Source organism: Atractosteus spatula, chromosome 27 (assembly GCF_055471065.1).
Source record: "Atractosteus spatula isolate fAtrSpa1 chromosome 27, fAtrSpa1.hap1, whole genome shotgun sequence".
NCBI classification, from domain to species: Eukaryota; Metazoa; Chordata; class Actinopteri; order Semionotiformes; family Lepisosteidae; genus Atractosteus; species Atractosteus spatula.
Genome location: NC_142732.1, coordinates 1757931 through 1902109, shown reverse-complemented (window position 1 = coordinate 1902109; position 144179 = coordinate 1757931). Strand labels below are relative to the sequence as shown.

At 39.8% G+C, this 144179-nt stretch overlaps 1 protein-coding gene across 1 annotated transcript; it reads left to right on the top strand.

Annotated features, from left to right (window-relative positions):
* The first annotated feature begins 73306 nt into the window (after positions 1–73306).
* tmem132e (transmembrane protein 132E) lies at positions 73307–143937 on the top strand. Its single transcript, XM_088907214.1, has 9 exons — positions 73307–73393; positions 76399–77372; positions 108713–108853; positions 117325–117517; positions 122395–122538; positions 128085–128290; positions 132600–132876; positions 137062–137256; positions 139682–143937. The coding sequence occupies exons 1-9, from the start codon at positions 73307–73309 to the stop codon at positions 140780–140782; spliced, it is 3318 nt and encodes a 1105-aa protein (XP_088763340.1). The 3' UTR covers positions 140783–143937.
* The last annotated feature ends 242 nt before the right edge of the window (positions 143938–144179 follow it).

Sequence of the window (144179 nt, the reverse complement as noted above, 5' to 3'; positions counted from 1 at the left end):
CCTGTATCAGCAGATGTGTCTTGGTAAATGCTGCATTCTTTTATTGTGCTGTGAAGCATAGCAATGGGATTTGTGTAACTTACAGTTTTCACAATATATATTGAATATATCATTAGTTGTAAACTTTGGAAGTTGCCTGGTTATAGACGTCAGCCAAGTGACACAAATAACAGGCCTGGTATAGTAGTAATAATATAGTTATAATCTGAGATGGTAGAGTAGGTTTCTGACTCATCATGTGGTAAAACTGCTACTGTATGGTACATGAAAAGCTATAGTGAAACACTTCAGTTTTAATGCAGATGGATTGTTACTTTGAAGCATTATGACATTCTTGGTTAGAGTGACAAAGTGCTTCATGAATGTAAGATGTTATTGTTGCAGGACTATGGAACAAATTAGTATTGTTCTGTGTCAGGGTGAATTAACTTGTCCTGTTTTTTGCAATTGTGCATTGGGAAAGCTGTTCTGGGGGATGACTGAAGAAGCTCTGTCACTGTGCTCTGTTCAAGCTGTTTTGGCAATTAAATAAAAATAAGGAAAAACAAATACAAACTATAGAAATGTTCCACAAAATAATGCTCTTTGAGAGGTTTCTTTAATGACCAGGAGTTACACTTTAGGACATACAATATACAGTATATGCAGTAGTACAGGTTAAGGGCACCACAGTGAAGTAATTTGGGAATCCGGTTAGTCTTTTTGCATCAAACAAAGAAGATGTGCATTTGGCATGTTGTGATAGAGATGGCTTCTGGTTACAGATCACTCATTGTGAGGTAAATAATGGGCTGTGTTAAACGGGCTGGAGCGAAGATTTTTTTTCTTTTTTTAAAGGAAAGAAAAATCAATTAGCAAGACATGAGAGCTGTTAAACATGGCTTAGTTAGCACAAATGGGGCAAAGATCATGAAGAAGTGTTTGCTTTTTTTTTTTTACTTTTTAGTTATACTGCGGTGGAACTGCAGCAAAACTGTCGTGACACCAGTGCTGGGAAAATGCATTCCAACTGTCCTCATTAACAAGCACCTTTCCCTGCCTCTGTTCTCAAATCCCCAGAGAAGCCAATTAGTTGCAGATCTTGCTCATTTGCTTGCCAGGGTTCTTTGTGTCACAGTAGTGCAATGCTAATTGCCAAGGCAAAGGAGGGCATCACATGTGCCCTGGAGCACCGCGCCAGGATGGCCATGGCTCGGCTCAACTGGGATCACCTCTATCCTCGGCTTCCCCCGTTGCTTCTCCGAAAGATAAAGCCAGAGCCAAGTCTTGCCGCATTAAACTGAGCTCAGCATGTTTTTTACAGTTCGTGTTGAGAGCAACAGAATGGTCGCTATCTCTCCACCTAGTGCTACAAGGCTTACTGCCTAAAAGCTTACTGCCTAAACCCAAAGCTTCTTAAGTTGGTCTGGGCTATGCAAAAGAACATCCAGCACATATTTAAGGCCAAAGGAGTAAAAGATCTGGTTTCAGTGTATCATAGGAAAGAAGTGGAGTGTGGTTCTTATGCATGTTGTACCTTTATTTACTCGACTGAATACAGTGGTTGGATGTTCCTCAGAGTGTTTGCACAGTTAAGAGGTGATGGGTAAGGAGATGCGCAATTCCACATTGTTTGGAAATCTACACTGTTCTGTACAGCATTTGCTGGCTGTGCAGTGTTGGGTTCCTCAGGTGAAAGCCAGGAATCATTATTAGTTTGCATGTTTAACACTGGTTTCCTGAAAGAAGAGATGACTGCTGGGGGAAAATGCCTCCGGTGGTCTTCACTGGTTGTCTTCAAACCAAATGCAAACCAGTCTGCTTGTCTCCATTCTGTAGAGCTCTCTTCCACAGTGCTTCATGTGGTTTGTGCATAATGGCAATAGGAATCCACCACCATCCAAAATAGTGGAGTTGTGCAATTCTTATGAAGTGTACCTCTGTGCTCATAGTATAAAATACAACCTCTGTGTACAGATACAAAAGGGTCAGCCATAGGGACAGGGATATGTTTGTGTTCTCCCTGTTTTAAGCTTTGCCCCTGATGTATCATTTTCATACATACTGTATGGACTCATGAATGTGATTTAACCACTGTTCGGCATATATTGTACACAAACCATTAAGTAATGTATCTCTGACAAAGCTGGATAGCAGTACTACAGTTATGATCCATAATAACATTAGGTTATGGGCTTTGTTATGGATTAGATACAGATTTCTGTGTGTTTTGCTGCACAGATGCTGAATGAAAAGATTAGATAGGATCCAAATCACAGGACACGTGTTGATGCTATTACTGTACTCTTTTTACTATTTGTACTCTTATTACTTTCCTATTGTTCATTGATGTGATTTTTGAGACTTCATGGAACAAAGCACTGGGAAATGAAAATAAGGGTCCTTAACTTACGAGTACACTGCAAGGAAATGGAGGGCCTCAAAAACCTTTCTGATATCGTAATTCATGTCCCTCCTTTCCTCACCCAGTGTAAACTTTGTAGGACTCTTCAGTTCTTACATGCAAACAGAAATCTATATCCTTAGTGTTGAGCAGGCCTGTTGTAGCTGCTGGGAGCCAGGGTAGCTCCTTCTACACAAGCAGATGTGGCTGCAAGGAACTGCACTCTTCCCCCACAGAATCCTTGATAATCTTTTGGCTCACTGTAGTAGAGTGAAGCAAGGCTGCAGGCCTGAAAAGTCTTGACCTGAAGTGACCTTTTCTTGGGTAATACATGCTTTGGGCTCTCGAAGACTAGAGAGCTGAGGGCTTTGTAGGAGCTGCTTTTTATATCAGGAAGAAACAGACAAAAGTGCATTTTCATTTTCAAATCCCAGGTGGAGCACTGAGGTTGCAGTGTGGAGCGAGTAATTTCTCATGGGGTGCTTCAGTAAAACACCCTGCTGCATACAGTAAATGTCAGTCTCGTTGGCTAAAATTGTGGGGCCAAGTGAAAAATAAATACGAAGTCTCAACATATGTAAGAGAACTGTGTGTGAATGTCAGTTCTCCCTTACAGTCTGTCTGCAGCCTGTAATGTGGAGGCTGTTTTGCCCTTGTGAAACGAGAGTACACCAATACCACAGTATCATTATTGCATCTTCCTCCTTTTTTCAGTTTTCTATTTTCAATTCTCTAGAACCAGCCCCCCACGGTACATCAGCTCTTTCTCATTTTTTTGCTCTTCCTCCTCTCCCGACTTTTGAATTTAAATTTTCAGCTGTGTAGCCAGTAACACTATCTCCCTCTTCACTCCTCGTTTCACCTCTTCCCTCCCACTTCATGCTCTCTCTCCCATCACCTCTCCCAGCTGTTTGCCCTGTATGCTTTCTCATACATTCTTCTTCTAATCTTCTTTCCTGCTTTCCTTCTCTCTCTCTCTCTCTCTCCCTCTCTTGGCTCCTCCTCCTCTGAAATTTCAAAAACCCGCCTGCACAACCACTCAGATCTATACCTTACTTCCATTAACACATTCAACCTGATTTTTGTTGGGTTGACAAGTGCTGAATGCTGTCTTTCAAAATGGATGCCTGAACAGAATGAGTGAAGCTGTTCCTCACTCCCAACCCCCCCACTACCACCACCACCCTGGACCCTGCTTTCTTCTCTATCTCTTTCATTCCGAGCAGGTTCTGATCTGCCGTCTGTGTCAGCTGTCAAACCAGAACTCAATAACAGTCCTCCCTGTCTCCCTGAGCATATCCTTCTGACAGGCAGCAGAGACAGAGTGCGGCATTTTAATGTATGGAAAAGACTGCAGCTTCACCAGTCCACCAGGGGCTCTGAGACACATTCCCTGAAGGAAATAAGGAGAGACGACTGGAAAAAAAATATTGTCCATTTTTGGGGTCTGTTTTGCTATCTGCACCAAAACAAAAGTAATTTTAAAATGGAAAAACACATGCTCATTTCAAGCACTTGAGAAATGCGTGAAGAATGTCATTTAAAAACTTCTTTCTCTGGGTGCATTTTCAGTACAGTCACAATGTCTTTATTTTTGATGACCAAAGTATGTGTAGTGTTTTATGTATAATTCTTTCTGATCCTACAATACATTCTTCATTCCTTCACAATTGGCTTCTGCAACACAGCCTGGCTCCAGATTGAGATTATGGAAGCAGGCCCCTGTTAGAAACAAACATGCTTGATTTATCCTTACCTGCTTTCCATTAAAGAGAAGCTTTAAGCCAGGATGGACACAGTGTGAGTCTAAAGGGATTATTCAAAGATTATTCCAAGCCCTGTTGAGACGTTACCTCAAACGCCAAGTTCATGTTTGGCCTCGTGCTGAAAAAGAACATTGAGGTTTCACAAAGAGAGTTGAGACAAGCGTCCAGACTAATCCTGGAACAATATGATATTGAATAACATCTTTCTTTACACAGATGCAACAATGTAGCAGAAGAGACTGATAGAGAAGGGAGAAGGTGACGCTCTTGTCTGCAAGCCCTTCTTCCCATTGTCCTTGAAAAGCATGAAATTGCTTCCTTTCTGCATATTAAAATATTTATATTTGTCTAAAGGTTTTTTTAGCACTGTCTGAACTAATTTTGCATAAAACAGTGTAAGTATTTGATGCAGCTTTTTCTTTTTTTAGCAAAGGGGTTGATAGTGTTTACCCGTAACTGATGTTTTTTTTCTGTATACCAAAACATTTATGTGATTTATTTTTTCCCTCTGACCCCTAATGTGCTGCGATTTGTGGTGGTGGCTGAAGTACACCTCTGGGACCTGGGTTCGGTTCCAGATTGGTGTGCCTTCCGTGTTTGTTCTATATTTCTGTGTTGGCATGATCTTCCCAATTTTTGCATACATGTTAGGTTAACCTCTGTCCCTGAGTTGTTTCTGTGTGCCTGCGTGTGTGATGGACTGGCACCTCATCAAGCAGTTAAGTCCCACTTTGTGCCTTGTGCTCCCAGAATAGTCTCTGCGCTGCTATGCACTGCAATAGGAATAAGCTGGTTTCTGATAATGTATGGAAGGATGCTTTAATCCTATAAACTCTGAGCTCATGGAAGCTTACAGAAAGAGCCATGCTCATTGTTGAGCTAATGTCTTTCAATGCATCATGCAAGCAGTATATACTACTTGCCAAAGCTGAAATTACCACAGCACTGTAGCTCAGGATCATTGAAGGCATAATCTCATGAGGGCAAGTTTATTTAATAAAAGAGCATGATGATGTGATATAAAAAAAACATTTGTAAACATTAAAACATTTTTTCAAAACGTAAAAGTTATTTATGGTAATCTGTTGGATGAAGTGTGTTAATACAATTGCCAATATTGACAGTGTACCTTATCTGAAAGATAATACACATAGAAGAAGTGAAGAACTGTATTCCACTGCAGGACCACAGCATTCTTATTTCATCCTCTTTCATTGTTGCCAATGAGTTGGTTGGAAAACATTCATACTATATGTGGAAGAATGCTTAGAACAGTAGACTGTTTGTGTAGAACTGGTTATTCTCTGGTTCTGTGGAAGAATTGTGAGTGTAGGTGCTTTAAATGTCATTTTACATTTTTTTTAAACTCTTAAATAGAGCTTCTAATCCTAAAGGTGTCCAGAGAGCTTTACATATGGGAGACACACAGTGGGCATTACGTGCCAGCAGCCTCGCTACACAGTCCAGTTGAGAAGTGAGAGATTACATCACTGTTTGGAGTGATGAACTTTAGGAAGTCCAGACTGTGCAAGCCCAGGGTATAATATAGCCAGGAAACCATGGTTTTAACACTCCTTCCTTTTCCAGAAAGTGACAATTGAACAATCAAATAATAGTACCTATTATAAAGTGCTCGAAGTTGGGTCCAGATGATAGAGGAAAACCTACTAAGACTTCTTGTAGCAGAAACTTCATTTTCCTTAGAGGTTTCCTGCCCCATTAATGACCAGGCCCAGCGTTGCTTGGGTCCTGAGATCTGAAAAGATCAGAATACAAGGTGATAACATCCATCCAAAAGCAAAGAAGATCCTGACAAAATAATCCCAAGCCACACAGCATTCAACCAGTTACGCATCACCTTTTTGGGAGTCCTGGTTATAGTGATAGAATTTCTATCCATCCATTGCCTAACTGCTTGGTCCAATTCAGGGGAAGCTGGAGCCTGTTCTGCCAAGCAGCGGGCACAAGGCAGGATACACCCTGGATGGGAGGCCAGTCCATCACAGGGCACACACAGACATAAGAGGCACACAATCACACCAGGGCTAATTTCCCTAATTTGGTGTGGGAGACTCTTTGTTTGGACTGTGTGAAACTTGTGCAGAAGGAACATACAGTATAAATTCCAGGTCCGGAATTGAACCCAGGGCCCAAGCACAGCGAGGCAGTAATGCAAACCAGTGTGACAGTGGTAACAATGCTGCCAAGTTATTATTTCTAATACAAGTAGCTCTTAGATTACACTTAGACTATAAAATGTAGTCAAATTAATGTAATATTCTCAGTTTAGATTTACCATTATATCTTATACAGTATGAGTTTTACTAAAGTCTAGCCATTTAGATTTTGAGTTACTACTCAATACTTCACTTAGCATGTGATGTTAAACATTGAAATGAAATTGTATTCTTCCCTTATAATCTTTTTTATTACATCAGTTCAGTAGTTCAGGCCTGATGTAAGTAATGTATTTTACATGTCTAACGTTGCATCGGGTAATGTAAGTGCAATGATTTGACTGTGCATCATAGAAAGCTGATAACGTTAAAAAGAAAAATTAAATTGAAAGCTGCTCTAGTTTGACTGTAAATTTGGAAGCTGTCGGAAATGTCATGTCTGCGTGAGTCAGTGAGTCAGAAGAAAAGGGCAGGGCAGCACTTGGTTTCTGAATAGAAGATGAATAGATGAATGCACCTCATATGCTTTGACTTAGATTGGGGGAAAAAATATGAGGTATATTGCATATTCCCAATGGAAACACTGACGTCCCCTGAAATCAAAGGTTACTCTTTTTTTTTCTCCATACCTATAGTATGTCTGTTGGGGTTTAGACTCTGTAAATTCTTAAACTGGACATCAGTTGCAATTTCAAAGCTATAATTGTATTCCTGTTCAAAGTGTTTTGACTAGATAGGAAGATAAGGAAAATAGATAGGAAGATAAGCATTGTTTTAATGTTGATAGCTCCAGACAGTCCTAGTAATGCAGAAAATCTAAAATCTCCCTTTTATGCTTCATATTGGTATGGTCTCCCCTTGCTGAATTCATAAACTGTTTGAAGGAAACTGGAAGTGCTTCTACTGAACATCTCAAGTGCTTTTGACCTCCAAATGTCCCAGAACACCTCACACTGAAGCGCAGCTCCTTCTGGGGTGTCAAAGGAACAGGTATCAGCATATTAAAAAGAAAAGATTATTAGTTAGAGAGGTGGGGAAATATAGAGCCTAATAAACTAGGGGGAGAGGGACATAGTATTCTGTACTGGAATTAGAAAGGCTAATATTCCTTGTTTTCGCATTTAAACATAGCAGTGTAAAAGAATGTGAAATATAATCCTAAATCTCTTCAATTGACATTACTGGACCTGTTTTTTTCCATCACAAATTACCACATTCAGAAAAATTCGACCCTTGTATAATGTTTTCAGTATTTATGTACCTTTTTTAACAACGCTATCCCCCTTCCATACACACAAACCCTTAATAAAAGGTGTAGTCTGTCGTTGCTTTATATCAGTCTATGCCAAGTGAGCTAAAAACAGGATATGCCAGATCTGTAATTGGTAGTGTCTTGGATTCCTTTTGAAATGAACCTATCATTTTCTCTTTTGGCAAGTAACACTACTCCCATTTTCCAAACCCTTTGGAAGGACTAATAACTGATGAAGCATTTGATCTGGTATATTATGAATTTCAACAACTGCCCATCACGTCACAGAAAAGCTGTGCACACAATCTGTGCCCATTTTTAGACATGGGAAAGGCAATTTCTATTTACTGTATTTTCAATAATTACTATATACAGTATATATTACTTTTGTTACAGTACTGACTATTCAATCAAGCATATCCAAATAACATGAACTGATTTATTTTCTACAACTTTGTTATATATATTTCACACTAGTGTCAGGGCCATGGCTACAATGAGACATCAGTGTAGCTGTTTACCAAACCCATCCTCATCCTTACCCCTTGAATGTGTTTCTCCAGAGAAGTCAGCTTCATTTAAAGCTGAGGAAGAATCGCTACTAGGCCCATACTCAATGCCCTGAAATGTTGATTAACAGTCAGCTCAGAAAATGCCAGTCAAGATTAATAAAGTGAAGAATGAAAGCTTCAAACCCTGCACAGTCCAAATCCACTTACATTACATGTGTGTGCATGTGTTTTGAAAGGTGTAATCTTGTTTCGCGGTCAGTAGCAATTTTCATGCCTTGCTGAAGTCTTTGAGATCATGTGTTTGAATGAGGAGTCAAATGTTGAGTAAAGAGCCTTTTATCTTTGATTTACAGTGAGAGCAGGGAATATTCTGGTGAATTTAACTCATGTGGCAGGATGTTTGTGAAAACTCAGAATCACAACCATGGATCTAAACATAAAAAAACCCCTATAGTCTCCTTTTTATGAATCATCCCCCCCACACCCTCCTATGATCTCCCCTGTGTGGCTCTGTGTTTGGAAGTTTTCTCCTGTTTATCTGATTTTTGTCTGTGGCATGGGCATAGAGGAGAAAGCAGCTGCTTGTTCTGCCCTGAGGTGACAAATGTAAAACACACAGCTCAAGGGAATCTGCAGGAACAATGTGACACTGGAATGGTTTTATACTGTAGCCGGGTGCAACTATACAAAAGCTTCCCTGTGGCATCATCTTCTACCTATGACAACATCTCTGCTATTGATCACCTGTCACTGGAGATAGAGGAACAGTGATGAAAGCCTTTAGTAGTTCAGATGTTAGCAGTTGTAAATGGCCACTTAACAAGTGGTTCGAAACCTCTCATCTCATTTTAATGAAGCATTAACAACTGCCACAGGTGTGATCAGCCTTCAGTGTGTTTAACTTTACTTCAGCTGATCATACCCTGTCTGTGTCTTTGCACATCATTAATAAACCCAGCTACTGTATGTTGAAAGGCATCCTCTAACGGAAAAGCCAACTTAGGAGTTTGGTGATTTGAGATGTTTAAAAACATGGGACGTCTCAATGAGTACCATGACATTTTCAATTAAGTTCACCTTAGCTAAATAAGTCACCCTTTCCATTTAGAACATGTACAGTACAAAAAGGCAGCTAACAGTAAATGAGTTTGAGGAGGAGTGATATGAAGAAATGCCTGCCGACTTTCAGCTTATAAATGTGTGCTATATCTTATGTCCCCTCCCTTTACCCTAAGAATGGTCAATTGAGCTACTGTATAAGCGAAGAGGTAAGACCTTTCCTGAAGAGAAGAGGTATGCTGTGTTCAGTTAGGCCTAGAAACAAATCATTCACAAGGTAAGGGAACCTGCACCTAAAATATCCTTTCTTTTTCAGTCAGAAAAATAGAGCCTTTCAGATTGCAGCTGAAAAATTAAATATTTTTCAGTTCTGTTCAAAGGATAAATACAATAACAAGCATAGATTTGCTGGTACAAATGAAGCCTTTTCTGAGTGTTGTCTTTTAAAAGAGTCTCAGGCAAGTTAAAAAATATTTTGTGATGCAATATTTTGAATGACAATAGGCTATCTTTGTTATGTGGAAAAGCTGTTGTACCTTTATCTAGTGAACAAATAAACAGGCTTGAGGTACAGTATATGACAGCATCCAGCTTGTATAAACCCGACAATATAAAACTAAATGAAGCAGACCCAGCATAGAAATCAGTGAGAGAGAAAGAACAAACAGTGGCAGCCAGCACAATACAGTATTGATTCTTATTTTTGTGCTGGAAGATAATGAAAGCAAAATGAACACTTTGACCCATGAAGTACTGTCATCTTTTGTTATGCCATTAAACCTGAATGAATGTTTCCCCCCATTGTTTGATGATGTTTTTTTTTACATTGAGCAATAAAGCCAAAGATGTAACATGTACTTTTATATTTCCAGAGCAGCACCTTCTATCTGACAGTCTATCTGGCTCATCACTTTGAAAGTTACTTGTTACATTTACAAGTGTGTAATTGATCTAAGAAAACTTCCGGAGCTTCTTTATTGAAAGTTACCTATAAATCAGGTTACAAGAGATGGATAAAAACATCGTTCCACGTATTGAAAAGGTACCTCCTGTAATTTACGTTCAGTTATCTTGAACCTACGTACTAACTTAGTACCTTGTTTTTACCTTTGAGTCCTTAATTGTTGTTTCCCCCTTGAATGTGATGTATCTGCTCAGGGTCAAAATGTTAGATATTTTTTCCAGTTATTAAAAACAAATTTTGATTCTGCTCTTTTTAGAGTCTGTCTAATAAAGTATTATTCCCAAACCAAGATTATCAGAAGTAGGCTTGAGGTCTCCTGTAGAGAGGCCTTTAATAAAGTTTCTAGAAGAAGTGCGTGAATTTAACCCCATAATCAGTTGTGCTTCAATCACTGACAGTTCATTCACTAGTTGTATTGTAGATCTGCAGTACAGTGTGATCCTCTGATAGTTTTACTCTATAGCCTGGCAAGTCTTCAGATATGTTGGCCAATCACATCATCGTCTACTTCTGAAAGTACAGTCTCTTTACTATCGATTACCCGCCACCAGTGACAGGGAGACAGTGTTGTAAATCTGTAGCAGTTCCTACTGTACATCAGCAGTTACATGTTGCCACTTAGATTATGCTTCAAAACATACCATCTGATTTAATGAAGGATTAACTTTTGCCTTTACTTGAACCTACTACTGCTGCTTTTGAAGTCAGTTTAGCACTGTGGCACAGTAGTTTGGACACGTCTCGTCTCTTGACTGTAAGCTTGTGGGTTTAAAATCCCAGGTTGGTGGTATTGCCTCTGTGCCCTTGTGCAAGGTACTGCACCCAAACTACCCAAACAGAAACCCAGCTGTGCAAGTGGGTCCTAAAATATGGATATACGTGGGGAAAAAAGTACACCCTGCAATCTTTAGGAAGCAGCGCAGAGAACAGTCAGCTTTGGGACTTGCAGCCCCTCAATTATGGTAACAAAATGACTGAATGTCCTACCAGCCACAGTCCAAATCGCAGACTCTTCGGCCATTTTCCAAAAGAAACTGAGAACGTTTCAGAATATACTGTACATGTCTGCAGAGACCTGTAACTATAGAAACTATCACTTACTGTTCATTTCTACTGTATGTTCTTGTTGTCAATCAGCACCGAAACTCCTTGACACTGTGCAAGTCCTAGTATTTAGTTAACACAGTTTACTGTTTTTTTGTGGTTTTATTGTTATATGCAATCTCAGCGTCTTGACTGGATGCAAGGTAACTTGCTGTGGATGATGTAATGAATGTAAATTAAAGGTCTCAGCTAAATAAAAGAACAATATTTCTTTAATTAAAACTGGATTCTGCTTTAAAATTTACTTTGGGTAGTGGGGCATTAGTATGAAGTGAAATTATGATGAAATGAAGTGCAAAAGCATGACTTTTTTTTTTAAAGTGTGTGAGAGATGAATTGCGGTTGGTGGTGGTTGGGGAAAAAGTACAGAACACCCCTGATCAAGCAAATAAACTCCTTAAGTGCAGGGTGTCACTGCGCAGTAACCATATCCTCTATAAACAAGTACACTGGTTTTGTGTAGACTTCCCGTCTAAGAAGGATCTGTAGCAGGCGGATTGTGATAATGACAGGGCTGCTGTTTGTTAGAAAGCCCCCTCAGGCTGCCTGCGGTGAAGCAGCAGGATACAGATCCAGAGCAATGCACACATCGACAAGTCTGACTGAGAAAACCGGAGCTCTCACTTCCTGGCACTCACGTTATTATTTTTATTCTTTAATTTCTAGTTCAAAATTCCTTTATGCCCCCCCCCCCCCCCCATTCTCTTTTACCTCTACTGTATTTAGAATTTCCTGTGGCTCTTTAACCTACAGTATGGGATGTTGTGCCAGTAATAATTACTCACCTCACCATATCTAAGCTGCTGAGTGTGCTATGTACTGTCAGGCAAACCCTCCACAGTTAAAACTTCCTTTGCTCAAAACATAGACTGCAGTTTGATGAAAATAAGTTCTGTCTGTTTAAGCAGTAATGCCCTCTTTTCATCTTCTCATCTTTCACCATCATCTTTTTTTAAGAGTTTACCTCTTTTACTGGCTTTTGCACTGGCACATTAAAGATCTCATAGCCTGACAACTGACTAGACACCTCAGATCAGGCCAGCATAATAGCCTGCAGTCTCCTAGCTTCCAGGTCTGAGGTTTTAAAGGGTTTTAGTCGGTGAACCATTGGGACATCTTTTCCTATTGTTTCATTTAAAATACTTTAAATACTTTTTTCTTTTACTCTTTTTAAATCATTTTAACAGTAAAAGACATAAAAAAGCAGCACACTGATCAAACACAGCGTCTTAAAACGTAATGCAGAAAAGTCTGATTCTCCTTCGGTGATGGTAAAAATGACATGATCACTTTGATACATGATATGATATATGATGATGATAAGCTTTTAAAATTAACCTTTTTAAAAGTAGCTTCTCAAAAGTGCTTTACAGTAAGAACAAAGTTAACAGGGAGATGAAGTAACAATTAGCACAATTACAGAAAGGGTGAAGACGCAGGGAGCAGACAGAACTGATAAAAATCTTTCTGAAGAAATAATTAATAAATGGTTGTTCAGATCACAGTAAATGAAGATGTATGACATGGGACAGTTTATAACAATGCTTCGAATAAATGTTTGAATATAAATGTAGAATATCCGGGACGTGCGAGGAAGAAGGGATCAGGAGGTTAGCATTACCATATGAAGGTTTTAGTCCTTCCCATTGAGCACTTTTTTCATTCAACCCTGGACTCTTCACCGATGTCAACTGACAGGGTGCCTCTGGGAGTTACATATCCTGTGCAAGCTCTCTATTCTTGTTAATTTGACATGAGACTGCAATATGTTGATTTCTGTTTACCTACAATAACATAAAGAATGCTGTAATCCAATGTTATTGAAAAGTAGCATTCACAACATTTAATGATCATTAATACATAAAATAGTCAAATGCAAATAGATATAAAATGGTACATGTGATGGGTACAAAATATTGAAACAAATTAAGAAAGCCTTAACAATTCCATGTTAATCGTGGACGTTTTGAAATTGTCTAGTGTATTATTTTTCTTCCTGGATTTTCCAGCACTGCCCTCTGTAAAGTGGGACTACAGTCAAACATGAAAACATATTTGTGAGGTTTGTTGATCCTTGTTTGTTTACTGCTGTAGTTCTTGCAGTAGGTCTTTAGCGTCAGTGCTGGAATCTGTTTTCTAAATTGCCCCCATTGTCATTGTGGGTTATTGTACTGCAGTGAAACGATCTTTTGAGCAAAAATATCATTCTGTCAATAGAGCTGAAGCTTGGGATTAGAGAGGATCTTCTTTGCATAAAAATAATGTCACATTTTTGCTGGGGTTGGATAGTCTAACTTCATTCAGTACTTAAAGCTTTCTGTGTGTTTCATTCGTTTATAGCATTATTATTCTCTTATATGGCTTTGAAAAGGCCTAATCTCTAGCTGGAGAAAGAATAAATTCTGTGGCTTCATGTTAACCCTGCTTTAAGGTTTGATAGTCTGGAGACACAGTATCTCTATAGATTTTTCTGTAGTACTGACAAAAGCCTCTTTAAAAACAGTTAATGAAAAAAATGCCTTTTGATCATTTTTAGAAAATAAGTAAAGAGTATTTTATAGGCTACAAGGACATACAGTATAGGTATACACCAGTGAATTTTTTCACTTGTATACAGGCTTAATAAAGTCTTCCCTGGAATATTGTCATACTTCAGTTTAGAAGATGCAAAATTTCACTTTATAAATACAGTAGATACTGTAATACACCAGCTGTTATAAAGTAATAGAAGTAGAACAAGCTATTTCCTACAGATAGCCTCGGTGTTAAGGAAATACTGTAGTTCAGACCATGGTTTTATTAGTAACATAATTAATGTACAGGAGAAGAGTTACAATATCATCACATTTTTTCAACCACTAATATTTTATTCTTGCATTCCCTTTACAAAATAATTCTAAATGACATTTGCAACTCCCTGATTTAAAGGACTAGTGATCATAGTACACAAGGATTCTCTTATTAGAGTTTCATCATAAATATGTTTTAGCAGCCAAATAAAAAAAGGAAGAGTGTGCCGTTAATTCCTGTGCAAACTTGCCAGATTTCTCTTGTAATAATAAAAATGGCCAAACAATAAGATATCATCAACAGCATAATATCATTCTTTATCGTGGAGTGTCTTGGTGAAAGCATGTACAGTAGGTTAAAGCCAGCCATCTTGCCAAACAATTTCAATGATGCTAAAAAAATATTTGTAGCTTTTTATTTTTAGTTAAATTTATTTAATTAAAAAATCAAAATTGCAGTCTTAATGTATGTGAGCAGTGGAGGAGCTAAATAATGACTCAGAGCTCTGCTGTGCTGTGTATGGTTGATTTTTAACTGTCAGACTGACATTGGCAGTTGTGGGAGTATAAACTACTCCATGTCTCTCTGCACTGAGGAGGGTAGAAGCTGAGTCTGTAATGTCACTGCTCAGTGAGCAACAGCACTGAGCTGCGAGCTGGTGGCTTGTGGGGCTTGTTTTGAGGGATGAGTTTCAGGCAAGTGAAAACCGCGAAACCGGAGCTCTTCTAATGTAGCAGTCTTGGGCGAGACTGTTGGGGCTACCTTCAGGATGGGTTACTCAGCTGGGCAAGTCCTGTCCAGTACTCAACTCTTACCTTCCTCTGTCAACTCCCAAGAGTAGTGTAGCATTAACAATAGTCAAGGCTTGGGATACCAGCTCGGCCTGTTGTTCTTAGTACCTTAGCCAACACTGCAGTGCAGCACTGACACTGTGTACAGAAGGCTGCATCTCTACAGTTTACTCATTGTCGGATTCTCATGTGGTTTTCATCTTTCAGGGTTAAAAGTGCTTTATGGATGTGAACAATTCCTCCTAGAATAAAATGGGTGTTATATTTTCCTTTTACTTAGCTATTATTAAGCTATTATTGAAACTCTGCTGCTCCTTCCACTCAGATGTATTTAGTTTTTTAGTAAACCCTGATAAAGCTTGTCAATGGTCTTGCACTCCTCTTCAGAAAAGTAGTCCCCATGTTCGTTTGCATATCCCAGATTTCATTTCTAGATTCTAAAGAACAGGTAGGAATGGGTTAATTGATCTTTGGACTGTTGATTTTGAAGAAAAACAATTTTGAGTTATTCTGAATCCCAAAGCCACAGACATACAGTAGGATGGATGCACAGATCATTATGAGGCAAGTCAATGACATGTGTGATGATGAGGTGTATTTATGTTTAGATGCATTGAAAAGAATATTCTGTTTCAACATTTCTGCTGAAGACTTCACAGAATGAGTCAAGGCCACCTGTGAAATCTATTCTTTGACAGGCCCATCCTTTCAAGCCTGGATTAATTTGCATTTTTTTACCAATTAAGAGAAATAAAGTATGTAGAGTAAAGAATTGCAAGCCCCTAGATACATCTAATGAATGCGGCATGAATGTTTAGCTTTTCTGGGAAAGAGAAAAATACAGTTCCATTATTCCAAGTTTCTTTATTAACAGCCTGCTTCATCAGTCACACATAAAGTCTATCAAGAAACCTGCTACTTGCATCTTACTTATCAAACATGCAGCAAAACATGCAGTAGCTTTCAAGCTGTTGTTTTTGCCGTGATCTTGGTACAGTATATCGAACTGTTGTGGCAATGTCTTCTGGTTTGGGTGAAGTATATACAACTCTAATTACAGCCCTTCTCAAGGGTAACATGCCTTAAAATGTTTCTTCAAAACCATTTCTCCAATTACAAGTTAGAATTGAAGAATAAAGAACACACTCGGGTCATTTCTAAAACAAATAAAACTTGGAGAAGTTGAATGTAAGAGTCGAATGATGAGAAGACAAAATTACCTCCCTCTTGAGTTCATGACGGACTCAGTGTGTCCAGTCCAGTCTGTGTTGATTAGTAAAGCTGTCATCAGAAAAGTCAAGCAAAAGAGAATTGCAAGGCAACAATGAATTGAGAGTCAATATTATGATCACTGTGCCCCATTAGACAATCTACAGATTTTAACATGAAGAACATAGCCATGCATTAATCCGCATTATGCGATCTAATCCACTGAACTCTGATTGTTTATGGTATTTACAGATTTAGTCACCTGCAATCGGCCTGCCTTTGCTCTAATAACCAAATGGTTAAGTGCTGTGCACATTCACTGTGTGAATCCTGTTACCTTGTGTTACCTCTAGTGTTTATACCCATTGATTTCGACAGCATATAGATTCTATTCTGTAGTCAACAAAATTGGATCACGCCATGCTGTTTCTTTACCTGCATGTAGAAAATATTCACAGGCAACGAAATCGAATTTTTAGAAAAGTCTTTGAGTTCAGAGCAGATATTAAATATGATCAAAATGTGTAGAAGGATTTTTTTATTCATATCATGGGAATTATCCAACCAAATTGTAGTTTAGACCAGAGTATAACCTGAATACTGTACTTTTATTAACTAAAGAATGATACATGTTAAATGTTGCATAACAAGCAATCCTTAGAACATAAAATAAAACAATCTAGATTAGATACAGTACTTGTTTTATAAGTTTTATTTTATTCTTCTACATTCTGTTCATAAGAAATATTTTTTTAATGAAAATCTGGTGTATATTACCCCTTTTTATCTCTAATGTAATGCGAGATTTTAAGAGCCAAGGAAATAAAATGAGATTCATCTAAGCATCATTAAAGAGGCTTAATCTGATGCTTGAAATAAAAAAATAGTGAAATTGGTATGTTTGTTAAAAAATACTATTGATTTTTCCAAGTGATAACATTCTTTAAAATGTAGTTTCTTAGACATTTTCCTAATAAAATGTGCCTGTATGTCTGAGTTGGAATTTTGGACTATGAGAACTGAATGCTTTCTGTGTCAGCAAATTAAAAGAACCTTTATTTCATAACAGTGCCTTTTATAGTGCATCATCTTTAGGCACTATACAATAAAACAAACAAAAAATGTGCATTCATGGGGCAGCGTAAACCAGATTAAAAGGTGGAGTACTGAAAAAGACTGGATTTGAAATTGCTGACTTACATGCAAGATCTGATATGGTCATGGTGATCATTCTACAATCTCACAACAACAGAGCATCAACAAGAAAAATCTCTCAGTGCTTGAAAATCTGTGGCACTCAGCCCCTCACACTAAGCGAGGACATGTTTGTGCTTCAGATCTCATTATAGGCTCTGTTAGTGTGACAGGTATGCAGTGTTGTCTTTGAGTGCTTCTGTGCTTAATTGGGACCATTGTGTCTGGGTGGCCTTGCTCTCTCAGCTTCTGCTGTTCTCCATAATTCAGTAATTCATCTTTCGACAACATGGTTTAATTACGTACTTTATTTTGACTATGCATTTGTTCATTTGTTTCTTTAAGGCAGCTGCACAAAACTCCAGCTCTCAGCCACATTACTGATATACAAGAGAAATTACATTAAAATTAGGGGTGTGGCTTGAGGAGTGGATGGCTTGATTGAGACTTATGGCTTCAAAACCACACTGTGTTGAAATTGAACATTCCAAAAGAGGTACCTGAGTTTAGCAATCACACTTTTGTTTGCTGGCCACTGTAGTCACAAAATGCCTTTGACCAAAAAGATGTTTGTTTAAAAAAAGGAATACATTAACCTTCCGAGGTTATTCATGTTCACAAACAACAAGCTATCCTGGTTTCCCTTGCATTAAAAAAACAATTTATGCAGCCAGCAGCTGTATCACCCTGCGGCTCTCAACTGGCAGCCCACTGAAGCTCAGCAGGTGTGAGCCTGGCCAGTAGCTGGATTGGAGACCTCCTGGAGAAAAACAAGGTTGCTGCTGGAAGAGGTATTAGTTGGACCATTAGGGAGCGCCCACCCTGTAGTCTGTGTGGGTCCTACTGCCTCAGTATAGTGATGGGGACACACCTGAAGAAGGCTCCACGGCCGAAACGTTGTGATCTCTTTCTTCTTTTTTTCAGCATGGAATAAACCTATTACTTGTTCCTTTGCAATACTGTATATGGTCCTCTTCAGTTGAGGTCTCAGGTCCTCTTCACTGCAGGTGATTGACACTGCTGGGCAGAGGCTTGCAATGAGACTTCCACACCCCCAACCTGTAGCTCAAGACAGTGGGTTGCAAGTGTGCCTTCTCTCCGCTGGTGTGCAGGGGAGAGTGGTTTGACACAAAACAATGTCTGGAAGCATCTGTGGCTTTGCTATTAGAGATGTCACCCCTTTTTCCCCTACCTTCCTTATCAAAAGACTAGCTATAAAACTGGTCATAGGCTGTTAAAAAGTCACTTAGGTGGTTCCCTAATGCACATCTCCCATCTGCCTACAATTAAAATTTTAAAGCTAATTCACCCCCTCCTGAATTATTCACGCCAGTCAAAACCACTAATGGAGTGGAACAGGTTGAGGGAGCAAGCACAGTTTTTTTTGGTCATCTCTTACTGTCTCAAAGCACTAAAGCTTGACTAAAATGGCAGTGCCTTGTTGTGTATCAATTTACTATTCAGCTTGTACTGAAGTTTTTTGTTCATTTTTTGGAGCAATCTTGTTGACTAGAGTTGACTATCCTAACGTCATTTAGGAATAAATAAGATGTCACTTATTTATGGCCAAGGAATTTGTAATGGTGTGTATATATATTATAAATGCTGGATATAATGTGTTTAGCAGAATCCCCCCTATTATTTTGGCATTAGGCTTAAAACAAGCTTTGATTCTCTATCAGTTCTTTATCATAATTCCTGTAGCTTCAGAACTTTAATGTGATGCACTGGTGCTAATATTCACGGCACTAGTGCAGCATATGTTTGACGTAACAGTCAGGAAGCACAGACACTGCTTTCAGCTTCTTCTGCCTGATGTGCAAGAATGGATCAAGTGAAAATAACAGCTGCTAGTAAGTTGCAAAAGGTACAACCTCTACATGTGTCATATTGTTCTTTTAAGTGGACCCAAGGCATTGGGAGATTTGGCCCACTGCAGTAGATTATATTTAAACCAGTCAGACTCATTGTAGATGCAGTGCGTCTTCTGTCTGGCACAACTGCACGGTTTGAAGAAGCACAAGGATGCACTTGCCTCCAGCACTTCTTCAAAAGACACTGACATGTCTGAGGCAGGAGCTGCAGCTCATTTTGCGCTACTGTTCCATGGGGAGCAGTAGTCTCTCTGAGTTTCAGGAAAGACTTTTTTAGCACTCCCACGGCAGGATTGATTTTTTTTTTACCCTAATGCTTTTATCCAAAGCAGCTCACTTTTGTACCCATTTATATAGCTGTGCAGTTTATCAAAGTACCTTGCTGAAGAGTGCAGCACCAGTGTCCTGTCTGGGGTTATGAACCAACAAACCTTTACAGCCCTAAACACTAACTCCACACTGCTCTTTGTTAGTATGACCATCAGCTCTTGTACAGCATCTGTTATTGGCTGGCTAATTCTGCTTTTCCACACAGTCAAACCAGATTTGTGTGCTCTGTGCTCGGGAGTTGCCTTGATGGACTGTTGGCTCTGATGTGTTGAGACAGCAGTGTAGCTTGTAGTGTGTACTGTGGGGTTAGTTAGTAAAACTGCCTGACGTCAAATGACCCAACACTTTTTGTTCACTGTTTTAGATTTGGCTAGTTCAAGCAGTTTCTTATTGGGAGCTTGAAACCATGCAGAAGAGGAAAAGGAGCCATAATTATTTCTCACAGGATCTCCATTAAGATCCTCAATTAGGCCTAAAATAGTTATGCTTTCTAGTGCACTTCCATAATCCACTCTGTATCAGGTGCACCATTTACCATCTATGTTGTTAAAATGTACAGTGTGGATGGTGTCTTAAGGATACAGGCTACAAAAAGGAAGGATAGTAATGTGGAACTAATGAATCTCTTGTATTCTGTTAAAGTTTTCATTTTATTGTTGCCTAGCATATGACAATAGCATCCTGTATTTTTCCATATGTGAAGTGGACTAAAAGCATGTAGAGTCCTTGTAAAGGCAGATACTTAAGCTTTAGATACTTCATTTTAATTGCTGCTGCTTTGACTACGCTCGTGATAGGAATGGACTTGGTGTGTCATACTTGATAAGACACACCGTGTTGTGCTTTTGGGAAAAAAAGTAGCTGCGTGTTTTCCTTGATTGTTTTTGGATCAAAGGTAGGTGTCAATCACTTTCTTTCTGCACATGAGCAATACAATTTATCTTTCCTAGTCCTTGCCAGATCTGCAGAACTGTAGAAAGTGATATGAAATGGCTAATCTCCATAAGTACGTGTTAGGTCTGTGACTGAGAATTCACATTGAGCAGGTTTGACAAGGGCACTGATGTTAGCAATCTGCTCCAGGATAGTGGTGTCAACAAAGGTCAAATCAAGTTCAAGATCTCTGCAATAAACATGGAGACATTTATTACCATTGACTGACTACCTTCTCACGTTTAGGGGCTTGTGTTCAGTTTGATGGTTGTCACTTTTTCACAGTATTTAGCTGTGCAATCCGATATGGATAAAAGATGTATACTATATGTGTGTGTGTTATTCAAAGTTGTAGTGTATCTTTAAAAGTAAGAACTGCATGACATTTCTCTCCTCAACTGTTAAATCGCTCACAGGTTGATGATTTATTCCTTGCAAATCAGAAATACATACAATGACATGGTTCAAATGGGGGAGAAGAAAAGGAAAAACTACTGTATTAAAAAAAAAACTTCCACTCTAGTTACAGCATGAATCATAAAACGTAAGTTTCAGAATGCAAAATTGCCCCCAAGGACTTGCAGTGACCCTCTGCCCTCCCCTCCCTCCCCCGTGCCACCCCTGAAGGTTACACATCCAAGGGTGAATCATTCATCCGTGAACATCTGTGTGTGCATCGCTGCTTGAAGTTCTCCTCCAACCTACATTCCAGGCCTGCCTCAGTGAATGGCGTGCACAGCGCAGGTTGGTTTCGCTCATCTGGCAGACTGGGCTCTTTTGCTTGAGTGATGATCTCTTAATGCAGTGGTGTCTGTCTCTTTCCACGAATTTGTTTTGCCACTTCTCTAATGATGAGAAAAAATGGGAATAGCCAAGAGCCCAACACAAGGCTGACATCACCTGATTCTCACAGATGGACTCCTGTCCAGGTACTCAGTAATCAGGCCCAGGTTGTGAGTTCAGATGAGACAGGGGAAGTTCAGAATGGTATAGCTGAATTTATTATTAGTTGTCTGGTTGATGCTTACATTTGTAGACATTTATACAGCTGTACATCATTTTACTGCAGCAAAATGAGTGGCGTACCTTGTTTAAGAGTACTTGACCATAGTCCAGCCAGGGATGTGACAGTGTTCCAGTTACTGTACATGCCCAGAGCCCTGACCACTACAACTCGTATGCTTTGTACATTCAGGGAATTACAGGCCGCATTCAGCTGGGTTTTTTTCTTTTTAATTAAATTATCTGGAGGCTAAAAGAATGAGTGGGGTAGGAAAACTACAGTATATGCTGTCTTTCGCTTGGGATCTAAGGACCTAAATATCATCACAGGGAGGTGTTTTCGACTGTTAAAACCTGTTCCACTGCATTGTTTTATATGCTAGTTAAATCCTTTCTTGTCTTGTTGTAATTTTACATTACTGTATAACTTAGCATTACATGGTGCAAAGATATTCCTGTATTACTAGAACATCAGGTCCTTCAGTCCATCCATCCTGTATGGGGTCATGGTCGATATTGGCTTCAACAACATGACTGTGAATTTACATCCATAGTCCCACTTGTTTCAACACTTTGCATAAAGAAGTACCACCTTTTTTTGGTTTTAAACGCAGTGCCATGTGGTTTTCCTCTTTATACATGTAGTTTCTCTCAACTAGGTTGACTTTTTCTGTCTTCGACGCTTTAGTCTTCTATTAACACTTGTTTTTCAAATTTAAAAGGTTGTGTGGGACATTCCTTTACGCCCTAGAATGTATGTGATTGCTCTTCTCTGGAGTAATTCAAGGGCAGCAAAATCGTTTTTGTAACATGGTGACCAAAATTGCACACAGTATAATAGAACTTTCTTTCTGCTGCATGAGGCATGTTGTTGACTTCTTCCTTAGTGAACGCCTGAGTGAAATACTCATTTAGCACATCAGGTATTTCTTTCATTTTCTAGAACTTTCCCCATTATTGTACTGGATATACAGTATTTTACTTCAACCTTGAAAGAACCTTTGTGAATTTATTTAATTCACAATATTCTCTTGGTTTTTCTAACATCATTTTCATCTTTTTCTCTAACTGGTTCCTGGTGTTTTATTAATTATTTTATAATGTGTATACCTTTTGCATTGTCCGCTGAGTCTGTAACTGTCTTTTCCCAGTTTACTTCTCTTATGGTTTGTCTTATTCCTTCAAGTCCGCTTTCCTCTAATTGTAAACGTTTGATTTTATATTCATATTCAAAGCATTAAATATTACAACCACATTTTCCAAATGGTCTGTTTGCCTCTCTCTGGCTTGATTAATTGGAAAAATAAGATCAATACAAGCATTGCCTCTTGCAGGGACTTGGACAAATTGAATAAGAAAGCCTTCATTAACCATGTCATAAATTCTTAATTTCATTATGCAGTGTTGAATTAACTACAAATAATATCTGCATTTGATAGTTTATTGCATATTCCTAACCCTATACCTCTAGAATGTTTAATAATAAGTCTATATGTTCTTTGACCCTTGATTCCTCTCGTCTATGTTCCTGAGCATGAATACTCTTTTTGATAAATTGTATCGTGCTAAATAGTCTCCCCTGTTTTTCTGGATCACTGTGTATCCTATAATGTTGCATTCATCTCTATAGCTTTTTGTCAGCCATGTTTCTGTGATTCCAGTAACAGCATAATTGCCTGTGTAAGTGGTTCCCACCCTCCTAATTTATTAGAAGCACCCATATTTAGGTATCAGCACTTAATTATTTGGCTCTTTTTCCCTCTGAGCATCTTTTTGACCTTACTCTCCGTGTATATTTGTTTTGGATTTGACTATTTCCTGCTATGTAATGGCAGGGAAGTTAAAAAATAGCTTTGTATGCAAGTTTAATGCACATATCTCCAATATGTGAATGTATATAGGCACAGAATTATTTTTTCATCAGCTAGTGGACATCGCTCAGAGGTCTTTAGAGTTAAATTCAGTAATGATTTCTCTTTAAGAATATGAAGAAGGTCATATTGGCAGCTGAAGTCCAAGGTCATCATTCTGACATCATTTGCACCGTTTAACAATGCCGTCTCTAAATTAAGATGTTAATAAATGGGACTCTATTAACCTGGGATAAAACACAGGAGAAAGGGGTCAATTAAACTGGGTACTGCTCTCGCAGTGGGAACCTATTGGACCTCTCTGTCAAGACCTCATCAGCCAACTGTCAAGTGCAATAAGGACAAGTTGATCTATGTCAAATAAATTAGGCGATTCTTAAAGCTTTTGACAGGGCACTGATGAGAAAAAAGTCAGAAACCCCTGTACCTATAAAATATAGCAAGGTCTGACTTGCAACCCTCTGCTCGCAAGACAACCCGACTAGAGTGCCTAGTGATATATTTGCTCTTTAATATGCCTTCACTGGGAAGGGTGGATATGCTTGTCCCATGCACTGTAATGTTGGAAGGTGGTGTATTACCTTGGAGAAATAAAGGACTGTGAAATGTAAAGAATTTGTTTTGAGGTTTGAGGAGTCTGCTCTGTTAATTGCACTGTTCTAAACAGGTGTACTTGCTACGCACATCTTCTCTTTTTGTGAAAGCTAGGATGACAGCTGGCTGTACAGCAGAGCTACAGTATACAGCATGGTTCCCCAGTGGAGGGTTGAGGTCCCCTTGGTGTCCTTAGGGTTTGTCCTTGGAAGTGCCTGTCTGAGTTTCAGAAGTAAACTTACGGTACGCAGAAATGCAACTGTGGTGTTCGCCAAAGTCAAGGTAATATGGTATTTCTAACCCTAACCAGGGAATCATTCTCTCTCTTGACTTTAAGATGACTCAAAACAAACTTTACAGTGATACAAGATTTCTGCAGAAATGTTTGAAATGTGTTCTAAAAGATGTCAACATGTGCAAGTATTAACTTTTCTTTATGCATCTTCCTTCTCTTTGTCACACATTCATATATTTTAAGTCCACATTTAATACTAGTATTGTTTGAGCACTTTCTAGCAAGCCACATGCTTTAAGAAAAACGTTTAGTTTTTTGTGAGGTGTAAAACACACTATTTCAGTATCAGCCAGAACAACAAATTGATGCAAAGAAATGGGAGCCATGGCTGTGTGTGTAACATTGTGCTGACTCCATGCTTGTACTGTTTTCCTTGAAGGTCCATTCAAAGGGCTGTCAGTTCCAGCCATGCTTTGCCTCTGAGATCTGACGAACAGGAAGTGAGGAAGTGACCTAGTTGTCCAGGGCTGGTTACTTTTAAAATGAGCCAATTGGGTGTGTGGATGACAGTGACTATGGCTGTGCATGGTCTTGAGCTTTTAGGCCAACATGAGTTGGAGAACATTTGCTAAGAGTTGTAAAACAAGCACAGAAAGCAGCTTTACAGCAAACATGAATTGTGTTGAGCTGCTGTAAAGCTTCATTTCTCAGATTTCATACTAGGTGCAGTCGACCATGAAGAACGTACAATTGAATTTCCCAACAATGTGCGCTCTGCCTCCCTCTAGTATTTGCTACAACAGAGCCAGATGTAATTATTTAAGTTACAAGTACCCCAATGTGTCTAATAAATCCCTGAATAACATTAGAAAATATCTTTATTAATCGCTTGTGAAATGCGGCTTGGGACAAATTTGCTATCAGATAAAGCAGAGCAATGGGAGAATAATGAAATGAATGGTTCAGCAACACTTCTTTTTTGTATTATGCAAACTACCATTTTCTTTTTGCTGTTACTACTTCCCTTCCCAATTTGTAGGAGAATTGCTCCACTCAACATTCAATTCAGAAAATGGTGTTCAGAGGAGAGCTAGGGGTTTTTGGAACAAGTTACTGATGAAGAAGAATATTCATAGCAGTCTTTCTTGCTATATTGATTAGATCTACAATATTAAAGTAGCCAGATTAACATACTGTAGGCATAGGCTGAATACCATTCTCTTAGCTCACCCCCTTTCCTCTGGTGACTGCTACCTTTGTCTGTGTAAATGCAAGCTATTTATTATTTAAAATGTATTATTAAAAAACCCACACAAATTTAGATTTATTTCAATCTCTCCTTGTAGACGTCTCCTGCACCCTTTACAAAAGATTAAGTATGAACATGTTCCTTCAGCACATAGCATCATTTGAGTTGCTCATTCAGCAGTGCTGGAGAGAAGATTTTGTGCCAATTGGATGAGCAGTGTATCCTTCACTAACATTGGTGCAAGCTTGCAGGCACTTGAAATGTTACAGGAGTCACGGTTTTGCCAGAAACAGAAGAGAAAGACCTGGTTTACTAATGACAGTCCTACCCCATGTATGGACATTTTCATATCCATCCATACATTTTCTAACCACGTCTTCAAATTCAGGGTTGTGAGGGAGTCATAGCCTATCCTGGCAAACAGTGGGTGCAAGGCAGGGTAAAATCTGGATGGGGATGCAAATCCATCACAGGGCAGACAGACACTCACACAATCATACCAGGGCCAATTTTCCCAGATGCCAGATGCCAGTTAACCTTCAGCATGTCTTTGGACTGTAGGAGGAAACCAGAGCACCTGGAGGAAACCTACACAGGTTGAACATACAAACTCCACTCAGATACTATAGATCATCCCCGTCCGGAACTGAGCCCAGGGCCCCAGTGCTGCGAGGCAGCAATGCTAACCAATGCACCACTGTGCTGTCTTATTTCCGAATCTTTTAAATGAAAAATGTATGGGGAAGATTTTGCTGTGTGGTTTACAGTCATCTTTTTTCATCTATGTAGCAATAATTTGTACCAGCATTTAAATGTGAAGTTAAACATGTTGCCTGAAGCCACACTTAATAAAGGTCCAGCTGTAGTTGTGAGAAATCATTGTGGAGTATGTAGCAGCTGTAAAGTTGTTAAAGAGGGCTTGTTTGTCTAATTTAAAAAAAACAATTACATGTGTTGTACATTTGGGCTATGAACCTTTAACCTTTAGCTTGTTCTGTAAACACAACGTTTGTGAGGGAAACGTATCTTCAGTTGGTGAGTAGCATAAAGGAAACTTAGCATTTAGTGTGTGTGTAAAAATAAATCAAAAAGCCATTTGAAAGGTTTGTCAAGGCTGCCACGGATGTCTTTTCAAATACTGGGAACAATTCAGATTAGTGGGGCTCTAATAACTCCCCTCACATGGAACTCGTTTTGCTAGGCCCGAGGGCATGTCGCCCTTTGTTAGGACCCCACTACCACAATACAAAATATTGCATGCTCCATTTATGATCATGGAGTGAGTGGGCATTCTTCTCAATGTACTCCAGGATTGTGTTTTATCCTTTTTTTATTTCCTTGCTACTTTAATAAGGCCTCCAGTCTCTGCCTTTATATTAACAGCTAAGGCTAAGTATCTGCACACACGCATGCTTGTGCACGCTTGTTGAGGATTGATGGCCAGTAGCTGTGCAGTAATGTTTGAAATTGACAGCATTGTGAGAAGGAATGATGTATTACCTTTCACAACTCCTGGCCTGCTTGCTGCTGCTTGCAAACCTTCACACTTGCCTTCTCAGGCTCGTTAAAATAATGATTAAAGAAGAGAGGGGAAACTCCAGACTTTTATTTGAATTCTCTTATTGTGACTTTGGCTCGACCTCTCTTTTTTTTTTTCTAAAAAAAGATAAATGAGATTCCAGCAAAGCCTATCTTTTGGCCTTTATCCTTAGGGAATAAGCCAGAGGTACGATAGCCCTCAGATCACACCTCCTTTGTGTTTCAGCAATAAGCGGGTTTGCTGGTGTCAGTGTTCCATAAAAACCTTTGCTGTCGTGCCTTGCTCATGTACAGTCAATACTGTCAACCATTGCTCCACACCTGAGAGATCACCAGATCAATCTGTGATCATGACGTTCTGTGTGTTTTCACGTCTTTGCAAACTTCATGTACTTGAACATTAGCTTTGTAAAATGAAGAAAACACACAATAAAAAAAAATCCAAAAACTTTTTTTATGAGTATGAGCAGTTGATCGGACTGGGAGGTCTATACGTTTATACAGTATAAGGACTCCCACTGGATTAATTTTTATATCAGTGTTAATTGGTTAATGTGATCTAGATCTGAGATGACTCGTAATCTAATTGTATTGTTCTCTTTCTTTTTTTTTATTTGCCATTCTTTGTTGTGCCTGGGCTGGAAATATCTCAAAATCTCTGCAGTCGCTGTCACAGGTAAGTCATTTTCACATCCTGTTAGTTTCTTGTGAAGTAATTTTTTTGCAGCAGTCTATCAGGTGAAGTATGAATTGGAAATCCTGTTTAATTTTTCAAGCTTCACACTTTTGCATTCTTCTAAAAAATAATGCCAGGACTGGAAGAAAGAATGCTATTGTTCATATAGAATCTCACATCACAGCTCTGTAGCACAAAGCATTTCATCACACTATCCATGTCAAACCAGCAAACCTAGTTTGCTATATAATAAAAACCTGGACTGCTGTATGTACATTATTTTCTACCTGGATACCTGTATCTCAGTATACTCTATGTGCATAGCCCTATAGGGGAGTTTAGTGGGAATCTTAGCTTACCTTTAATTGATAGGGAAGAACAGCAGACTCCTAGAGGCCAGATTTTATTACAGCAATTGGATTTGGCCATGACACCTTGATTAACACCCTGCATCAGAGGAATGTGTGCTGGGGATTTTTTTCTTTTTGTCCATGGTTCATGCAGACAGAATCTCAGTCTATTAAATGTGTCTTCCGGAAGACCAAGCTTACTTGCAATTAAGTAGTTTAGGACCAGTTTGAATGAATACTGTTTGCAGGGCATTCAAATGCTTCCTATAGCAGGTCATTACATTTCAAGCAGTTTTCATTATATTAGAAGACTCTCTTATGGCTAAGTACTATCATAGTATCCCCTGTTGAGTGTAGCACCTACTTCTGGGCTAGAACAAGATTGCTGTAACCAAATGTGGCTGTTGTGGTTATCATCAGCTGTAAAATTGCAAGCTCCTCTTATGCTACATTTTTATAAAGCAATGTACTGTATGTCACCCAGTCCTTTGTCTTCCTTCAAGTATAGTTTTTGTCCTGATGTTCAAAAGATAGGAGGTAAAGATGGATCAGTGGAAGATAGACCTTGTAATTACAATGATAGAACATCTACTGTACCAGGACTATAGGGAAAAGGACAGTAAGAATTCAGACACAAAATTGGAAGACTGGGGGACTTCCAATTTTGTGCAACCCTAACATATGCCCCCCAAATAATTTATCTTAATCTAATATCCTAAGATGAATCAACACAAAACACTAAAAAGACATCATGAGCAGCTGCTAACATAATTTACCACCTGAATTGCAGTACTTTAGGAGTTTCTAATAACCTCTAATCAGTTTTATACTGGTATTGCTTTTTAAGAATGGCAGTAGCCAGATGGGTTTTTTTTCTGTTTGAGGTTGAAAGGCTGAAAGATCTCATCATTTTTGCTTGGTTCACTGAAATGACTGTTATATTTCATTCAGCTAATGAGTTCTTTTAAAAAATGCGGTCAGTGCGTAAGAGCCAACAAAACATGATCTTGAGTTCTAAACCAAAGCACACTTGTTTTTTTTTTTTGTTCACGGTGAGATAGAGCAATCATAACAGGGTGGATGGTATGGAAGAGATAATGCGCTAAGAGACAACATGGGACTTAAGTGTTTGTCAGACAAGCTTACTGAGGCAGATGTGCTATGTTTCCTTATACAATGTTTCCCAACTTCAGTCCTGTGGGGCTGGTGTCAAGTAGATTTTCCGTCTCTCTTTAAATTGGTAGCAGCTGAAGGTTATGCAGAAGGTTGAATTGGACCAGTTAAATCTTAATTGGATCAATCTGACACTCCATCCAAAAGGACCAGCAGATTAGAATTTAGGAAGATAGAAAACCTATTGGATTCTGGAGTTTGGGAGGCAGTCTCTGGGTACTTGTGGCACAGCTTTGTTGTCATTTCTTTCATATAGCTGTTTATTTATACTGCACTTAGATTTTATTCTTCATCTTGTGGATGCTGCCATTTGCCATCAGGGGCAGCTTTGCAGTCTTCCTGCTCCTTTTCATTTCTAAAGCAAAACCCACCTGGGTCAAGGCTGCAGTGGCTGAGAGCAGAGCAATCATGTGCTAGTTGTCCTACTCTTGTTTTCTCCTCACTTATTATCTTCCCCCCCCAAAAAAAAAACTGTGAGGCTCATTAGGAACTCGGACTTGTGGCCTCAATTAACGGTTGTACCATATGCACAGTAATTACCAGCTGTTTGCAGCCTCCCTCCCTGCAGGTACCCAGGAAAAATGCACTGTTCATCTCTGTAGAATGTCTGTGAAATTCTAAACGCTGTATCAGCACTGAATGTGCATCGTGCGTGTGGTTTATTTTTGTCACATTGTTGACAACTAATGTAGGAGGAAGTGGGTAGGTAATTACCAGGTAAGCTGTTCTACCTTTCTTACTCTCCTTATTCATTTTTTTTCAAAAGGAAATATCACTCTTAAGAACAGACAACGGGCATATCCTGAACTCTCTGTAATTTAGCTTTGTTAGAACCTGAGGAAGTGCCCAGGGGGATGGACACTCAGCATTCTTAACATCTCATCAAAGACGGCAAATGGGATTCAAATTAGGAGCATGAGATTCCAAGATGAAGGTGCTGTGTTTATGGATTAAACCACGGGGCCTCCATTTTCCCAGATCATGAAGCATCTTTGGAATAGTCAGCAGTCTATTCTGTAGTTTCTTCAGTACTAAGGACTACTTTAAGTCCATAGGATTTTTTTTTTAAATGTGAAACAGTAATGTTGTACTGCCGGAGAAAGTGTTAATTTTCTGTTTATGTTGTGCGGATCCCCAATTGCAATACCTGAGAAGAAAAATATTTCATTCTCCACATCAGTCCTTTTAGAGCCAATCACTAACAAATCGTAAGGGAAATGTCAGACCTAGGGGAGCTGTGAAGACTTTCCTTAAAGGCCTTGTCTTTTCTTTCTGAAAGATCAGGATGAAGAAATGAAAGACGTGAGTTTGGCTAATTTGAACATCCCCATCGGTGTGTCTTGTTAGCCTTCGCTTTGCTGAAAGAATAATTGATAGGCCATGCATGGGAAAGTCCTTGCAGTGAAATATTGATAGGGTCGCCTGGCAGAGCGGAAAATGAGCCCTGCAAGGTAAATATTGGGCATATTAATGGGTCTAAATATACATTCCCTGTGCATTATGTAGAATTGATTCGGGTTATCTCTTCTTCGGTAGGCAGGCACCACGAATGTGACCGTGTTTGCACTCAAACAAGAACGAAGAATAAAAGGGTATTAAGGGTTTTTTTGGTTTTTGTGAACTATAAAGTGTTCAAGGACAGAAGAGTCATAGACAGACTTAAATTATTCATCTCAAATTATCTGTGCAAAGTTAAATGACCCCTTTTTTAAGACTTTCATGTTCTTGTGGTATGTACAGTATAGATCTTAAATTGACTTAACTGAACTCATGTGATGAATTTGACATGCTGAGGATTTATGAGAATGAGATTTTTAACGTTTTTGGTTCAGTGTCCAGTGAGATTTGTCCCATTTTTCCTCTGGAAAGTCCAAGTCGCTCAAGTGTCCCTTAATGTGTAAACCCTTGCCCAACCCTTGGCAGCATTTACAATGGCATGTCTTTTTACATTATATTCCATTATGCTGTTAACATTTATTCATTCTTTTGCTGCTTTGTCTTCTGATCCATAGTGCTGCAAACCTCTAGGCCAGGTTGTAATTATGTGAATGTTTTACATAGGCTGAGAGAGGGTAAATAATTAGTACTGCATATTGTACCTTTAATTATAACACTAAATATTAAATATAACACTGAATTTCTGTGAGTGACTGAAATCTCTTTATATCTATGTCTTGTATGTTGACAATGTTGATTTTTATCATTGTTAATATTGTTTTTAATCAATTCTGATTTACATAATGGGCAGTACAGTGGTACAGCGTGCCACCTCACAGCTCTGGGGCACGTGGTTGAATTCCGAACCTGGGGTGCCATCTGCATGAAGTTTGTATGCAACCCCTATTTGCATGGGTGCTTTGGTTTCCTCCCACACTCCAAAGACATGCTGGTGGGTTAATTGGCTTCTGGGAAAGCTGGCCCTGGTGTGGTGGTGCGTCTCTGTGAGTGTTCTTTGATTGACTGGTGTCTCGTCCAAGGCTCCAACTCCCCTGCAACCTTGAATTGGAAAAGGCGGTTGAAAAATGAATGAATGGATGGATAATTTAATTAATATTGTATGTATAATTACCATCAATCTCAGTTGCTTTCCTTTTATAGTGTAATGGTGTGTTGACCCCAGTAAATATGCTCTCAAAGAATAATCAGATCGAGAAATGGCCAGACTCATTTAGGCCAGTCTGCACAAAAAAAATTCTCTTTGTAGTTTTTCTTTGATATTTACATCACCATACTCTAATATCATTAGGCAATTATATATCCCTTGGTGCATGCACCATGTTACAAAATCTCATGGGAAAGAACATTAAAAATGTACTGTATGTGATCTTTAAAAAATTGAATTAACTTCATTACAGGGTCAAATATCCAAGCCTCACTATCCAAGACAGATTTTTGTCCAGGTTTGGAAGAAATCAGCCTGAACTTGGTGTCTCTAAGAATCTGCCATTTCAGCTAAACTTTCATAATACAGGCTGCATGGTGACAAGACTGTGTTTACTGCTGCCTCTTGTCCTATAGGCATTTGACAAATTTACAGTTTCACTTAAGAGTAAATTATCCTAAACATTTTTTTAAAGGCTGGCAAAGTGCCTTGTTTTTTTGTCAAGAGTTAAGTTTCTGTATGTAACTAGGCCCACAAGAAAGGGAGGCTGTTTCTCTGATGCTCTCACCCCCTTTTAACATAAGAAAAGCCTTCAAGCATACAGGCAGGAATATGTGCTTGTGAACTTGTAATTTTATTTACAAAGTGCAAGAAAAAAACTGAACTGTCACAGTAAATGCATCTGACTGCTGCTCAGCTGCTGCCCTACAAAATGTGACATCTTCACAGTGCATGGAACTACCCAGCTGACGTTCGGAACATAAATACAGTCTGTGCAAGCGAAGGGGAGGGAGCAGGTTGAAAAAGTGTTTACAAGAACATTGGGCTGGCAGAAAAATGTCAGCGCTCTCTGCTTTTCATTGTACTGTACTCTTTTTTTCCCCAAGAGATGGGCATTGAAATGGGAGGGGGGCTTGAGGAAACGAGAAGAGACAGGCAGAAATCACTGAAAAGAACAACATCGGAACACATCTGAAGCCTGCTCTTTCAAAGAAACAAGCTAGGAATTATTACCTGCATGATTTAAAGGATATCTGGAGTTATCTTTATTGGTTTTATTATTTTTTCATTAGTTATTTCATTGCTGTGCAAATCAGCGTGATTATCTCTCAAGGCAATATCATACATAATATTGTGAAGATCATTTGACTGCCTGGGAAAAGGTTGGTGATGTGTGATGTTTCAGCAATATGCAGTGGCTAGACTCCTGTTTTGAAGCAAGATCAATTCCTCTTGCCTATACTCCAGACCTCCTGTTTTCAAAAAGTATGCTCAATGACTCAGAGCTCTTAACTTTAGAGACATACCAAATAAATCCATGCTTTTGGGTCCCTTTACAGTCCTAGTGGTTCCAAATCTTTTCTGTGCTATTACTGTCAGCTCTTCAGGGAGCAGATAGATACCGATGTCTGTGAAGTTAATACCGCATCTACTGTTTAATTCAAAGACAAAATCTGGAACAAACAATACACAAAACTGATGAAGATTTCAGTCAATATTTTATTGCTTCAGTTCGAATCTCTGAATACTATGGATTGCCTTACCATTGTCTGTATTGCTACCTTCTTGAACACTCCTGTAAATTACTACATGATACTGTTATATTAGCTTTCTACTTCAGTGTCTACACTTCTGCATTCAAGAACCACCAGGTTCTTCTGTGCTTATATTCTTTAACATTTGCACTTTCAAGATAAGGCATCTCTGTTTCATAGGGTGGGTCTGATATGGGCTGATGTGATCGAAACAGTCATAGATTCAAGGTCAGGACACACGGTGTGGACCATGGTCAAAGCCAAGGCCAGAAACCTATTGTTTTGAGTTTTCGGAGACTGAATCAAGACTGTATTCTCTAAGCTGAAGGCAGGCAAACCTAGTCCTGAAGGACCTTAGCCCTTAATATCATAATTGAAACAATTGTTTTCTAAATGGAATAAACAGCATTATTCCCAGGTTTTTAACTGGTTGTAATTTAAAGAGACATACAGAGCCAGCAGGACAGAGTTGAGTCAAAGGAAAATGAAATGCACAACACTATTTTTAACACACAGTCAAACAAGCCATCTTAATAATTTCTTGTATGTTTTATAATATGTATAGGAACCATTTTCCGAAAATGTATAGTTTATTTTTATCAAAACAGATGCGGGTATGCATCTTGTGCGTTATATATTGAATTAGAATATACTGATGTACTGTAAGGTTAAGAAAGTTTGTATTATTGGAAACATTTTACAAAACAGTTTGAGTAAACCTCACAACTGTTTTGCAGATAACCAGGAAAGTACAGCAAAAAATATAAACACTTCAGTCCATCATAGTGGGAAAAAAAAATCACTTGTTTCAATTCAGTTGCATGAAGTTGTTTAGCGTTGCATTGTAGCTACCATTTGCAAAGAAGCAAATAAATATGAGCATGTCAATATTTAATGGCAGAATGAAACATAAGGGTTTTTATCTGTTATCTTTCATGTTGTTGTTCTTATCCTGAAGGTGAAAGTAATGATTTTTTTGTCAAAACTCATGAAGTTTGTTATTGTGATTTGTTTTCCTTTCAAGTCACACGGCATTTCATGCAACAGATTCATAAAAAGACAACATGTTTTCAATCCCTGCTGTTAGGGGAAGGAGGAGCTGTAGTTGTTGTAGTAGGTTGGTCATGAGTTTATTTAATGTGGTCCTAAAGCTTCTGTGTAAATTACTTTGAAATGCCAGACCTCAGAACAAGGTCTCCTGAGGCCACCTCTTCTGCACCAAGCCTAAGAGCAGACTGCAGATGTGTCCTTGATCCAGCTGTGAGGCCAAGGACTGATCTTTGAGACCTAAAGATCATCATCACCATGATGTGGTGTGTATATATAGAGACAGAATTATGGTTTGGTGATTAGCACTGCTGCCTCACCGTTCTTGGGTCCTGGGCTCAGTTCTGAACTACAGCACCTTATGTGTGGAGCTAGTTTGTCCTCACTTTTGCATGCTTTTTTGCAATTCAGCTCAGGTAAATGTATATGTTTGTAAAATTAAGACCTTGCTAAAACTGAAATAATTGCAATAAAATACCATGTGATGATTACTTTTCCCCATGGAAATGTTTAGTTTCAAGCTGTTTGAAATTCTGGTGTTTCTTTTTTTTAATTTTTGAAGCAGGTTGCACAGATAAATTTGATCTTTGAAAGGAGTGTATAGTTCTTCTGTTTCTTTCGGTTGGCAGCTAGGAAATCGATTACTACTCCTCCAACTCACTGGGTCCTAATAGTTTTTATTTTCTTTTGCAAAGACGGCTTATTTTTCGGTAATGTGCCTCTCCTAATTTAAAACAAGGGATAAGGGCTTGCTTTGTTTTCAGGGATCATTCCCTCTGTTCTCGTGCTCCAGCAAGCTGTAAGAGAAGGCCTTGCTCACTGCCGCTACTTAATGCTGTGCATTTATCATTCTCTGACACTGAAACTGATAGGAAACTGTAATAAAGCTCACAGCCCATTATGGTATAGCTCTGGAGCTCAGACAACTAAGACTGTGTGTGAATCAATCTGTTCTCTTTATATATAATATTTATTCCAGCCAACATTTCCTCCTTGAAAGCCACAACCTGCATGACAAAAGTTTTTTTTAATAGTATAAGCATGAGGCATGTCCGTAAATGCAAAGCACTAAAGCCTGCATACATATGAATGTGGAACACATGCTACCACCCTCAGGCCCTCTTTTAAATCAAATAATATTCGTAATATATAGTAAATTGATTTTACTTTATAAAGTTGATGTTGTATTTGTGTAAGAGTCATTCATTTTTTTCTTTCAATACTGCTTGAATGAAAAACTCTGCTGCACTGATTTGTAAAATATAAAATATGTATTACAGTATAGATAGCATCCATTACATGCCAGGGGATCACAATAGTTTGTATATAAACTTATATAGGACAGCATGGTGATGCGGTGATTAGCATTGCTGCCTTGCAGTGCTGGGGCCCTGGGTTCAGTTCTGGACCTGGGGTGTTATCTGCGTGGAGTTTGTAGTTTGTACTGTATCCCACAGTCCAAAGACTGTATGTGTTTCTCTGTCTTCCCTGCAATTGACTGGCTTTCCATCCGGGGTGTATCCTGCCTTGCGCCTCTTGCTTGCCAGGTTAAGCTCCAGCTTCCCTGGCAAGCAAGAGGGAAGCTGGAGGAAGCTGAAACAATTCAAGAAGACCCTGAATTGGATGAAGTGGTTAAAAACTGAATGGATGGTTACACAGTATGTACAGCCTAATCATGTCAAGTTCCATAGCTGCACTGAACTACATTGTATCTGTGTACCATCTGAATATTGGTTACAACAACTCCTCATATTTTGGGTTGAAAACTTTCTCATAGGACAGGATCCTATGAAACTTTGAATCTTCTTGATCCGTTATATTGTTGGCATGGTCAGGCAAACAGATTTTTTAAAGCTCTATGAACTGGACTTTTGAAGAGTCCCTCACTAATTCCAGGTGTTCTTGCTGTTTGTGTCAAGTGTCTGTCTTGCTCAAGTCATGGGTTCCACACCCGCTCCTGAACTTGTCAGATCGAGAGAGTGGAGAGCTGGGTGCATGCCAGGGAGGTGCAAGGTGTTAGTCCCCAAAACAAAAGAAAGCTTTTTCGAAGCATGAAAAATCTAAACCATCAACAGTCAAGTTTTTGACTTTGAAAACTAAATCCTGCAGAGTACTGCTGTATGACTGTTCCACTTCCTGCTAATGAAAGCACTGTAGGATCTGCTGAATAGTGTATCTTCTGAGACTGCGTTTGTTCACGAACAACTTTCATGTATTAGTAGAAGGTTTTGCTAGACATTTAACCACTGTTTATATAAAATTAACAGTGAATTGCATACTATGTTGACTTCTGCAGGCAAAAAAAAAGCTTAATTTAAAAGTGATCTGCTTCTTGTGATGATTGGGATGTAATCTACAAGGCTTGCTGCCTTCTAAAAATGCCAGCAACTCCCAACTAAGTTGTGCTATTATTATCTTATTATCATCATCATCATCAAGAATGGCTGTGGGGTAGCCACAGGTACAGTAGCATGAAACACTGTATGTTTCTACAGTTTCCATTTTGGGATTATATTTATCTCCCCACATTATAGAATCCCCACTTGTTTTAACTCTACTCTCTGTCTGCAACTGCTGTCCCTGTTCAGGACAGAAATACAGATGTGCTGCTCTCACATACCCACTTGCATGGCCTTGATCCATTTGACATGCCACAAACTAGCACTGATTGAGGAGCGGTACAGTTCTTAGTGATGCCACTGCAATCTTGCAGGTACCTGACAATTTGCAGAGGTCACATTTGAGCCAAGAGGATCCTGGCCAAATCATCCTAATATTAATGTGTTTAATATTTATGTATTTTTATAGCAGTAATAAAGTGAATATCTGCACCCTCACCTGGGCAACCTTTGGAGACAAAGAAACTTGTATGTTCTTGTATCTGGCTATACTAATATTGGTCTAGCTGCTGTTGTGGGGTCAACACTTTAAAGTCTAGAGGACTGGGCCAAATTCTTTCTGCTAAGAAAGACAGTTTCATTCTGTCTGTGCCTGTTCTGTTCAATTTACCAGAGCTCTCTGAGTACACGATTTCTAATTCTGAAGCAGACAACGAGTTATTTTTAATTTTCTAGGTTCTTCAAGGTACTCCTGGTGCCAAGTGGTTTCATCCCATTTTGTTGCTCCTACAGATGGCAGTTTATTTTTCAAGGCACGATGATTCTGATTTTCAAAATTAAAAAGAAAAACACCTGATAGAGATAATCTGTAGATGGTGCATTCTTGGAGTTTAGTTTTCAGAAGCATGATGCTTTTTACCACTGTTATGTGCTGTCTTTCCTGAAGACTAAAAAGCTAAGAAAACGTAATCGTGTTCCTTATTACTTTCATAGAAACACAAATTTAGTTTTAATAAACTTGGATAAAGTAGCAAGCTGTGTGGCATTTTGAGGATCATGATATTTTTCTTTGCTGTACCTAGTCTTGGTCCAGCCTTTCAGGGGTTAGAGTGACTGTAACAAGCTTTGTTTAACACCTCTGGCTGTGCACAGCAAAAAACGCCTTGAATCACCCCTCTTTGAAGTCTCCTAGACTTTCTAGGACGAGAAGTTCCCCATGTAAATACAGGCTCTTGGAATGGAATAATACATCTTCATGAGAGCTCTGCCCTTTCTTTTTGGTCCTGTGTGTAATCACTTTCCTCCAGGTAGTTGTGGTTTTATTATTAACATGACAGGTTTATTATGATTATTTGTCGTTTTCACATTCTGGTGTTACTCCCTGTGCGTCTGCAGAAGCCAAATGATGATGTTGGGCTTTGCAGTAAGAAGATGCCATTACCAGCAAAGTGTGTATAGGAAATTGCTTTTCTTTCATTTTTTTGTATGATCACAATGAAAGAGGGAAAGCTCTTTTGCATTGAAAGGAGGTTTGCGGTTGCAAAGCACGTGCAATTTCACACGCTGTGAAAGAACAGGCTGCAATGAGCGATTACATTATCGTTAAATGTCATGGAGTTTCTTCATGCTGCATTTTCAACTTACTGTTGATTAGCACTCCAATCAAGATGCAAAGTTCATAATGCTCAGCTTCTGAAATGCAGCCTGTAAGCAAGGCAGGTAAAAAATGCTCAGTTTAGGTTACAGCACTATTAGAAATGCACTTTGTCTCACATTGTAAGTAATGCCAGGCAGTGGGCTGTTTGCATGCTGCCCATATAGAAACCTCTTTGCATGTGAACCATATTATCCTTAGTTTTGGGAGAGACGGCTTACCCATGTGAGTTAGTGACCCAAAATGTCTATATGAACTCTAGACTGAGGAAATTCAGTCAAGTAGAACCACAGGGAGAGGGCTTCTTAATCCAGTTAATAATGTGGACTGAAACCAGGCAGTTCCTCTCCTACATCAATCAAACAAAGTGATAGAATTGATTGCCACCACAGCCATCGCATGTGGAAACACAATCCAGTCAGCACAGTCAATAGGCCTCTCTATTTGTGTCTGTTGCTATGTTTTTGCATAGGGAAAAGGTGTAGCAAAATTCATTGTGATATTGAACCAACGGTTTGCAGTGCTGCTCAGTGCAGGTCTGTTGTGGCATGTGTTTTCCATGCGTTTTCTCATTTTTTTGTGTGTGTTTAAACTGGTCCCCTTGTTGGCGATGTGCTAGGTTTGAAATGTTTTGTCTGCTGAAATTGGCGTCATTATCCCCCCTGGCCACAGTCTTGCCAGCCTAGAAGGTGGTGCGATTGTGAATATTTCCACATGGACGCTGTTGATGTGCCAGCTATTTGTGATGGGGATGTGTGGCGCGCTGCAAAAATAATCTTGCTTTCACCATGTATCTCTTTTCAAAAGACCACTTCAAAATGGGAGGGATGTGTGATGGCCCAGTGGGGAGAATTTGGTAAAACTGAGGAAGTGCTTTTTATCATTTAAAAAAAATGGAACATCGCTGAATTCCCCTTTAATATTTTAGCTTACAGAAGAGGGAAAACATGAAAACTGTGGGACCTGCATCAGTCACATACGGTTGTGTGGTAAGGTAGCTCAGGGGTATAATTATTTTATACATGCTTTAAGATATTAGTACAGTATATACTGTATGAATGTGCAGCAAAATTAAGTTGAAAGAAAGTAAGAAAAGCCTTGGCATTGCGTTTATGAAAAGAACATGAAGAGTCTGCATTTTGTGCCCTGTAGTTTACAGAGAAGCCTGTCCTCTTTGTCACCATCCAGGCTGGTGATGCCAGCTGAAGCAGCAATTTCTGGGAGGATGAGAAATGACTTCCTTGCAGGGCAGTGCGTCGAGAGCCTCTGTAGGGCGAAGCAGCTGCTGGCTCTGGGTTGTTAACATCAAGATCTCGTTCTCAATTTACCAAGCAGATGACATTTATATTGCGTTTCACACTGGCTCTGGCAGCATCCTGTGCAGTGCTGTTCCTGACCAAAGAAGTGGACTCTCTATCTCTCTCTCCGACCGCCTGCTGTGAGGCACGGCTGCAAGTGTTCCTCATAAATCTGCTTATCCTGTCAGAAACGCAAAATGAAATGGAAGGAAAAATCACACAAACCAGGGGAGGATTTGGGGCCATTCAATTTTGTTTCTTCCACCTAATTGACTCTGTAGCTTCGTTTCGCCACAGCTCCAAGGGTATGTTTCAGGGGGGTGTGTAGTGGGATGTGCTGATGTTGAAGCAAATGTTTTCAAAAGCTTTGTAACGTGTAGTAGATAGAGTGTCATATGATAATGTCCACTTGGTTTGGTTTGTAAACTTTGAGCGTAATAATAATTCCTTACACTTACATAGTGCTTTCATGGATACTCCACCCAAAAGCTTTTTACAGGTAATGGGGACTCCCCTCCACCACCACCAATGTGCAGCCCCACCTGGATGATGTGACGGCAGCCAGAGTGCGCCAGAACACTCACCGCACACCAGCTATCAGTGGGGAGGAGAGCAGAGTGATGAAGCCAGTTCATCCATGGGAATTATTAGGAGATATCAATTGGTAAAATTTGGCTGGGAGATTGGGTTTAAGACCTGTACTCTTTTCGAGAAATGCCCTGGGATTTTTAATGACCACTGGAGAGTCAGAACTTCTCTTTTAAAGTCATAACATCAATTCTGCCTTTTTTACAGGATAATGTCCCTATCACTATACTGGGCAATTAGGACCCACACAGACTACGGGGTGAGCGCCCCCTACTGGTTCCACTAACAGCTCTTCTAGCAGCAACTTTAGCTTTCGCAAGAGGTTTCCCATCCAGGTACTGACCAGGCTCACACCTGCTGAGCTCCAGTGGGTTTGCAGTTGTGAGTTGCAGGGTGATAGAGCAGAGGCTCCTCTGTGCTTTTATACTGATACTGTCCATAATGCAGCTCTTGGTATTTTTTTAACTTGGTGAAATATAGGCTAGAATACTGATTTAATTACTTTTATGTATGCACATTGGACCTAAGGTTGAAAGGAGGTCATAAGGTCAGCTTCTTATTATAAAATTGGAATTGCCAATTACTTTCCATATTGTTTCCTCAGTATACTATGGCACCCATGTGTACCCAGTCTGTAGCTGCACTGATAGTTTCAAAAGCCAGTTCATAGGTAGGGCTCCTGTACCCGCATGGGGAGAAAGGAGGGATGGGCCTTTCATCTGTTTTCTCTCCTACCGACCGGTAAACGGTATCGAAGCATTCAGTCAAACTCCAACAGATTATGGAACAGCTTCTACAACACCTCCAGGCAATAAGACTGCTAAATACCCAAGCTGCAGTTCCTTCAGCAAATCACCATAATGGCTACATAGACATACAGTTTTCATTGTATTCGGCATACTGCACTACTTGGACATAATGTATTGCATACACCCTGGACACATAGCAGCTATATTTATATTGAGTTTTGTCTGAGTTTATCTTATTCAATTTCTATTGCACTATTATTATGTAACCTTATTTTGTAAATTTAATTTTGTGATTTCTACCCCCCGGTGAGCTCATAGAAAAGACATTCTATTGCCAGCAATTACTGCTGCACGCTGTATTGTTGTGCATTTGATAAATAGACTTTGATTGATTGATTGATTGTCATGCCCTGAACCAACATATCGAACAAGAGAACTGGCACTGACTCGAGGACCAGTGCTCTCTCGGTGATGATACTGCATTGTTTCATCAAGGGCACAAAGAAATGTGATTGATTAACCCCGATGTTACCCATGCAAGACTTCTGTGTGCTGCCTCCCAACTGCCATACCATGCACAACATCCTTTATGATCTCATTAGACAGTGAGTGGGTATTGCGCAGACACATGAGCCTCAAGGTACACATTATACAAAACAGGGTGTTTCAAGATGTTTCAGAAATTGTTGTACTGTAGCAAGCTGAAATGACCTGTTGATTTATGGCTTGATTTACAGCGAAGATCCTTTGGTCTGTGAGCCTCATAGCAATAGGACATTACCCATGTACCCCAATACTCTAGCAGTATTACCCAGTGGTCCCCACGCCACTCATAATGCCCCCATCACAGTCACAGCCCAGTTTTCTTCTGTGATAAGTTTCCTTTTATCCTGAAAGGTTATGCTTAGCCTTTGACCTACATTATAGTTTTTACAATACAGGAAGGAAAAAAATACCTCAGTGAAACTGGTGAGTCCATTTGTACAAGAGGTGTGAGGGCAGATCATACTGTATATAATTCACATAGGAATGACAAATGAACCTTGAGTTGTTGAAGACAACGTCATCTTCATCCATTGCACTGTTCACATCAGGCACAGTATTCAAGATACCTTGGTGTATAAATTGATATTTAGCTTTTGAATATAGTACTCATCTCTGGTCATCTTGGTTTTGATGCATCTTTGTCAACATTGTGTGAAAGAAAATATACAGTATAGTGTGGATCATATATAATAAGCTGACCAGATACTGTATGTTGAATAGCAGACATACAGTAGACACTATGACTTTTTCTGCTAGTGCACCTTTTGTAGCTCTTGTTGTTTTCAGCTTATAAGTTACATTTGACTGCTCTGTTACACTGTCTTTCTCTAGCAGTATGGACTTAGGAAGATCTAATGGAAAATGGAAGACAAGTTAAAGCTTATGTATTTAAAGAAGAAACATGCTTTAAACTGGTCTCTCACTTCACACTGTCAGTAAATATTTAATGTCAGATCATGCTCATTACTGCTGAAAGTCAGTCAACAATCTCAGAAGCTGTAATTATCTCTGTTGCTGGTAAACACAATTTACAAAAAGCCCTGTTCTCAATGAACTGGAATGTTTTTAGTCTGAAATCGCAGTAACAAAATAGTGCTTCAGTTCGTGTCTAATTAAGAAAACATTACCTTTTGACTTTCTAAAAGTCTACAACAGTTTTACCATGAAAGAATTGGAGATTAATTCTGCCGAAAGCATGCTTAAACTTATACATACACACCAAAGTAGTTATAGAAGGAGAAGATGGCTGTAATTGGGAGAATGGCCAATCTTTGTTGAGGGAACTTTTTTTTCATGTGCGCCCAAGAGATTTTCAACTTTTGTGGAGTTCAAACAGATCCTAATTAGAGAAGCACAGGCAAGTCCCATGGGTGTAAGTCACTGCCTTCTGGAATTAATTCATTTTTACCAATCAGCATTTTTTAGAGACTGTCATTAGTTTATTACCCCAGTCCTGCTGTGCTCTAATAACTTCTCGTTGTATCTTGTGTCAAAATGGGAAAATGCAATTGTGAGATAGTGTACACACTTACTATGAGACTATATGAAACCTTCTAAATCAATGCCTTTTCACTTCCTAACATGGGCTGAGTCTAATTCTTCATCACAAAGACACAAAGATGTGCACAAAGACTTTCCCCTGTTTCATCAGATAGTAGAGCTTTATTCTTGTCACAGTGTGAGCTCGTGGTGGATTAAAACTCCAAACTCCTTAATTTAGGAATAAACACGTTGGAGGTGCACAACCAGCAGAAGTAGGCAAATCTGCAGTTAGTGTTTCTCGAGAGCTGCAGATCATTTTCTCTAGTTCTGTGCTTGCCCTTATGAAACAAAGAAAAACAACTAAATCCCAGATGTGACGTTTTCAAGGTCATAGTAACCTGAGCAATTAACATCAGTGCTATCTTCTCCAGGAATGATCCAGTTTCCTGCAACCCTGTATTAGAAATTCTCTTGGATTTTATTTCCATGCCCCTGAGCTTACAGTATTTCCTGATGTTTTGGCCAAATGTTTTTCCAGGTCTGCAGTTACTTGAGTCAGCTAATCTGAAATTGGACTCGCTTGAGGGACCAAGCAACGGAGCCTACCAAAGCTTTAGCCAGGGTTGTTGAATTAAACATAAAAACAAATCAGCACAAAAGGACTTCATGGTTAAAACTACAGAATGGTGTTTGTCACAGAAGCAGCACCCTGTATTTGTATCCTTTCACCATATTAATATAATCTTAAATCCGTTCATCTAATATTGCTGCAATAAGGGGAAGGACAAGTGAAGGTGTTTTATACGGACAAGTTGGAAAGTTTTCCCTTTGGTTTTACTGAGGTCTGTATCATCTCTATTATTCTGTGTACAGAACAAAGTGATGATGGAAAAGGATTTAGATTTACAGTGAAGATTGTTTTGCAGATATCAGAATTCTTTTAAGCCCAGAGTTCTGAAGACATCATACTATAAAATAAATACTGCATATGCTACAAAGGAACAAGCAAAGGTGTGTCACACAAAGAAGGCTCCACAGCTGAAATGTGTGTCTTTTCAGCATGGAATAAACATTTACTTGTTCCTTTGCAGCCTACACATGCTGACGCAGTTACCTACTTGAACTAAAAAATGTGTATAGCTCTCAATCACTTTTTAAGCTGTATAAGGAAAGACCTGAAGGGGCATTTTTGGATGTGTGCTCTTCATTTTATCTTAATACTGTCAAGGTTTTAAACAGTCAAACAAAGAGGTTGTTTCTTGGAATGAAGCTTTAAGAAGTTCTCTTCACCACACACTACATAAGTGGATTGTCAAGATAGTTAAGTTGTTTCAAATTAGACTGGAAATTTAAGGAGTATAAATAGTTCAAAACTAAAGTGGAATTTAGCTAGGACTTAGATATTATTGCCAAGATTCTTTAATGAGCAGATATTCAAGACCACAGTTTAATGTCTGTTCCAAATGACAGTATCCCCTGAAGCATAGTGCCCATGGCCACCATACTACGTGATCCAGGTGGAAGACCACCACCTACTGGTCCACCTACACAGACTGGCTGTCCAATGAAGAAGAACGATGCTGCTGTAGGTGGGGATATTTAATACTGATGAAATTCAAGTGCAAATGACAGCGCTAGCAATGTTTGGGGAGCTTGAAAGGTTTAGAGGTTGTCAGCTATTGTGCATCGTTGCTCAATCTGTGCATTTATGCTGAAACCAAGCCTCAGCTTTGCATAATAACACCTGGAAGGGCTTAGAATTAATAAGCTGTGATATGGGCTTGCTGATTTTGCAATTTTTCCATTATCCAGCCACTAGCGTAGCTTCATTACAGAAATAAAAATCAGAAGTACTAATAGGGATACCGGACGTCTTAAGAAAACCAGCAAAAAGTTATTTCCATAGCTTCATTTGTGGGTCTTTAAGCAGGCGTGTTTGCAGTCTCTGCATTTTGTCAAGCCAGGCTTTGACAAGATTGTGTAAGACAGAAGAAGGTGAAGTACAGTGCACTGCAGTCAGTCTGAAAATGGGCTCCCACCTGCCCAAAAAAAAAACAGGAAATAAGGCACAATGTATAAACAAAGTGTTGACCTTGGGAGCCTGTGTCACTCTGCAAGCTACAAGCCCTGACCTTGAATTTAACAGGAACAGGGTTTTGGCCCTGTGGAGCCAGCTGTCATGCCTTAGGGAGTCCATTTTCTTGCTGTTACATCCTTTTCACCCTTCTACTCCTTTTCCTCTTTCAAGAAAGTAGGTCAAATCAGCCTTCTTCCTCAAGCACAACCAAACCTCAGCCACACAACTCCTTCCAACCCTCTGGCTTAGCCTTAGAGAATACGTTTGCTGCTTTTTGTAAGAATATTCCAAACACCGCATAAGATCTTGAAAATGGTTCTACCTCTTTATTTATACGAATTGTTACATATTCAGTGCTCAGTGGAAGCAGCAATTGGGGATGATTTTTAAAAAGTCTAGACATCTTTTCATGAAAACATATAATTTTACCCGGCATTCCATCAGGTCTCTTAAATGTCCTAAAAGAGTTAAGCTTTAATATTGAGTCAACAGTAGAGTAAATTTCTGTGCTAGGATATGTATTCCCAGTGAAACGGTCTGAGTATGTGGCTCAGAATGCAACAGCCCGAGGTAGCCAGTGTTTGAGAGAATGACTGATATGTGTACCACAAAGCATCCTCTAAATTTTCTTTTTATTCAGGCCAAATTCACAGTCACGACTATGTAAAAACAGAGTGAGAATTGAGCTTTAATTTTTCTACTCGTATAAATGCTAATGCTATGATTTCAATGTTGTTTTTTATTATAAATTTGAGATATAGTATATGCTTTGTCTGTCACTGATTATTCTTATTTTAAAAAATATTTTTACTACATTTTTCAAGGGTGTGATACATTTCTCCACATGTACATCTTTAAGACTCAACTCGCATGTAGCTCTAGATGATGCGTAAGAGCACATTTGAAAGGTATCAAGAAGTGGTACTGCTTTTGAGACTGCAAGGGATGCAGCCTTGAAAGGAACAGGCATGTTTGAAACAATAGAAAGTTGGGTCTGAGCTGTAGAACTGCCTGTAAGGTAGTATAGTGTAAAGAGTTTAGCAAGCAAGGCTGATACCAAGATAGGACTGTTTGAAACATCATGTACTCATAGGGTTATGTTTTTCCTGTTTATGTAGCCTGTGCTTTCTCTACAGCAGTAAGAGAACTGGAGAGTGACATCGACTACACACTTAACAGATTGTGGTCCATAGTTCTTCTGGACACTTGTGTGTGTAGGCGTGTATTGCCATCAGAAGTGGGAATACGATTTGTTAAAATGTCTCCACAACGTTAGTTATTCCTGACAAACAGGTGGGGATGTTCCCACATTGTAAATGTAATTTTGTTTAGGGGAAAAAAAACATTTGAAGTGTAAAAGTGCAGGGGTGTGGAATCATTATTAAAAATAGAATGAGAATCAATGTAAAGACCCCTAGAATTAAGAAGATAAATGTGTGGGAAGGGGTGGGGAGAGGGCATGCATTATTATAGACATAAGGACAATTTTTAGAAAATGTTCCCACAAAGATAGTATCTGCTGACAAGCGAAACTACACATGCTGATGCAGCTACCCACCTGAACCACTTTGAAAGCAAATGGCATCTTCCTTGAAATTTGTTTTCACCCAATGTGGGGTTTCGTTTCAGTAGAATTTGGAATAGTAAATTAAATTAAATCAATAGTTAATAGGAAGACCCACAAAAGATAAGAACACAAACAAATGAATATTTGTGACAAGGAATTTATTTAGCTGTAGTCTTTGTTGAAGTCAGGCATATGGTCCTAAATTAGTTTATATTTCTGGGGCCCTTTGAAGGACATCTGTTGAATTTTCTTCATGTTTCCATCTTCCTTCAGGACTGCTTTCATTCATGTGTCCTTACGTATTGTTAAAGGTCCTGAGATTTTTAGTAGGAGCCTTTAAGGTTTAAAAGAATGAAGAAAAACAGGCTGTAACACATTGTTGAACAAGTCTGATAGCACGCATTGAGCTTCGGAGCATCTGTCAGTGTTGTTTACAGGAGTATACCTAATGCGGTGTAACCAGGAAGTTCTCATGAACAGCAGATACAGTTTTCTTTTTTAAATAAAGACAATAAAATTGAAAGACAGAAAGTGAAAAGGGGTGTGGAGCTGCCTGCTTTTCTCTGTATGGCCCACCAGCTACACATGGACTTATTATTTGAACTGATCCATCAGATAATCAGTGTGCAAGGCAGGTGCTGTATGGACCTCCACCATTTGGCGACTTGTCCTCTCTGCTAATCCATCTTTTGTGTGTGATTAGCATCATTCTGATAACATGGCTCAGGGGACATCAGGAGTTGAGGCACAGACAGGACAATGCTGGGGTGCTAACCAGGCTGTCTAATTCCATTAGCGTCACAAGCAAAACCCCAATGGGACAGAAACAGAGGGCTGACATCTGTGGTTTGGATGTTAATGTGAAATGTTTAAAAAGGGTGATAAAAGGAAGAGAGTTTTTGTGCAACGTAAGATAACATGATTAGCTGTCTAATCTGATTTAGAAGTATCATGGTGTAATCATATTACTCTACACTTTCCGAGGTGATATTTACATCAGCCCTTGCATGTTCCCCTCTCACACCCCAAAATAGGGCTGAGCTAGTTTTTTACATCGGCCTCCATTATTAATCTTTAAAAGAAAGCTTACTGAAACCTAATGCATCCTGGAGTGTTTGTGGTCATATAATTTGTAATTTAATGCACCTGAATGTAGAAAATTAAACAACATCTACAGATGTGGGAGAAAGAAGAAAAAGAATATTAAAGATGACAATTTGAGTTTTCAATTTGACGTTCTTTTAGTTAATGTTTTAAAGTTTTTTTTCAGAGCTTTTTTTCCTTTTGTTTTTTTTTGTTTTTATTCCAACAGTAGCTTGCAGTGCTATGAATTTATACTGACCTTTAAATTTAGATTACATTGAGATCAGTTAGTTTTCAGTCAATATATTCACATGGTATAGACTGAGACAACAAAGATGATTTCTACATGTATTTGTTAAGAGTGAGAATGCCGGAGATGAATAGGGGCTGGAAGAGCACAGGGACTAAAACAGAAATTAATAGTGCCTAATAACTCTCTTATGATCTGCTTTTTAACATGAACGTTAACAACAACATTTCTTGTTTTTTTAAGTTTCTAATTTTTCATCTCAATGTAACATAAGGAATAAGGGAAATTATATTATGAAACACCTGTCAAATGCCTGTTTTGAGGCAAGTTTGTATAACCCTCTGCACAAATTGTCTAATTTGCTAAGCTGCTAAAGATCAAAATTCATTTCACAGAAAGTTTATCAGATTTAGAAAAGAGGGAGGCATTGCACATATACAGAATAATTTAGCCTAGAAGGGAATTTATAGGCAGAAAATATTTAATTTTTAAATTTGTCTGGCTTTAAAGTAATTGAAAGTTACCCGTATATAGTGCCCTCTATGTATCCATATCCCTGATGAAATAAGAAGCAAACATCTTTGAAAGATTTACCAGTTGGATGATGTCAAACTGAAAAAAAACTGCCATACTGTAATCTTAATAGCATTGCACGGTGCAAAGTCAAATTTCCCATAAACAAAGTCCAGAAAATACAAGTGTCACGTTTATCCACGCCCTTATTGGTGTTTTGTATTTTGTACTGTATTTTAGAGGGGGATTTGTGAGCATTCCTCCATGCAGAATTGCTCTAGGTCCTCCTGTTTTGATTGAATGCCTTCTTGAGTTGTAACCCCAAATGTTCAGTGGGGCTTAGGCTTGAAGACTGAGGTGGTCAATTTAGAACATTTGCTTTTTGTGCAGTTAACCATTTCTTTGTCAATTCAGATGTGAATCTTGGTTCTGTTTGATAATAGGATGTAATCTGGCAAATTCAAGTAACCTCTTTTTATGGTTCCCTTTCAGAGCAGGTTTGTATCCTTGCACCGTGAGCACCACTTTGATGCAGATAACTTCAGGGGGTTGATTTCAACATTTGATGCTTGTGTCCTAAAAATGGTAATTTGTGTTGGAGATCTCCAGCTGTTCCCTTTGGATTTATAGTTGCCTCTTGAATTACTTATCTCAGAGACCGTGGTAGCAAGATACACAAGCATCCACTTCCTGGCATTACGTCATTAATCTTGTATTTTTTTATAATGGACACAACTGTGAAAAATGGTAGTCTTAGATGTTTTGTGGATTCTTCTATAGCTGTCTCCCAACATGCACAGATCAAGGACTATAGGCCTTCAGTCTTCATGAAGCTCTCTGATTTATCCCACATTATGCTGCTACTAAATTTCTTGAAGAAATGTTCAGAGGCCTGGATGCAGTTCTATTCCTAATAACACGTACAGTATTCATTGCAGATTTGTTTTTGTTATATTTTAGAAGTATATATACTTATACCTAGCTTATATACTTAGAAGTGTGAATGAATGCAACAAGTCTCTTTTTCTGCAATTCTGTTAGCTGTGACAAATGTGACTTTGCTCTGTACAGCAAAACTATTTAGTATTACCATATAACAATTTTAGAGTTGTCTTTAATTCTAAAAAACATAATTATAATAATGCATTCTGTTTTTTTTGTTGTTGTTGTTGCCTTTACGTGAAAGTCTTTTCTGTATTTCACTGGAGTCTGGAGGGTCATGTAATTTTCAAAATCTTGAGAATTTTAAGACAGATCCCCCAATTTTAAATGTAATTTGTTTGATAATCCTTGTTTAATTGTACAGTGTTTCATATGAAGGGCAGGTTTGAAGGTCCCTTAGGAAATTGTTGGGAACCTATGGGCAATTATCCATGTCTTTCACCTTCCAACAGCACATCCCCTTCCTTGTTCAGATGTACCAGTTTTTCATTGCACAATTTGTATAGAATACTTCATACAGTGAAGGGAATGACAGTTAAAGGGTTGCATTTTTCTTCTTTATCATATTCATTTTTGAGAGTGACAGGCTAACCTGCGAACACTTGCACCCAGTGTGTATCATTTTGTGTCTCTCCATCCATCCCACTATCACTGCCCCTGCATAAAGAGGAATGTTACTCATTTCTCTTACTGAGGGGAGTTGGAAGATTTAAATTGTCCTATTGGGTAGGCTATTGTTTTCTCGGCAAAACATGCACAAGCCAAATTTACTGTACATTTCAGATGGCTCACAAATGTAGCAGTAAGGAGATTGACTTCTGTTCCTTACTACTGATGCTTTTCTGCCGTTTAAACATGCCCAGCCACTGCTAAATCTTTCCAAAAGCTGCCTTAAAACTTAAAAGTAATATTTCTTTATAGTAGACAGCACAAAGTTTGCGATAGTTTTAGTGCACACCCACGTTCCTGTGGTGGTCCTTGAGGTTTCTCTTAGAAAAACAGTGTAGACAGATGGCTAAAATGCCCTCAGAGTCTCACTAACTATCTTCATGTTGCCATATCGCTTATCTTCAGCAACGGACAGATTAGCACACCAAGTAAATGGCAGGCCACTAAGTAAAAAGTCAGACATATCTCCTGTTTTTTTGTTCTTATTGTTTTAACAACCAACACCACAATTTTCTCCGTGTTTCAAGATCAAACCAATGTGTTGGCAGGAGAACATGAAGTGTTTCCTAAAAGCATCCCTCATGCCTGTTAGATTTCAGGGCCAATTTGAGCATGTGCATTTCTCATCCCTGAATATCCCATAAGCCTAAAATTGCTTTCAAAAGAATGCAACTGCACATCCCAAGAATCCTTCAGTGGAGTAACAGCTGACACCCTTTCAGCTTATGGCGTGAGTGTGTGTTGGATACAGTATAAAGCTCATGCTTTCTGATAAAGAAGGCTTCAGGCTTTTCCAAATAACCTGGACCAGTCATAGAGAAAGGAAAGGAAGGACAGATGCCTCTTCATTGGAGATTAAAGTACCCCCACCCCATTGACAGATTCCTTTTATGTCATTGTAATGCACAGTAGTTGTAATTTCTAGTGCTGTCTGTCCAGTGCCTTTTACACCTTCTCTAAGAGACTGGAATGTGAGCAGAAAAGATCAAAGGCTGTCAGAATTTTTAGGTTTTTCAGAACTATTCCCTCAAAACAGTAATATGTCCAACACATCACTCTCCTGTCATTTACGAACCCTCTACATACAAGATGCGAGGAACATTTTAGAAGCACAACAGCCTCTTGGAACTTTCTCCCCATCTTTCTCCCTATTTTTCTCATTAAAGGACTGTCCTTGGAAGTTTTGGTTATATTAGCCATGTATCAGTGAAGCACTCCAGTTTTATTACTGTATTGACAGTGAGGACCAAACTGCCGAGGCAGTGAACATGCCCTGCACTTGAATGAGCATCTTTTGTCCTTGGTAGTTCAGATATTTTGTTCAGTAGCTGAGTTCAAGGGAGAGAAAAGAAAATTACAATGGCAAGTACAGTAGATCAAGTCTGTATTCTCTCTCCCATGATACATGATAGCTGCCTGTCAGTAGCCAGGATTTCCTCTTCTGTATTATTCAGTGTTTCATCTATTGACCATACTTGTTGCCCACAACAATCATGTTTTAGTGCTAAGAGAAGCAAAACTTTAAATATTTTGTCATTATGTTATTTGTTTTGATTTTCTCTCCTTAGCCATATGGATACAGATAATGTACACGGAACTCAAAACAAAATACAATATAGAGCTGACACAAACACAGAATCTGATAGCATGGGTTAGCACATCGTGCAAGACCTGATGCAGACCAGCAGAAAGGTGATATTGTATTGTTTTTTCTAGAAGCCTTGGAATGCATTAAATCTTAGAGATGTGATGCACTCATTTTGTTTTCTAAAGATGCAAATAGCAGTGATCGCTTAGATTGCAATAGATATCAAATTCACATTTTTCTGGCATTTGTGTACAGTTCCCTTCTTGAAGGCTCCCAAATATGTTTTACATGTATGAGTGTACCCACTCCTACTGAATACCCACCTACAAAGACTTTAAAGTGTCCTAGATTCCACCTTTTCAGATACTTTATACCCAGATGGCATGAAGAGATGTAGAAAATCTCCTCCTGAGGTAGTACTGAACTTCAAGGATGCAAAAGGGATTTTAAATTAAACTTCTGTACGTCCAATAGAACATTAGGCCCACAAAGCTTCTAGATGATAACCAATTGGTCCCTGTTACATTCTGTTCTCATCAGAGGTCTGAAGTTAAGCCTGATTCAGGCCATATAGTCAGATGGTCAGTATTGATATAGAGCATTGAAGTTTCAAACGGTTGCATCACTACAGTGTCAGGACACACTATGTAGTAGGCGGTCATTTATCTTTATACAGTACCCCTTAAACTGAGATCCTGACTACTTCTCAATATCAAAGCTCCCCTGATGCTGTTCATAAGAGTAGGAGTGGGAACCCCATTGTTCTGTCCTTTGGACAGATGAATATCTCAGAAACTGGTGCCAAGGAGAGGGAACAGACCAAACAGAGATTCTGTTTAAGCCACAGCATGTAATTTGTTCTTAACCTTAAAATAACGTTCTTCAAGGTTTTTCCACTAAAATTTATGGTAAGTTCATGACCCTTAGAACCGATGGAAGATAATGCTACTTGTAGATAAATGCTACTGCTACGCTGTATTCTTGGCTGTATTTGTGTGCAGTTTGCAGAAACCATCGTACAGTAGCTTAAGTCGTGAAAGTCAGCGAGGTGCACTGACTGCTTCTCCTCCCTGGTGGAGCTGCGGCAGTGTGTCAGCCCACCTGACCTGACACGCAGACACATCGACAGGCTTGGGAAGAGGCCGTCAGAGCGAGTGACTGATGACAGGCTGGAAGGCTGTCAGCTGCCATCCATGGCTAATACAGACAGAAAGCCAGTGAGATGTAGCATAAGGGGTAACAATGAGGAGATGTGTGTCAGTGCTTCTAGGCCCCGAAGAAACTTGGAAAAATGCAATCCCAATCCAAGTGTCAATGGACAATTTACAGGTTTTGAGTCTGTCTCCCCTCCTGCGTCTAAGAAAGTAAGAGTTTGCATATTACGGTTCAGTTCTCTTTGATTTTTCCATTGTTTCTGCATGTATTGAAGTAGGGGCACCTCCTACAGAGTCGTGTTGACCCACGCTGCTGGTTGGATCGTTGTATAAATGTAAACTTTTGTGCTATTACAGCGATTTAGAAAAAGAACATTAAAGGTAGAAAATAGAGTACAAAGCCTGCTAGAAGTGTTTCTTACCAGAAGCACCTGTTTCTTTTGTTTATTTGATTGTGTATTTGAAATGAACCTTTTTGAGCATTACTGGCCTACAGTCAGTAAGGAAATGACTGACTGCAGTCCAAGTGCAGGACACTCTGTGCTGACATGTTGGCTGAATCAGTCTGATGACAAACATTTCGTTGTCTGCTTTCACCAGAGACCTTTGCAACTTTTCAACCTGTTAGAAAATAACAGCTGTTTAATCCCTCTCCTTCTTCTTGGTGCTTTTCATTTTTGGCTTGCCCGTTAAATTCCTGGCACAGTTCTTTTTGTGCTCCGAGTGCAGCTGGATTTCAGACTTGGTTCAGGTCACAAGTCAAATTGAGAGAGTGTGCACTAACAGTACTCTAGAATAAATATGAATCCGTACAGTGCATGTGGCTGCTTTCGTTTAGCAGAAGTGAATCACAGAATGAATCATATTTTGGGTCACTATTAAGGTGAGCGTGAAGTGCTAGAGGCATTTCCTAGACTTGCAGCTCGCTCTATCTCAAACAGTTTTTCTTTATCTATTGCAATAGTTAAACCGCATCTCAAAGTGGATCCTGAATTTGGCTTCCATATGGCAGGTTTATTAACTGTAGTTACCTTCTTTTTATAGTCTCAATTACAGTTTTTGTAATTACAGCCTATTGCAACAAATTTCTCAAAACCTTTTTTAATAAACAGCCCTTGCAAGTCATTTCATTAATCTGAAACACAGCTCTTTTGCGCCACATCTTAAAACAACATAATGTTTGTGCAACATGCTCTATGTAGATTTTTTCTTCTGAAACAAATGACTTTGGTGTATACAGTGGTCCCAGAGGCAAACTCTGCTTAATAGAGGCTGTGAGAAGAATTAAGGGCAAAGCAATCTAAGGGAAAAAGCTAAAGGACATAATTTTACAATTGGATTTTTTTCTATCCCATACCTGCAATTTATCCTTAAATTTATCCATGAGCAGAAACAATAGGGGACTTGGGACAGACAAGTCATACCCACCTAATGCTGTGGTATTGCTAGAAGCTGCTCTGTCATGTTATATTGACTTTGAAGTGGTTAGGATGCATGTTTTCCATACCTTGAGTAATTGCTGTGCCACCTGTATAGTGTACAGTAAGAGCAACAGTTTTGAATTTGGATGGACCATCCAGTTCAACATGTATAACTTTTATTTTGCTAGGAAGGCTGAGAACAAATTTAGTGTTAACTGTATGGGTTTGAACTAGTTTCCCCTTTAAATGGCGGCTACAACATCACAGATATCCAGTCTGTTTCAGCTGTTTGAAAAGAAAGTTTGAAAAAAGTGAGTCAGGGGCAGAGAGATTATGTAACAGATGTTTCTATAAAGGATCAATATCACACCCAGATGACTTTTTTAGAATCTGATTTTAAACATTCATCTTGCTCTTCTGCCTTTGTCACCTCCCTCAAAATAAAATTACATTCCCATTAATGTGATCATCTTTTATGACACCTTGGTAAAATAGATTTGACTGCGTAAGTTGTTAAAACACCTTCAGACGTGTGGCCTATATTGGTAAAGCGATTATTAAATACACTTAGTAGTTTATCAACTGTTGTTTTGGAACAACTCCATTTTCAAAAGTACAGAAGTAGGTGGATGAGAAGAAACAGGTTTGCATTCCATATGTTTTACTTTTTGCCAAAAATGTATTTGGATTGTCGAAAGTTGGAATAAATTGATTTGGAAACGGACGTCGGATTGCCTAACAGCCTACTTCAACTTATTCCTTATTCACCTAAAACAAAATCTTATTGAACAATTTAATGCATTTTTTTTCTTGAGATTCTGTGATAGCTGGTACTTAAGCTGTCATAAGTACTGTAATGCACAGAAAGAAAACTCCTCCAGACTATCCACTACCCCTTTAGGCCTTTGATCTTTTGACAGCTGTGAGCTCCACAGCAACTTACAGGAGACTTAGCACTGATTGGAGGAGCAGTGCCTTCCTTACTGATGTCACTACAGGTCAGCATGCTCTTCAGGAACCTGCAGGAGTTGCCAAGAGAACCCCAACCCACAAATCCCAGCTCTGCCTGCTGCCTGGGGAATCACAATAGGCTGTTATGTGACCTGGGCTTTGATTTACTAAATCTGTGCCACTCTTAGAGCCCAACCTGCATCAAAAGTGAGCAAACCTGGTTGAGCCACTGTGGAAACCCCACTGTGATCATTTGTGAAGCAGTTAGCAGCAGGTGGTAGGACAAAATAATCCTGACACATGCATTGCTCTGTTCACCAGGACATCCTCTGATCTGTTGTTGTGTAAGTCCTCAGCTCAGAGGGCAAGGAGTTTATACCTTGCCTATCTCCATTCAATCATTTCCTATGCATTCAAAGATAAATATGTGAAATGAATGTTAACTAATCATACCTACGTAGCTGGCTGTGTTTCCTAATGGATGGAGAACGTGAGAGGAGAATGATAGGGGCATATTCAATTCAGTGGTATGGACTTTGTAATCTGTATAACTCCTGCGCCTACTGTAGATCGCAGAGCATAAGCTTTTGAGAAAAGGTAAAAAAAAAATAAAAGGAGAGGGTGAAAAAGATGTAGATTGGCAGGAAAAGCCTTTTTTTCCTCGGCGGGCGCAGCAGCTTAATTAACCTAGATCTTTTATGCTGGAGCGTGATTGCAGAAAAAGCATAGAGGGGGATTTGGACAGCTGTCAGTTGCTTTAATGAAGAAGGGCTGCTATGTGTTAGATCAGCACAGCGGCAGTGTTAACCAGCTTTTTAATTAGTGCGACTTAGAAATTAGTCCCACCGAGATGGGGGAAGAGGTGGGGGCAAAATTCCTTTTTTCCCATTTTTGAATTTTTCCCATTTAAGTGGTGGCCAGTAGCTATAAAGTTTTAAGCTCCTTTTATACTGAGACAGGAGATGAGCTTTAGACACTTTAAATTTCAACATCTTTTGCTGCCCCTTGTGAATTAAAGCATATTCTTATTCCAACAGCTACCGCTACTGTTTATACAATTAAAGTCCTGCTCTGTAAGAGCAAAGAGTTTCACATATTTTAGTCAGCAAAATGGCTGGAAGGTGGGGAGTTGAAAATTAATGCCATCGCTCAGTTTGCACCTAATATTGCTTTGTTTAAGAGAAAAGTCCTCCTTTAAAAATCATTTTTAGATTTTGAAAAAACTCCTGTAAAGGTATTTTTCTTCTTTATCAAACTTGGAAAAATCAAATTTTAAAATACAGGTGTTACTATAAGAATACATCTGTTTGAATATTGTGTCTTTATCCATTTCACATTAAATGCTAAATGTATAATTATTTAACTTTTCAACTTTTTTTTTAAATATGGTGTTTGAAATTCATTTTCCTTGTTTGCTCATGCTCCTATGTTTTTTTAAAACAAAATATTATTCAAAAATAATTTCAAAATGTCACAAAAACATATTTTGAAATGCAACAAGATAAAATTCAGAGATTTGCCATTTGTTTCAAAATAACCATTGTGATTAAGACCTATTTTTTATTCTACTTTTAGTTACTAGACATCTGCTGCATGTTTAAAGCTCTTTTCTAACAAAAGCAATAATCACAATGTCTAAAGTCCCACTGTTCTCTAAGGTCCTGCTGTTGGCAGAGCCTAATCTTTCACTGTGCCTTACCTTTGGTATGATTCAGTAGTGTAAGATTAATGCCTACAGAAATCGCTCAAGACAGCCATTTTCTCAGTTTACTTCCTCCATTAGATGAAACCTTATTCGACACTTCAGTCTCATTTTCTTCCATCTGTTAAACACCTCCCTCTTGCTCAGCTCGCAGCACCAGGGGTATTAGCATACGTAATTTAACTTTTTCCAATTATTTGTTTTAGAATAGACACCCTCTCTTTGAAGAAGCATTGTTGCCCCCTTTAATATATTGGAGTCACTGATTATTTTATTACACACCCTCCTAATATGGAGCTTTTGAGACTGTGCTCTCTATGGGCCACCAATGTAGAGACTTACTGCAAGTATAGGAGTGATACCCTGCCAGGGTCTGGTGTGTGTAAGTAGTCTAGCTGCGAAGCGTTGAGCAAGTTGCAACTTGTTGAAAAGAGAGTTAGGGAGCCCATAAAGAGTTGGAGAAATCAAGCCTTGATGTTATTAATGCATGAATCAAGCACTCGGCATCAGATATTGATACACTTTGCCTAATGCAGGCAATATTTTAAATTTCTAATTATATTGAATTGAAACCAGTAGAGAAAGCTAAGAAGGAAGTGTAGTATTTAACATGCATATCGAATCAGTGCCATACAAGGTCTCCTCTTATGCATGACATGTTGCAGGGGTGTTCACACTATAAGTTTGTACTGTGGTATTTTATGATCTTGGAATTGGGCATTCCAAATGCAAGAAATTAGCAGGTTCAGGGGCATTGCCTACATATAAAACTGCCATCAAATTCTGTACAACACATTGTTGATTGTTGATTGCAGTTGCGTATTTTAAAGATCCATCCAGTTTTGAACAGGGCCTGCCCAGCACTGGCAGGAGGTCAGTGGTGATTCACTGTCACGTTGCCAAATTTCCAACGCAGCCCGACGGAGTGACCACTAGGGAGTGTGACTCAGATGTTGTTAGACTGTACTGTAGAGGTGTTAAGTGGGGTTGCCTTGTATGCTATTTAAGTGTTATTTCTCATAATAAAAAGCCACCTGCTACAGTGGGAAATGAAATGGAACAAAACCTGACTTTTTTTTTACTGTGTGAAATTATTGCCTGATAAAAAATGTGATAGACACATCACATAACCTCCAGGCTTAAGGCAACCATTCACTGTGTTAATGGGCCTTATCAAAGCCAAGCAGGAAGAGATGCCACCTGCTACACAGTACAAATCAACTGCTGTTAGTTGGCTTTATCTTTCATTGAACGACGTGGAAAACAAAACTCATAATGTCAGGACGGTGTCGAAGTTTGGATACATCTCTCCTGACTGTGATTGAATGAGACTTGCCTCCCTAACATCTAAAACTGACATGGATGTAGTAACAGAATGGGAACTACTATAGATCAGCTGTGGATAGGAACACTGATGTGAGACCTGACAATTTATTGTCACTTCCAAACATGTGGTGTACACACTTTTTGAGCAGAAATTTAACACCTTTGCTACAGTGCTAGATAAATATGCACTATAGCTGCAGGCACTGATTTAACTGGTATATAGATTCTCATGCATGTAGATTGTATGTGGAGGTATCAATAACTCACAGGTTATGGAAGACTGAAAATGGAAGGAAATACATACCTTCTGACATAAAAGTAATATACAGTTACGACTACTGCTTTTAAGCTAGAATATTTTAGTGATAGTGTAAAATGATTTTATAGTGCTATATTTGACACATGTAGAAAGGATTAACTTTTCTGATAACGCCAGTTCTTGACACCAGACATGCACACTTACAGTAGTTCAAACAGGAGTTAAGCAGGCACATCTAGATGGGTATATTTTTTCTTTATGGTGGACCAGGAAAGATTGCCATGCTTCAGTGTCAGACTAGAAGAAATTGACATCAAGCGAATGACTTTCTGTACTGATGGATTTCAATCCAGAGCGTGTAAGCAGAAATTTCACAATTTGTATTCATCAGAGAGCTGAACGCGCAAGGGAAATGTCGGGGAGCAGACCAACATGCATCCTGCCAGCAAAATAAGCGTCAGAACTGATATTGTTGCTGAACGAGGTGAAAACACATTGCTCAGCTTTGTTTCACAGTGAGATGGAAACAAGGCATCAGTCATCCACATGGATCATCTCGGTTGAACGTAGGAGCATTTCTAGAGTAGTGAGTCCACGCAGGGAATGAGAAGAATGCTGTGATCCTCAAGGTACGTCGGTCCGCTTCATAAAACTTGACCACTGCAATCTGGGGCTGTGCTGCTTGCTTGCTCATAGCCAGAGGATCAATTCCTGGATTATTTTTCCTCTGATTAGTCTTGCAATTTTTTTCATCTTTGCTTCCCTTCCATCCATTCAGAAGGCACTCAAAGCTTCAAAGCACCCAGGGTGTTTGCCCTGTGTTGGGGAAAGACGCTGCTATACCCAATGCATTGCTGCTAAACACAGCAAACTGCTCCTTCTTGTCCACACTAATCCCAGAGACGGATCATGGCAAATCCCATTGACATGGCCTGCAGTCTAGAGCCAGAAGGTCCTGTGAATTTGTAACTCTTCTGGGATTCATACCGGACATTGCTTTAAAGGTTGGTTTTAGTCAAAGTTAGAATGCTGTGGGAGGTGAAGCCACCAGAACAAAGATGCTGTTAGTGAAAAATCAATGCGGTGTTGGAGGAAAAAGCTTTTGTTTTAATTCTACTTTTGTTTTTGTGTATGCCTGGTGACAGTTGACATATGCAGCAAGTACATCTGTAGTACCTCCTTTTCCAGGAAAATGCTTCAAGGAAATCCTGTAACTATAGATTTATAAAAGCGGTGCAGCCTCTTAGACAGATATCAAGATTAATAATTATACAATTGTATTATCAGTGTTCACCATTCAGTTCTTTGGACTGGAGCAGGGAATCCATAAGTTACTATCTAAATTTCACAAGTAGTCAGTTGGCACATGAACAGTAGAATTCTGACCTTCAATGTCAACGTATATAATGCCCTTTCAACCACGTTTGTGTTTAGACCTGACTCGGGATTGATTTGGAAGGAATTTATTTAGACCTCAAATAAGAAATGTAGCAAATTTGTCCCTGAGATGAGGTTTAAAATAAGGTGTTTTGGAGGGATTGTTACTCTGCTCAACATAGTCACAGGTCAGTGCTTGGTCTAAAAGATGAGCCATGGGCTGATAGCATGGAGACTATTCTGAGGTGGGTGTGTAGTGGATGGTTACATAAAAGCATCATGTTTGAAGATTAAAGGATTTTATTTTTCTTAAATATAGTTGTAAATTAGTCGGATCAAAGAAGTTTATACCTCCCAGCCTAATACAGTTTCATCCATTTATGTTGATTCTGAAAAATTATGCCAAATAAAAGACTGGTCAGATGGAACATTATTTATGTATAAACCTTGTCCAACATTTCCATCAAGGAGCCTAAACAATCAGCATTTCAACTAGTGTCAATGGTCTTTACATTAGCCCTTCTCCTTATAGAGTGTGCTGTATGTACATGTATCTAAATAGTTCTGATCTGTGTTAAATGTTAAGCATGATGTTGGCGGGAAGCTTCACAGTGGTACGGTAGGGTCATTTCTACAACAAGATGTGAGAAGGCTTAACATGCAAGCACCATCAGGGAATACAGGACCTCATGGTAGCTTTCACAGCTGCTGCGTACCCGTGTTTACATCAAATACATCATCTCCAATTATCAAGCAATTAGTCATGTGTTTTATATTCTCTAGCAGCATCCTTATTTATTCCTTAATTAGTCAATTAAGTCTTAAAATACAAATGCGTAGGTTCTTAGCTTATGGTGGATTGTTCATGTCAACACAGTTAATTAACTACAACTGAAATCTTAATTATTGCTTTTAAAATAGGATCAATCTTACATTGCAACATTTGTGAACAGGAATATCTGCATCCAGTCTGTTTTGACATTAATGCGGATTCACTGAAAACAGTTCCCACCTTCTGTTGACTGTAGCCAAAGCAGACTGAAGTGATTCCTGGGTGTCAGATTTTTAACAGTCCTGCAGGGTTCAGCCTTGCTTGCACTGTGCTCCCTTCAAAGAGAGGTTAGACAACTCCATCATCACCTTACAGATCTCCAGCGTGCTCTCTGACCAAGAGGACAAGGCCACTGCACAGCAGCCAGGATGCACAGAGGCTGAGAAAGAAGAAATTCCTTTGGGCCAAGAAAGGCAGATGCTGCATTTAAGAACTCCTCTTTCCTTAACAACATTTACCCCTAGTCATGTCTCTGCTTTCTCCATGCCCTGTGTATTTGTCTGTGCATCAAGTGACAGCTATAGTGCCATTTTGGTTTTGTAGACTAAAAAGTAAGAAAGGCATAACACTCCCTGCCCAAAGGCAAATGTGCATTGAATTTCAGCCTTTGATGTTGCCATTTACTGTATATGTGATCTTGAGTTTATATAACTGGTACATGTGGTCTCTTTATTTAAATGTCCCCTCCAAAATTGTCACCCTTGATAAAGATGGATGACAAAGGGATTGTACATGCATGTTATCTCATCCTATAACCCTGTGAAACAGGAAGCCATGATTGGCCTCAATATATTTCCTTAAGAGCGAGATGAGCATAAAAACTAGAATATTTATGCAGGTTGAATTTTTATTTATAAGAATATTTAGGGATACCAATAAATGTGGCACCTATATTTTTGAGAAATCAAATTATTACATTTTAACTATACCCTTTTCTCTGAGCTATCATTTAAATTAGAATAGAAGAATATCATGTGTCGAAGGTGAGAGGAGGTATGATACAGTATGTGAGATCTGCAACAATACCCCCTCTCCTTACAAATCAGAGCACAGAGAAGAAACAATAGAGAAAGGAGATGCATTAAAGTAAAGTCTTCGCCCAAGGCCTAAGTCTTCCATTACTACAGGATTTCATTTGAGAACCCACCAGGACACATTGTATCTACCCATGTGTCTAATAACCTAAGAATCTAACCGCTTCTTCCAATTCAGGGTCACAGGGGAGCCGGAGCCTATCCCAGGAAGCAACAGGCAGAAGGCAGAGTGCACCCTGGACTGACCGCCACACACAGACACAAACACACTCTCACCAGGGCCAGTTAACCTACCACTATGTCTTTGGACTGTGGAGCACCAGGAAAACCCCATGTGAACATGGGGAACACATTCAAACGCCAAACAGCAAGCAACCCCAGTCCTGAACTGATCCCAGAGCCCCCGTGCTGCGGGGCACTAATGTTAAACACTGTGCCACCGTGCCATCCTAAATGCAAGATGTGATCGGGTAAAATGAAGAATACAGATCAGACATCTGCTTTAAAAGACTGTCAAGGGCTAATGGACGCAAAATTGATGGTCTTCTCTTCCATTGGGCTTGTCAATGGAATGGATCAAAAGGAAACACACAGAAAGTTTTTTCTAACCATGGCCCGTTACTCAAGTTCATTGGTTTTGGACATTCTGCTCCCTCAAAAAAAGATTAAGAGACATTTGTTTTTTTTCTTGTTTTTTTTGAGTCAGGAGCTAGTTTGTAATACCCCTCCGCCCTGACAGCCTGTTGTATAAGAACACTTATCTGTGGAAAAGTGTCTAACAGAAGGCTGGCAAGCACTCTCCATATTCCCTGTGGTCGGTGGTAAACAGTGTTTTACAGTTTAGTGGGCGAGTAGCTTTACAGAAGACTCAGCTCTGTGTTCCTCACTCTTGTTTTCATGATCCCTCATAGAAAGCCTGTCTGTGTACAACAACGTCGAAGCATTTTTCTTTTTTTTTCCTGAATCAATAAAACATACACTGAGCTCGTAAGACTAGAGTCTTGTCAATATTTTATGTAACTATATCTTTTTGCTTTTGTTCTCTGCTTCCCAAAAATCCTCAGAAGGTAGTTTAAGAAAATCTTAACACTGTGAATGGCAAATCATTGCCCTTTTTCCACTCCATTTGAGGCATGAATGCAGAGTAACCTTTGACTGGAAATGAGTAGAGCAAGAAAGACTAGCATTGTATTCTTGCTTGCTGCTGCCTGTTCACCTCTGTTATTGGACCTGGTGTTGGTTTATCTTCAAGTGCTATCTTACACAGCAGTTAGGACCTGTTGGACATTTCCCTCTGATTATGCTCCTTTGCAGTAGATATAATAGTGGCACTATAATTTTGAGAAATACAAATGACGAATTTTGCAGTGCTTTAGAATGAATAATGCGCAACGACTGTATTTAAAAAAAATACTGGGTAGTTAATGTGAAACTGAGACTGATTTGCAGTCAGTATGCAGAGGGTATACAGTATTCATGAGTACTCATGACGTATGATGATCTCAGCAATTGAACGTGGTGTTAGTTTGTCTTCAAGTGCCGTCTTACACAGCAGTTATGGTACATACCAATTAGAACTGTTTTTAAGAAACAAATGAGCAGAGAAAACTTTTGTATGTATGACAATAGCATGATTTTTTAGCAAAACATTTCAGGCTTGCAGCTGGCACATACTGTACTATTTACTCTGCAAGCCCAGATATTTCCATTGTAATGGGAATTGAATTCCATGTGGATTTTAAGTGTGCAGTGCTAATGGTCATTGACGTTTGCTCCCTATTTTTCCGTCGATTGCCACTCGATAGTGAGTGGCTTGCATGCAAATATGGATTGCACAGTCCTGCTGACTCCTGAAGATGTGACACTGAGAACCTCACAGAAATGGCAAAGACAAGATAAAGCATAGGGTTGTAGAGGGCTAGCCGGCATGCCTGAGCTCTGACTATCTATTTACACATAAAGTACTGGAAATCATTTTGGAAAGAGGAGGATAATGCAAGGTACATGTAGAATAATATTTTCCTTGCAAAACTAATGTAGTGCTGGCATAGGACAATGTGATTGTTTGCCTCACAATCTTGTAGTACCAATCCATCTCAAAACCTTGATCTTATTCCAAAAAGGAGTTGCCAAATCCCAGTCTGTCTCAGAAGGTAGGTTTGGACTACTTTCTAGACTGGATGCTTATGTATTGTAGGGGGACAAAGGGACAATTTAGAGAGACACTTACCTTGCCTGCCTTTAAAGGTATTCTACTTATCTCACGCCTTGCAATAAATGTGCAAAGTCTGAGAGCTTTAGTTTAAATTGTTTTTGAGTCATTAGAGAATTTCAGTGTACCATCCCAATCATATACCTGAGATGAAGGAGATCATAGGGCTGTATGTCTATTGGAGAATTATTATGCTTTATTATGCGTTATGCAGTATTTTCCTCCACAGTATTTTCATCTGTGGGTTTTAAATTCATCCAGGCCCAAGTGAAAATGAGGCAGGAGGGCCCCCTGAGCTGACATTCTCAAATATGACGATAATAAGGACTGCATTTTGGTGGCATCTTTCAAAAGTCTCACAGTGCCTGTTCACACCCTATGATGATATAACCATCACCACTCACCATGTTCGCTCACAGCCAAGCAGATGACGTTCGAGAGACAGGGAACAGCCATGCATAAGTGTTTTCTGGCCTCGGGGATCCTGTAAAAAAAGAACAGCTTTTGCCTCTCTCAACAGATCATGGCAAAGAGGTGCTGCCACAAGCTGCCTGTCAGGCTCTTTGGTGAGCAGGACATGTCTGACATCTTCAGTTAGCTATTTAATGGCAGAAACAAGGGTGTCATGTGCTTGAATAGTGACAGGTGGCTGATTCTATTTACATAATGACAGGATTACAATAGCCCTGTGGTCAGGGGGTCAGACTCCCTTTAGAATATGTGTCCATCATTGTTAGAAAGGGTTGGGAAGGCAGGGAGAGGAGCTGAGGGTGGCAGTTAAAACGCCGGTTTTATTCCGATTAAAAGCACAACTGACAATCTAGACATGGCTCTTGAGTTTAAAACTTTTTATTTTGATAAGACTTTAAGTGTTAACTTGCACATCCTGCTGGTTACTTACTTGGATTTTGTGAAGGTTTCTTATGGTTTTTTCCCAAATGAATGGCTGCTGTATAAGAGAATATTCTTTTCCTCAACTGAACAGCACAATTGTAGTTTGAACTGCGGAGCATAGTTTAAAAGGATGTTGCTCAGCTGTTGGAAGCTTCAGAGAACTCAACCATTTGCTTGAGCTCTAACTGCCTGACCATGCTTCATTTCCCATCCACATGCAAGGGCACAGTGCCTTGCAGCTCCTGAACTGTAACAAATGACCCTTACTTTCTCTCTGCTCTACTTAATAAACCACATTTCTCCATGGTTTCTTGGCTGAAATCACTAGGTTGTGCTGCTTCCACATTCCTCGGGAAACAGTCCCTATTCTCTGAATGATATTCTTTCAGCACATAATTTAAGCCCCTTGGCCATCAGTGCTTTATAGTCAAACCTACAGTACCACCTAAACCCCACTTCCAGTATTGCCTGCCCCTTAAATCTAAACACCTTGACCTTGCTTCTGGTAAGCTGCCCACCCTGCATTCTGCTCTCAGATTGAGCCACAGGAGTGTATTAACTCCCCACCAGTAATGTGATAACACTGCCAAACAAGTGTTCAGGTGCACCCAGAAGCACACAGTGATGTTCACCTTCATGGTTGTGCTTGTTCTGAGAGCCCAGTTGTGCTGTTTTTCTAGCCCCTGTTGCTTTACAGACTGCTGCACAGCAGGGCCTGACAGCTGTGTCGCAAAAGCTCCTTAGGTTCCCCTAGGAATCCCTCTTGACTGTTTCAATATGAGATTGATTCTCACTCAATGGGCCAATTCTATTGGCGGACAACAGAGCTAACAAGCTCCGGTAATGGGGAAAACGTCTTCCCATTGTGCTCTGCTTTAAAAAATCTAATTAAGCTGCTTCATTCTTTTCTTTCTGTTCATGCATGTATGTCAGAGCTAATTTAATCAGCAATAATCACACATATGTCCCCTCACACAACTCTGCCTCTCTGTGACACACTGTCCTAGTCTTTCATGTGCACCTCGCACACCAATTCACCCGGACAGTTAATGACCACGGAATCACTCTTGTGAGACGGGTAGTCATTTCATCGGCTTATGGTTTCAATCTCCGTGCTGGCACAAAAACCCATCTTTTTTTCTCTCTGCAAAAGTGAGGAAAGCACCCACTTGGGTGATAAGTATCTGAGATTTGCTAGCAATTTCAGTTCATTTAAAAGTATTTCAGAAAAGGACTATTTCTGAGCTGTACGATGCAGCTGAAAAAAGCCCCAAGGTAAAATAACCAGCAGATCTTATTCAATAACGAGCCCAAGGACAAAGGAAGATCATTCGGCGTTAATCAAATTACTACCATTATTATTATTATTTTCAATAAGTTGAGTGCAATAAAGAAAGTGTGTGTGTGTGTGTGTGTGTGTGTGTGTGTGTGTGTGTGTGATTTGTAATTTAGTGAAACAGACATTTTCTGAATATTGCAGAAGAGAATATTCTCTTTTCACGTAGCTTGGCTTTGATTTAGTGCTGGCAGAGAAAGTATTTTAATGTGAAAGTTCCATTTCCTTTTAATACTTATAGTTGATGTTGTCCGATGGTGTTTGTGTTTGGAGCGCTTCTTTGTTTTACACATTATATACAAACCAGTGCAGATTCTATGCTTTGCTCAGATGATGAGACATACTTAGTAAAGACCACTGTACAGATTTAATTTTCTTGCTGCCTCCTGGCATTTGAGGTTGCTCAGATCCAAGTCCCTCATAACCCCTTCATTTTCTCTCATGTTGTATTAATTCAAAAAGGAAATTGGTAACATTTTGTGAATTTTAAAGAAGAACACAATGAAATAATATTTATTAGTGGAACCCACAAATGTCTGTTGTTTTGAGTTTGGAGGTCTCAGTTAAGGGTTTCTTGTGTAGCATCCTAACAACTGATGCCTCTCTTCCTTTTTATTGGCTTGGTGTTTTCTACAGTAGAGTACATCTCCTGGCCAGTGGTATACAGAAAGTCCAGGAGGTGAGGAAAAACTTCACATTAACAGCTGGTGCTGTGTCTTATCTCCCTTGTAATTCTTGTAACATTCACAAAGCCATTTCCCTTCACCCCAAGCAGAGGAGCTTGCTCTTTATTTGCTTAAGGAGTGAAATGAAACCTGCATCTCACTAGATATTCTCTCATGTCCCCAGGATCTCCTTTTCAAATAGTGGTGCCAAGATTATTCTGACTCAATTGCCTGCCCATCTGCCCGCTGCAACACCTACATATTTATGACTCTGGCCATCAAAACAAAAAGGCGATTTTTGCGTCCGCCATGACAGTTTAACGCAGACTGGGGGGAAAAGTTCACCCAGAACAGTCTGGGAAGGGTTTGGGGTGGTTTCTGCCCACTGTAATCAGTCATGTTGGGATAAATTGTATAAATGTTAGAATCACTATTGTGCCCTTTGGGTTGGCAGAGGTGGAAAGTTATGTGGGGGTGCCCCTTTTCTTGAGCGCTACTTGTTCATTGGCAAAACCTCCCCTGGCACTGTAGCTGGTTGTCGTGGTGATTTTCTGCTTTCATGGTGTTTTTCTTGCACCTGTTGTCATAGAGATGGGAAACAAATAGCCATGCTGCAGAACCCAGGGTGCAAACAAAGATGGCCTTTCTTATTTCCTGGTCATTAGTGGGTACGTCTATGCGTGCTAAATGTACTTCTGCACGTAGTTATATTTGTGTAGACACATTAGTCTGAAGAGCCTTGTTCCTTCAACTCTTATTAGGTAAAATTGAAAAAATGATGATGGCGCTATATAAGAAGTTTTAAAGAATTGTCTTATTTTAATTGTGATTTAATTTTTGCATCTAACTTTTATTGCCATAACAGTTATTAGTCATCACTTCCAGTTAGTCAAGAAAAAAGGGTCTTCTGTGCTTTTGTGTAGAATAATAGAAAATTAGTTTTTCTGTTGTAAAGTAGAAATGTTTTATCTCTCTCCAAGGGAAATCAAAACAGCAGTTGAAGGCAAAACAGACGTTTGAAATTCCGATTCATTACACCGACAATTGCATCTTGACTTAATCTCAAGGGAAGCTTAAAAACAGTGTCAGATCTTTGTGAGGAAAACATGGTGTCAACAATCAGTCTAATGTTGTTTGATAGTTTATGTGAACGGCACAGTCCCACGTTTATTTCGCGTGGCTTGTGTAAACTGCCACACGTTGCTTCTAAGCAGTCAACATATTGAGATAAGGAGGTGACAACTGTGGGGGAAATAACTGTCTTTCTAATGTGGCACATTGTCTGTAAGGTGCAGCTATTAAGAATCTACACCCTTTCTCTCCTCTTAAATATGAAGCCAACCATCCAAACAAGTGGGATAAATGGGTTGGAGAGCAAAAAGTCCTGGAATTGAAGAGAATGGAAAGGAGCTTGTGCAAGTGGACCTATGCTTTTGGCCAGTGATCATTAATCACACTAAGCAGGCTCCATTTCAGCCAGTGGGCTCATTAAAGCTCCCTCTGGACTGTACCCATCTGTATTGCTTTCTTTTGCCAGCCTCATTAAGCACTCCCAAAGTGAAATCAATCTGTGCGTTACAGCACTTGTGTATGTGTGTGTGTGTGCGTGCGCGCGCGCGCAAGAGAGGGGAGAATGAGAATTTGTCAGCCGACTGCAGACAAGGTTCTTTTTGGTGGCAGTCTATTACTGCTGGAGGAACGGGAGTCTTTTTCTTAAGCCTGTTTGGAATTCAAATGTCAATAGTGAATAAAAAAAAAGGTCTTTCACTCGAGTGTGGGTTCGAGGGAGATGTTAGGATTCAGTTACTAGGCAACAAGTGGCAACACCACACTAGGCGCTTCACAAAGTTTGTTGCAAAATAATCATTTTCTCAAAGGAAGGGTAGGGTGAGTCTAGAATTTAAACAAATTCTTATTCTCTTTTACTCTTAATCAGGATGCGTACATTAACTCACTTTTGTGCTTGTATATCTACAGTCATATGTGCTGTTATATATGACATCTGAAGAAGGTTCGACAGCTGAGATGTTTATTTTTTCCACTACTCAGCATCAACCTTTACTTGTTCCTTGAGTTATGTTGTATTTAATATTTCTATATTACCTTTTGTTGATTACTAGAGCTATTTTTGTTGTGAGAATGTATGTTTGCATGTGGGTTAATTACATGCTGTAGCATTTCCAATGGGTTAGCATCTGCCGCAGGTTTGAACTGTAAAGTAAAGAAACATTGACCCTTTCAGTTGCTTCACACTGGCTGAAGAAAAAGAAAAAAATACCAGACATTTTGGCAGCCTTGTTTGCTTGAGGCTTAAGATTGAATGACAGGGTTTACGCTCCTGAAATTGGACCGAGACTACAGAGCTCTCCTGGAATCTGATGGATTCAGGCTTTAGCAGATACCATTAGCTCAAGAGTTCTGCAAGCACTGAAACCAACACCAAATATTTCAAATTGTATCTGCTTACACAATTCTCTATTATGGTGTTATCTTCAAGATGGCAGGGAAGGCATTCACTCCTTATTTAAAATGAAAAGATCGCATTTTACTTGACTTTAAGATCACTGTTGTTTTTATAATGTAATAAATACCTGATAATAAAAGGGAAATTATTCTTTTTGTGTTTTTATTATTTCTTGTCACAACTGCGCCTTTATCTGTTCACACACGGCTTTGTTAAATACAGATACGAATTCCACACAAGAGTGAGAAAGAGCTTAAATAGTCATCCCAATGTTACGCTTTATAATTAATATTTTGAAAGCACCAGGGGAATTGAAACAGTTCTGGTTATGTAAAAATTAATCTTCTTCTTTCATCTTCACTTTACATTGGCTTTGTCCCACTCTCTTGGTCATTGCTTCAGCGTTCGCCCGAAAAAGAGTCTCATGACAGTATGTGCCAAGACTGAGAGAAAGATACTCCAAAACAGTATGCTACTGTATAGGTCAGGGACCAGCCTGTTCGTCTAAGTGGCCGATAGGAGCTTGTAGGCATTTCATTGACTGCTGAACAAAAACGGCAACAATAGCTCCCAGCCAAGACAGACACGAAAGGTTAAGTGTCATCTCCATGATCATTAGAGCTCCGATTAAGACAATCTTAGCACGGGTGCTCGTCGATCGCTGTTGAAATAAACAAATTAGGCTCTTTCACTGAGAGTTCACTGAGAGTCATACCCATGCTTAGATTACCTAATGGAACATGATTAAAAATATGATTGGCTGTCAGTCTGAGATAACAATGGAGAACTTCTCAGGTACGGTGTATGCCACCAGGTGGTGTTCTCTTTGGAATGTGTCTCTCTGTGGTAGGAAAGCTCACTGCAGCAGCCACAGCCTACAGATGAGGATACATACTGTTTTAAAATGCTTTTTGGAGGCAAAGAATAGAAGCACAGTCCAGCTCAGCTCTAAATCCACTAATTACTGTATTAGCTTATTATTAGTGGGTGAGGAAAGAGACCTTAAAGGGACCTAGAAACCTGTGGACACACCAGCCTTCCAGAACCTGGATTGGACAATCTTGCTCTTGATTTGAGATGAGAAATGTAGTCATTGAGGACTGCTTTTCAATTAGCAACTGATTAAGACCCACAAACAGCCAATTTGACAACTTATTGAGATATTTGGTTCAGTTAAGCAAATCAGATCAGATATGGTATGAGGACTTCAGACCTCTCGAGACTGGAAGCTGCACCATCGCTCCTCTTCAAGCAGGCGATTAAAGAGTAGCTGATTATTTATCATTTGCGGGTAGGCTAAGTTTTTGACTACTGGTATTTGACTACTGGTATTTGACAGTATTTGAAGAAGATTAATTTTACTTCTGAAATATCTCATACAGTACTTACAGGAATATCCAAATAGTATGAGAAGACAATTGTTGGATGTTACGTTCATTTCAAATTTCCTACTGGGCACTATACTTGTAAGGACTTGTATTCAAAATAATTGTTCCACAAACTAATTCTCCTAAGCTGTATTTTGTATTCTTAGAGGCATTCTTCAGTGCTTGTCTGGTTTTGTTTTTTGATGTGTGTTATGTTTTTAGGAAGATAATTTTTAGTGTTTAGGAAAGAACTATGAACATAATCGAAAGGGGTTTAAATTCATTCAGTTTCAAGCTTGGTTTCGGTTTAGATTTTAAAGCACTTGTTGGTTTAAAACATTCGTTCTTGAGAATGAAAAATCATCTTCACTAAAGTCCCGTTTCCCCTCTGATGCTTTCAGACCAGGTCCCAGAGCCATTCAGTAACTTTAAGAAATAGCTGCATCTACTGCAGTCAAAAAGCATTAAAAGCTTTCCAGGATCTTTGACTACTTTCATCGTCCTTTTTGTTCTGTGAAGAGGCTGGTACTGAGTGCAGCATCATTAATCCAAACTTCTGCCTAGTTCTTCACTGAATGCTGTTTTAGTTTTATTTTTGACAATATCAGGTCATAAGTTTTAAAAACTTTGCACTGATGTTTGATTGTGAAATGCTGAAATGAATGAGAGCAGAAATCTGCCTATATCTAAATATGTTTGTCTGAGCCACAAAGATCTGGCAATCTGTCATGTTGATGGGTTGCCTGCACTCTCTTTGGTCTGGGAGTCTTCATTAAAAGCAATCAAAGGCTTCTTCATCTTGACACCCAGGTAGTGAGAAATGAAAACAGCCCCAAGGTGGAGAGTAAACAGCAAGCAATAAACAGGCGAGAGAGCAGCCAGAAGCTAGAAAGGAACTGCTCCTTGGCGATTCATCACAGCTGGCACTTTTTGATTTGAAACAAAGGCTGCAAATTAAGCTAAATCCACCAAATTGTGTCCTTGAAAAGAAAAAAAGAAGTAAGTTTTCATAAATCATGTTAAGTTAGTCTTATGCAAAATGGTAGATGTTAGCTGCTGGACTTGTTTTTTTTTTCTTTTAAAGCTATAGTTGTGAAAGGATTCCCAGGCTTAATTGTCTATTTTTGGTTTTAACCTTTCTCTTACTCTACATAGGGAGAAAGCATGTGGTCCCATTAGCTAAGATGAATGGCAAGCTGCTTTTTCCTCAATAATTCTAGTTGATTTGTGTTTGGCTTTCATTATGCAAGGTTGGAATCAGCCTTATCCGTTAGGACCCCTTAACTGATCATTGTGATGCTTTTGAAAACTTTCCCAGAATTCTACCTCTTTAACCTCCTTTGATTACTTTGCTGCCACCTCCTCTGTTACAGTATCCTATCCTATTCAGTACAAAGAGTTTGGATAGTCTGATGGAGTATCAGATCCTTCTCTCTGATCTCTCTGACCCTTGTCTTCTCCATCGCCATCTCCTCCCCACCATCCTGCTGCTTTGACTTCCCTCACACAGCGGTCAGGTGGAGCATCCACCAAGACCATGATTGTTTTGGCATACTTGAACATAAGGGATTGTGGCTTCATGTAGAGATCGTTTAAAATAATAAAGCAATGGTGTATTCCTAGCTTGTCTTGTACTAAAGTGTGTGATAGTTTTTCAGAATGTAAATGAAGACTTTTGAAGAGACAACAGCCAAAAGCATGAGGAGGATGGTTTACGTTGATATCCTTCATCAAGTGTATTTACATCCCTTAAACACAGATTACATGTCGAAAAGTAATGAGAAACATATAAAGGGACTTTGTATGTCCTTAGTTGTAAAGGACTGTTGAAAGATATCTTGGAACAGTCTCACTCCCTCTAATCCTGCTAACATTTCTCTTTGGCAAGAGAAATAGGCAGCGAAATGCAGAGAATAATCACATCCACCAGTAGGTGTGATTTCTATAAATAAAAAAAAAGTCATATTTGTGACTTGCAACAGTCATATTGACAGGAAAGATCTCTATAGAAATGAATATAATGAAAATCAAGATTATCCTTTTAAAGCATACTATCTAACATCTACAGTATAACATTAAATGACGGTTCCATTTTTCTTCCTGTGACTCAGAACACATAGCTGTGCAGTCCATAACAAATCCATTTGACATGCTTAAAAACACTCTTTTTGGCACATGAGAACAATCAATATTGTGAAGAACTTGCCTGCAGTTTGCTCTGCAATTTCGTGCTAATCTTTTTCATTTATCTTGAATTCAGTCATACGCTGGTTTCGGTAGATTCGTGCCTTGTTGTTGGGAGACAGGATGCAGAGCTTGATCTGAGAAACTGGGGGGTATTTACATGAATGCTTAATGGGACAATTAGAGTACGTTGCCTTTTTAGAATTCCTACGAAAAACAGTGTACTGAGTAAGAGAGAGACCCATATGAAGTTTTTCTGTTTTTAAGAGATGATTGGCATCAGATGTTTTGCCCTTTTGGTTTGGTTACAAAGGGAGATACTTTTTAAATACACAGAAGAGACTGGGGGATAGCAAGCCTCATGCACTTTAACACACACAAGCACTCGTGTGGCTTGTGCCAAGTCTGAATGGCAAAAGGAGTTTTAGGGGCATATTAAGGAGTATTCATTAGCAGCGTTAAGAGGGTGCACTCCTGTGCATTAGCACTGCTGCGGCCTTGATGAAGACGGATTATGACGGCGTTTCCAACTATGCTGAGTATATTTTTGTCTTTTGAAGATGTTGTAGAGTATGAAGCTTCCTCCTTTGGAGGCCAGACATTGTGCAGGAGATGTGCCTCTTGAGTGGCTCCCATACAATCTTCATGTTTCCCTGAAGGTCAGCTGAAGATTGATTAGAAAACCTCTGGGGGTTGAGAAAGGAACAATTAGTGTTTGGCTGTGCAGTAGGAATCGAGGGAAAGCCAGCCTTCATATCCCAGAGGCTCTACAGGAAGCTGCCTTGGGTACAGTGTCAGGTTATTTTGCCATCTGCCCTGTTCCCCATTCAACAATAAGTAAAGAGCGTATCCACTAAAGATAATCAGTAAATCATCGGGATAATGCCAGAAGGAAACCCGGAGGCAGTGTCGGAAATGTGATGGTGATCTATATGGGCAACTGGAAGTGCACATTACACGCTCCGAGACAGAAAGGACATTTGAGCCTCTAATGTGTCCTCTAATGGAGTGGCTTGCAGGAGCAATAAAAGTATTAAGTCATCCACAGCTGAGATTATGACATTGTTTGAGCAGCTCTGTTTTGCACCTTTATTTTACCAAGTGTTCCCGCATCATCCTCAGACACCCTTTCCCCCCCAAACACCCTAAAATGATGTCAGAAAATCTGACAATGCTGAATGTAGATCTTGAACTCTCAAAAACCTATTCTTGCTTATAATTGTTGAGTAATAACCCAAGGTTTGCAATACTGTAGTAGTTTGTACTATACATCAATATAGATCAATTATGTGCTTAAAGGGAGCAAATAACGACCATTGCGGTTTAATTTAGTACTTTTATTTATTTTATTTATTTTAGAAGCACCAGATGGCTGAAGTCTGTCTTGAATCATGAAAAAAATAACTTTGAACCCCGCTTGTGAAAGTGTATACAGTATATCTGAAGAAAACAAAGTTCAGTTTGGCTAACATCCTTTAGAGACATTTAATTATGTTCATAATCTTTAATTTTCTATACGTAATATTGATGTAAAGAACAAGAGCAACAATGTGTTATTTTTTATGCCTGGTTATAAAAAAAAGTGTTTTTTCCTCTCCTCAAGAAATTTTAACACCAATTTCAGCTTCAGGTGCACAATAACATGAGCCTAATGGCATGTGAAATGTGCTGCAGATTGAAGGTGTGGAAATAAAGATCCCTGTTGCGCCTTATTCGTGCAGATGATCTCAAGACTTTGCTTTTGTGCGCCCACACATTGGGTCTCTTTTCTTGTCAGCGTGGAATAGACCTATACCTATTTTTTTTGTTTTTCATCATTCTTCTCGGGTAAGAAAGCTAAACCCGCTAAATGTGTTCAGAAACACGCACTTAAACCACCATGGTTGTCATGTCTTCTTAAACGAGTGGCACAAGTTCCTTAGCCACTGTAAATGGGATAAAATAGAAAGGAAAATATAAGCATTGGTAAAAGACTACACATACAAAAAAAAAAAAACTTCCAAACAATGAAGGCCAAAAGTATCATCCAAATTCCTTGTACGCCTACAATGTTCTGGTCTGCCTGTGAGTTTTTCCTTTTTCCTGGTGCGGTTTCCTTTTATCTGACCGCACCTACAATTGGAAATTTGAGAAGCCCCCTACCCCCCCCCCCCAATCCACTCCACCCCTTCTTTCAGTGTTTTAGCCCCTACCCCTGTCTCCATCTCTCCAGGGGCTGTGAAGAGAAAGACAACGGGAAGCTCATTAATCAAAGACCTTTACCTCATCTCTCCTGAGACCTGGAGTCCAGGAGCCCCTGAGCTCAGAGACCACAGAGTCTGCCTCAACACTTTTGAGTGGGAGGAAGATAAATAGCACAGGAGATAAACGCTTTTTTCCGCGGTGTTAATATCCTTTGAGGCCTCTCAGTGTGGCTGAAAAAGGCCAGTGATTGCAGTCTGCCACTGAGTACCGTAGGTGTGGTGAGACACGGGTGTTATTAGATGCCCTTTGTTTGGAGAAGAAAACACGATGGTGGGAGGGGAGTGGTGGTGAGTCTAGCATAGAAGCATCATAATTATCTTTAAGGATGTAAATGAGCTTGGTTTTCCAACTGGCCACTTTAATATAGCCTGTAATTTAGGATCTGAGGCACATGGGATCAGTGAAAGTTTTTGGTTTGTGTTGTTTTTTGTTTTGAGTCTGCTTGACATGAAGGGTTGCACAAAAATCTTACAGTAGCTGCAGCTGTATGCCCAAGACAAATGACCAGTGACATTCATTCCTTGTTTATGAAATAAGTTGGAAATGTGATATACCAGACAGCTTCTATTAGTAAAGGTCAGTAAAAGCCAGTAGTATGGGGGAGTTTGATACTTCCAGCTATAGCTGGACAAATGGCCACAATACTTCATTTTTTTATACTTCATCTGGATTATGTCGTGTTTTCAGGTAGCTTTATTGTGTTTGTAGAATTACAGTTTGTATTAAACAAGGCTCAGATGAGCTCTGTTACTTGTGGAAGCAAGGAAACAGTGGTAATGGAGCAGATAGCTCTTTGGAATCAAGATCAGATATTACGGTGTACAAGAGTAAAAAACCTTCTGTTTTCCTTGGATTTTATTTACTACATTCTCTGAAAACCGACTACAAATACTTCACTGTGCTTATACAATTTTTCTGTACGGTACGTCATGGGGTGATAGTTATTTCTCCCTTAATGTCTATAATCCAAACAAATCTGTTGTCAAAGATTTTGAAGGACTCTTAGCATAACGTAAAATTATAATAAAGAATTTGGACCTTGATGTTCCTCCAATATCTGGTCTTTACAGTCTATTAAAGTGGTGGACATTATTCCAGCCAGATGCTTTATTATATTATAGAGCCCTCTATAGAGCAGTTAAAATATTAAAGAACTGATTGCATTAAAGGAGTCCTGGGAACTCAGTGGATAGAGATCATTCCTATATAATATTTTTCAAATGGAGCAAATGGGCACAGCATAGATGGTAGGCTGGTTGTATAATGAGCAGTTTAGTCTTCAAGGTTAATTTGTAAGGGCGTTACTACCAAACTAATTTTATTCTGCATCTTCTAAAGAATAGGTTGGAATGTATTTTTTGTTAAGGGGCACAGTCCTTTTTGTGCTGTTAAGTTGAAGAAATTTCTGGATGAATTTTAGTCGCCCAGTTGTCTAACCAGAGTGTTCTGCTTCTCTCATCCTTTTGCAGTGGCAAGCAAAGTGCTACCCACCAATTCTGATGCTCTTCTCGGTGCCTCCGCCACCTCTGACACCACCAGCCCTCCTAACGTGTACCTTCCAGCCAGCTTCAAGCTCTCCAATACCCAGCTCGCCTTCTTTCTGCGGGAGACACGGCAAGCTCCACAGGGTAACCAGAGCGGCCACCCCCTGCAGCGGTCCGAAAGCTTTGTGGTTTTTCAGACCAAGGAGCTTCCGGCTGTCAATGTCACATTTGGGCCTTTTGCTCAGGACCAGATCCTTTCCAGAGATCTCTTGCAGCCCTCCAGCCCGCTGGAGGTCCCTGGCTGGTTAACAGTCAACTGGAAGGTCCGGGCCTTTATTGTCCAGCCTAGGGTCTTCTCCAGCAACCCCGTTGTCCAGGTGCTGTTTTACATTGCAGGCCGAGACTGGGATGACTTCAAAGTGGTGGACAAGTTGCCCTGCGTGCGGCTCCATGCCTTCCGGGACGTACGGGAGATCAAGACCTCATGTCGGCTCCGGGGGGACTTGGCGCGTTGCCTGGCTCAGCTGGAGCTCCCGGGCACATGGTTCAACGTTAACGTGGCCCCCCTGGCTCGCAGGAAGGTCATGGAAGGACTTGAATTGAGTGGCGAGACCCTCCAGGCTGAGCTGTACTACACAGTTCATGACCCTGATGGGAACGGGGAGTGCGGAGACAACTCCCCCCGTCGAGGGACAGGGGGTCTCCGAGGAGAGATGCCCACCCAGCACCCTCTTCTACGCATTGGGAGCATCAGCCTCTACCAGCCCAGCCAGGAGCAGATGATGATGGACAAGCAGCTGGACAAGAACATGTTCCTGCGACTGCCGGAGAAACCGCTGAAGCCAGGAGAAATCCTCAGCATCAGCCTTTTCCTGGTGCCCAACTCTACTGTTGACCAGTTTATTCTCAAGTAAGTCTCGACACAAGCCTCTGTTTGTCATTCTGACAAATCTGCTAGGCTATGCTAGAATGAAGGGGCTGCGAAATGCTGTCCCATTCTCTTCGGGACAATTCTGGGATGCAGACATCTAGACATTCACATGCGGCAGCAGGACTGTATCCCTCAGCTTGAGTCCAGCATGCGGTGGAAGATAAACCAAAGTTTAGTTCAGGAGGTCAAGGAGATGATTATGATATATTCCTATTACACCTTCCACTTTTAGTTGTTGGGAGAATAATAATATTTGCACAGAAACATGAGATACAAAAAAACAGAACTGCTCCATAAACATGGTAATAATCAGCTAAGAGGCTTTTCACTTTCGGTTTTCAGCAAAGCTTTTCTTAGGCTGAATACTGTAGGTTGTTCTGCTTAAGATGCGACCGTCCTTACAGGCACATTTACTGAGAGTTTTCCACAAGACGTTGGATCAAACAATATCAAATCATCCCAGTTTCCATCACAATGGAACCATCTTGTATTTTTACTAAATTGAAAAGGCTAAAATGAATGTCACAGTTAAATAACAAAAAACTTGCCAGTTAAGAGTGGCACTCATCTTACTCTAAGAGTTTAACTTCAGGCTTTCAAGAAAAAGGCTTTCTCCAGAGTATATTACTTGAAACTGCTTAACTTAAAATCCTTATGGTCTGTCCTTTTACATTTTGAATTAGTGCTGAAGTGGCTTTGAGACTACTGCGGCCACAGGGCTCTACTTAATGTTCCAGTGTTGTCTTCTTTTTAAGCCCACTACAAAAGTTCAGAGTTCCTGTTCAAAACACCACTGCTGAATATGCATATCAATCTAGAGGAAAGTGGGGAGCTGTGAATTATCTCTAATATCATTCTGCATTCACCCATGACGAAGGGAAACGCTTCATAAACACGGTGTCTTTTTAATTGTAAAGGAAACTTCATCTGCGCTCAGACTTCAATTTAGCAGTTAAGCGTGAATTAATTAGACTTCAATAACTCATTAAGAAGTACGGGAACAGGCTCCGTTACGCTTTTAACTGTGAATTGCTAATTAATTAGTGTCATTGCTGAGTGCAACACTAATGAACCATGTATGCATATTTAACAGAGCTTTGGTGCCTGCACAGAAATAGACACCAGAGTTGGTATTTATTTGAAACACAAACTGAAAATTCGTTAGCCCCATTATTGATAATTGCTTGGCTAATTCCACTGAATACGATGCCCTACAACATACCATGATTTTCTGTGGAGTGGAGTACTATAGCAAATGTTTCTCTGTAAACCCTGTTGGACTGTAAATGTCCAACATACCATGTTTATGTCAGAGCTTTTAATCAACATGGCCTTCAAGGTTTTGTAGCATTTAATCTTCTTGGCCACTTGCAGAGTTGTGGTGGAGACAAATATTTGATTGTCAGAGTCATCCCAAGAATAAGAGCAAGGTTACAAATGAAAAGAAGCTATTCAGCTCCCTTTTGAGCATTTGGCTGCTTTGGAAGTTATTGATCCTAGGACCTCATCAAGATGCTTTCAGAATAATCCTGATGAACTGGTTTAAGAGTGCTTACATTATTAATGTTGCAGTGGGTTTACAGAGAAACATTTGCTATAGTACTCCACTCCACAGAAAATCTGGAATATTTTATGCCACATTGTGACAGATAAGACTTTATTGATCCTGAGGGGAAATTGAGGTGTTACAGTAGCCCACCCCAAGACAAGCAAAAACAGACATCAGAATAGACGAAAACTTAAAATAAGTACAGCAATACAAAGTAAAATCAATAGAGTTAGGTGTGTGCAAAATATACAAAGAGTCGCTGTAAGACTAAAGTATGTGCAAAATGCACAAAGGTATATACAGATTGAAAGTAGCACAGTATAAACAGTACAGTAATGCAGTGTCCAAAAAACTACATTAGTACAACATGCTGTCCATAGATGAGCAGACGAAGGTCTAGCAGTCCTAGCCTAGGGCAGTGTTATACACCCTGACAGGCACCGGGAGGAAGGACCTGCGGAAACGTTCCCTTGAACACGGTAGCAGGAGCAGTCCGTTACTAAAAGTGCTCTGCTGTCTAATAACAGTCCCATGTAGCAGATGAGAGGCGTTGTTCCTGATGGCTGTGAGCTTGGTCAGCATTATCCTCTCAGCCACCACCTCCAGGGGGTCAAGGCTCAGCCCCAACACAGAGCCAGCCTTCTTGATGAGTTTATTGAGTCTGTTTACATCTCTTGCCATGATGCTGCTGCCCCAGCACACAACAGCATAGAAGATGGCCGCTGCCACCACTGATTCATAAAATATGTGTAGCAGTGTTCCACATACACCAAAGGACCTGAGCCTCCTAAAAAAAGTCAACACCGACCTTTCTTGTACAGGGCGTCAGTGTTTACAGTCCACTCCAGCTTATCATCAAGGTGTACCCCTAAGTACTTGTAGGACTGCACCACCTCTATGTCCTCACCCTGGATGAAAACAGGGTTCAGCGCAGACTTATTGTTCTGAAAGTCCATGACCATTTCTTTAGTCTTTCTGGTGTATAGCTGGAGATGGTTAATATGATACCACTCAACAGAGCTGGTAATCAAGCTCCTATATTTCTCCTCCCTCCCTTCACTAATACAGCTCACAATTGCAGATTCATCCAAAAACATCTGCAGATGACATGCCTCAGAGTTGTACTTGAAGTCATAGGTGTAAACAGTGAACAGGAATGGAGCAAGGATAGTCCCCTGTCGAGCCCCAGTACTGCTAACAATCTGTTCGGACTCACAGCTCTGTAGCCGTACATACTGTGGCCTGCGGGTCAGATAGTCTTTAATCCAGGACACCAAGGGAGTGTCCACCTGCGCTGCCCTTAGCTTACCTCTCAGTAATGGGGAATGGATGGTGTTAAAGGCATTAGAGAGGTCAAAGAACATAACTCTCACAATGCTCCCCGTCTTCTCCAGGTGAGAGTTAGCTCTGTGTAGCAGATAGATGACTGCGTCCTCCACCCCCAAGTGTGACCGATAGGCGAACTGCAGGGGGTCCAGTGCTGTACTCACCAGGCCTCCCTCACTCTGTTGGCTGCCAGACAATTTGTATCCGGAGATCTTCCTCATGCCGTTCCACACTTCTCTCACATTGTTCTCCATCAGCCTGTCGTCCATTTTCCTCCCTAACTCTCACCTTCAGTTCTTTCTGCACTCGCCTCAGCTCCTCCTTGTCACCTGCCCGAAAAGCCCTCTTTTTCCTATTTAGGACGGCCTTCAGATCACTGGTGACCCAGGGTTTATTATTGGAGAAGCCGCGCACTTTCCTGGTGGGCACTGCACTGTCAAGACAGAAGTTTATGTAGTCAGTGATGCAGTGGGTAAGACCGTCAATATCATCTCCATAAGGCTCCCAGTCCGTTGTCTCAAAACAATCCATCAGTGCATCATTAGCATCAGCTGACCATCTCCTCACTGTCCTGGTGGTCACTGGTTGCTGTAGGACAAGAGGCTTGTACAGAGATAGGAGATGAACAAGGTTGTGGTCAGATCTGCCGAGGGAGGGAGTGATGACTGCTGTGATTAACATCTAAGAATGCAGATTATTTTAAGAACACAGCAAAGGCTGCAGTGTTACATGCAGATTTTACGCCTCCGTAAATGCATTGTTATGAAATTGGAGTCTGGATTCCACTAAAAAACACCCATGACACACATTGGAGTTTTAAAATTCTCAATAGTCAACTCGGTGAAAGACGGTAATTCAAACTGTGGTCATTAGTTTGTATTCCAGGCTTCTCCCCTGTTGTACATAGCTGTAGAAAATGATACTGTAACTGTGAGTTAGTTAAACCAACTCATTCCCAGCAATACTTGATGTTTTTACATTGTAGTATGCCTACCAAATGTTTAGTTAAATATTTTGTGGTGAATGTTGTTAGTTCATTTTTACTTTCTTACTTGCTGTATTTGATATTGAAGGTATTCGCTGAGGGTTTCTGTTGCTCTTTTTATTGCAGGTTTTAAATTTCCATGGAAGCTAACTTATCCACAAGCAGTTGCTTTTTGCAAGCTGAGTGCCCTTGCCTTCCAAAGCTGAGCATTAGAGGCTCAGTATTGCAGCTCCAGTAAGATCCATTACAGTGTGTTCTTTGTAGCTAAATAATCAATGCAATGAAAGGGTTTGGTCAGAATCAGTCTGCTGCCATTTAGGTACGCTCCAGGTGATTTCCAAAAGAGAGAGACTTAGTTTTCCCTCCTTTGGTTGTATGTCTTTTGCCAGCAGTTTTAAGACAATTAAGATGTATTTGTTTTGCTTCAGTCTGGAAATGTTGCATAATGAGTTGACATTTCCTGGCGCATTGCTGGAGCTGTGGCTCTACCAAGTTGAATTCTGTACGTGCTTCGTCGTCTTTCTGAGCCCCCATGTTTCAGTTTATCTCCAGAATCAGAGGAATTGCTTTCCAATATGCAAGGACAAGCAATTGTCATTATAAACAATTGTCTGCAAGTAACTGTATTATAACCGTCTACCCTGGATAGACAAATACACTGTTGGTGGCCTAAGTTTAAGCAATAGAGAAAGGTCAGCACTGCCCATTCCCTCTGTGGCTCTCTGGCCTGCCTTGTTTACCCAATAGCTCAGTAAGTTAAGCTCTGGCATTTGCAGCAATAGAAACACACTTGGTATTCAGAGAGGAAGACACATGCCTTCCCTGAACTGAACATGTCAATAGAGGGTTGAATTAGAGTGCTCAGAGCCCACTGTTGAAATGCCCTCTCAAAAGGAGTATTAAAAAATGGAATAATGGAAGACTTTAAATATGAATTAAACCTGATAGAAGTACGGTTTCCCCCCTCCCTCCTTCTTTTCATTAGAAACCCTGACCTTTATTCCTCTTTTATTAAGGCTGTTGCATTTCAAAGAGAACTGAACCAAAGGATGTGTGACTAATGGAGATCCACCACAAGCTCTTATGTCCCCCTATGCTTAGATAGTAAATGCAAACCCTGGAAATCTGTCATAGATCTTCAAGCCTTTTGCCTTGCTTCACTGTCTGGCAGTAGTATTGCCGGGTTTGGAAGTGCAAAGTGCATGCATCATTTTATTGAGTACTAGACGTGATACAAAAATGTTTACCTCCAAGCATAAGGAATTATTACCTCCTAAAAAACGAACCTGTGGAGCCCTGTGCAACTGGCGTATTAATTCCACAGACCATTTCTAAGAAGTGAATGGTCTTAGAAAGCACTATGATTTTGTATCTCAACTTTTTATTTAGGAGTGTGGTATGTGGCTTAAAAGCAAAACCAAAAAAGAAAAAACAATTGCTGACCGATTGTTCATTTTACAGGAGTTCGTTTAGATATTTTTTTATTGCCTGGCCTTGTAATTTCCTACTGTATATTGGAGCGTGTCCCAGGCATGCTAGACGTGGCTGCGACTTTTATAATGCAGTGTCAGTTAGGAGCTGCTTGGAAAGAATATACTTAATGTCTTGCCCAATGTGCAGCCCAAAGAGTTGGACTCTGGAAGTGTTACTTTATCGGTCGTTTTTTTAAAGTCATGGAAGAATGGCTGACTCTAAAGCAGACAGCAGGGATGCTGCTTTCTCAACCAGTCATGCAGCAAGCGTTGCAGAGGGAATTGCCGCTCAAGAATTTTATCGTCACTGATGCAACATCATTATGGTTCAGGGCCATATGGTTATTTTGGGAAAATGTGTTCTACATTTCAAAATAAAGTGAGGACATGTAAATAGTAAACATACTGTATCAAGGTCCCTTTGGGTCAGTCTCTCCTCATCATTGACATGAGCTCCATGGCAACGTTCCAGTGTCACCCTTAGTTTCACTGGGTCCTGATTTGGAGCTGATCAAAAGCAAGACTTCAGTATTACATATTCTCATTGGCAACTCATGTTCTCGGTTATAACGTGGACTTGAAGCACGTGTTTATAACTGAACAATCTAGAATGCATTAGCTTGCATGATAGAATTCAATTCAGAAGTGTTTTTTTGCACTCATCATATTTTTGCCTCCTAAACAATTTACTTTACGGTTATTTGAAACTCTGTTAGCTTAAGATCAAGTTATGCATGATAATCCCAATGCTCAATTTGCTATGCAGTTGAGGTTTGATGATGCAACACACTTTGTATTTTTTTAAAATACTCATCCTCTGTTATAGTCATAGTCACATCCTTTTTCTCTCTTCTTTGACTATTTTTACATCATCTTATCATTGATTATTTTCAGTTGACGAAATCTGTATAGATCCTGAATTGAAGAGTTTATGAGTTCTTTATACCTTGCAGCATTATGAGGTGTAATGCTGGGCAAGAAGGGCTGTTTAAGGGATAGACTTCATTTTCTTGACAAGCAGTGTCCTATAATCAGATGCATTCTTCCATCCATTTTCTGTGGTTGGTAACCTGAAATAAGCCTGCTGTTGTATTCCCCACTTTGAGAAGCTTTGCCGACTGTCAAGTGAATTTATCTGCCTTTTGAGTTACAATTACAAGGGGAGAGCAACTGGACTGTTCACAAACTACATGCTGTTTAATTAACTTTGAACTGCTGAAGCTTTTTTAAGACATGGTGAGTAATGGGGAAAAAGAACACCAGCATATACTTCATTGTATTGTTGTTCTCTATGAACGCTGGCAACCTTCAGCCATAATTGCTTGGTGCTAAATTGTCTCTTACAGTGTTGACTGTGAAGCGGGGAAATTATGTTTAATTTAATTTTGTTTCACATTGCTTTGCCTTGAAGAGGTCATCTGTACTCAGTAATTTGGATTTGCACGGAGGTACATGACAAGAAAACCTTGAATGCTTGATTATATTCCCTTTTAGAGTGCTAAAACAATGGTTTAGAATTTCAGATAATAGTTAAAGCCGCCATACTATGTGAATAGGCTGTTCTAGCGTAGTAGCCAACAGCACCTGGAAAAGAATTTAGAAAAGCTACACAAGATTCTGGATGTATTAAACGAGAACAGAGATGAAAGGTGAATTTTAAGCCCCATCAAATAAATTCTGAACCAGTGTCACAGACACTGTTAGCAGAGTTAAAGTTTTTCCGATTTTCTGTGGGGGCAAAAGAGCCTGTCCCTCCAAGCAAGAGGTACAAGGTGGGAGACACCCTGGAAGGGACACCAGCCCATCGCAGAGCACACACACACACCTGGAGCCCATTTTCCTAGAAGCCAGTTAATCTTCCAGTATGTTTTAGGACTGGGTGGAAACCAGAGCACCTGGAGGAAACCCATGCAATCACAGGGAGGAATCTACTGTTCAAACTCCACGTAGACACTGCCACACTTCTGGTCTGGAATTGAACCCAGGGCCCCAGTGCTACGAGGAAGCGAACATTATTACTGTGTGTCGAATACACATTTTTGTGCATTAAATCACATGAATTTTTAATATCAATTCAAGTCACAGTATTTAACACATCGTTCTGTGTTTCAGAAGATCGTATTACAGAATAACACTAGAAATGTTATTCTTGAAGAAAAAACAAAATAGCTGAAATCAGACACCTGAAATTCAGGAAACAGAAATGGCATGATTTGACAGTTGAATTTGATTTAAAAAAGGTGCGTTTTCATTTGTTTTAGTCATCGCTCTTCACTTTTTGGGCTATAGAAGTGCTCTCTGATTTGAAAGTTAGTTGGATTCAAGGAATAAACAATAACTGGAAAAGGGAAGTTTCACCTATCCTGAAACCGAAACAAAGTCCTGAAAACCATCCACGGAGCTCCATCAGTGACAGTGGACTGTGATCACATTCTGTACACTGGAGACAGCGGTTGGGGTTGAGATGAGAGCACCAGGCTGGCTGACCCAGTTCTCCATGCCAATCTTGCCTTTGGGCTCCAATGCACTTTTGCCGTCTAGGAACGCAACACCAAACTGTGTGTGTTTCCACTCAGCTGTACAGTAGCCATGTATCCTGTGCCCTTGTTTGCCTAGATATTATGTGAATGTCAGTCAACACAATGTCATTTAAGCATGTGCTACTGAGGTAACTCAGGGGCAGGGTGCTGTATCAGTCTGCTTGTCAGGCAGATTTGATTAGACCATGGTAGCAGCTAATGTGCTTTTCCCTCTTAGACGTATGGAGCAGGTTTGTTTTACTCTGCCCATCCGTGTCTTATTGGGTTTTAGTCCAGTGATTTTTCTTTTCTTAGCTCCACATGTCCTATTTGCCAGTCCTCTTGGTGTGCCTCCAGTGGGACTCTCTCTCATTTCTCTGGGGGTTATTTTTTGCCATATGGATTAAGTGTTTCCCCTTCAAAACGCTTATTCGTTTATTGTCTTACACCCAGGAAAGCTACAGTAATTACGGGAGAAAACGGAAAATGAAACTCTGATGAACTTTTCTAAACTCTACGCCCACATCGAGTTTGTGTAGCTGGGACATTGCTTCACGATCTGTTACCAAACCTCAGGACACCTGAAAGTTTGAATGCATTGCTGGAGCCATTTTCTCAGTTTTTTTCTGTATATCTTTACTCTGCCAGGGGAATAAAGGCCTAGAAAGGGTTAGCTCCAAGGCTTTGCACACATCTCTATGCAGTAGTGAGTAATCCTTATTGATTAAAAGCACTGCCATTGCAAAGCAAAAAGATGACGATTTGACCAAAGTGGTCTTTATGAAAGCTTATAGATTACAGTAGATAAATCTGTGTGAAGTATGTACTGTAGCATATCCCCTGATAGAGTACATCATACTAAGTCAACCATAAACAGGTACATTAATAATATGATTTTTCCATTTACATAAAATTAGAGAAAACTGAAACATTCTTACTTAGTTGGAAAGTGAAAGCATTAGTAGCAGAACAAAACAAACTGAATTCATTTAAACAAATAATAACTAATAATAAGTTAAGATTGACCTGTGATGACATAACATTAAGAATATTTTGAATAGGTGTTGATAAATGCACTGCTACATTAGCTTTTCTTTTGACATAGCGTTGCTCTGCAGTGAAAAGAACAGCAATCTTTATTGGTAAAATTAAAGTAAGATCTTTCCTCAGTTAATTAGTGTGCTCCAGTGACTGAAAAGATTTTAGGATTTGGGACTCAATGTCTTGCGATTTAGTGTCTGATTGCTTTTTAATGAAAGAGAAAAGGGAAACTGATGCTAGTAGATCAAGTGACAAGGCAATTATCTTCTTAAGACTTTAGGATTATTGTTGTTTAGTGTTCTTTTGTTCTTCAAATGAGATTATACATTTATAATGTGACAGTGGAGCACACCTCCCACTGCACTCCCTATTCTCGGCACGTGGGAATGCGCAGCTACAGCACCTGAGGCTCATCAGGTTTGCGATTTAAGATCCCCACGAGCTTGCAGAGGTTGTTCAAGCTCAGAACCCGAACAATTGCGAAAAATCCCGTATCGTATATGACGAGGAAGAGTTGCCTCACAAGACGACTACACTCCGGCGCACTGGATAAGAAGCGCTCTGCTGGTGCTCAGGCAGTTCTGGAGCACTGATAAGAGCGCTTCCTAACCTGAGCCAGGGAGTGAGCAGTGCGCCAGAGTGTAGTCGTCTTGTGAGGCGACTCTTCCTCGTCATATACGATACGGGATTTTTCGCAATTGTTCGGGTTCTGAGCTTGAACAACCTCTGCGAGCTCATGGGGATCTAAAATCGCAAACTTGATGAGCCTCAGGTGCTGTAGCTGCGCATTCCCACGTGCCACAGAGTAGGGAGAGCAGTGGGAGGTGTGCTCCACTGTCACAATAATTTAATGTAGTTAGTACTTTGGTACTTTAGAAAGCTGAATATAATTTTCAGAGAACTGTAGGAATCTACAGCTATCATGAGGTTGGGTTCTTGACAGAAATCTGAAAATAACTTGCACATTACAACTGCACTTCAAAACAATTTGGATATGAAATGCAAATTTTCCACAATTGGATTAAATGAAATGATAGCCAGGTAGCTATTCAGCCTGATCTAAAAAATGATCGCTTTTCTTACATATTGAAGATGTATGTTGGATACAGATTTATATGAAATACAATATAATATTTCAGATTTGCTTTGATTTTGGCAAGCAGCTTTGCTGTATTCAAAGACACTTTGAGAACTTGAAAGAACCACAAAAAATAAGAAATACATTTTTATAGTGTACCTGTTTGGTAGTTTCTTACATATATTGAGACAGACTCGCAGGAAGACCTCATTTCATAGCTCCACTGTACTACTCTATATCAGCCTCACCTGTGCTGCCTTTCCTGCCTCCTGTAGAGTTTTAAACTGATCGGCTGTGTAGAAGAGATTAGGAAAATGGCCCAATCAGGCGTTGTATAAGCCATGCCGTCACCCCCACATCTGCTGTGCTGAGCGAGAGCGAGTGAAAGGATATCATTGTCAAGCCCGTTAGGATCACATGCTTCTCTGTTAGTGTACACAGTGGTGTGAAGTTGTTTAGCCAAGAGGCAAAGCTGGGCTTAGCAGTGCAAGCAAACACACGAATGCCAGGGCGACCTGTGCCAAGCAGAAAACGGAGAGTGTCTGGTCTTAGAAGTAATTATGCTGCTTGCAAAAAATAAATACAATCCATTTGTACTAACCAGATGGTGACTGTAAGCATTTTGCAATAACATTCTCAATAAATAAGTAGCACTTTCCCCTCTTTGAAAATGGAGTGTGGGGGGGAGGTCGTTTTCTGAAGCAGTCACATTTTCTCCAGCTTTCACGTGCCTACACATTAATCCTGGTGATGCCATTGTTCTTCCACTGATGCCAGGTTCTTCCATGTCATTGCAGTTAGACAGCTTGTTATGAATGTGATCGCTTGCTATTAAGAATGCTCACCATCAGCTGATGGCTGGCCTGTTTCTGGGCTCTATTTTGGCTGGAGGTACCTGGTGGTGTGGAGTTTACATGGGCTTTCAGCAGGTGCTCCACGTTCCTCCAGCCTCCCAGAAACATGCTGAAAATGTCCATTGCAAAGTGGGGTCAGCTGGACACACTCATTACTATCCAGATTGTCTCTCCTGCCTACAGTAGGTCTGTACAATACAACAGCCAACAGATTCAATATGACACTTTGACTTTTGCAGTATTCATATGATTATTATTCTCATCATTTTAATTGCCTTTGTAGGCATTTATTTGTTTGGCCTCTTGGTGCGTTTTATACGCTTGAGTTTGGCTAGAGAAAACATTTTTGTGGACAGTGTTATTCCTCCTGGAAGCAAGCTAATTAAGAACACCCTTTTATTTTTTTAACTTCACCTCCATCAAGGTGGAAATGCTCTAGTTCAAAAAGCTCAAAATAGAACAAAAAGCAGGTTATACTGTACTCGTTTTTGTTTGGGCGATGTTTTTTTCTGAGAAACAAACTTCTTCTGCTCTGGAGCGGGTTTGTTGTTTTTTATTTTTGTTTTCTAAGTACTAATAAAGTGATAATGTTTAGAAATGAGGATCTGAATCTCTCACTTGGATCCCAAAGGTCACACATCTAGCTCCACCTTAATAAAAAGTTAAGCATCCCTCCGCTGCAGTAGTCCTCTCAGGACTCAGGCTGTGCCCTGGGTATGTATGGAAATCGGCCTTGACCAAGGCAGAATGCAGTACGCCATGCTTCCACATATGGCTGTGTGCTTCGCTTTGATTTTTCTCACAGCTGTGTTACGCTTGCAGTCCATGTGTGTGATTTGGAAAACGTTCCTAAGAGGACCTCTAAGTAATTTTCCGGGTAAGATATACCAATAAATGTCATGTGACTTTTGACTTCACGCCAGGCTGGCTGCACAAGGGAGCCTGCCACATTAAATCCACAGCATCCCACGAACGTGTTCCTCTGAGCCATCACAGCTGCAACTCGGCAGCGCAGTCATGGGCAGTATCACACACGTCGCTGTCAGCGCTGCTTTCTTCCACCTTATCACCTTCATGCAGCTACTTAAAGGTCAGAAGCCCTCTGCTTTGCTCCTATGTGAAGCAGTGGCTAATGAAAGCAGATCAGGCAGGACGTCATCCTCAACTTCCAGATGCAGACTGAGACAGTCTCTCACTTAGGAATTGGCAATTAAAAAGCCTGCAGTAATTCCAGACTTGGAGATTCAGATTGACATACTGTAGTCCAGCACAGCTCACTTCTCTCCACCACGTGCCAGAGGGTTACCCTCCTGAAGCCTGCAGATAAGACTCTTTGCATGAGTGCCAGTAGAAGCAAACATAAGCTGAATCACTTAGAACAGCTAGGCAGCTTCCATAAGCTGAAGAGACGCACATCTCCAGAAGGGCACACATCCCTCTCCTAGACCTTCCTAGAATTCTGAGAGGATACGGCGGAGCTGTGCAGCAACTCTGTCATGTGGGAGTTTGGTGTAAGGTCATCGGATCAGAGAACAGTTAAATCTGTCCCATGGGCAGCCATCACACTTACTTCAATCCAAAGCCATTTGAGAAGAACAGTTCTTAGCATTTGCTTTCACAACATGGTGCCGGATTTTTATTTCCGTTTCCTTTCTTTTGTAGACAACCTCTGGCCTGCTCTGCCATTAGTACCGGTTTATACATTTTATAAGGGGTATATCCCTTTTGAAGTTTGAATTTCCTTTAAGATGATTAATTGTGAATGTCGCACACCAAACCCAGCCTTTGCATTCACCAGTAAGTCTCATAGATATGTACAAATGCAGTCATGCACCTGCAACAGGGCTCATATTCAGGCACCCAGCAGCATTGAATTCTCCCACGATGGGAAGCCAGCCTTGCAGTGTATGTAATTCAGCGCTGTTTAGAAGACTTGCTGTGCAGCTCTGGGAGGCCACATTTGAATCTTAAGCATGATTTGTGCATACCACACACCTGAAGACACTTGGCAGGGATGATTTCTGGGAATTTGGGCCCAAGTTAAGTTCTGATTGCCTTGTTTCATTTTGAGGTGCCTAAGTTGATTAGACACAAGGAGAGAGGCCAGACTACCCATTCTCAGAGATGAAAAAGGAGATCTTTTGGGAAGGGGCACTACAAAAGGTCAGCAAAAAGGAGGTCAACTTGTCTTGCTCTGTGCCTGGACAAGACACTAGAGTTTCCCAGAATTCAGCTTCCCGTGTTCTCCATTTCTTCTTAACTCACTTTACAGTTGACCAGCAGAATAAAAAAAGTGGTTTTGCTTAACTTAGTTTTTTCCCCTTCATTTAAATCCTATTCTCAGTGCTATGCAATGGCATGTCTGCAGAGAGTGTGAGCAGTGGATTGGAAGTGACAGTTCTGCTCTGGCATATTCTGTAGACCTCTGGGCTGCTCATTATTGTTTGACCGAATCCCTGAGGGGGCAGAGGGTCTGCATGCTACTGAGCTGGATGGTTCTGTCAAATTCAGTTCATATAAGGAGCAATAATGTCCACAGACCACCCAGCAGTCGCATTTGTATCATCCTAAAATGGTGAGGGTTTCTGTATCTAATGTTCCTTCTCATGATTCATTGTGGCTGCTTCGTCTTAAAACACCCTAAACCCCAAAGGTGTCGCTTCTAAGACATGCATTTTGTGTATATTTTGTGCTAACCATGAAAACATGAGCAGACACAAGGAGCCTTGCTATAGAGGCAATATGTAATGTATCTGGGTGGTATGGCAGCGCACTGGTTAGCATTGCTACCTTGCAGCACTGTGGCCCTTGGTTCAGTTCCAGACCCACGGCGCTATTTGTGTGGAGTTTGTATGTTCTCCCCATGCTTGTGTGGGATTCCTCCAGGTCATCTGGTTTCCTCCCACAGTCCAAAAACACACTGATAGGACTGGCCTTGGCGTGCGCGCGCGTGTGTGTGTGTGTGTGTGTGTGTGTGTGTGTGTGTGTGTGTGTGTGTGTGTGTGTGTGTGTGTGTGTCTGTATGTCTGCCCAGCGACGGACTGGCATTCTGTTCAGGGTGCAGGCTGTACCCTAGCTCCCCACCAACCCTCAGTTGGAAGACGTGGTTAGCGAATGGATGTATGTACAGCAGGTGTGGGAAAACTTTTTTGTCCCAAGGGCCACATACAATTTTGAAACTGTATAACTCGTTCCTTCAAGCTGCAGTTACAGCTAGCCTATACCCTGTAGAAGTTTAGAATCCAACATAGGCTTATTAGTTCAAGGTTAACAATAACCTGAGAGAAAAAATTTAAACATAAAAAAATTACAAAAAAGACAAAAAGATACATCTGTGCAGTAGAAATATTTTATTTCACTGAGTACAATGCACAAGAGTTTTCAAATACATTTCATTTTTTGAATGGTATTGTTCTTTCTGTGTTTTGTTTGCAATGGAATGTGTACTGGTGCCTTTTTTCATGGATAACTGGGCACTAACACAATTATTAAAAAAAAACATGCATGACTATACACATTCATAGTAAACTGACTTCATTTCATTTTTTGACTGTGCAAAATGATCAGACCAGGAGAGATTGATGCAGGTAGGAAAGCTAGATAATGTGAAATCTTTGGGTTAATGAAGTAGTCGCTTGATGTGACCCTGTCTGTTCTGTGTATCTTGTAGGTTAGCTTGCTCCTGACATTTAGCAATCTTTAATTCACATTGAGCTGAATCTTCACAAACTGATCACAACAACATTAATCAGAAATTAAATTGTATAGTACATGGCCAGCCTATGTGAAGTGTTATTGTAATTAAATCACAATTACCCATAAAATAAAATTATCTCATGGTGTTCTACACCATTCACTTCATTAATTCGACCTAGGAGACTGCTGATCTTAGATCCTAATCTGTCCAATTCTTTCAGAGCTGTTACCATAAAAAAATAATCTGTGGGAGAACTTTACCTCTATTGGAAGAATTAAAAATCACAGACTAATACTGTAAGTGGGGGACAATGCAGAATGTTTAAGTCCTTTGCAGAGCAGTGTACTTGAATCAAATCTTCTCCCAGTCTCCTTCGTTGTTGACTCTAGGAATTAAGTTCCTTTAACCTGTCTGTGTATTGCACTTTCCTGACACCACTAATCATTCTTGTTGCTCTTCCTTGAACATTTTCTAAAGCTGTCCTTTCGTTTTAAAGCTTGAACTCAACTTTCTTTGAAATTCCACACTTCATGCAAGGTTCCAGTCATTCTACTTGATATTGGTATTGCTTCCCTGCATTGTGTCGAGAGGAATTTACATGCATACCCAAATCTCTTTTATGTACACAGCCCAACCGCTCAGACTCAGTCATGCAATATGCATAATGTATGTTCCTGCTTCCTACATGGATTACTTTGTACTCATCAGTATTTAATATCATTTTCAAAGTGTCTGCCAATACAATCATTTTGTCTTTTTGTAATGTCCTTTCTACTACTACTTGTGTTTTTGTCACCTCAAACTATTTTTGTATAAGCTGCACATCTAACTGTTTTGCTGACTATACAAGCATCTTAATCTTTAATATAAGAGCAACAGGCCAAAAACTGATTTTTGCAGTACACCACTCTTAACATCACTGTTTCATCTTTAACTAGTTTTCTACATGCATATATGACCTAAGCTTTATGATGTTATGCTCTTATTTTGATACTTAAAACTCTTATTAGGAACTGTATCTTTCTGGAAATCTACATACTCTATGGTATGTCAAATGCTTTAATGGAAATGCTCTTTTATCAATTTTTTACATTTTTATCTCACTATTGTCCTTGATGTACCAGGAGCTAAAGTAAGACTACTGTAAGTGGTTCAGTTTTGTCCTCTTTTTCATGAATGTGTGTAAGGGTTGTGATTCTTTCAATCTGTGTGTCTACTTCCCATCCTTAGTGACAGCTGAAATGTCCCAGAAAGTTCTGTGAGTAACATTCATCAGTTCCTTAAGTACCAAAGGGAAATACCATCAGCTTCTAGTGATATATTATTAGCTTTAAGCCATCCTAGGCCCTTTCATATCGCTCCGCCAGTTAAGCTGAAATTACTCATTAGTAGTGGTCTCCTTGTTTAACATGGGGCATGTATTGACATTTTCTTTTGCAAAAACCTCTATGAAATATTAATTTAGTACATTTACTATTTCTTTTTCTTCTTTCAATATTAATCCCATATTAGGTAGACAGGTGCTTCATCTTATAGTATTATAGTATTTAAAAAAATAAGCTCTTGCTGCCACTTTTTTTCTTTCGTTTGGCCATTCTAATGTTTTATTTCAGTTGTGCCTGTAACTCAGTGCACCCTTTGCCATTCTTTAAGTCTGAGGAGAGCTCCATTGCTTCTGATTTCTCCTTTAAATTATTAAGGCCATGTTTCCCTCTACATTGGATTTCATTGAATGTGAATCCTTTTTCAGTCCTTAGTATTATGTTACTGAAATATAGCCATCTTTCTACTGTTAGCTGTACCCTTCTGTTCCCAGCTCACTGTTTGCAGGCTTTATCTAAAATCTTTGTAGTTTTTATGCATTTAATGCACAGTGTTCAGTGATATAGTGTATACTGTACATCCAAGGTTACCATATTATGATCAGACTTCACATGTACTTTAAGCTTTCAGGTGTAAGCATTTAAGAATTGATGTATTTTTGCATATTTTTGTTTTTAGTGTAGCTTTCCTGATTTTACCACAATTGGCCTGTTGTGAATTACACCTCCTCCTCAGTTTCCTAGCTTAAATATTCCTCCTGAACGTGTCAGTTCCTTGTGATTCAAGTGCTGCTTTTACAGGTCCCACTTGTTTTCGAAATACCCCTTAAGGCCCATAAACCTTCAGTCCCTCTCCTCTAGAGCAATCTTCAGCCAGGTGGTAAAATCTCCACAAACTAATTGAAATAAATTGCATTTTTTCTCCATAACAAGTAATTCATCTTTTCAAGGTTTTTTATTTTTATTTTGACATTTTTATTATGTTTTATGATGTCAATTTTCAGTTACTAAGACTTAGAAAACAATCTACCGTAGTTTTTTTTTTTAGATTTACAGTACAAACATTGCAGAGTTATGAACAACCTCTGTCTCCAAGGTGGTCTCCAAGGGGGCTTATCCGTATAGTTACCTGAAACTTTTTTTTGACTCTCTTCATGTCAAACAATGCTGTTCATTGAATTTTAAATAATATGCCAGTCATGATTCCAGGTAAATTTGAATGTGTACAGAGGGTACCAATAATTGTGAATTTGGAAATCTAGGATCAATGTATATGTAATGAACTTCAGAAAGATATTTTCAATCTTATTTGTTTACAATATTTATTAAAGTAAATTAACCGGTTAATAAATCTGTTTCAGATAGATATCCATTAAAATGGATATATATGTAAGGCTGGTGGAACATCTTTTAGAGTTACAGTATGATATCTTTTAAGAACATGCAGTCACATTGCATCATAGTAATACTTATTAATTATCTATAGCTGTTTCACAATACTGAGAGGCAGAACTGTATAAACAAAGATCTAACTCCATATTTTGTTTAAATAAAATCAAGGGTACACAGAATCACAGAAGTAAATGCATGTGCTCTTCTTGGGGAAGGCTGCTAAGAAACGCCTTCCTTTATCTTAGATTCTGATATCAGTGTGTTCCTGGATACAAGAGTGTAGAATTAATAATTCTGCTCAACTACTACCAAATGTCATGATAACGGACACCATATTAATAATGTGTGGGTTATTCTTTATTTGAAACACTTGCATGACATGAAAACTCTTATTTAGTTATTCACTACACACTGTGTAGATACAGAATTAATATTCCCTCAAGTCTTTTGCCAAGAAACGCTGTAAAATAAATGAAAGGACTCATTTCCCTACAAATTGGTACACGTTATTAAATAATTCGCTCACACACTGCATCATTTGTTTCCAAGGCAACTGATCTATTTCGATGAACAAAAATTAGTCTTTAGGCACATTTCGCCTTTTCAATGGAAATTAATGGCTTTGTATTCATTTGGAATAATGGAGGTGGACTGATTGAGAAGCTCAGTGTCTGTTGTCTCAACTTTCTACATTATCCTTATTGTTGCTTCTTGCTAAAAAAAACACTCCTTGAATGAGACGTTTCCCCATGTTTGTCAAAGGTCAAACTCTTTGATTTCCTCAATATGTCCATCCATATGTTTTCAAAAAGCCAGGCATTGCTGGTAAGGGTTGTGCAATCCATGAGTCTTTCCCAAAATGGGGCCAAGGCAGCAGTACGACGTAGAAGAAACAATTAAAATGCAGAAATTCTGATTCATCTAACCAGCATATCTTTGGGAAGTAGGAGGAAACTATACCATCCGGAGAAAACCCCAAAACATGCCCCTCAAAAACATGCATGATCCACACAGAGGTTGGAAATGGTCAGACTCGAACCCAGGGCCCAAGTGTTGTGAGGCAGAAGCTGTAACTGCCACACCAGTGTGCTGCATTCCGTGATAACTACCATGCATTATTTTGGATTACGACATCTTTAATGTGAATTATGTAAAGAAAACCATTACATCGCTTAGGATTCCATTATTAAATGTCCTTGTCCATGTTGCCTTTTAATCTCTTAATGTTTTCCAGCTTTCTTATAGCATTTTTGCTGCCATGATCCAGTCATGCTTTTTTTTCCCCACAGTTGAGCAATGTACCTTTTAATGCTTCTCGACAGCAGACAATCTTCACAGCGGATCCATTCTCACCTGCTATCAAAAAGCTGTGGCCACTCGTCTGTGTGCTGAGACAGTCGGGCCTGTGTTTTCACTTTCCCAGAGGTTGTTCCCCACAGCCTTCCAGAGACATTCAAATGTCTGAAGGCAAGGGATTTAGAAAACCCTTACACAGCCTCTCGAGATAAGACTGAATAAAATTTTGGGCTGAAGCGTGTGAAAAGAAAATACTGTCACGTTAACCTTGTCGCCCTTATAATCTGGTCTGAGCTGCTGACAGACCTCAGATGCCTGTTGCAGGTTTTAAATGTTCTTTCAGGTCAGGGACCTTATTTCACTGCATTCCATGCTTGTGTACTGCTATCTATGTGGTGGTGTACCAGAACTATAGTACTTTACAGACTTCACCAAAGGTAATCAAAGATGCTGTGCAGTTTCAAACTGCTGTTTGAAAAATGTGGCCCACATATATTATGAAAGATTACGGAGAATTTCTGCCCTGGTCATAGACTACAAAGACAGCCAAATTAACTCTTGTTCCAATATGTAAACAGTATATACACGCATATACATTGGGGAACCTGGAAATGTATGATATGCTAATCTGTGAAGGTGTCCATTACAGAAGGGTCTGCCCTGCTTGTGGAGAGCTTCCAGTTATTCTTACGGACCACCCTAAATCACCTGTTAATTGACGATTAGGAACACTTGCTCTAGCAGCTGATCAATTAAGCAAGAAGTATTTCAATGAAAGGAACACTGTTCCTTGTTCCTGATTTTTGTTCCAAAGGAGCTCTAAATTACTTAATTGAGCCTTTCCTATGTACAGTGATTGATCATTATTAAATTGTTCCAGGCCTTTAGAAATTAAAGGTTTAAAGGCGATCAAACCTGCCAGATTGGGGCTCTCTAGAACCAGGGTTGGAGACTCCTGTGTTACAGCCTCTCCTGTTCACAGATGATGGGTGCATTTCATAGCTGCCAATCACCATTGATTACAATCACAGTCACCCACACTGCCTAGTGGTTAATGTCATTCAGAACTGGCAGCCCTGCCTCTGGAGTGGTGATGAATTACAGTTGAAATAAATGAGTTGTCCAGGGTCAATTTATATGTAACTGAATGATCACTTGTGTTTTTCTTTTCTTTCTCCTGCATGTGAAACTTCAGTTCTTTTACCTGGTCTCTGACAGTAGTGCAAAGGAATATTTAGGGCTCTTGACCTGATCGTGAATTTAATCCCAAGTGAGGACACTCTACTGCTGTACACCCTTGAGCAAGGTACATTATCCAAATGATTTGCTTCAACAACGGTGAATTAGTGAGTACCTATTTTAAATTAAAGGATCAATAACTGTAATTTCTAAATAGGCAATTGTAATCCTTGCATAAAATTGCCAGCTAAATGTAGTAAATTGGTAACAGTTTTTACATTCTAGAGTTTTTCAGAGAGGGTGAGTAGGAAAGAAATTTTGTGAGCTTTGCTGACGACTGGTGACTGAATATGAATCAAATGAGTTTCTATGTGAATGCATTTGTGTCAGGAAAGCCAAACTCATTTGGAAAGGAGCATGCAAGCTGTAGATGGTTTTGTGCATCCATCGCAGTGCAGTGCAATTAAATCCAGCTAGCCTCAAAGGAAATGTTTATATCTTAAGGGAAATTACAAATGCCTGCCCCTTCCAACCTTTCCTAATGTTGTGAAAGCAGGAATCCATCTAGGAGGTGCAAACTTGACTGGCTCTGTCTAAGTTTAATTAGACAACCACACCAAGCTTTCAGTAACTTTGCTAATGTGGAATACCAGCATGGCCTATACAAATATTCCTCCTGGAGAAAGTAGATAAATGATGAAGAACAAATGAATAACAAGGTGATATGATAAATGAGTGAGAAGAATCATTCATTCTCAGTAGCGGACAAAAGATTAGGAAGAGGAGGCAATTCAGAAAGATACAAATAGCAGCCTGCTGGCGTTGGGCATTAGGCTGGAGAACAGTTCACAGTTTCTCCCAAGTCCTTATACAGTACATTCAGGGTCATTTTATGTAAAGCACGCTTCATTTATATTTTTATAATCCATTAAAGGAAAACAGCTCTGAAAAATGGAAAAGGACTTATTTTACTTTAAATATCATAATGACGTCACACATTGTTCTGTCTAGGTGAGCATGTTGAGCAACACTGGTGAAACAGAACAATCTCTATAGGAAGCTGTGAAGTTTGAACAAGAGAGAAAAAGGCCTTTGCCTTTTTCAAATGCTTTGAGCTGTCATTGAAATAATACTGTGGAAACTTCACAACAAAAAGGAAATGGCTGAGGTATTAAATTAGGATTTCACTCAGGAATTTGTCAAGGAAGAAATGAACAGTATGCCTCAGGCTGAGGAAAGACAAAGCTCTTTATTAAATAGTATTACTGTACCACAGTAGAGGCAGAAGTATTACAGGTATGAGAAGCACAAAAGATAAACACATCTTCAGGGACTGGTGGTATACTACCAGTTTTACCAAAGCAGACAAGAACTGCTCCAACAGTCACTCAGGACAGAGGTAATAGATTTAGTGTCTATTCAAAACCAGGCCAAGATATTAAAGACTAAGTCTTACTCCTATTACATGTGTGTTTTTTTCCCCACTTTCTTTTGACTTTTTGCAGTTCAGGGTCGCAGGGATCTTGAAGATCAGGCAACAGGCACAAGGCAGGGCTCACGCTGGATGGAATGCTAATCCATCACAGGGCAGGCGCACACACACACACACACACACACACACACACACACCAGGGCCAGCTCTCCCAGTAGTGTTTGGACTGTGGGAGGAAGCCAGATCAGCCAGAGAAATGCTGCAACTCTTTACAGCAATAGGATTCTAGGGGATAGTCAACATAGATAAGACCTGTGTGAAAAAGAGCCAGGTCTTGCTTAGCTCGCTTGTTGGGTGCTGTCACTGAGAACTCTGTGTCTGAGATGCAATGCACTCTTCGGCCATTAATGCACATTTTGAGAGGCCAGACTCCAGTAAGTGCTGATGTGTCGAAATACCTGGGGCTGTGGTCCCATATTGCCAAGCTGAATGCATCCGTCTGTGTGGGACATATGGCTTTGGAAAGGAAGTTTAAAAAATAAACACATAAAATCAGAAAGAAAAGCTTGATAAGGACAGCAAAACCTCCAATGAAAGGTAATGGAAACTAAAAATACACACACCGTTATTAGGGAAAATATCACAATCCAACAGGTGTGTGGGTCAGCAGGACCAGGATTGGGAACCACTGTCATAGATGGTAGTCTTAATTTTACATTTTTCCTTTAGTTATACTCTTAAAACTAGAAAAAAATCATTTATGACACCAGATCCCAATGTCTTCCCTCACTAGAGTCATTTTGATCAAACACTTTGAGGACATTGTTCAGATAAAGAAAGAAAACAGATCCAAGTGGCCGGTGAACACAGATGAGGACATGTACAGGGGCAGTAATTTTCTGGTTTATCACAACATCTCAGAAATTAATGCCTTACCTGTTATAGCCTCTGCTATCAAATTATAGGTTGCTTTTTATTAAATGTCAGATATTTCTGAATTAATCACTAGTGAAGACTGCATGATTAGGGTCTATTGCTACAAATTGCTGCAACAAGATCAGTACCTCCACAACCTGAATACAATTAATTGAACAATCCTGGATTGTAAAACATTTCAACAGGCTCTAATCCCTGGTCCTGAACCTTTCTTCTTTTTGTTTTCAGTTTTTAGCCAGTAAGATCTACACCTTCCTAATAGAAATAGACAGTTTAAAAGAAGAAGAGCCTGCCATAGATTTATCTAATGTGTGAGAGCAAACGTCCAGATGTTTGATATATGTGGGCTGGGCAGATCATCATTTATCCAAGCAGTGTGACAACTCTACTATACTATTGTTCTGCACTTATTCACATCCTGTACTACTGCCTCTCTAATGTGCCAGTTTAGAATGTGGGCATCCAGACTTCAATATTGGGCTACTTTGGTTACAATTATCATTATTTTGCCTCATGATGAAATAAAAATATGTATAAAATTTTACAGGACAGTGGCTGTTGAGGTTAAAAAAACCTTGGCCAAGATTTCTCTTGCTGCTTTACCTAATAATATTTCTCACACTGCAGAATTTGTCCTGTAGGTTTACTGTGCTGCTTCCATTTGACCGCAGGGTCTTCAGTGGAGAAAGAGCATGAATGGGTTGCAGGGGGTTGATATGGTACTGGCAAGTATAGACACAGATCACAATCAGTTGCTGAAAGGGAATGGACTGGCATGTTAGAAGCTTTGTGTGTGTGATTGTCTTCATTTCCTTTTTGATTTCAAAGAATTGAAGGTTGATCAGGTAGAATAGCTGCTGGCAGTGCCTAGTAAAAATGTAATTGAACAGCTGTGCATGTGATGTGATTTAGTTTGAAGAAGAGGGATTTAAGACAGGAAGGAAAGTGAGTGGAAAGATTGGGGTGCTGGGGGCAGGCATGAACAAGCAGAAGAAACTTGCTGGTTACACATGAAAATAAAAAGAATATACAGTAAATGATTATTCCCCAGAGAGCCCTGGTCCTATCACAATAACACAGACTAATTGCACAGTGTTGGGGTTTAGGATCAGACACGTCATAAATCCCTGTGGTGTAGTGTTATCAATATTGACTGTCTAATCAAAGGGAATAGATGGAAGCATGGTGAGTGCTATTAGCTTGTGCACAGAGTTTTTTTCTATAGATTTTTTGCTCTGCTGTTTGCCACATGTTTTTCCCCTTTCTCTATTTTTCTGAAAGTGAGACTCCTCTGTAAGTCTTGTAAGGAGCTGAAACCTGATGCCTCACTGACAACCCCAGAACCTTTTGTTGTGACTTTTATCTTTTCTTTGAAATACATACTGTATGAAGCCCCCACAGTTCTGTTTCTAACACACAGACCCTGTAGAATACCGGCATGCTTGAATGCTGATGCTTGTAGATTCTGTAATATCCTCTGTGACATTGTTAGTCTGAAGTATATAATGGGAAAATTCTCACCACTGCCCCTGAAAACTGCAAAGGATATCCTAAATTCTTGGTTTCATTTTCATTTTCCACGAGGATTACACTGAAATGCCACAGTACAGTATGTATGATATTTATGCAGTTTTGTTGTTTGCTACTTTGTCACCATGTTTAAACTGTTCTAGACATTGTTATGTGTATAAATGACCCATCAGAGTCTTAGATTTGGATAACCCATGGACACGTCCCCTGTCTGTATTAAAATTAAAAGCTTGTTAACTAATTTCAATATCGCATAGAAGCCTAGGAGTGCTTTTAAGATCATAATGCTTGTTGGGCTAATATTGATGACATAGGATGATAGGATAGGATCTTTCCTGCTTGGGCAGAATGGGTAAGCATCACAATCTAACTAAAACCATATAGAGTAGGTGCGTTGTAACTGTGTGCACTGCGCATCTAGATCTCCTCACTGTACCGGGATGAGGTTAAAAGGTAAAACAGGGCTACCCAAATGAAAGGCATAAAAGGAGATCCTGTTGCGGCCGCGGTGAAGCTGGCACATAATGTTACGAACTGAGACCACGCTGCAGTTTTTTCATGTTCTCTGCCCTGGCTGGCAGCCCTCTTTTCCACTCTCATCATCCCATAAATTGGTGAGCGCCTTTCGGATTGCCTCGACAGGATCCACAAAAGGTTTTGGCTCACCCAAGGGCCTCTGCTCGTGGCTCAGTGATGTGAAAACTACTTATAATAATTGCAGTGCGGAGGACGCTTTCTTAGCGGCTCCTTTGCGTGCTTCAGAATCAAGCTTCTGCTTCAGTGCAGTCGGGGCTGGAGCGGGGATAATGGCCTGTATCGCCTGCCACTTCACGACAAGGTAGGGGCTGTTTTCCTCTGGCCAGGCTGCAGCCTCGCCTGGGCTGCGTTTTCATCCCGCCATTCCTGAATGGCTGTTGAATTCATTTTAACAAGATAACTTCAAGGCATGGGCTGTTAGGGGGAAAAATACTATAATTGGGCTGCCCAGCCTCACGTGCTGTCTGCATTCGAATGTCCTTTAAAAATCCCCAGCAGCTCGACAGTCATTTCTTTCGTGTTTTCGCCTCTTCGCTACAGCTGAGCCCGAGAGTGAGGAAAGACCGGGTCCTCTTATTATATTTCCAGTGCTGTAACCCCGCCTTGCAGCTTTATGATTGATCCTAGGGAGGGTGTGAAGCTCTATAGCCCTGGAAACCTAAGCAACCTCAGAGAATGAGGTTCCATCTTGCATCTTTCAACAATGCAATCAGGGCTAGAACTTCCCATGTGACCCTACTTTGTTTGAGAGTGCCTTCCACTTTGTTTCATCCCATTTCTTGATTTTAAAAAGCATGGCAGAACAGTCAGAAAAAAAACAGCACCTTCTTGTGTGATTGTATTATCAGGTTTTAAAAATAAACATTCAAGAACTTCACAAAGAGGGTGACTTGAAAATGTCCACTTACCAAGGCAGAGCCCTTCTCCAGTCATCGCACTCAAACTCTGACTGCGACTTGATTTTCCATTTTGTTTGAAATTATTTGGTTTTGTGAGACCAGAAGAAATGATGATCCCTACCTCACACGCCAATTTTCAATGAGTGCGACTCTCCAGGAGAACTGGCAGGCTCCAGAGAAGGGCCTCTGGGGTAAGGGTCTTATTGTTTCCTGCCTGGGTTGATATTTTTAGCAATGCGGCAGTTTACAATTCCGCCTCAATCCACAAAAACAAGTCACACCACAGCGGCCTTTCTAAATCTATTCGGGATTGGTATGGAAGATTGTTGGAAGTGGCTCCAAAAAGTGCTTGTGTGTGAGTCACTCTAATGAAAAAGGAGAAAAAACGTGAAAGCTTAGTTAACAAGCAAGTGCTCAAGGACAAGGGTCATTTACCTTTTGTCTGTATATAACAATATACCTACATATTGTTATATTTATATCCTGCCTGGTATATTAATACTTATTCCAGTTTCCATGTGTGTCCAGGATATTAAACATTTCAACCAAAAAAAAGCTAATTTCTAAAGCTTTAACTATTTGTTCCTTTCCTGGCTTTGTACACAGCAAGATATATGAAAGGGAGTTCGCATTTTAATCTGTGTAATATATAGCCCGCAGTATAAAGTGCTTGACTGCTTTGATTTATATCAAAACATCATTAGGTTAAAAAAAGAAGACCTTCTGTGAAGTTTTCTGGGCCAAAAGGAGCCCAGCTTTAATTGAAATTAAATTGGATCCTCTGTGCTTGTCATCTTAAATATTTTGTGAAAGGTAATGTTGTAACTAAAATCATAAATCCCTTTTTCTTCCCCTGCGTGCGTAATCAACAGCGTGCTTGAGACGATGCTTTAATGCAGGACGTGCAATTTACAATTTCTGCATAATTTAAAAAAAACGATCCACTCTGCAGCCTGACACCTTTTGCTGTTAATACTCATAGATGGTGTTAAGTAAAATGGATTGTTAAAACACTCCATTAAGCATCCCGATGAAATATGGGGAAAAATCTGCGTTCGGAAAGTTGTGAGAAAGCAGACGTTACTGCAGTTTGTTTATTCTTAACTATGTTTGATTTGTGGAAAGACAGGTTGCTCAGTGCTGTTCAAAACTGCTCACAATGCTGGGTGTATTCCTCATTTTCACCAAGTCCATGGACTCTTGTACAGAATCCTACAAACACTGGAAAAAAAGCTGACTTGGGACCTGTCAAGTTCTGCCTTTTTTTAGGCCTGACAGAAATGATGAATATTCCAACGGCCTGTGTTGTGGGCTTTCATTACTGTTTGAATATCTGTTTTCATAGCTATTATAATGTCCCAATTCAACAGAGATGTCTGACTGTTTAGAATCATTGACAAGCTAGACACCATCCTTTTAATTTTGGTCTCAGATGTCTGGTATAATGCCACCATCTGCGCTGTATATTTTCAGTATATTTTCTCCACTGATCATCCACATACTGTATACAGTACCTGTACAAAACCAATGTGCCTGATCCTTATTTGCCAACAAACTATCTAGCAATAGTACTCTAAGTAGACTAAGGCAATGTATAAAGGTTCCTCTTAAAACTGGAGATGTGTTTATCCTCCTTCATCTATAACAAGCATCATTATTAACTTTGTCAAAAAGCAGCTCGGAAGTGAGTGTTAGTCGAATGAATGGTGTTTTTTTTGTGGATGTGCTACTTTCAAGTCTGGTTTTGTGTTAAATGGGTGATAAAAAACAGACATTTGAATTCAAATGTTGATTTCTTGAGTATTTAGTGCTGCATTCCCACTGGAGAATTATTTGTTAGGAGTGTGTGACCTATACCTATAGCCATAAACTGTAAAAATATCCAAAAAAGTTCTTTAAAATGCAGTAGTTTTTCTCTCCGTATGGTACAGTACTGTATGTGACACACTGTGCTCAGTCAAGCAAGTGATTGAAATGCAGCAGTTGCTGAAGAGAAACAGAAACTAGTAAAAAGTGCTGCTCTGGACAAAATACAGGGCAGATTGCATTTTACTCAAGTTAAACCACTCTTCAGGTTTACATTAAGGCAGTCTATAAGTGGTCAAAAAGGCAGAAGCAAATATGAGTTACTCTTTAAATAATACATTAGGACAGATAGGAATTTGCTGGGAATGCAGAACTATACCAGATAAGTTGCCCATACTGTATGAGTCTGGAGTGATGGAACCAGTGTTTTTTTATATAGCTGGAAAGGGTTTCACTTTCCAAATTTTGAAGAGAGGGACACTCATGGCACATAAAAAATCATGCAGAAGGTAATAATGTTCATTTTCTTTACACCAGAAATGGTGTCTTCAACCCCTATGAGAAAAGCAAAAGTGGCACACCTGGGGCAGTGTATCATTAACAATGAGCTTTTTATAGGAGGGTCTCAAGAAATATGTACTGTACACAGCCAGAAGGCAAAAAACAGTGCTCTTTTATTTGTATGTACTGCTAATAAACTTCAAACAAAACCCCAGCTCTCTCTGAGCTCAAACTCCAGTTCTTCTGCCCCCTCCCTATAAATATCCAGGCAGCTACAGTAAGCTGCTTACTGGCATCACATAAGCCAAAAGGAATACTTGTAAATTTTGCGGAACCAAAAAAAAAAGCATAAAAACACTCCACAAGGCTTGTCAGTCAATCTTTTATTTTGCTCATACAGTATCTCACTCTGGTACAGCACGTAACAGAGGCTAGTTAGCAGATGATGACAGCCAACCTGGAAATTTCCACTTCCTGGTTCCTGGTCTTTCTCATTCCGTTGACTAAGGATGGTTGCTTATTCCCTGTTGCACTCTGGGGAATGGGACACTTCTTATAGGTCATTCTTGTCTTAATCACATTAAAATCACCTCCCTCCTATACTTGCTTTTTGTACTTGTGTGTGTGTGTGTGTGTGTGTGTGTGTTCAATGGATCCAAGCATTTTTTATGTTTTGTTTGAAAAATGTTTTTAATGTGTATGTGTACAGTATGTACGCACATGATTGTTTTTTTTTTTAAGAAAGACTTAAAGGAGCTGAGGTCCTTTAAAGATCTAAAGTGCTCTTGAAGGCCTTGTTTCTATTGGCCAGCTGTTGTCAATAACCATCTAAGGCATAGCATTTAACGTCTCAACCATATTGTAACCATTGTCATTCAGTTTATAAAAAGTAGCCCTTGAGCTTTCTGTGATTAAAAGTAAATGTTTTTGCTGTGACGTATTTTTGTGCTCTTTGTTGTGACGGGTCCACTATTTCTAAGCCCTACCTCCGCCACCACATTTTCCATTCAAGGCAACGTAATTGAAAGTGTTCAGGGTATAAAACCTGGGCAAAGATCAGAGGCCTTTAAAGGCCGTTTCCCTAATCTGTGCCAGACAAACATGCAGGAAGCTGGGCTTCTGTGTTTATCAAAGGATGTGGACCACTGAACCACCACCCGTAATAACATGGAAGCATTTTCCACGCGGTGGTACTATGATGGCTGTCGGGAAGATGGATATAGCTTTCTTCCCACTGATGTTTAGTATGGAAAAATTCTCTATGCTGTGTCATTTGTCAGTGTCTCTTTTGATATAAGAGCATGGGATGTGAGATAAGACCTTATCTGGGCTTTGTCCACGGGGAAGCTGCTGGCTGGCTTTGTTCGTCAGTTAGGGTTAGGCTTTAAAGTAGACCTGCAGTGATTCCAGCAGGTGAGTCAGAAAAACAACTAAGAGCCAGAAAGGGAATATTTACATTGATCAAGATAGAAAAAACACCTATTGGAAGGATGTGTGAGTCAAATAAATGCAGTGCGCATTTTGTTAAGCCCTTCAAAGTGCTATGCTTTGGGCATTTGGGTTGTCTTGTTTCTTTTTGTGCTGGCAAAAGAAGAAATGTGTGGCTCTGAAAGGTTGGTTACTCTTTGATGTCCTGTTTTGCCTGTTTTGAAGTGCATCCTTGGAAATATTTGTGCAGTAACTCAAGTACAGTACCATTAGACATTTCTGTCTCATTATCTCAGTAGCTGTTGAATTGTTTCTCTGAAGCCAGAGAGACAATACCTACTGTACAACCTTCAACTGTGTTCCATGTGCAGCTACCTAGTGGAAGACAGTACTCTTCCAACGTTATTACAGATGGTATGATGGAAAACCTTGGTCAACCAGCTGCAACAGCAGTATTCTAGTCGGATGGTAGTGTAGTGAGATTTGTGTCATACTGCTGTTCGTCCTGGCAGAAATGAGAAGATTTTCCCAGTCAGTGGACCAGTTTGAAAGTGTGGCATATTGGCCGATGGGGTGCACTCAACTGAAGAGTGCCTATAAAACTACTTAGTGCCCTACCACATTCTATCAAATCATTTTCATGTGCAAGATAGAAGTCTATATGCTATTTGGCATATATAACAAAGGCGCATTTTTGTGACATCTATTAAGATTACAGTGTGCTTGGTCTCCTATTTAAGTTTTCCATTCAGATAACATTGAAAGATTTTTCTTCGAGTTTTCAGGCAGTGTCACTGTTCCTTATAACCTAATGTCATAGTTGCTCCTGGGAAACAATAAAAAGGAAGTGTGTCCTGAAGTTAAAGTTACTATATATAGATCTCCCCATGACTGATAGCAGAGTATATGTCCAAGTGAAATTGTCACATCTCCTGTCTCTCAACCACAGAATCAGGAGACAATAACAGCAGTCAGTCTGGAGGCAAGACTGTCTGTATCTCCTTTTTATTTATCATGCCTCCTTACAGTTGAAAAACAAACCCACAGTATTAGAACTTGTGTATATAGGACATGCAGATATTTTGCATAAGGGAAGGGGAGTCATTTAACCTTATGTACAATATTGCAACTTGTATTGTAATATTTAAATGTCTTTGCCTTATGCCTCAATAGCTCTGCATTAACCTAGAAAATACACATTCTTCTGGAAGTTAATGGTTTTATGACATTACTACTAGCAAGTTACTTAAGGTTTCGTTTTTGTGTCTCAGTTCAGATGTGATTGGCCTTTTCTCTCTAATTTTTGTGACTGTTTTTTTCATTTTATATACTTTTTAGGTATTTCCCTATAAAAATCCTGAGGGAAAACAGAACAAATATACATTTTAGAAGACATTTGCTGAGGTGGATAGAATGCTGCAGGAAAGGATTTATAAAAAAAAAATTCTACTGGAAGACTCTGGCACTCATCCTGAGTCTGTGTATGAAAGTCCCATTCATGTAGCTATGACTAAGTGCTTCTTTTGTGGCATTGGTCATGGTTAATTGTATTGCAGGTTAACCACCATTGCACAGCTCACTGTCTCTTTCTAGAGGATTAACATAGACAAACTAATGACTCTTTTATGTAAGATTGTTCTGCTGCTACCAGCACAGGCTGTTTCAAAATAGGTTACTGGATCCAATTTTAAATGGCAGCCAGAGATTTTCTGGTCTCCAAAGGTGCACTGATCCTGTTTACAAACGTGCGTTCTACCAGGAGACTGATATTTCAATCTCACTTCTCTTATTTTTCCTCGCCTGCTTCACAATCCAAGACAGATTTGTGCTTTGTGGGTGTCAGAGTTTTTCCCCTGCCCTTACAACATGGTGAGGACCTGGGATGATTTTGACATGTTTTATATGCTGGTTACGGAGCTCATGAAGCTCTTTTTGAATGTTTCTGGAAGGAGCATTTCTGTCTTTAAGGAAAGAAAGGGCACTCCCCACAGCACAATCTACGCATCTGTAATATGGACCTTATTTCCTTATTTAGTTTCCATATTTAATTTAAAATAAGTGGACAATTAGTCCATAATGTGCCCAGAGGGGACCTATATGTACTGTATAGGTATTTCTCAGAGGGAGTCTACTTATAATAATATCAGTATGTAGAGTGTAATACAGTTAATGTGCTGTATTACTCCTTGCCTATCTTATTTGCTATCTTTGCTGTTCAGTACAATCTTCATCCTTTCAGCCTGAAGCAAGAGGCAATCTCAATGCTGCACTCCTGGAGTCTGCAGCTGGCTCCACTATTTGCATGCCATCATGTGTTTCTGACTGCAGCTTTCTCATTTTTAATTGACTTGCTGAAAACCAGTCAGAGTAGCTTGCAAGTCAGGCATGTAGCTATATTTATTTCTCGTCCATTCTTTATGGGAAAAAGGGGTGAATGAGCTAAATAATGTGTCAGGAGACAGGGGGACTTGTCTTTGAGTCATCTACCAGTAAGAGCTGACCAGCGCCATCAGCTCACTGCCCATCTGTTTCTTTTCCAGGGTGAAGGCTAAGAAAGGGGTGAACCTGCTGCAGACCAAGGCCAAGAACGAGCAGTGGTCCTTCAAATCGGAGGTTCTCACAGGTGCCAAGCACTCCATAGCTACCATTGAGGTTGTCAAAAGGAAGGGTGTTGCAATGGGGTAAGTGATGTATTACATACAATATTGCTGGGCTGCTCACCATCTCTTGGTCATTTAAAAAAACAGTTGTGTTCCTGGGCAAACAGACTATGTTACTCACCCTTTTAACTCAGGAAAGGGAAAGATTGTGCCACCCCACCCAGGGATCCCATTTTACGAGTACAAAACCTTACTAGTACACCTCAGACACAGTTGTTTTAACAAAAGGACGACCAGCACCACACGCAATCTTTGCTGGCGATGTTAAACAACAAGGGTGAGCACTATCCATAGTTGTGTATCAAGGCAAAGAAGGTGTACAGTGTATACATTTCAGAAAGGAAGAACAGCCTTCTTTTGAAAACCTTCTGCATATTGCCATGGAGACTAGTTGGCATGACTGCTCGTTCTAAGGGATCTCTGACTGAAATGTATAGTGGCGGCAGCAGAACCGTGCCTACAGTGGCGAATGAGAAATGACACTAGAGGGAGGAAAGTCCTGTGTGAAGAAATAACCCTCTGGTTTCATCGTGAGCAGCTGGAGCCCTTAGTCCATGTAGCCGCCTGTAATATTTTATTTATTCTGCAGCCCCATTCATACCCCATCACTTCTGTGCAGCAGGGAACAGCAACTGAACACAGTTAAGGGATCCTTGTACAAAGAGACACATTTGAAACCTCAGAAAATACCTGCAGCCGCACAGAGCCATGTTACCTGCCTTAATGAAACACAGGAGCCAGTTCATTCCCCTTTTTCCGGTCTGCCCCATGTTCCAAAAGCAAATTGCAAAATGAATTTCTCATATGGTGACACTGCTTTTGAGCTGGGAGCCAGAGACTGCGAGGACCAGGGCCTGTTGACTTCTGAAGACTGAAATCCTCATTAATACTCAACAACTGGGGGGGAATCTTTTTCGTTTTTTAGGTTTTTTCAGCTTTCCTTCACAGTGTGGGTTCGGCTGTCAGACTCCACTAAAGCCTCCCCACTGTTAAATAGAGACTTGGAAAGATAAAAGAGACACAAGCCCTTCTGGAGACTGAGCAAGAACAGTGATGTTACCTGAATAAAACATGTCCATCTCGATCTCAGTCTCTTACTTTCTCTCTATGTATATTAGAACATAGCTGTGTCAAATCATCTTCACCAAACTTCATTTTATTTTTATGTGTGTATGTGAGCTGTAATCTAAAACTATTCACCTTTGTTTCTGAGGGTGTTTTCAGTTGAATGGCTAAGACTTATCTACTGTTATTCCACACTGCCATTGAATGGCAGAATTATTTTTTTAAAGTTTCATCCAAGTATATTTTTATCTAGATAGCCTGAGCATGGAAACTGTCACTTCAATTTGTGTTTCAGCAGCCCATATGCTGTTTTGGTATCCTACGTGTAAATCCTAAAATGCGTTGGCGTCTCAAGAAACTATTATTTTGGGTTCTGTAAGCACTTCCCCTTTCATCATATGAAGCTGTCTGGGTTTTCTTTAATAAAGTACAACTTAGGAAAGCTGTAGTTATTAACATAAAATAGTTCTTATACTCAGAGCATCCTTTGTGACTGGATTGATTCCTCTTGTTTGACAGTGAAACAGCTGCTTTGTGCCAGGTATGAGAGGCAGCATAAAAGCTTTTTCTGAAAATTGTTGCCAAATTATTTTAATTACACTGGAAAATATTTATAATTTTTTGTGAAATGTTAGATCTTTAAAATTAAATGGTATTTGAATCAGCAAGATAATGCAAACTGTAGTTTATTTTTCCCCATAAAGATGCTGATTGTGAGAAACACAGAATTCTCCTACGATTCATATACAGGTGATTGTCAAAAACTTGGTTAAATAAATGCATTGAAACGAAGGGCTTTCACACAGGTCTGGCTTATGCCTTCATTAAGTAGATAACATCCCAGCAATGTTAGGGTCACTTATAAAAATGACAGACATTCCGGTCATCTGTATCTACGGCCAGCATGACTGCAAGAGAAGAAGGACGATTCTTGGGGTGCATTCGGCAGGAGATTCAGTGCCAAAGAGCATTTATGGGATATTGGAGATTGACACTTAAGGCAGCTTTGTCCACTTCGATCAACCAGGCAAGAGTTGAATGACTGTCTCATGGAAGAATGGTGTCACATTCCTGCAGCAGAATTCCAGACTCATATGGGCTGTACTGGCTGCACATGGTGGCTCAACTCTGTTGAGTAGTTTTACTTTGGGGTTCCATTTTTTTGTCCATAAATTATACATGCAGTAAAGACCAAAATGCAGATTCTGTTGTGTTGAAAAAGAAACCCAAAGTTCTATATTGGTGACAAATAGGACATCAAACACCACGTACTGTAGTACGTGTTTAAAACATGGCTCACTGGGGACACTGGTGTGACTCCGTTGTGACCCTATTGATCTCAACATATGTAGAAAGAATATCAGTGACAGACAGAGGTTACTCAATGGAAGCTGGAAATCAAATAAAGATTGCATCAGAGCTGGGGAAAAAAGTATACGTTTCGGCTCTTAGGGCTAAAAGGAAAGAGGAAATTGCTACATTGATTCTCTTTCCTCTACTCATAGAACACAGCATGGCTGCCTGCCTCTAGACAGTCAATAAGCCTGCAGTGTATGAACTCCCTGCTAATCTAACTTTTGAAGCATTTGGTTAATACAGTGTTGCTCTTAGAGAACTTTCTCTGGGTTCTGACCACACTCATACCATTTCTTTTTGAAAGCAAACATTTTAGCACATGACTCTTTTTTTAGTATTGAAAAGCCTCTAGCATGTAAACAACATTTTATGAAATTAACTCAAGCTGTTTTCTTTCTCTCCTTTGCTAAGAGTCTTGTATTGTCTGGTTTTGATATACCATTAGAAAGCAATTCTCCCTCATTGAGTTTTCTGTTTCTATCTTGCCTAGAGCTTAAAACCCTTTCCCTTTGTGTATTACATCCTCTGTAATACCTGCATCATTGTCAGAAATTGACAGAAATCAAGCCAAATTGATTGAAATCAAGCCAAACTACCACCATCAAGGAAATAAGGCCCTTGTTTTAAGTACTATAGCGAGACAAAAACTTATTGTGATTACATTTTTTGTAACAGGAAAGAAGAAGAAAGTTTAACACATTCTCAACCAGTTGAAAAGGTTTATTTTAGATGGCAAAGCAATTTTACGTTTTAGGCATACAGTATAGCAGCCTGAAGATGCTGATGTGAGCAGAGTGTTTGTTTCAAATATTAATTAGCTAGTTAAATAGACAGTTTGATCTGATTGATTTGTTGACTGATATAAACCACCAGTCAAATTTTCATTACTTCATTACAAAAACAGACCAGCTGAGGAAATCAAGGAGTCCTCTTTTCACTGAAGAACATTTATAATTAATTAGAAGGTTGAATGGAACAGACATGTACAGTAACTTCACAGAGGTGGAAGCACTAATTGGCAGTGGACTGTCACCTGTTTCTACAATGCAGATCTTGAGAACTAAGCCAAACCGGAAAAGATATCAGCTAGAAGAAAGGTTTCTGGCCTCTTCTAGTTTAATCAGCAAAGGGAAGTGGCAATTCATGCTTCTTCCCTTTGCTGAGTAAACCTTTTCGGTGGCTCAGTGTTGTAAGCTCTTCAATATAAATTCCACTGGAGGAATGAAACAGCATAAACAAAAACGTACCCTAACACAGAAACATGGGGTTGACTTTCTTTGTATTCCCTGCAATTACACATTTTGCTGCAGCTCTTCTCCTTCCATATGTTTTCTTTGACATGGTTTAAAAATGCATTAGACCTGAGACTGCCTTTGAGGCAATTTATTCTGTCAAATTCCAACATGAAGCAAGGCATAACAATAGTTGTGGGAATCCTTACTTATACCTGCTTAATATAATATTTCTTACTACCAAGGTCAATTCTTTGAGCACACAATTGTAAAAAAAAAAAATACAACATTGGCCCCTCATTCTTCAAATTCCATTTGTCAATGTTTGTTTTGATGTGTTATTGAAATACAAGTATTTTATAAGAGGTAGTACTTACACCGTACAATAAAACGGTATTCATAAAGCTTCGCTAGTGAATTCCATTTTTGTGAGAGCTATGCTGTGAACTTCCATTGTGTACAGGCCCCAGCTAATGTTTTTCCATTAAGGTCCACCAATTGTACACAGGAGAAGAGAGCTTTCCGATTCAGGTTCAAGCTTTCTTTTCAGAATCCCGCTAAGTCATCCTGTGCTAAGCTAATATTTGTGCACAAATTCCAAAAGAAGGTGTGTGATAGTTTGGTTATTTGTAATGAGAGCTGACAAGAAAGTTCCTGGGTTATCCCTCTTCCTGTACAAACTTATTTCTGCAAATGTGACAGGAGAGCTCCAGACCCACGGCCTATCTAGGCAGACACAAAATCCAATTTTGTGGGCTGAAGGCAGATTGACAGTATAGGAGGTAGCTGGGGATATTTTGTCATGTAAATACGACAGAGCCCTTGCAGGTTAATTTAAACAGCAGACCGTTTCCATTCCTCTTTTAATGTGGCTCTCGGTGCTTCCCGGTAAAGTGCACGACTCCCTCTATAGCTGATGTGTCCCCTCTCCCTTTTTAAATGCTAATTTCCAGCTGCCTCTTTACCCTCTGCTTTAACTCCCTACCCCCAGTGTCTGTCACTCCTAGCTTCTTGTGCCTGCCTGATTTTACTTTGAATACCTGCTTATTCTTAAATTTGGTTTAGCAGTATTGTCACCAGAATTCTTTCCTTGTTTCATTCTCTCCAAAGACTAACAAGAGACCCTGCTAAAAGAGTCTGTGCTCCATCAGCACGACTGTACCTTTTATGACAGCTTGGCCTCTTTCCTCTGGTATCAATACTTTATTTTTTGTGTTGCATTTAATCGGCACAGTGGTTAGAATTGCTGCCTTGCGATGCTGGGGCCCCCCATTCCAGCCCTCTGTTGCAATTTTCATGAACTTTGTATGTTCTCCCCGTGTTCGGGAGCATCGTGCATGTGGGTGCATCGGGTTCCTCCACTAGTCAAAAAAACATACAGTACAGATAGGTTCATTGGCTTCTGGGAAAGTTGGCCCTGGTGTGACTGCGTGTATGTTTGTGTCTGTGTGTGCCAGGACAGGTTCCAGCTCTCCCATGACCCTGAACTGGGAGAAGCTGTTAGAAAATGGATGGATGATTATATGGTATTTATAGATAAATCTAAAATGCATTTTGTAGAGTTACAATAGTTGTATTACTGAATGCATCTACTGTACTTTAAGAAGTCTGTGAACAGTGAGACTATTGGCAACATCTTTTAACAGTGTTTTTTGCAGAACTGTTTTTTTTATGCTTGCGTCTATAATTGCAAGTGCTTATTCCCCAGTATGCTGTGAATGCAGCACATTTTGAAGCCACTCCAATTAAGTGAACATTTATTAACTGATTGGACACAGCGGTCCAACAAACCTCCCAGGTGCATTGTGCGTGGAATTGATTTTCGCCAGTCAACCACTAATTATAACAATATTAACTGTTTTAAAACACTTTCACATAGAAGACCGCCCAGAAATATATTGGACCTGATTAGAAACGATTTCTCAGTTAATAACTTTAGTGATTTTTCACTTGGAATAATTTTCTTCTTCTGGAAAAAAATCATTAGGACCCTGTAAGAAGCCCTTGTTGCCAAGTTCACCACAATGTTTTATAAGCGCACTTGAGATATATTATCCCTACTCACTGTTATCTACATACTGTGTCACTTAATGCAGGAGCTCACCTCATGCATTTAATTAATTAGATTAATTAGAAATTAGGTGCCTTCTCTTTTCCTGATGGTAATAAGAAACATAAGAGGGACATTTATGACTGTATCTTCGGCTGAGATTGCATAATTTAGATGCTAGCAGGTTTTGAAACTTTTTTTAATACATGTAAATTCAAATTTATTAATTTAATGTCTAACATGATCTATTCCAAGGAGCACAGCAAGACTGGGCATTGATTGTTTATTGAAATGTTAGATTTCCAAAGGACATTTAGTATTTTATTGGTTCGCTAGCACTTAGAGCTCTACCACTCTGGACTGAAAAACCCCAATAACCAAACATTTTTGTATTGAGGAATGTGGTCTCCTAGAATTAGGTAACATGCTGTTTAATTTTTAATGTCCTGTCCTTACTGTGCAGAGGAAGTGCTTTCATAAGACGTGGGGTGTCATGGTTAACTGCCCTCTTGTTGTGAGTGTTAAGATTACTTGTGCCATGTCATACCCCCTAGGATATTACCCCAGCAGTGCGGGTTGCTGTTTGTACAGCTGAGTGGACTTGAGAAAATGGGGTAGAGCACCTCACTCATGGCACATTTCTCCACATACAGTAGGTGACATTAATGTCAGTGGTTGGGTATTACCAGGTGGAAAAGTCTGGGCTCCCGGGATGTATTTGGTGCTGTTTGTTGGGTGGGAGGAGTGAAAAGTATTTAAGCAAATGGCAGTATCGCGTGCAGAGGAGTCGTTACATTGAGGGGAGAAAGTATGGTTCTGCAGTTTTTTTTTAACATTCCAATGCTTTCTGGTTGCATCTGTCTGTTGTTCCACTTGCTTTTTACATCATGTCTCCCTGGATTATGCCCTGTGCTAACTAGCTATGCTTGTAGACAGGCTCAATTTAGGAATTATGTGGGGGAGAACCAGAATGGAGTTCTTCACCAGCTGTCTTCAAGTTGTGGTGCACGAGATATTGGATTCCCTGCAGGTTTCTTGGTATTCAAAGGAGTTTTTCAGCAACTGTTTTTCCTCTGATATATTATAAGTAAAAGTCAAATTGGAGAAATTCAGCAGCTTATCCCACTGAATATAAAGTACAGCAGCAATTAAAAAATAAACAACAAGAAGATGCATTCCCAATCAGGTGGAAGGACTGTTGCAGTTGTACAAGTGATATCGTTTATTTATTTAGAGGATTGTTGAGTTTGTCCAGATAATCAGTCCCTGTATTTGAGTGAACGATAAAAAGACATTGCTGCTCTGTAAGTGGTCCAGTAAAGAGCAGTAACTGAATTCCTAAGGCCTACATTCACAGGTTAAAAGAACTGATTAAAAAAAAATGTGTATAAGGGAATCGGAAGTATTCATAATCCTTGACAAAGAAAGCACAATCTAAATCTTCAAGATGAAAGGTGTAGTGTAGTGTAGTGGTGGTGTAGGGGAGTCCCCATTACCTGTAAAGCACTTTGAGTGGAGTGTCCAGAAAAGGGCTTTATAAGTGTAAGCAATTATTATTATTAACAGTGAGGCATTAACCAGGGGGACTAGTGGAAACTAAGTGAAAGTTTAAACCTCATTGTGATTAATGTAAAATGCTTTTGTATATATTTATTCACAGAAACGCTTAAACAAGCTACCCAACCACAGCTGTAAAGCTGATACCCCGACTTATTTCAAGAAATGACTAGATTGGAACAGATCAATCCGTTCAGCAGTTAAACTTGCTAGAGGAGCCGAACGGATTCTTCTTATGCTGTTATGTAAACAGAAAGGCAGTAGATAGAGCAAACTGCCATGAGATCACTTGGTACCCTGCAGTGTAAGCCAAAACAAAATAACTGTGGCACCCTGGGGTGGATAGCTTTTTCAAAAATTTAAAATCAAAGGCTTGGCAGATCATAGCTTTAGCTGACTGCTGGACTTTCATGAGCTGAAACATTCACTGGCAGTCTCTAATTCGCTCTTGATTGCGGCAGACAGGCTCCCATTCGCATCAGCTTTGTACTTTTAAATCAAAGTTCCCTTGAATAGAACAGGTCGGATCTCAAGAATTAATACCCAATGAATTGATTATAAACCGGGGCCATGTTTATACACGGTGGAAAGAGGCAACTGTTATCTAGAAATCTGCCGACAAAACAAAAGGAAAATGGAAGGGATGAGAAGGAAATTTTATTCCGTAGTAATCACATTAAAAAAAGCTCTGTTCTAGAATGGGGGGGGATTCATTTATTCCTGTCAGAATTCAATCCATGATATCAAACAGTGAGCTGTGAGGAAAGGCTTCAAGATAAATCCGATAACACAGGTTTTATCCTCGAGCTTTGTTTACCTTGGATCACACTTCAGGCCTGACTGCTGGCAAAAGGTCTGTGTTCTTTATAAGACATATTAATCACACTGGAATGCTTGTGGGATTAATGATTGAAGTTAAGGTTGGATTTATTATTTTTATTACCTCAAGAATGAAGTATTTGTTTTTGTCTGGGGTAATATCGAGACAAGTTGTTATACCGTTCATTGCTACATCCAAAAATTGAACTATATATTTAGTTTTTTTTTATTTTCATATTTTAGCTTGTTCTAATCAGCGATTTGATGTTAACAGATATAATCACACTCACAGTTTTCAATTAAGGAAAATGTCCACCGCACTTCCTGATTGGTTTTTGTTCTTCAGTTGGAGCACATTTAGAGTTCTTAGTCATTACGATGCCATCTGGTGATGCTATCGTGTCTTTTTGCAGGGACATAACCTCCAACATTGAGATCATGCAGCTGGACTTTGAGATGGAGAACTTCACCAGCCAATCGGTCACCCGGCGCATCAACTGGAACATCGACTACCAGGGCTCGAACCCACCCCCAGATTCAGAGAAGGTGGTCACAGAGCTGACGGTTGTCCAACGGGACATACAGGCCATCATCCCTCTGTCCATGGTAGGAAGCTTTGTGTCTCGCTTTACATGCACAGACAAAGGTTGAAACAGGGACCACACGGTGGCACAATGGGTTGGGTTCCCGGGGTACTGTCTGTGTGAAGTTTGTACATTCTTCCCATGTTTTTTGGGGTTTCTTCTGGTGCTCCAGTTCCCTCCCACGGGTAGCTTAATTGGCTTCTAGGAAAATTGTTCCTGGTGTGAGTGTGTGCGTGTCTGTGGGTGCCCCACAATGGACTGGTGTCCCGTCTGGGGTGTGTCTCACCTTGCGCCTGTCACTTGCTGGGATAGACTTTGCAGCCCTTCTGGAAATTAAAATGGATGGTGGTGGAAACAGAAAGAGTTTCAAAGCCAGTTCTCCCCTACACATGTTAGCATTTTCAGAAATGGATGTATATGTAATGTATATTTTTGTATAAAGTACTGTGTACTACTTCGTAATTAGAAGTAAGTTTCTTAGCAGACACCCTTATCCAAGGTTATATACAGAGGCCTGTGAAAACATGTAATTAGAGAAATCATACAATCACTTTTTACTGCTGTAATACCTCAGTTAATGAATTAGATTTGTTCATCACTTATGTACAGTATACACAACTACTCCCAGGTAACTCTGCTACCAGAGGTAGATACAACTAAAGAGGCACTGAAACATATTCCAAGTCTTTTGAGGAGATGAGTGCAGAAGAAAAATGTCATAAAATACTTAAACATTAAATGTGTCAGTAAACTTGCTATATGCATTTTAAAATATGAAGGAACTTTAGATTAGATGTTTTTAAAATGATCCGGTATGATCAGTACATTATCTCTTCTCTCTCCCACATTAGACTGTTTTAGACTGTTGTGTGGATGATAAAGTAAAAAAAAAAGCATTAAACCCTAAAACATACAGCACAATTTGATACAGGTATGGACATGAAGACTCCACAAGCCCAGGGGCAGTGTTTCCATATGTATTTTACGGGTCTGGATACATCAGTCAAACTGCTCTCCTCTAGTGCTTTTAAACCCTTCTAAGTTCAGTGTCTCACCACCTCAGTAACTGGCTAATATTTATTTAATCACTCCTGTATGCCTCCCTCCAGTGAACAGGAATTAGGAGGCAGTAAACACAGCTTGAGGTAATTACAGACATTAGTCATGGAGTGAGCTCTGTGAGTACACATAGGGGGAGCACAGACGGTCCAGCAGGCTTTCCTTGATGCTCAAATGGCACTGAAGGGTCACAGAGAAAAGTGAGCGGGAGCTTTAGATGGAAACAGTGGAGCCTGTGGAACCTTGCGTGCGAACCTTTGGCGACTTCAGGCAATTATGATATAAGCCCCTTGCCACGCCGTGCATGCAGACGACTCTTCCAGGACCCGGCGCTTAAACATATTGGAACTGATTGCACAAGCATCTCAGTTCCATCCTTGAATGTCGGAGGTGTGTGTGAGATGAAAGACTGAATCATGCATGGAAAAGTTGAGAGTAGTATAACTGGAGGAATACAAATCCATTGTTAGCTTGCTAGCCCAAGTGCAGGAGAGCAATAGGGCCTTACCGCAGCACTGAGAAACTTTCACAAACACATTCGCTGCCAGCTCTACAACCCAAGAGGCGTGACTCAGGGGCGATCGGGTTGCATGTGGACTTACAGTGAACAGAAGCTTCCGAGGGAGAAAGCTGAAACAACCTGGGCCATCGCTTCAGACTGTCAGGCTCACCCAGTCCTCTGGCAGCAACAGTCTGATTGCAATTAACAGCTGGCATCCCTGGGGTCACAGGTCATCTCGCGAGGCAGCTTATTAATGAATGCGTGTCTGGGGAAGGCTGACTTCGCTGCTGCACTCCCAAAGCACTAACAAGTCATAAATAAAACATTGCTGTGCCCAGCATGCCCCACTAAAGGTTTATGGCATGCATTCAGTACACAGCCTCCCTGCATCTGGCAGGGCACTTAGTCCTGCAAAATTGATGTTATTGGAAAGGGGTTTCCAGGGGATGGAGAGCCAGTCATGCCAGTCCAGTCCTTAGACAAGCTAGACTGAGCTTATCTAGATCTACAGAAAGGAAATAGCTTTGAAATATTTTTTTTCTTGTGATACTGTAGGTGTAAATATTGTTATTAACGTAATGTGAAGTATGGAGCAGCATCATGGTGCAGACATTAGACTTGGGGTGCCCTCTGCTTGGACTGTGCATGTTCTTCCTGTGTTCCACCTGGGTTTCCTCCAGGTGGTAGGTTAATTCGCTTCTGAGAAAATTGGCCCTGGTGTGAGTTTGTGTGTCTGTGTGTGCCCTGAGATGGACTGGTGTCCTGTCCAGTACCCTGCCTTGTGCCCCTTGCTTGCCAGGATAGGCTTTGGCTCCCCCTCGTTGCTGAATTGAAAGAAATGATTAGAAGATTGGTGGATGGATTTCTGGTGAGCTGAAGCTTAAAAGGCTGAAATTCTTTGATGCAAAAAACATATTTAAGATCTAATCAATAGGTGTTGCCTTGATAAAAGATCACTGTGGTGAAACCTGCTGATGTAACAGTCTTGTTTTGTGACATGGAGTACAGGAGTGCAGATACACCTGCAGACCAGTCAGAACAAGGCAACTTAGTGTACAGTAAGTGGTTCTGACAATCCACTCTACAGGAGCAGAATTACCTTGCAGATTTCTCAAGTGGGGTGTGCACTTTGCAGAATTTGCTAAAGATGTGTTCAAAAGATGATTGTTTTTCAGGCAGCGGAAAGGTCAATTGGCAGCCCCAAGAGCCTCATTGTACCACAAACACACTGGGGGCAAGTTCAGGCACGTGGCCTTTGATCGAGCCAACCTTGTTCCTTACGAGCAGGTTGACTCCAGCCTGTGAGGCTCACAGCTGCCTGCCCACAAGTCTGGGACGGCAGGTGGCAGCGGGAATAGAGAGTAATGCGAGCGTGAGTAATTCACCTTCCCAGGGGAGTCCCCAGCCATTGCTTTAAAAGTGAATAGATGGAGCTGAAAGGAAGAGAGAGAAAATCGCCACCACACATTTACTTTGAGTGCTTCTTAAAGTGCATTGACAAGATGGGACTGGGAAAGCCTGACGTTCTTTTTCACTGACGTAACTGCCATCAAAATGAAGCAACTTATTCTAAAACATCGCTTGTGTTTTATCCCCGGTGCTTCTCTCACTGGAAGTTGCTGTTCAACACGTGTGTGCAAGTGTCACAAGCGCAGCTCTGCTCTCTCTGCCAGGACTCAGTCGCTATTGCTAGCAGGCTCTGACCACAGCGCCGCCCTGTAGACAGCGGCAATCTCCGTTCCACTAAACGCCTAGGTCCGCCACTGTCTCTAGTTCTACACTGTCTACATTTCAAAGGGTTGACATCACTCCTCCAATCGTGACCTGCTCAAGTGCCCTCAGCCCTGTTACACAAGGTGGTTCTAATTTACTCAGGTGAAGCACCTTACTCCCCACTGGACAAAACACGACTAGACCACAGGTTGATGGCATCAGACCAGATCACACTGACTCTCTCTGCAGCACATTTCACTGTTCCTGATCAGCACAGCCTGATAAATGATCAAAGAACTGTAATTAAAGCAGACCTGTGGCATTTTTACATGATGGCTTTCTTTCATGCTTCTGAGTAAATTCCCTTGACTTTGTCTTGAGATATGAGAAAAAGTGAATGAGGAAAATTAAAATGCCATGAACCAGCCCCCAGTAGTGGAATAAGCAGTAATTACTAATCATGTATTTCTAGTCTCCAGCATCTTCATATCTTGTTTATAGATGGTTTGGTGGTTATGCTCTTCCTTTAACATAAGTAGTCTTCGGCAATATAACATTTTCAGTCTGGTGAGAGAAAAAAACAAATAATTCCTTCATCGGCAGGGAAGTTCAATATATTTCTTTTCCAGCGGGCTGAAAAGGATACAGTGTTTATTTAATTTTTCTGTGCTCCAGGGCTTTGGTTACCACTGATGTGCTAAATTGATATAATGCCACCTTACAAATGCGGAACTAGTGTCTGTCTTAATTGGGTGCATCAGTCACAGCTCTGTCATAATTAAGAGTGTAAATCTCCCACCTTCCTTGGAGGCCTGTTTTTCTCTCCACTGTAACCTGTATCTGTTAGCGGGAAACCACAAAATGGAAAGATGCTTCTGATTTTTTTAATCACCCTTGTAATTATTCTTAATTTATCCTTCTTAATCGCCGAACTCAAGGCTCTTGCTGTACTCAGATGCTTCTTTGTATACCATTATGTTCTTCTCTGCATCCTTTTTCTGTGTTTGCTGTGTTTGCGTGATGGATGTTTTTACACTTCCTTAAAACACTGGAAATTCTATCAATTCCCCCACTGTTCACTGCCTTTCTGTCACTTGTAGGTAAAATGAATTTTGTTAACTGCCAACAGACCTGATTTTTTTGGTTTGTTTCAGAATTTCTTTCTTGTATGGTTGAATTACCAGGCCTTGTAACCCATTAAGTGGTGCGTGCTTTATTTTAATACCACTTAATACCACCAGACCACTAGCATTACAGAATGCAAAATGATGAAAAATGGCACTTACTGATACAGTACAAATAGACAGTTCCATTAACACAGAGCAATGTACCAAGTGTTTGTACAGTAAATGGTCATTTACCATGACTTAGGCCTAAGATCTTAATGATGATGTTGTAGTTCCCAAATGCCATTTAATGTTTTCAACAAGACTGAAATTCAGCATAGTCTGTCTCATTGACCTACAAATAAGTATGAAATGCTGGTCTGTGTTTAATATTCCATTTAATGTAGACTAATAGATTTTTTTGCCATCAGGGTTGGATAGATACTTGTCTGATTTTATCAGGGTGTCTTTCTCTTTAATGATGGCTCTTTTTCTCTTGTGCCCCTGCCTGTTCCTCAGGACACTGAGATCATCAACACAGCCGTGCTGACCGGGCGGACAGTGGCCATTCCAGTGAAGGTCTTCTCTATAGAAATGAACGGGGTGGTCACGGATATATCCACACTCATCCAGTGCAAGTCCACAAACGAGGACATTGTCAAGGTACCTGGCCATTCTGCCTTAAGTGACAGATTCGCCCACATCTGATGTAGCTTGTTATATATTCTGATGTTGTAAACCCACCTAATTCACTGAAGACATCGCCCCAGCATTTTGAAGGATACCTGTACAGTATCTTTTCAAATTGTTCTGAAATTATTGTCAACCTTCTAAAACTTTCATAGTTAACTTCCTTCATGTTTATTCATCCTGTTTTTTATTCAGAATTAGGTTGCTTAAGCCTACCTAAAATCTTAATAGAGACAGCTAGGGAGTAGACATTTTATTTACACAGGTTTGTTTATGAAGAATTGGCTAACTCAGACCCCTTGAGATATTTAGTCATTTTATGGAGCTTGAAAATAGTTGTTTACCCAGGCATTTTGTTAAGATTCAAATGGCATATTACTTTATTTCAATCTACACAGAAGATGCTATAGGTCTGTATTAGATTGTATATGGGACAGTGGACAGCTACTCTGAACTCTGTGTTTCCATGGTCTTAACCACATTTCAGAGATAGAGGCTTAAAATCATTTGTTTTTAAGAATGAATAACTCCTTTAGGATCCAATGAATGTTATCCCTTTAGTACTTAAACTAAAGCTAGTACAGTATATGAAAGATACTGTAGAATCCTATAGGATATATTTTAAATATTTATTCTTGTTCTCCCTGAAGGAACAGTGCATCACAATACAATATTTACTTCCAGCAGTAGAGACAGCTAACCCAGTTTGTAAGCCTATAAGGCATTAAATCTTTCATATTGCACTTGAAAACCCAATAAATACAAGGAAGTGGATTCTCTAGGATGTTGCTTCCTTTCAAAGCATACTTTATAACATCACACAGACATCTGACAAGCCTGGTGCATTACTGTGATAGGGAATGAGGCTCACCTGAGGTGACATGTTTGAGGTAATTGTTTCTCAGCTATTGAATTGGTAGTCAAATCGATAATGGGTTTGAACTGCAATAACAACAACCAGAAAAATAAAAGATCAGAACCACTCACAGCATGAGTACAGGCTAACTCTTTATTCATCTTGCAAGGATGGAGGCCTATAGTGACCCTAAGCCTTTTATTCCCACCTTGGAAACTGTACATGTTTGGAGAGCCAAGCAGCCTAACAACTTTGCACTAGTTGTTCAGTGGGACAAAAAAGGATTTAAATTTGTCACATAAATTGGGGACTGTCAGTCTGACTTGTGAATTTCATCCTGTAATGAAATGCTGCACCAGTTCAATTGAAATTTGGCAGATATCATCTTCAAACAAAGCTTTTTCATTCTTGCAGCTGAAAAACACAGAAGGTCATCATGTTCACATCATTGTAATAACTCAGATGGGTCCTGTACAAAAAGCTTTGGCGTTTGCTGATTAGCCAGTATTATTCTAATGACAGTACAATGACAGCTTTTTACATGTGGCCTAATTGTCACCTGAGTGTCCTTTTATTTTTCTATTAATACGCAGTCACATACAGTTTCTAATTAAATGTTTTTACTGCCAGATATTTTTACTGTGGCATCATGTGACACGTGACAGGGTGTACTGTACATTTAACCCCTTCACATTTCTTTTCTATCCTATGTACAAAAGATTACAGGAATACCTTTTTTTAAAAGAGCAAAAGCATATTGCAATGATGGCAGTTACTTATTGTACAAAATGGCCAGTTTTTTTCTTTGGCATTGTGCACAGTCCTATTTAAAAAGGCCTCCTGCTTTCCACTGATATTGGCATTATGAACTTTTTCCCTATCTCATCAGATTTTAATACACCAAGCAAGAGTGTGCCTGGTCAGTACTGGGATGGGAGACCGGCCATATTAAATGAGGAAAAATTCTGTGTGTTGGTCCGCTTGGTCATTAAAAATCTCACTGTTCTTAAGAGTAGGGGTGTTAACCCTGGTGTCCTGGCCTAATTTCATCTGGATTAACTCACACTTTCTCCCATTATTCAATTAAATTCTCATTTCTCTTCCTGATCTGCTGTGTAGTGTTGCTGACACATCATCTGGTTTGGTACAGTGCTACACTGATGGATATAGTGGATCCCCTCCTTTATGTGAAACACTTTATGATGAAAAGTTATAATACAGTACATCCAGTATAATTAACTAAATCTTACTGTTTGATTGAGCAGCTTTGCACGAGTTCAGAGTTCAGCCCTGAAATGACCTGCTTACTGTGGTTAACCTATCAGGGAAACTGATGGGTCAGTGCTTGGAAAGAAAACTAACAAGAAGACTCCTTCCTCTCCTGCAACATACAGTACAGTACGCAGTGTCAGAGGAGCGATTTCAATAATTGCATAAGTTGTATTCTGCTCCCTAAAGTCTACATTATAAAAGTGACTTCTCTTGTGCATTACACTTCTCTTCAGGATGCTTTTCTGCTTATCATATTTTTCTTGATGCAAAGCTACCTACTATGATAACACTATGATTTACCATTACAAACTCTTTAAAAGTGTCCTTTTGGAGACCGTAGGAAAGGGAAGTGTTTCCACGAGTTGAAGGATTAAAAGGATGTATCCAAAAGCCTAGAATTCACAGCAGTACTAAAGAGCGAAAATATTTGCTTCCACTCCAGCTGCGAATTAGTTCAGCACATAGGCTGTATTTAAACTAGCTCCTGCTGTAAGTGCAGAAGCATTAGTGAGGAACTATTGATTGAGTTTGTTCAGTGGCACCAGTTATTGAACCCTGAGAGCTGATGCTGAATGAGTCCATTGAGCACCGATGTACATGAGCACTGACAGCTCAATAAAATGCTCTTGAGAATAAAAAAGTGACATTTGGCTTATGATTTTAAAAAATCAACCCCATATATAAACCATGATTGAGAGTTTCATAAGTGTTTTTTTTAACTTGTCACTTTCTATCTTTTTGGGATTTATGCAGTATCCTAACTGAGACTGAAAGGTATGCCCTGTATTCTTTTTAGTTGATTTATCAACTACATACATAGGAAAATTCCCACTGTAAGACAGTCATTTGTCCAGTTTAGCTTAGGTGAATACTTTATGTAAACACTGAAAAGAGGGTGCATGTTTATGTTTAAGGATTCATTCACCACATTGTCAGTTGTGCAGTTTAGGGATCCTAACTCTAGTATTCACTAGGGGGAAATGGATTATACACAAGTGATATAGGAAACCCTTAACATAGGACACTGATCTCAGTAATGATATCGGAGTGAAGCTTATTAATCAACAGTCCCCTGTGCTTTTACTCAGGCTTTGGGAAACTGATGAACGAATACAGTATTAAATCAGACCTATATTTCTTTCTACATTTGTTTACTTCACAAAATGGTACTAAAACAAGACAGATAAAAAAAAATCTTGATTTACTTTAACTTGACCATCTTCAGGTTTTCTTAATGGGATGTAAAATTGCTTGTGGAATTGTCAAGACACCCTGTTACCATATTTTGTGTCAGTGTTTTTTTTTCTGAGTTATCTCAGGTTCTAAGAAAAAGGAAATATAAAAGCCTTTGAATAAACATGAAAGTTCCACAGTCAGTCCTGGAGCACATTTGGAGGTAGTCTTCTGTAGCAAAACAGTGCAGTGCAGCGGTTATTTGACTGCACATCTGGGATTGTGGTCAGACAGGGACAGAGAGGGGAGAATATTTACTGGCTGTCCCTGCGGGAGTTTGCCAATGTGAAAATGGGAAGATGGCTCTCCCACCTGAGTCTCTGATTCCTCTTCTGAAGAGCAGCCCGAGTCAATTCAACTTTCTGAGCACAGTGGTTTGAGAAGAGGCTACTGCCACTTAGAGATCTTCGAGATCAATTACTTTCATTTCCATTCCAAAATGGAATTTTCAGGATAATTCCTGATGTCACTGGTAAGGAGAAGCTGAAATTCTGAAGACGACCATCCACCCAGCTAGTGCACCTCATCACCACAATTAAAAAGGAGTCGGCATCAGTAGGCCTCAGCTGATGTCTTTAAGTTAAGTCAGAGATGTAATTCGGACCAAAACTACATACCACTGTGGAAAGTCAGTGGGAAGACATAGCCCTGAAGGCAGAAAACTGGTGAGAAGCAGACTTAGTCTTAAGTAATCAAAATAAAAATGTACAATATTCAGATATAGCCTTAGGTTGAATAGACCACACCTTCTCACTTAAACAGAGTTCATTTAGGGGGGCCTGATTCCTGTTAGGAGGCCTTTCTATTTCTCAGTGTGCATATACAGGATACAATGTATATGTCCCACCCAGGCAATCTACTGACACAGTGAAGATGCCAGAACGCATTAGAGGCTTGCCTACAGAGCTCCCACAGAAGGCATGCTAGGCTGCATCCATTACCTCCTCCTAGGCACTGAGTTCAGTCTTTAACAGCCTTTGACTCACAATTAGCCATCTGAATTTATTACCAGCTGTGAGAGCTAGGATAGGCTTAATATGGATACTACTGTCAAAAGCCCACAAGGCCTGTCAGAAAGAAGGAGGAAAGCTGGCCTAGCAGTAGTGCATGTTAAATGTCTACACAGTGAGTCTGTTAATTTGGGGTTTGGCAATGAAACAACTAGATTATCTTTTGCTGATGGTGAAGTAACCCTGTGGGTTCTTTGCAGTGGGCCAGCAAGATTTGGCAAAAATAAACGAATAAATAGCCATTTTTCAATATCCTATCCATTCATTGTCTGACTATCCAATGCAGGGTCATAGACGTCACTGGAATCACAAGGCAGATTACACCTCAGGTGGAACGCCAGTCCATTGCAGAGCAGACAGACACAAAAACAGACACGCCGAAACCTACATGTACTGTACAAGGGAAGAGCATACAAAATCTAAGTGGATAGCACCCCAGAAATTAAACCCAAGATCCCAGCAATGGTGACCCAGGGAGAGGCAGCAATGCAAATGACTGCACCATGGTGCTGCCCTCTATCTCCTATTATTATGGTCATATACCGTAGCATATCTACTGGGGACAAGACTGAATCAGCTTTGCGAACTACAGCACATGTACTCTGAGTTCCTCAGCAATTCCAGCCCTTAAGGAGAATCCTGCAGATCAAACCCCTCAGCCTACAGGAGAGGCAGGTTGTTTAGTAATATCAGCAGTTTCAGATAAATCACCGATATTATCCCTCACCAAACCTGCTACCTATTACTCTAAATAATTTAGTGAAAAGAACAGAGTATGAGAATTTGTTTCCAGGCTGACTTGTATATAATATGTGTCCTTGCTAAATTAAACAGGCTGGACTTATAGCTTACCTCAAAGCTCCAGGTTATATATTTTAAATAAAAAATAAGAATATTACTATTCTGCAAAAATCTAATATGCATTCTAATCTTCAATGACTCATGTGAAGAGAATAATGGAGTAACAGGGTCCGGTCAGCTGTCGCCAGTAGTCTGCTTCATGCACAGGTGTTGTCGGATGTCCAACATTCCAGTTTCAGGCTCTGAGAGCTGTTTGCCTGCAGCAGAAAAAAAGGACCGTCTCGTAAATTTGGCTTCAGAGACACAATCAGCTCAAACCACCCCTCCCTGTTTTCTGTCCCCGACAGGTGTCCATGAACTGCGACTATGTGTTTGTGAATGGGAAGGAGACTCGAGGGTCCATGAATGCCAGAGTGGTCTTCAGCTATGAGCACCTGAGTGCTCCCCTGGAGCTCACCGTGTGGGTGCCCAAACTGCCCCTCCGGGTGGAGCTCTCCGACACCAGGCTGAGTCTCATCAAGGGCTGGAGAGTACCCATCCTTCCTGACCGCAGGTGAGCACTTTGTTTTTTTGAGCTGAATAAGATGGTGAAAGGTTATTTCACAAAGTAAGGGCATTTTATTGGTGGGTAGGTGGCTGGGTACAGAGTCATTTATTTATTCATTATTTCTCTTCATAGTAACCCTGTTTTGGAACACTGGTACAGTATGCCCGATTGCTCAGGGTTGGTTAGCTTTTACATCATGAAATATTTATCCCCCTTTATCTCATGGGATTTGTTTTTGTGCCACTAGGTCTGGTTGGGCTTAGCAGATGATGCACTTAAAGTCTACCACTTCTTACAGTATGGTTTACTGTATAGTATTGTCTATTCATATTACTTTGCAGCACTATAATTTATAAAACTGTTATACAATATTGTGCTTTTCTGAAATACATCTTTGACATTAAGTGGGATATACTTAGGCGTTTTCAGTGCAGAAATCATCCACCTCCTTCTTACTGCCATGAATAAATAATACATACTGTATTTCTAATTTAACGATACATATTTCTAATTTTTACCGTGTTCCAACATATTCCTTTTCATGTAAACACAAAGTAAAGGTAATGGAAATTTCTTTTTTTACTTTGGTAACATGATTTCTTCCCAAGGGCTCTGAAATCACAATTTAATATTACCTCTGCACTGAGCCTGTGAAGTATTAGATTAATCTCATTTAGTCCAAGGAAAATTCTATATGAATCTTTATAGCAATCAGAAGTGTTAAGTGAGTTCCTCATGAGATTATCACAGTCTATTGCAAATTTTCAAATATATACATTTTTATTTATAATGCCTTCAAATAGTTCAGCAGAAAGGTGTCTTTTTCAGCAATTTAAACATAAAGCCCTTGTAACTGCATCATTATTAGTAAGCTTTGGCACTAACTAGCAATACAGTTGTATAAAACACATTCAGGTAAACACTTCATTGAATATTAACACTTGCATGTTACTGGGTTTGTGGTCCATGGTCTAACATCCATCCATTTTCTACACCACTTCATCCAGTACAGGGTGATGGGGGAGCTGGAGCCTAACCTGGCAAGCAATGGGCACAATTCAGGATACACCCTTCAGTTCAGTCCACAAGCACTTGTCGATCAAAAATAATTGCTGCACTTATTGACAAACTGGATACAAAAAGCCCACAATATGAAGACGTACAGACGAGGACAAACATGTAAACCACCACACCAGGGCCAGTTTTCCCAGTCTACTAGAGTATGTCTTTGAACTGGGAGATGAAACCATGGCACCTGGCGGAAACCCACACAAATACAGGGAGAACATACAAACCCCCCTCAGATAGCATCCCAGGAATGTGACCCAGGTTCCATCACTGTGAGGCAGTGATCACTACAGCACACAGATGAGCTAACAGATTTCTATAACAGTTTTGGGGTAGTATTACATTCATTTTGCTTTTCCGGTCCTTAAGTGAATTTTCTCTCCATGCTTTCACACAGCCTGACAGCACCAGAGAGTTGACGAATTCTTGGACAGCTGTGCATAAGCTAAAGTAGTGTGAAATCCATCCGCTAGGGTCCAGAAAACCTCACACTCTTTTATGTTTTTGAGTAGATGGAGAAACACATTACCATTTGTACCCTCTGGTCTCCATTTCACTTATTCTAAAGATGTCCATTAGGTTGACTTTGTCAGCGTCTGAGGATTTTTTATTATTTGAATCAGATCCCCTCGTTTCTTTCAGTTCCAGATTCAAAAGCAGCAATATTAATTCTGTCACCACACTATTATATATAAGTTCTTACTAGTACTAGATCTTAATATTCATCTTAATATTCATCTGTAACATTGCCAAATTTAAACTACAGTATATATGTATATACTGCATTTGCTTTTTGTCTTGGTTTTAAATAAAAAGTATGATTTTTGCTATCTCTACCTGCATGTTCTGCACTTAAAAAATAAATGTTAGCTGGCAGAGGTTTGCCTAGTTCCTAATTCTGTCTAAATTGTTTTTATATATATATTTTTAAGCTTATACAGTGTTTCTAATCCATCTATTTTGGTATCATCTGCAAACTTGAGTAATTTACTAACTGTAGCAGATCATCGATATAAATCAGGAAGGGGAGTGATCTGCATACAAATCCCTGTGTTACTCTGCTTATTACATCCACCGATTGTGAGCTCACAATCTTACCTGTAGTCCTTTTTCTAGTCATTAATCAGTTTTTAATTCAGATGCACTCATTTTGTTGACTGCACACAAGCTGCAGTTTGAAAAATTAATCTTTTGTGCGGAACAGGATAAAGAAATTCTAAATATATTTTATCATGTGTTCTGTTTGTCATTTACTGCTGTTGCTTGTTCGAAGAACACTATTGTGTTAGTTACAGTACCTAAGACCTCCTTTTCTAAATTATATTGCCATACAGGACGCCCTCTAGTTTAGATAAGATCTGAGATATATAGTTGAAAACTAAACTACTTAATATGGGTGGATATTCATCATTATAATCACTTTTGTTCTAAGAGAGATTAAAATATAACAGATGAGTATTGAAAAAGTATTTGCTGCATTTGCAATGCATTTCAGTGTATATATATTAGAAATAATTTTGTTTTTCATAACATAAAAAGGCTGAGCAAATACATAATTTCCCAATAATGTTCTTTGAATATTATCTTTAGGTGGATTAAAGGGTTACATTTCCAAAATAACCTTTTAATTTATTTATTATGATGATTTGAAATGTGAAGGTTATCTTTTCCGATCAATACCCATTGAATTCACTGTTCTTTACACAAAATCAACAAGCACAATTATATTTTTAAAAAGTTCTCCTATTTTACCCTTAATTAAAAGCACAAGAACATTATAAAGATTAGGAGGCTGTTCATACCATTTGTCTTGGTAATCCTGGCAGAAGTATATTGATCCAACATGCTTGGAAAGATATTCCTTCGAAAATCCTCTTGAATTAGCAACATGGATGTGGAGTGGATATTCGTTCCACAAACACCCTCTTAGTCAAAATACACCTTCTGTCACCTTATTTGAAACATGTACTGAATAGAAATTAGTTAGCAGAATTTCCAGATGTGATCCTGAAATCTGTCTAGCTGATGGGTGTCTGCCTAAGGTCTGTAAGGGACAGAGTGGATTCCAGTATGATGTACTGTATAGCGTTGTTATGATTTTAACTCTCAATTAATTTATAGTTCTAATTATTGTCTGAAACTGAAATATTTATATATATATTTTGATTTTTTTACGTTAGTCTCTGATGCCAATATTTTGACCTACCAGTTTTCTTGCATATAATGTTACTCTATTGTACATGCACATCTGATAGACATGTAACTGTGTTACTCTTAAGCTTTTATAAACTTAAGAGTCACATCCTTTGAACTGAAGCCAGTTCTCTGAATTAACGGGCGTGATACGGTTTGTCAAGTCACTGACTGACGGCCTTGGTGCTGCATTCACTGCTACCAAGGGAGAAAGCAGCAGATCTATTAATTATCCTTTGCAAGGTAAGGCTGGGATTGTCAAGAAAATTTCCAAGTTGACAATGTGCTCGTTTACATTTGGCAACTCATACATCACATGTCTTAACAAATCATCTCAGTTTGGAATGCTTAAAACGTATTCATCAAATCCTCAGCATGCTTAAGCTTTATTTCTGCTTCCAGACAGGATGACGAACAAAAACAAACAAAAAACACGCTACCTTAATATTAACTGTGCATAGATTTATTTTAGATAAATTCAGTAGGATGTTGTCATTGTACATTTAACTTAAGTCTCCTCTTCTCTTTCAAAATTACTTTCCACTTGTCCTCAGTTTATTTTGTGATGCATGTCATGTTTTCTTTGTTTCTCTCCCAGTTCTTTATGTCCTCATTTACAGGTTCTGCAGTACACGTACTGTAGTTATACAACTAGCTCTGCTCAAACAAGCAAATTCTAGCTAAAACTAACAATTCATCAGCAAATGTTAAGGATGGAATAATGAAAATAATGAAATAGGGTTGGTAGGAATTTAACTCTTGTGACACTTGTGATAACGTAAGAATGTTATTGTTAATAATAATGGTGATGTTTCCAGTATCTTAGATATTTGCAGGATGTCCTTACCACAAGACATGTGGTTGGATTTGTTTCTACTGGGTTCTCAGATACTGGACTTTTCCATCCATTGTACAGTTATACTTTTAGATAGTGCAGTACTAAAGTTGAAATGGTCAATTAATCAAACAGTTGAAAAGCCCATAATGCTGAAATCTACCCTGTGGAAAGTTATGAAATTTTAAACCGGCACGTCTCCCATGTTCTAAATCTCAGGACTGCCAGGGACAGTGAAGATGAGGATGAGGAAGAGCGCAAGTACAACCGTGGCTGTGCTCTCCAGTACCAGCATGCCCTGGTGCGGGTGCTCACTCAGTTCCACACCACCTCCACAGAGGGCACTGACCAAGTCATCACCATGTTGGGACCGGACTGGCAGGTGGATGTCACAGACCTGGTCCAGGACTCTCTGAAGGTGGCCGATCCACGAGTCGCTGACTTGGTGGACAGGAGCGTGCTGGTAGGCCTGGAGCCTGGAACTACCACCCTGAAGGTCAGTGGCATTAGCCTGACATTCCTCAATACTCTTTCAAATATACATGTGATAGGAGCCAATGTTTTTTGCACTTCTTATGCAGAAGATTTGAAAACACTTGGGGTTAACTGGCCATCTGCTGCATTCACCATGAAAATAGCACTTGAAAAAACAGGCCCCTTGTGTACAAGAAGTGATTGGATGTATTTATTGGTTAAATGCATCTGCACAATTGCAAAAGGAAAATCTTTGTCTATCCATTCTGTGTAAGGTGAAACTATCGCATAGCTTGCCAGACCACTTTTATTGATTACTTATGAGTAAATGCATTACAGCATCTATGAAATATTATCCCTTTAAACACTCCTGGCAAGAAAAACTCTGGACATAGATCTCTATTACCCTTATCTGGGTACTGTCCAAACTCTTGATGTGACGTTAATATTTATTATTAATGCGTATATTTAACCAATTGATACAGTATATTTAAGATGTATATTTAATGTAGATGCTTAGAAGTAAACTGACATTTACAGAAGAGATCTCCAAGGAATGAGCATGCTTGAGGAGAAAAACTGAGGCCAATTTGGAATTCATTTGTTTGTCCTGTTTCAAAGACGTGTCTTGATTTGTAGTCAGATAGTGTACACTGACGAACAGCGTGAATGATGTAAATGATCAGTGGAAGTAAATTGAATCTTCACTGCAGTGTGCAAGCGTATACATGCAGGAAAAAAAAAGTTTTGTGCTAATTAAAGTGAGGACCAACTAAGATCATTAATAATTAAAAGCCAGAGTGAGCCTTTATCTCCCTTTCACTGTCGTTTATCCACACTGCATGCTGGAAAAGAAAATAATTATTAGCTTTGCCGACAAAAGAAATGAGAGCTAGCTGACAAAAGGGAATTTGAGAAGCATCGGATCTCCACACGATCTAAATATCATCAGGGTTTAATATTTTTCTTTTCAATTAATCTTCTCCTCAATTTTACCACCCTAATTTGGCCTTCTGTTGCTCTCTTATTGGTTTTCCTGCATATACTGTAGAAAAACCAAAAAGCAGATAGCTAGTTACCTTTTTAATTGCACTTAATGCTGCAGTAATTATAGTGTTATTATTTGAACAAACAATGGCTCTTATATATTTTTTTAATGAAATAAACTTCCAGTCGACCACTGGAAACGTGCTCTGTTTGTAGTATGAAAGTAGAGGCTTAGGTATACAGTAGATTAACAAAGAAAAAAGGATTGTTTGTACACAAGGACAGCAATATTCCATAAATGTAAGAAAGGTAAAGTGCTAAAATGATATAAATTCTAATGCAGTCCAGGCATTTTTATTGAATTAATGAAATATAAGAATCATCATAAGAAATATGATTATATATCATTTTAAATTAGATAACTGGTGACACTGTGGCACAGTTGTTAGTATTGCTGCTCTGCAGTGCTGAGGCCCTGGGTTCAGTTCCTGGAGTGCTGTCTGCATGGATTTTGTATTATTTTCTTCAGGTGCTCCAGTTTCCTCCCACAGTCCAAAGACATACTGGCAGGTTAATTGGCTTTTGTAAAAAACACACTCCAGTGTGATTGTGTGTGTCCGTGTGCCCTGCAGAGGACTGGTGTCCCGTCCAGGGTATCCTGCCTTGTGCCTGTTGGTGACCAGGTTAGGGTCATGACCCTGTAATGGATAAAGTGGTTTAGAAAATGGATGGATAATTACTGTATTAACAATGAATTCATAATAATGCATTAATACTCAAATTGTTTAATATTACAAAGGATGCTGTTGCATGTACTATAAAGGGAATTAAAATAGCACAATGACTTGGATTTTTTCCCAGCTCAATTGTAGGATGCAAGTTTGTATCCTGTTTAGATGAGAAAACTGCATTGATTTATTCAGATATCATGACCCTAATGCATAACATGAATCCAGGGATTTCATGAAATCCCTAAATGTTTGGGGAAATTTGTGAAATCCTCAATGGATTATGTAGGGATTTCATGGATGTGTGTCAAAAACCTACAGACCGCCTGTTAATATCTTTACTTTCAAAACTGATCATTGTATACTGTAACTTAGAAATTGCTTTTATTTGAAAAAGCAGAGCCATAAACTTGCACAAACCTTTCCCATTGAAGCTTTAAATCCCTTTCCATAATTGAAAACAAATTTACTCCGTCTTTGTCTTTTTCCCTGCAAATACTCTAGTGGCACTAGTGGACCGTGTTGTTTTCACAGGGATTGTATACTGTGTATGCCTGATGCCCCATTGAGCAAGAGTCAGTCTGAATCAGTATATTTGAGGTACACCAAAAGACATTTGTTTAAAGGCTGAGGAGGCTGTACTGATGACTGGGCTGGGCCAGTGAGTCTTTATGCTGGTACTTTGGAACACAATTATTAGACAACTAAAACAGTTAAAACTGTCAGGTAAGATATGTATGCATAAATATCAGTATAGTCCCTAAGTGATCTTTGAAGGGCTCCTTTATAGAAAGAACAGATATCTTGAGTAATGCCTCACTACACATCACACTACAAACCACAGGCTAACTGTTCTTTTTCTTAATACTGACTGTAGAATATGCTACTGCTGCATCTCCTGTGGAATGACTCCTTTCCTGAATAGTGTCACTTAGAATTTCTTCTTTCAGTCCAGCTGTATGCTTGGTGTGCCTGGGGAGAAAATAAAATAAAACATTGTATACTGGACACGTTCCTGTGCTTTAAAAACACAGCTGATCTTTGCACTGCCCACCAGATCGGCAGGAAGGCATACAAGCACATCAAGATTTTGCTAGATGCTGCAGTTTTTTTTTATTTAGGGGGAGTGCAGAGTAGAACACGGATTGCAGTCCAACCAAAATGAAATAGGCTACCTACTTTACTGTGCATTAATAAATCTCCCATAATTTACAGAAACAAATAATTTGTGTCTAAGGCCATAATCCTTGTCCTTTTGATCTCACAGATGGAGGAGAGATAAAAAAAGCAGTAGCGATATTTTTTTTAAACTCTCTTAAAAAGACACCTCCTGCCTTTATATCATTTTGAAATAATTCATGACCATAGCACAGGGAAACTGCAAGGTTCCCTACCTGTGGTGCTGTGCTTTTCATGTCTGAAACCGCAATATTAAGCTACTTCAAAGATCTCAGCCTATAATTGGGAGGATTTTCAACTTGAGTTTTTGCCTGCGTTTGTGGTCCCTTTGTAGTGGAGTGAGAAATAATAATGATAACAGGTTGAAAATTTTTGGATCTAAGCATTTTAAAAGGTTGTATTTTTAAAAAATTGTGATTTAAAAATCACTATTTTAAATATGTCATTTGTAGACCTCATAATCTGATTATAGCGTGAACAAGGGGTCAACATTTAGGCCAGCTTGCCACTAAAACTGATGGTGAGGCCTTTACTTGCTCCGTCACTGACTATAAAAGCCTCACAGATGTGAAAAGACTCGGTAGGAAGTACTGCAACTGTACCCATAATGCACTATTATTTACCTGTGCTCCCGGATGTGTTTTCTGTTCACCAAATGACAGCTCTTGCACAATGACAGTATCAATTAGAATCAATTATTCAACAAGCTGGTTGTTAATTACATGCAGACAAATAATAATAGCTTTGATTATTATTTATCTCATGTAATACAATTTCAATATTATTTATTGTCTTTCCAATCTTTTTTATCAGCTGAATTTCTAAAGGTGGCTCTTAAGAGATAAGAAACGCAAAAAATAATATGCCATTATAGCACAGCTATGTGGAGCTTCTTTTTAGTTTGAAATGTCAACACACTGCATTAGCCATCAAGCCATTACTACTAATAATGACCACGTTATTTGGTGCTTTTATCCAAAATGACTTTAATTTGCGCCCATTTATACAGCTGAATATTTTTGGGGTGCGGATTCAGGTGACATACCATACTTTCCTCAAGGATTTCAACCTGCAACTTTCCAGTTCCAAATCCAGAGCCCACAGCTCCACACTGCTGCCCATCATGTAACTTTATGATGTCGATCAGCTACCACCCTTAATTATTTAATTGATCCTGCCGTGCACTGTCACTGCAAATAATGAAGCCTCACTTGGAGTCAACCCTTGCACTTGATTGGAATGGGAGTGTCGAAGTCTGCAAACCTCTGTTCTGGGTTGCCATTTCATTTCCTCTTTTCTTCCCGCGTTTTCAGGTGGAATCCCCACTGGCTGTGGAAGCCGTTCTCGGGGAGGCCTCCTTCTCGGTGACGGAAGACAAGGAGTCCATCACAGGCCTGCAAATCCATGCCATTGCAGGCCTCTCCCTCACCCTGCAGCCCAGCCCCGGGAACAGCCACACCATGGTTGCCAAGGTGACCGGAGTGCAGACTCTGACTGCTCCCAAACAGGTACTCACCGCAAACTCTCATGTCTGGCAAGCGTGATTAGCCTTCCACCCCATCTTGTCTTCTTGTCTTCTTATCTATGGGGGGGAGAATGCAGATTCAGAGAACAATGTTAACATTTTAGACGGGGTTTTATGTTTTCAGTTTTTCTTAGACTAATTAATTGAGGTCTCCTTGGGAAAAAAACAAAAGCAGAACAAAATGTGCAAAAAATAATAATAGTTTAAAGCCAATACTGGTAATCACCATGGTAATGGCAATAGCTGACATAATGCATTTCTCTACCACTGCTCCTAAGGAGGTTACTTTTAAAGAGCTCCTGGAAAGATGAAATGTCAATTATGACACTTGTTCAACCTCATAAATAGGACGAACCACAGGTGTAAGAGCTGGAGTCCATTATATAATTACATAATTTTCAGGAAGTTAATGTACCCAGTAACACGTCTCATTTTATTTTGTATAATGTACGTTTGCAATAAGTTGGAGGGGTATAGCAAGGAAACATTGTGGTAAGCAGTCCTGGGTTTGATTCTGGGCTTGGACCCCACTCTGGGTGGAGTTTTCCCTCTTCTTGTGTGGGTTTTTCTTCGGGTGCTCTGGCCTGCTCTCACCTACGACAAATGTGCAGAGCAGGCTACTTTAACTCATACATGTCAAGGGTTAGACTCATGACAAAGCCACCTGGACACCCTGTCCCTTTATGAATTGCATGCACAGGTGTGTGCAAAGTTCAATAAATGACAAACCGCGGACGTCTAATCAGTTTTCACACTGCTGTATTTACCAGTTTTGGGGCGGATTTCCCTGCTTTGCAGAGTGAAGTGTTTGAAGGCATAGCAACATAGCCGTTTCATCAGCCTATGCATTAAAATCCAATTTTGCTCGCCTTCAGCCGCTCGGCCACCTTTAAATTTAATTACCGTAATGTATTGTTCTAAGTGCTCTACGAGGCTGGGCTATAAAAGTAACCGTTTCCCACAGCGAGCTCTATCCTCTGAGGAGTACTCAAACAATTTAAAACAATTATTTCCTATTACTTTGCAAAAGGCTGCTCCGGAGCAGTTTGTTTTCCTCATTCCTTTTTTCTTGCATGATGCTGGCAGTAATAGTCTATTTTTTCCCTCAGTTTATTCAATCACTTATTTGATTCCTTCGGTATACAAATGAAAGCAGACAAGAATGATGTGTTAAATTTCAAGATCGGCATCCTCTCAGTTGCAACCTTTCTAATGTTATTATGGTATCATGGTTTGTTAGCCAGTCTAACCTACTGTTTCTGCTTCACATATTTATTATTTAACCTCCATGCAACTTCATTGGAAAAGCAGCCCTCATAAAGTTACTTTAGGTTATATATTTATTTATGGTGCACGTGTCAACCTAGTCAACTCCTAGGTATTTGTAGCTAGCCAGACCTCTGAAGACCAATCTCAAGATCTCAGCTGAGGACCAATCACTGGCCATGGAGCTGCAGCAATAGGATAATGGAATATAACAGGTCATGGCTGGAAAACTCATTTTAACAAAATAAATGTTACTTTTTATAAAATATCCTCACATTCTGCATACCATAATATGTTCTTTCTTGATGACAGTTATTAATTTTTGCAAAAACAAAAATTGCCTTTCTCTTTTAAAGGAAATGTGTAACACAGGTGGTCTGATAAATGTGAGCCTTCTGTGTTTCAGAATCTCATGTTTACTGTTCAAATTCATCTTTAGAATTCTGATGTTAACCATTTTTGGGATCTGGTACGTTTTCATACAGAAATCATGCATTAAAGAATTGTCTAAAATAATGCCCATGCAGTAGTGTAAGGTTGACAATAAAAGTGAAGATGCGGGCTTGGTCTTCTTCTGTCCAGGCACCTAGTGTCATGTGACCACACAGGCACCGTGTCACACGTGCGCTCAGCTGCACCTTCTGCTACTCCTTGGTACCTGTATAACTTCTCAAAAGTTTCTCTCTGCTGGGCACCATGCTGTGGGTGGCATGACAGGGTCCCGAACTGTGATGAAGCGACACTCTAGAGATGAGGAAACTGTGAAACTGTTGACTTGAAATGATTTTTCGTGAAATGACCTTGAGACATTTGACATGTACTGTACTGGAAATCCAGACAGGATTTAAGCAAAGGAGTGTTGGCAGCAAGTTTGAGTGATGGCACAGTTCCAAGTCATAATGAGTCATTAATATCTGTTGTAACAAATGGGCGAAGAGCTGAAGAACTGGTACACAATAGAAAATTAGGAAAAAAAAGATAACAGATTGTGGAGTGCTTCTGGGTACAATATCTGTCACAATCGCTTGAGTTACCCTGCAAAAACAAGTGAAAGACCTCTCAGGTTACAGACACAGGACACAGTTACTGTACTCTGGATCACACTGATTAAACTATGCTTTGTGTGTCTCTTGTATTTCCAGGAAGCAAGCCTGTCCATCTGGGTTTACTACAGTGATGGCACAGCAGTTCCACTGAGCCTATTTGACCCCAGAGACTACAATCTGAATGGCACCTCTCTGGATGACAAAGTAGTGACAGTATCCCAGGATCCACAGCTGCGCTGGCCTGTTGTGGTGGCCGAGGGAGAGGGCTATGGCGAGATCATCCGGGTGGAGATGACCATCTGTGAAGCCTGCCAAAAAACCAAGCGCAAAAGTGTGATCTCATCCACTTCTGTCTACGTCAAGGTCCGCTTGGGGGCTGAGGAGGACTCCGACGAAGATGGAGAAGACTACGTAGGCACTCGGGTGGGTCAGGGGCCAGGCCGCATGGAGCCTGAGGAAACTCTTACTACCAGAAGACCAAGTGATGATTCAAATGTGGGTGGGAGCAGCTACGAGGTCACTAATGTGCAGCCAGCCAGTGTCCCTATCGATTACACCAACTTCCCCACCAGCAACCAGGAAGGGCCGACTGAGGGAGATGAGGATGAGGGGGGCTTTGTGCATGCCCCCCGCAGCCTGACAGACTTGGAAATTGGCATGTATGCGCTCCTGGGGGTCTTCTGCCTGGCCATCCTGGTCTTCCTCATCAACTGCATTGTCTTTGTCCTAAAGTACCGCCACAAGCGCATCCCTCCCGAGGGCCAAGCCAACATGGACCACTCCCACCACTGGGTGTTCCTGGGGAACGGGCAGCCCCTGCGGGCCCAGAACGATCTGTCACCACAACAGGTTGAGAGCCCCAGTAACCCGCTCGAAGGGGTACAAACATGCTGCCACGGGGACCACCATAGTAGTGGAAGCTCCCAGACCAGTGTGCAAAGCCAGGTCCATGGCAGGGGGGATGGAAGTTCAGGGGGTTCCACCAAGGAGCACAGTGAGGAGCCCCTCAATTCCCCCACCTCCAAGCGCAAGAGGGTCAAGTTCACCACCTTCACCACCCTGCCCACTGAGGACATGCCCTACAACTCCATTCCCATTGCAGATGAGGAGGACATCCAATGGGTATGCCAGGACATGGGCTTTCAAGATCCAGAAGAACTGCATGACTACATGCGCAGGATAAAGGAAATACCCTAGGGATCATTCGCTGTGCCGCATTCTTAGAACTTCTCTCTTTCTTTCTTCTCACTTTAGTGGAGATATCTTTTCACAGATGAACAGCAAAAACAGGTCGTGATTCTCTTTTTTAATTTCCTTTGCACAGTGCTCCCTCCTGTACACCAACACTCTTTTCGATGGCCGCGAAAAAACACAAAGCCAAAGAGAAAATGAAATAAACCCTAGTGAAACAGGCTTGTGGCGGCTTTCCTTCGTGACGGAGGGGAGAGATGTAAAAACACACAACGGTGAGCACTGTTCTTGAGATGAATGGATCATAACAGGCTGTACCACATCTGTGCCAATCTGGGCGCGGATGCTTCAGCTTGAATAAAGGCAGGACTGTTGTCATGGGGTAGGGGGGTTGCTCCTGTGTTTGATAGCTTATCATAAGTACAAGTACCTTCTGTAATAAAGAGGCCTTTGATGTGCAGGTCAGAAATCCAGAGAATGTTGGGAAGGATGGTTTATGCTTAACTGGAGCTAGGTAAATTCATTCTTTGTCAGAACTTTCAAAAGAATGTTTTGGGATCTATCCATACCAACGGATGCAAACTGAATTACTGATTGTTCAATATCCCTTTTCAGATTTCCACTCATCTTTACATTTTTACCCTATTTCTCAACCTTGCCTCTTTTTTCACTCTTAGCCAAGGTACTGTAATCTAAAACCTCAGAGCAGGCCTGATTAACATTCATCGTGGCACGACTCTCTTGGCAGAAGCTATAATATAAAATTGCCTTACAGAATTAACCCTGCTGGTTAATCCTGACACAATTCTGTCTTTCCGTATGGGTTCGAGACACCAAAGGAGGCCATACCTACCAATGGAATGCCACTGTTGGCCATTTTCTATTGAGCTGGTGGAAGGAATCCATTGGTTTCTTGTAAAGAAAAGAAGTGAGACACCATCTGTGAATGGGACGCATCTTTTCTAAAATTCTGTGCATGGAAGGAGAGCTCTGAGGCATAATTCAGCAAGTTTCCAAGTTTGTAAATGTTTGTATTGTAATAATTATCTAATCATGCATAGACAATACATAAAGGAAGTATGTTATCATGCATTGCAAGCATGCAGCTTCAGACCTGCCTTCCAGCCACCTTATATGTGTATACTAAAAGACCCTCTTCCTCCACTCTGAAGAGAGATAGTGTAGTGCTGTGTGGAGAAACCTGCCAAGGTTTCACATACCCATTGCTGTGACTGGAGGTTTTCCTCTGCAGAGTTTCGCTACTAATAAACTTTCTGCTTGGAAGCCATTTTCATCCTGCCATTAATGAACTCATGGCATTTCAGACCCAGAGTACTTCAAATACACAATAAAGATCCCTTGCAGTCCAAAATCAGCTGCAGACTCCCAAGTTATCCTTTAAATATGCAGTGTAAATGTCCCATGTTCAGAATGGACTTAACCATAACCATGATAATTAGTGGATAAAAACATGCAAACAACAGTAATCATTTTTCAAAGTGCAATGAGGGCCATGTCAGTCTCCGTTTAAGAATAATAGAAAACAATTTCCATTCTGGGACAAGAAAAACATTGGATATGCCTATCACAAATACCCTTTACTTAGTGGAGAAAAATGCATTGACAGGCAAGTGGAAAACATCTGCCTCTTTTAGTCGATTAAGCCCAAGATAGGTCATTCTGGACCACTTCTCTGCTAGGGATTCAGGCTGTGTAACATTCTTTACATCAGTCCTGTTCTCCCAGTTTTAATAATACCTTTGGAATGATAAAATGTAGAAAGTGCCCATATGCAAGAATACTTATTCACTAATCAAGTCATTGGCGGAGGATAAAGGAAGAACCCCAGAATTCCCCTCTGAGACCAGATCCAACCCCAAATCCAACCTTTTACGAACATGGCCAGACGTTACATTGCCGGGGTTTGTACCCAGTGAAAGTCAATGTTGCATTAGCTTGGAACTCCAGCCGAGTTGATTTCTTGGACTGAAGCTGGTCTTGTATCTATGGGAATCAACCGAAGGCACAGAGGCTCTGCTCAGCTCCAGTGTCTGTATGTGGTGCACGTTGGTGCCAAGAGAGTGGCAATACCAAGCAAAAGAGAAAAACAAATTGTTGACAGGGGGTCTGGATGGCAGGCTTGTGGCTGAACGTTGGCGTGTTCAATACTTAGACATCGTTAGTTAAGTTTGGGGTTATGCACACATTAGGAAAAACAACAAAGATGTGTGTTGTGGCCGTTGCAGATAGAATGGAAAAGTTTGGGGTGTTAAATATTAGGGTGGGAAGGGGATTGTTTCTTTGTTGGCCCCAGGTTTTTTTTTTTAAAAAGTAGACTAGGTTCTTCACAATAAAAGAAAAAAACAGCTTTAGCGAAAACGAATCTTGGAAGAAAATCTAGGAATTGAGCAGTATAGAAATACTGTCTGTGGCTGGTGGCTTTTTTCCCCACATGTCATTGGACCCACCTAACTTAAAATGTACCTAAAATACAATGAAATGATGGTTTACAATAATAAAATGTGATTCTGTACTTCGTTTTTAGGACAGGGGTTTTGGATAGGAGTTAATAGGGGTCTGCTCAAGAGATTCCAGGGCCTAGAAAGTGTCAGTTAAGTTCCTAGAAGCAGCCAGTTTACCAAACATTAACAACCTGTGGTCAGTATATGCCAGAACTGCAAACCATTAGACAGAGCAATTACCATAACGTATCCTAAGCCAGTTGGATATTTTATTAATGGTTATTTTTGTACATATATAATGCAACATTTCCAATTAAGACAAAAATAGTCTAGGAGAAAGGCTCTTTTCATTTAATGATAAAAGATGTCTTTCATTCGTCTTTTATTTAATTTTTTTACTTCTTTTAAGTTATTTCTGTCATTGTGTTATTTTATCAGTACTTTTTAAATATGTATAAGACTTGAGCTTTTCTGGCAGAGATTGCCCACAATGCACATTTCTGGAATCATGTGAGCTGCTGTTAGAAACTTTACTCGACACGTTTATCTTGCTGAGTCTCTGGTGAGACCAGCAGGGATTTTACATCGTAAACAACTTAGATATGTCATGTACAGAACACTGTCAATCTCCCTGTATTCTCCCGACAACTCCTTGTATTTTTCCCTGCTGTATGTAAGTACTAAAGAAAATACAAAGCATCACCTGTCTTCTGGTTTTCCTTTTCGCTTCTTCCAATCTCAAATCAGGCAGCTTTAAGGCTCTACCCACATCAGCCTAATGGCGTGTACTGTACATTTAAAAATAAGAAAACCCTTTTCTGTCATTGGGCCTATCTGATGCGTGCTCCTGCCAGAAAGTGGAAATAAAGAAATTCGGGACGAAGGCTTTCAGTGTCTGATATACCTAACGGTGGAGATACAAGATCCCAATAGTGATATCT

Bases quoted from the DNA above. Each gene is read 5' to 3' on its own strand.
- tmem132e (XM_088907214.1), top strand. From the start codon at position 73,307: ATGAAGCTTCCTCCTTTGGAGGCCAGACATTGTGCAGGAGATGTGCCT. The intron at 77,373-108,712 runs GTAAGTCTCGAC...TTTCTTTTCCAG, and splicing joins GTTGACCAGTTTATTCTCAA to GGTGAAGGCTAAGAAAGGGG. The intron at 122,539-128,084 runs GTACCTGGCCAT...TGTCCCCGACAG, and splicing joins CAAACGAGGACATTGTCAAG to GTGTCCATGAACTGCGACTA.